The following is a 141,142-nucleotide window of genomic DNA, read 5'->3' as shown; positions in this document are numbered from 1 at the left end:
AGTATACAAAGCAGAGTCACTGGGATTATGAGACAGTCACAATGTCTTCAGAGGCAGCACTAGTCGATGTGAAAGCCTTTTGTAGAAACCCTGCAAGGTCTCTGCGAGGCGGATGAAAGAAGCCAAGATTGAGGCTTTTAAAAACTTGTTCTTTCTCAGTGTGACCAGGTGATGCATTGAAGAGGAAAATGTTTTCACTCCCGTGCTGTTAGGTTTGCTGCATCATTATATCACTGTGGATTGAGCGATCTTGACTGGTCATTCATAATTTGAACGGGCACTTTAATGTGTCCATCACGATCAGTTTACGCTTCAGATGGAACATCTGTCAGAGAAGGACTGGCTAGTCACAGCGGGGAGGCTAACAACATGATGACACTGAAAAACAGGCAATCATTGGGCATTTCAGTGCCTTCGCAATTCAAAATAACAATATTTTTGTTTTAAGTGTCTGTCATTTGATTGAGTCAAAATCAATTTCAAATGACAAATGGTGCTTCTTGTAAGAAAAAAAAAAAAAAATTAATAGTGACCAATAGTAAAGTTAGAGTCACGTTTCGATACCTTACTGCATTATAATGAAATATTACTGACCTGGATGTTCTATTTCATTCATGCTCCACCCTCTAACGGACTGCACTATTGGTTTCTCCTCCTATAAGGCATCGCCTTTGACCTAAAAGATGTTTTATATACTCTCCGTCCAACTGAATTTGCCCTCCTCAGCTGCAAATCATTTTTTCACTCGGGTGGCTTGAATTGGTCTTTGTGCTATTGTACTCTCACCATTCTTTGTTGCTATGGAGTCTGATAAAGTGTGGTCCTGCATCTCATGTAGTGCTCCCCTGGCCATGACAATCTCCAAGGTACCTGCTTCTTCTGTCTGGGCCTGGCCTCTTGGCGTAAGTACAAGTTGGAAATCAATTGTTTCAAAAAGCATGCCGGCTCCAACAGGGAATAGGCAAGCGAAGGTCCACTCTGAGTCACCAATAAACTTTTTGACAGTAGGATATACATATACTTACATTTATTTATGTTTATATTTACATATAGATTTTAATGGCATCATCACTATGAGGATGATGTTTAGTGACTTTTGGATTATTCACATACTGTATCTGCTCTGTGTGCGAATGATGGGTAGATGTGACCCTGGGATCTTGAAACTGAACTCAGAGCTTAGTGTGGCAGAGAATCTTTGTGTCCATCTTCAATTCCAGGTCTATCTTTCTCATTGCTTCTTGTTTCTTTCTCTCCGCATAGACTTTTGTGCATAGCTGAGGTCGAAAATCCAACCAGTCTACGAATGTGGCAACTGTTCCAATCTCTTGTTTGAAATCCAGTTGAAGTTTACGGTTGTGGGTCTTTTAGTGTTCTCTTTGTCAAGTTTTTCAAATTTGCCTTTTGTGTTTCATTACGAATTGTCTACCGCTCATTCCCCCTTTAGTGTGTCAATCTGTTTCCTTGTTTCCTCCTTCACCATTTCTTCCTTCAATTCCACATATGCCTGCGCCATATTACGTGGGATTTCTTCTCTCATTTCTTCCTGCATATTGCTCGCTGGTTTTTGCATGGTCTAGTTCAGTTGCTTGAAATTCTTCCAGTTGTTTCTCCCCCGGCCATGTTGGTGATATGGCCCTAATTCTAGCTTTTTTCGGAGAGGTATTTTCATTCTCCCATTATTGAGGAAAAAATTACAGATGTGTCTAATCTCTTTTGCCAGGTCCCTCTCATAATTGAAATATTGAAGCATAAACACAAATGATTTCTCCTTTATTCATCCAAGATCTGTTACCACAGTGAATGAGTAAAGAATTAAATGCACAACTTGTGTCCTGGTGGTGGCTCCAGTCAACTGTTGTGTGTGCTAGATTGTGTCCTTCAAAACCACCTGCTAGCCACGTGTTTGTTTCAAAAGTGAAAGTGTGGGATCAACTGTTCTCTGAGTGTCTTTGGTGTGAGAAAGAAGTATCAGTGATTTTACACAAATCCCTGCTATACTTTCGGAGTTCAGGTTCATTTCCTTGACATTATTCCACATTAAACAGCGGTTTTCACGGACAGTCCAATATTTGGTTTTCCACAAGAGGCTCTTAAATGCAGCTGCGGCTGTTTAAAGCCCTGCACTCCACAATCTGGATTTCATTCTGACTTTCATTCTCTGGCTTTGAACTTTCCGTGAGGTGGTTCCTTATCTGTGTGAAAATATCCCTAATTTATCAGCTCAGGGGGTCAAAAGTGAATGCGGACATTCACTCATGATCAGGTGTTGGTTTCCGTCTCCTGCCTCCGACAGTTATTAGGTGCTTAATGTCTGCTTCTCTGGATCTCTGCGGGATCAGCACAGATCCTCATGAAGCCTGCACTCGCACTCCAGCTTCTGTGGTCTGCCATGATCCAGGTTTATTACCATCGCTGTCTGTCAGCAGGCCTGTTCGTGTGGAAGACTGTCTCCATTTACAGCTGAGGATTTACAGTACTGCACAGCGGTGGAGAAGCCCACCGGCCACTGTCAGATTTTTTGATCCCAGTATCAGCATTGGTATTTTCTCGTCGCTGAGTTCATAAAGATACTTCACTCGCTTTTGGGATGTTTTCCTGAGTAAATTTCCACTTGTGTTTTCCTTCATCATCTCATGACATACAGCAAACATATCCAAAACAATGGCTAAGCTAAGCTGTTCATAACATTGGTGCATTTTGAGATTGAAGCAACCAACTTGGCAAATTTAGATAAAAGCAGTCCATGCTAAGGCAGTATGATCTGTCGACTGGCCGACGAGGTAGGTGGACACGCTGGAAGTTCTCATGCTCTACTTCTCAGTTGGAAATTAGGGTTTCTTGACACACAGATTGATGACTTCTACACTCACTGGTCGAGAACCGTGATTTCAGAAGCACACAAGTCTGATGAGATGAAACTGATGACAGACACTGGTTTAATAAAAACTAGACCTAGATCCCAATAACTGTCAATTGTGTTCCTTCAAATTCATCTTCTGAGCTGCGGAATGATCATGATGAACTTCACGATAAGAGCTTAACAAAGAAGAGTCCAGAACTGTGATTGTCATTCAAACCAGTATGACTAACACTGACTGTGGTTGATAGGAAAACAACAGACAACATGACTACATCAATTATGACTAACATTGAGAGATAACAACGTTGCATAATCATTGTTTTTCAGTCAAAAAAATCAAATCAAACTTCTTCAACTTTAGCTAACAAAGCTGTTGACACTCAGAGCCAGTCAGATGTCTCCACCTGCTTTGCATCCCAGCATGCCATGGGAGCCAGGCGGAAGCCTTGCTCTGAGGGGCTCTCTCAACATTTTGTAGGAGCCGATTCGGGGCATTCCAGCTTACCGCAATGCATTGCATGCCGATCTGTGCTGATCAGATCTGCTCCCTGGGAGATCCCGAGCGCACCCCGTGATACCTGGCTGGAACTGACCCACAGCATCTCTCAACTCTACTTAAGCTTGGCTTTACTTTGTGCTTGACTGTCGAGTTTCCCTGTGGCCAGCCACTACTTGGGTCCAGTTAGTTCCAGGTTTGTGACACCTTGGTGTGCAATCATGTACCTTTTTTAACCTGTAACGGCTACAACTCATTGCCCCAATTCAAAATGGCCGACCACTGGCACCTGATCTGCTGTCAGCTAGTCACGTCAACACCATCAGACTGATTTATGTGATTACCTGTCTGTTCATCAGTCTGACTATTCAACCCGTAGCTGAAAGTGGGTTTGGACATGTATATTATGATTCGCGGAGCGGGACCCAAATGCCTTCATGAATAAGACTCACAGAGTAGCAAAAAAAAGATATTTAATCTCAAATCAAAATCAAAACAAGAGATTGAAAAAATGCAAACAGAAGGCGTCACCGAACCGGGAGATGAGCACAAACGGAAATAAGTCCAACCAAAAGCGTCACCGAACCGGGAGATCACGAACGAGGAATCTGAAAGTACAAGACACGATGATCAGGGATAAAACAATCTCACAAATGTGGTTGTCCAAACCAGCACACAAAATAACTAAACTAAAATCAGAGCAAACAAGAAACACGCCGAGATCGGAAGCAAACAAGGAATAGGGCAACACTAACTCAGGCACCAGGGGGAATAAACCAAGAGATCAGAAATCACAGAGAGTGTGTGGACAAAGAGAAGTATATGCGGAAGCTTAGATAGGAATTGATTCGATCTGGCACTCACTGCTGGAACCGAGGTGCTTAAGAAGGGGTGGGATGATGATGTGTAGATCAGTTCCTGCTGTGTGCCAAATCCAAGGTGAAGCTCCAACAAATCAGAGAAGGAGGCGAAAAAAGGAAGTGGTGCAAAATAACAGCGAATAATATCTGTGGTTGCTGTTACACTTTTAGTCTTCCCCACCTATAGAACACATTGATCAGCGGGCCCTCCATCAGCACTGCCGGCTCACTGATGAGACACACAGTCCATGGCAGCGTCTTCGCCGGCTGCCTTTCCTTCAAGAGCTTGTTGGCCAGCTCCTTGTCAGACTGAAGTATAATGAAACTAATCAAACCCACATCTACATCACTGGAAATATTAGATTAGACGTCAGCGAGAGAGATCAATATGGCCATTATTGTAATGTTCCATTTGTGCGCCGCCAGTTCAGTATTGGTTGCATGGTAACGGATTACAGTAGGAATGTTGGGGAGTGTGAGTGGAGTGAAAGGAGCCGTGCTTGTCTCTCAAAACTGTTGCGACTTGTCTCACAGCAATCCGATTACACACCGCTGAGCTGGAGATGGTAACCAGACTTTCATCTCTGGATTACTATTGTCCAGACGTCATTACCACCTTCACGCTCCTACTGATCCTGCTCCCACTTTCTGACCCAGATTTCCATCTCTTATTCTCACCTTCACTGCAGTTCTGCAGTGAAGCTGTATTTCAGTGGTAATAGAAGAAAACATTTCAATCTGAGGTTATTTGAAAGGTTACTGCTCAAATACACAATGTTCCATCAATGTCACCTAAAACCTTCTTGTTAAAATATCGCTGCCTTTTCATCTGATGTTCATGCAGCGTGGAGAAATAGCTGTGAATATAAAGCACCCAGGTGCGTCATGATAAATCTCCTCGTGGTCAATAAATCTCAACTTTTAAGTTGAGAGATCTCTGAGAGCCAAGAGCGGGTGGCACAGTGAGTAACAACAAAAACATTGGAGTGGGGAACTGTGGGTTTCAACCCTCGTAAGGTAGCACTACAAATTGTGCCTGTGGAGTCCAACAGTGTGAAAAGCTTATTTGAATGAACTGGGTTCACTACCTTCTAAACCGAGCTTTTTCTATTGCGATGAACAAAGAGACACACGGGGATGGGGTGGGGACTCCATGTCTCCACGCACGATGATGGTCATGAACAAATGGCTCCTACACTTTTTAATTAGGCCTGGAAATCAATCAAATATGTAATTTAATTAAACAGAGGTTATAACATCAATTCATCACATCAATAGTGTTTTGTATTTGACACCAGAACGATCAAGTTTCAAATGAGTCAGCACAAATGAGCTTCAACATCAGGGTGGAAGTGCTCCAGCGGAGAGTGGACCCAGAACAACAGGTGCTTCTATCCTGCTTTTCAAAGGTCAATCTGCCGTCCATCACAGCAATCTCATTCGGTCTCCTTTATCATGGATGTTTTGGGTCATTTAATGAAACGTATTATATAATGCGGTGCTTTGAAAATGCTCCCTGCGAAAGTTTGGACCTGAATAATTATTTTTGTCTGAAATGAATAAATCAGGCCTGATCTTGGTCATAGCAAAGAATATAGCTGGGTGTTCTTTAAGACAGTAAACATGCCAGTGAAGTAATTCAATGATTCAAATGCAATAACCGTGCTGTATTTCAGTATTTACGATCCCTGTTTCTTATGTGATCTGGGAAGATAATACATCACCGACAAACATATTACTATGTATTAAAGAGTCCAATACACTGAGATGAAAAGATGTGTGTGTTGACGGAGAACCACCTGAAAAGTGGACATCACATCTGCTTCCCTCTTTACCCGGTATTTAGCCTTTTATGGAGGAGGAATGTGGGTTAGTATATTTGTAGGTGTAAGTGATACATTGGTCTGTCTGTTTGAGAGTATTTATTTTAATTCCACACCAGTTAAGCAGAAAGGTAACACTGCTGAAAGTGATTTCATCATTGGGTTATTAAAACATGCTCTGGTTTCTTGTTGATCAAATGGGTCCAGATTCTCATTTCATTTACAAGGTAAGGCGTGTCAGCTCCAGCAGCTCCGATAGAAGGTGTCGCAGGTTAAAGTACACCAGGGAAACACTAAAGCCTGGAGTGGTCAATGGACAGAGCAGAAGGTTGCCATGAGAGGCCCATGTGTGGAAGATGGCATGGCTTCCCCATAGAGGTGGGGCAGTGGCGGTGTTGCTGCCCCTCGCTCCCTTCATTAAACAGTAAAGTTCACTGAATAAAGATACAATTTTACCATTCATTTGTTGGCGTTTTATCAAGATCATCACAGCGTCTCTATTTTCTCAGTCAAGTCGAAAACAATGTTGGCTTCTTTTAAAAAAGGGACTTGATCCCTAAGCAATGTGTTAAGTGCACAGATGAATACTTGAGGTATTTATATTTCAAAGTAATAACCTCTACAGTATGTGATGCAGAAGGGCTGCATTGTACCAGAAAACTATAAATGAGTGCCGCTGGAATGGCATTCCATGGAGTTCAGCTCTTAAAGGGATACTGAGTTGACACCTATATATATATATATATATATATATATATATATATATATATATATATATATATATATATATATATATATATATATATATATATATATATATATATATATATACATATACATATATATATATATATATATAGATAGATAGATAGATAGATAGATAGATAGATATAGATATAGATATATAAAAGCTGTTGTAGTTTTTAAGCAAAACTGAAACAAGGTTTGTGCTGAAATTGAGTGAGGAATTTAGAAACTACTGATAATGCTGAACAACAGGAAGCAATGATGTGTACCTCATGTCTGTCATCTACATGGTCTGATCTAATGAAGCATGACTCGAAAATGACCCCCATACATTAGGAGGAGCGAGGATACGAAGTGCTGCTCTATTTGCAGCTGCGTTCTCAAGGTTTGGGCCATACCGTTGTCCTGGACGCTCATTAAAGAATAGCTGAGATGTTTATGATCCCTCCTGTCATGTGGAGCACATGCTGGAGACAGTCTGTCCTCCTCATGTGGGAGGCCAATTTGTCACCTATCTTCTGCTGAAGCCCATGTATCACGGCTCACAGGACCATTTCTCTGGGCTTTAGTTTAAATGATGTGGCACCAGAGGTGTCAAACTATATCACGTAGTGAAGCCTTCTGTTAAGAAGTGTTAACAGTCTTAGAAGAGCTTGAACCATTTCTGTCTACCATGAGTCTTTGAGTGCAGGAGTTAGTTGTTGATGAATAGAACCATTTTCCACTATTCTAAAGGTCATTGTATTGGTTTTGATCACTCCCTATGTTTTATTCCATATAATATTGTCTTCGCTGTCACACTTGAATTAGTAAATGTGAAAATAAACACAAAACTGGGAGATTAAATATCAATGTTCAGCTTCATCCTGGTCTATTCACAAGAACAATTCCGTAAACGCCAATAGATGCAGCCAGAAGTCATTTGTTTATCTCATAGTTTTCAATCTAATAACTTGCGGAAAGGTGCGAGTGGGTGAGGAGTTCTAGCAAGGACAGTGTCGCCATCTGGTGATCACAATACTACACAACAGTTGCCGAATTGGTCGGTTAAATTTTACATTTTTCAAACAAACAAGGAAAAAAAATAAGTCACTAAAAAAAAAAAAAACGACTTTCAAATTGTTAATAATGAATGAACGTTTATTTCAATCTCCTCGTATACAATGCAAATGTCTTACATACAAGTTCTCCTCGTGGTCAATAAATCTCAACTTTTAAGTTGGGAGATCTCTGAGAGCCAAGAGCGGGTGGCACAGTGAGTAACAACATATATATATATATATATATATATATATATATATATATATATATATATATATATATATACACATTTGCTTTGTGAGGACATTTTGGCCCGTCCTCATAAGGTTTAGCGCGGAGGTGGGCAATTAAATTTCCTGAGGGGCAGGTTATACATTGAGACCGTTGAGAGGGGCCGTCAAAGAAGTGAGGGTAAGAGAAAATTGAAAATAAATAGTGTGATTATGAAATAACACTTTAAAAATGCACAGAAAATGTTGGTTTGTTGTGTTTTATTTCATTTAAACCACATTCCATTAAAAAATTCTTGATGTGTCTAATACATTTCAAAATGTACTTTCAAGAAATATTCCTAAAATAGCAAACGGAAAGGATGCACAATTAAGAAAAAAATAATCAAACAAGAAAGTTATGTTTCAGTTGCCTCATAATGAACATAAAACAATGCACAAGACAACTGACTCCAGGAGGGCCACATAAATACAGTCAGAAGGCTGCATTTGGCCCCCGGGCTGTACTTTGCCCAGGACTGGTGTAGAGGCTTAAATGTCAGTAAAAGTTGTTTATTATAATTGATTGCGTCCTGGTTCAGGTGCGCCATTTGATTTGGGTGGTTAGGTTTAGAGCAAGAGCTGGGGAAAGCATTATGTCATTGAGAAAGCTCACAATGTCTGAACAAGGATAGAAATACAAAAACGTGTGTGTGTGTGTGATGGGGGGCTGGGGGGGGGGGTGCGCGTGTGTGTGTGCGAGAGCGAGAGAGAGAGTAAGAGAGAGAGAGGGAGAGCGCTTGTATCGCTATACCTGTGGGCAGCAATTCTTAGAAAAACACCTCTTTGTGGGGGCCTTTAGCTCTCTGTGGGGACCTTTTGCCACACCCCACAAGGCTGAATCTCGATTTGAGGATTAAAACTTGAAAATAACTGGGTCATCATAATTGGGCAAAGTTGAGGAAAGCATGAAATGTCCCCAGAAAACATATACACATGACTGTGTGTGTGTATATAGATTTTTGTTTGTCATAGTAATTTGTGTGTTGCAAACCTTTGGTTGCTTTTTATCTTTCTAGTCTTTGTGTTCAAGTTCATTTTCAGTTAGTAGGTGTAATGCAATGTAATCATACACTTAGTTTAATTATTTGATATTCACATTTAAAATTTTTAATTTTAGTATTAGTTTTTAATTTAGTATTTTAGTATTTAAGTGTGTATTCTAAGTAAAGGCATGGAATGATAAATACAGCAGCACATTCCCACAATGGTGGAAATGACAACCTCACATTTAACCACTCGGTGGCGACAAACAAATCCTGTCTTGCGCCAGCAAACCAAGAACTGTCTGTCTGCCATTACCTTTGAACCCGACCACTGAATGCAACCCCAAACCCAGTAGAAGTTCAACATTTAAGAGATAAAGAGGCCAAAAAATATTCCAAAATTCCAAGCCGTGCCTTTGAAATGATGATGAAGATGATGATTAGCAGAAGTAGAACTAGTAGTACTATTACTGTAACTATTTTATTGCTAATTTTATAATTACAATAATAGTAAATAATAATGTTATTAATAATGTTAATAGTAAGTAAAAATATTGTCTGTTTCCAATCACTACATGGATGATTTATTCATACCGAGTCCGTTAAGATCTTTTAAGGATTTTATTTTATACTTACATTTTTGTACATATTTGGAACGAATATAGCACAAGTAAACTGTTACTGCGTTTGAATTCTAAAAACGCAATTGTTCATTTGATATTATATGTTTACTGGCCTGAAAGTTGCAGCGATTTTACAATTGAAGGTTGTTTGTGATTGTCAAAACGTCCAAGTCTGGCGCGATGTTTGATTTCCGCTATAATCACTCTGTCGTGGTATGTGTTGTGTGTCAATATAAGCGCGCTACAAAGTGCCATCAGGAACACACTGATGCAGTTCTGAGATGACAAGATTCCGTCCTCAGCGGTGACTTGGGCTGTCAATCAAATGTGTAACCCCGCCCCTGGGACGAACACACCCATCCCTCACGCGCTTCATTTAGCAGTTATTCATGTTAGCGCACGTGCACGTGGCGACAGAGGTGCGCGTGTGGGGGTCATCTCGGTGTCAGGGGTCGGTCACGTGCAGGCGAATCGTCTGCTGTCGGTGCGGTTCTACAATTGCGCCCGCGCGCACTGTCGCCATCTTCCACGCGTCCACAGCGTGTCCTCAGCGAGTGCGCGTGATTTTCCACGCACCTCCTCTCTCCCTCCCTCCCTCCTTCTCCTCCCTCGCGCCTCAGCGTGGAGGTGCGGGGCCACTACCGGCTGCTGCAGCGGCACTGCATGGATCTATCGAGCATGTCAGCAGCGGGCGAAGCCTCCGGCGGAGGGACGGGCACTTTATAGAAGACCTCTTGATTTTGACGCTCCTCTCCACCTGGCCAGCGGTGGCCGTCCAGCCCGGCGACATGTCAAACTCCAACAAAAGCAAGAAAGACAAAGAAATCCTCGCTGAATACGAGAGCCAAGTCAAAGGTGAGAGACGTGGCTGGATGTTGTTATGAATGAGCAGCAGTCGCGCGCACACCTGTCTGCCGCGCATCTGGGTGTGTGTCAGGATTTGCGGGTTCATTCTGAGTGCTGCATGGCGCCTGAGGCAGATTGGGGGGGTGGGGGGTTCATATACCGTCATCCATTCATCTGATTGCAGCAGTGTGTGTGGTCCCCCCCGTGGAGTAAAATAGTTGGTGGGGTATCTCCTCCTCTTCCCCTGCACCAGATGGGGCAAGACACATGACCTTTGAATAGAAAGAATGTGTCACATGCTCAAATGCCGTCTTCTGCACAAATGCCAGTCTGAATCCCCCCTTTTTGAAAGATGAATCTCTCTGTCATCCATCTCCACATGGCTCCTCACACTTCCACTCCTCACCTCCGCCCACTCCATCACGCTCGCTGGCAGCTCCTCTGTCTTGTCCACCCAGGAAAAAAATATGTCTGCACGCAAAGTCAAACTATCTGCTTTATTCACTCATTTCCTGCTTCAGAGTGGAGCTCCGCTCACACCGGTTTGATGAAGTACAGACTCACGCCGGCCTGTGATTGAATGGGCCGTGGCCTTTGCTCTGGCTCCCTGCCAAACACAAGGGATGCCCTGCATTGAAATGACCGCTCTGATAGAAACCCGCCGGCCCTCCCGCCGGGCTCAAACCTATGGATCTGCTGTTGTAACTATGTGCTCTCCAAGTCTGCCTCCTTCCTCTGGCTCCTGATTGGTGGACGCAGGAGGCGATGAGAAATGTATACGGGAGGAGGTGGGGTCTGGCCGGCTGAGGTGAGGCGGTCCGGGCGGTAAAAGGTGGCGAGCTGAATTATGCACCTGCTGACGATACATATTTGTGCGCTCAATAACGCGCCGGCGCACTCGGATCCATTCCCCAGTCTGATGGAGATGAGGATGGCCCTGATGAGGAAATTCAAATGAGCAGAGAGGGAGGGAGGTGAAGCGTCCTGCTGCAGATGTGTGCACCTGCAGGACAGGTGGACACACACACACACAGGACAGACTGCCTCATGACTAAGTCTCTCATCTCTGCCCCGGTGTCCTTGAACCTGGTCGTCATGGGAACCGCCTCCCACACATCTATATTTATCAGATAAAGCCTTTTCTCATTATTAAAGTGTGGAGTTAGAGCGATAAGACCGAGGGCGAGAAATGAATTAGTCACATCCAAGTCACGACCGGTCAGACGTCTCGGGATCAAAATAAAAAGTCAATTGCGGCGTTACGCCGTGTCAAAACTGAAAATCCCGGAGAGAGCTTGGGTTTGTGGTGAGATGGGAGATAAATCAAAGAGCAACCCGCGCCGCCAGTGTTTTGGTGGAAAGGAAGGTAATCAATTGCTGTTCGACCGCCACAGATTTGAACACAGCATGAGACAAAACATTTCACAACTCAAGATGATGGGTGCTGGAGGAGAGGCTGTTAATCCTTCACTTAGAATATCCAACAGGATCCTTTGATGTTTGTATTTGGAATAAAGGAGTCCACCTCCTTCAGTGCAAGTGTTGAAGGGGAATTATGCACCTGTGCCATGTGATTATTGAAGAAATTTCTGTTTAGGTATTTGCTTTTCAAAAATATGTACGTGATTATTTACGAATTTTGCAGAATATGCCACATAGAAGAAGATGAAATTCAGCATAGTTTTTGTTTTCATCAACTGTGACTCGGACTTCAGGTTTTGGTTCTGACAAATCAAGATCCCACAGTTCGATTGGGTGTCTGAAGCCCGTCTGGTGCTGCTTGTTTGTTTGGAGCAATAACCCGCGGCCTGTTGTGGATCAGTGTGAGACCCTGGACTTCGGTGTAAGCTTATGTCTAATTATACGGTACATGCAATGATCTTCTTTTAAAGCACTCAACCCGCTTGAGTTTGGGGAATATGCCGAACTGCCCGAGGACAAATTGACCGTCTCCTAATCTTGGATCGTTGATCAATCTTCTTCTGATCGGTAGACGTTCATGCTGGTCCGCGTTGTGTCAACAACATCGACTTTTCTTTCTATAAAATGAACCAGCCTTGATAGATAGCTGCAAAACAGCGGGACCACAAAACAAGTAGGGAAAAGACAGAACAACATTGGCCATAGAAATGTTCGACGGAAAACAGAGCTGTGAGGTTCGCTGAAACAATGTTTTGCACTTGCACGTAAGGTACGTCTTTGCAGACGACTTTTGAGTCTAGTGTGTGTCACGTTGGCTAAATATTTACATATCTATTTTGTGTCAACATATAATTTTATTAAATGTTTCAAGTAAAGTAAATAAGATTAGAGAAGGTAGTACTGATATGGCATTCAATACTGACAAAACAGCGGAAAATTTTCCCAACACAGAGAAAACGTCGGAACGGACAGTAGAGGATGGTGGAAAAAAAGTATGATGTATTCACCAGCAGTAACTAATTCTGTTAGCAACTTCAACTGGGTTTAAATTTCATCCTTTGTGTGATGAGTTTGTATATTCAACACCCTTCAAAAGTCTTGTACATTCTTGAATTGCTCCCTGCAAGCTATGTGAAATTAAATTGTTATATTTAAAAGGAAGTAAGTCAGATAGGAAGTTTGATAATCTACAAAAACTGTACTTTGTAGAACAGTCCCCTCACAGAACAGTTAAAGGGCATACACAAGCTTGAGTCACACCAGGATTAATATTTGTACTTCTACAGTGGCAGTACTGAGGAGTGAAATGAGTGAATGTTTACTTCATGAATAACAATCATAATAATTTTGTTTTTTTTGTCTTTCCTTGTTTTGCCTGAGATAAGGCCTATATCTGTCCTAAGATCAGACTTTTGCTCTTCCAATCTACTTTGTTTTCATATGTGCTATGTAGGTAACAAAGTGTCATATTTTCAGCCAAGGATGACTTAGCCATGTTGGCTCCTTGTGTGAATGAGTTTGACACCCCTATTCCAGACAGTTTAAATTCAGAATTTCATACATTTCATCTGTGTTTTTCAATTTCTTTGCGACAAATCACATGACGCCTTATTAAAATATTTGTATTTGAAAAAAATTAATCAATTATTGGCTCGTGGTAGATTTCCTGTTTCCATGTGTACTATTTTAGGATGTATTAGTACTATTTTTGCCCCATAAAAAGCCCTTATTCTTCCTGGCTGAGCCAGCAGTGCCCTCGTGGGGACTGAAGTGTAATAGTAAATTAATTAAGCGAATACAGAGCCCAAGGAGAATCCTGCTAAACGGTGATGAGACAGACGTTTGAGAAAAAAACCTGGGTGTAGGTGGGATAGTTTTCCATGATATTCACCTTGGGTGCCCCACATTTCCGGCAGACGCAACAAAGGTTTTAATCACACTCGAGGTATTCACCAGACAAACTCTCTATTCTGTTTTGTCTTCCCACATTTCAGTCTTTTGCTCCATTGTACAGAGCCTCTGTGATCAAAGAATCTACTTGTCTTTTTGGGGGTGTTGCGAGGACACACACACACACACACACAGCTTTGGAAGGAAGGCTCAGCAGACTCCTTTCTCTCCATTGACTGAGATCCCAGCCAAAGATGTTTCATTGATGTAATCGAGCCTCCTCTGTGGTTTCGCTGTCTTGCTTTGCTTTAAAAAAATGCATTTGTGTCTGTTAGACAAGCTGACACTTGTCCACTGAGCTGATTAGCATTTCATTAATGGATGATCTACAGACAACATAATTACGTCCTCAAGTGAGTCACAGTTTAGACCATTCATCATCCAAGATTCACAAATACACGACAGACGTACAGTATCCTCGAATGTTCATTACTTCTTACTTGTTTTACCTTGAATCTAGTGGAGAAAGTGGATTTGATTCGTAGTCTACATGAGGAAGTTGATGTTGTCTTGGTAGTGTATGAGATGACCAGGACCAGAACTTCAGTAAAATGAAGTTGCCACTACAGCATTGGCTCTTGAGAAGCTCACCAAGGAACCCCTGTTGTCTGTGAGAGGGCAATGTCCGAGTTGTCCAAGGTGCGTGATCCTCAAGGTCCATGAAGACACTTTCCCAGTGAAGCCTGTACATGTGTACAGTTCAGTGTGTGTACAGCATATAACAATCTACTGGGCATAAATTGTAGATTACATTATTATGGTTCTGGGGCTGTCCGACAATTTAGAAAGCAATGTTTGCCTTTAATGTGTCATAAGCAGTCAGTAAGTATACCTTGTGAATTTGACCACAGGACGCCTCATTATTCTTCAGCAGCTTTGTAAGCGAGCGGATGGATTGCTCTCAATTTTGGGAAAAGTGTGTTATTCTGTAAGCCTAAATAAGATCCTGTAATGGTGTCTCCTCTCAATAAAAATTATAATTAAAAAGATAAAGTGAAAATTGATGATAGAGAGCAGAGAAGAAGACGGTAGTGAAGCTGAATCTTCTAAAATGTTGTGTTACAGATGCACTGGAGTCCAGTGATTGCTTTCTTTGGAGGGTGGCTAAGCTTGAGATCGACATGATCGCATTTTAGCCCCAAAATGAACACAGAGCAGAGGTCACACTATGTTATTAAACAGATGGATAGGTGGGCAAGCCATTCTCACTTCTGTCGCGGCCTTCCGTGGTGATGTCGGCACGTGGGTGTTTCAATGGAGTAAAATGGTTTCCCTTCCCTGCGCGACGATGGAGACGATCAGAACTCTCCTTACTAAATAGATGTTTCTTATAAGACAGTGAGGCAGACTAGTGCTGTATTCAAAAAATCGATTTTCCGATTCTGAATCGATTCGTACATCAATTCCATAAAATCGATTCGTAGGTCCAAAGATCGGATTAATTAATTTACGTTTTAACACATATTCTCCGGGTCAAGTGCGCATGCGCGCACCTGGAACACCAAAGTCAAAACAACATGCCTCCTCACAGTGGCAACACTAGCAACGTTCAGACGCGACCAAACCAAAAATGCGCTCGACAAAAGCATAGCAATTAGCATGTTATGCCTAATGGAGCTATTGGAAGTGTTGCAGTGCAGCGGAAATACGACCCACCTCACGAGTCACGTGACGCGACATCACCCAGCGCTTCTATCCAAGCCATCCACCGGGCCACAACATTTTGGTAATAAAATAAAAATGCATTAGTATTAAACAGCAGCATCTTTTGGGTGAATGTTTAATGTCATATTTCTAATAATGCACCAGTCCCATGAGCATTTGGCATTTTGTGTCTGGATCTTTATTATCATTTACTATGAATCCTTCATTAATTTCCTGTTGAATGTCAATATGATACTAGTATTAATACGTTAACTTGTCATGTGATTAAGGCAACAGCTCAGAAAATGGTTTAAATACTAACCTGAATCGAGATCGGATCGGATCGAATCGAATCGAATTGAATCGTGATAATCGATTCTAAGTCATGAGAATCGGAATCAAATCGATTCTTGAAATTAGAATCGATACCCAGCTCTAAGGCAGACAGAAAGAGACAGAGCCACAAGAGAGGGGAAATAGAAGGGCAGGTGTTGCTGAAATGCAACACCTGCAAATTTGAAATATGGTGATCGGATCTATTTCTAGGTGGTATATTAAAAACAGAAATGTTGCTGCCAAACACAACATACTCTAGACAGTGCTGTTCATAACAGAAAAGATTCATTGTAGACCTCATGGATATATTTGCAATGAAAACAACATAATTCATCATGCGCCTTACATGAGGAGCCCACAATATTATATATAATTCTGAAAACTTGCTGCTTGCACTTTTGTAAGTGAATATGTTTAGCAACAATTGTCACCAGAGGAAACAGGTTGTGTGCAAATTCCAGAACAACAATCCGGCAGGATTATTGGCTGACAGTTTGGGCGCCATCACTCCACCATCATGAGGTATCGTCGGACAGTGGCACCAACAGAGACCGCCAATGTCCAGGCCAGTCCTGAGTTACCTCCCCTCACCAAGAATAAAACACACTTTAGCTTCTACCGTCCAAAGGCATGAATGTTTTCATCAGGTGTAAGCAGCATCGTGGTGCAGGGTAGGATCAGTTTCTGTCACAGAACCACTCTGATTGTTTCCCCTCTGTTTTGTCTGGCAAACAGTAACATCCGCTCGACTTTCAAGGCCAGCTTTGCCCCCACTGAATACTTGTGGAATTACCTGGGCCAACTTCTCTCAGATCAGCCACAGATCATTGACCTTGGGGATCTGGAAACTTCTCTGCAGCAAGAGTGTGAGGACCAGGATGTTATTCAGAGACTCCATTCAGTGAGGAGACAGCTTGTAATGCTGCGAATGACAGTCGTACACTCAACTGATAATCCATTTAATCCACCATCTGTCATTCATGGAGAGCTGCATTAAATCCTCACCTTTTTGCTACAAGGGTTTTTGTTTCCTGTTTTCCCCAAACTCTGGTCTACATAAGTCATGATACATACTCCCATTTCTCTTGGTCGTCCACACTTAAACTTAATTTTCAATCGAGTTCAGTGTATTTTGGCTAATAATAATGATTATAATAATAGAAAGTGTCAATACTGTACCTCGACCAATTTGTTTGTTACGGACTGAAACCTTGAAGGCTGGTTGGAAATGGGCTAACTTGTGTTTGATATTGCTGGTGTTCTTGTGGAGGTTTTCGGGTTCACGCACATAAAGCATCCCCCCGTTGTTTCTCATTTGGCAGACCAGCGCATCTGGCCGTGTGACTGAAACATGTCGTGAAAGATATTCTGAACTAGTAGGATTTAATTACTATTTTCCACTGTGCTCTCATTTTTCAAACCTCCTTGTTACTTTTTAATGCCACACGGGTGATATTAGTTAGATGCCATAATCCTTGACATGATAAATGTATATTAAATGGTTTAATAAATTCCTGAGCCACAGCGCTGCATCTGCTGAATGTTCCTGCTGAGAGAAACGTCTCGCATCATTTTGTCGGCACCGAAGTTACAGATCCGTACTCTTTGATGTCGCTGCTGGATTCCCTCTCGAGGAATATAGTCTAGCTTTACAAGGAAAGTGCGCCGAATCTCCAGTTTAAACGTGCTCCGAGGGGATGTTTGCCTTGTGTAAGGGTAAATCTACTACTTAAATGTTGATCCCCCGATGTTAGATCAGAAGTATTTATATGACAGACAGCCGTCCTGGTCTCTGGCTTTCTGTCTAACACGGGTTCAGTGTGAATGACCTCTGTCCAACAGTGTGTCTACGCTCATGTTTACATCTGTGTACTGTTCCCATCTGGATCAGAATCAATCCGACTCTTTGTACGTGAACATCACTGATGTTTCTGATATCTGCTTGTTCCATGTCCGTGACAGAATGCTGGAAGAATATGTTGCATTACTGTCCTCACTATATGCCCACAGACATCCAGGCTCGTTGCTCATCATCTTGGTCCTCATCTGGTGTAGCTTTCGCTCCATTAGGCTGGGACACATTATTTTAAGGAAAATGGTAAACAGGAACGTGGTGATGTGTTTTGTAAGTTGGCGGTTAGTACTACTGCCTCACAGACAGAGAATGTTTAAATCAAGAAACAAAGGCAACTCTGGGTTTGTTTACATTACTCTCAATTGAAGTGTCAGTGCACAATGCTTTCGTGAACTGCTGGAGCACTATAGGATTAAAAAGACTACATTATTCAGTTTGCCTTGCATGAAAGAAGAATGGTAAGATAGATGTTCTTACACGTCCTGACTGGAAAAGCACTGAGAGAGCACAAACCTCAGCCAAGCAGCTTCAGTCCATCCAGAACACAAGTATCTTTCACACCTAAAATGAAATCATTTCTTTCTTGTCTTGTTTCAGATACTTACTGAAAATTCCATCCAAATCTGTCCATAACTTATGAAATTATTTTCAACATAAACAAGCCAACACCATTGAAAACAAAACCTCCTTGGCATAATAATTCTGTCTGTCAAAAATCAAAAGAAAGAATCAGTAAGAACATAACAGCATCAACGTAGTCGTGAACTTTTATCGAATTGAAATGGTCACCATGCGATTGACTGACAACCTGTGCTCTGCTTTTTACGCTCAGCAGCTGGAAACCTGGCCCTTAACATGTATACGTAGTTGGTGTAGCTCTTTGCTCTGCTGTCCTGCGACTGCCCAACAGAACCCGAAATGAAGCAGCGCATCAAATTGGCAGACAGAATTAGAGAGGGAAAACCACAAAGCATCTGACAGAGTAGAGTTGAGTTGTTCTATTGGTCATTCTTAAATGTTTAAGTAGACCACTAGTCAATGGCTGAGCATTTTAACTGACCACGTAGTGAGTTGTGTGTTTCACGTCTTCCTAAAACGCTGTCTGGGTTTGTTTGCTCTGTCTCTGAACCGCAATTCTCTATATTCGTCATGTTGACCAAAGAAAACAGTTTCCTGTGGACAATAGCAATAATGAGACACTAGTTATATAAAAAATATATATGTTTAATTGGAGGAACATACATTATATATTTTAAAAAATACTTAAGTGTGATAGGACACATATTGAAATAGTAATGCCCTTAATATGACCACTAGCTCTGATGCAGCAAATGACTCCAGAAATATGGAGCTAATGCTCACATTTTTTGAATGAACTTGTTTATAGGCATCAATGTGAGTTCAAAGATGTTTTATACAAATAAATCTGAAACCAACTAGCATGTGACCATTGGTCTATCATGAGAGAAGTAACTGACTGTTGAGTCCTCTGAATATGTATTTCTCTGCGCTCATAGCGCTTGGACATACTGGACATACTATGATAATTTGCTCCATTCAATACCATTAATTTTTCTCACTGCAGTTTAATGTCATGAAAGGGGCCTTATTGTGCCTTTTATGATCACAAAATCTTACATACCAATATGGCAGTTTTCAATTTTCTGGTGGCGGCTGCAGGGATTTCTACTCCCTTTTTAATTCTTACCAAATATTTTCAAGTTCTGCAACAAATCTATGTGAATAGTGTTTCAGAAATTAGATCGTAGTTCATCAGGGAGAGACGTGTCTTCAGACTTGCCACCTAGGTCAAGAGTTGGACCTCAACATTTTCAGGTGCGCTGTTATTTCAGGTTCCACACAAGAGTGTTGAATTTATCGTCAACATTTACGGATTTCTGTGACTCACTCACATCATGTTCTCCTGTATCTGACATGGTGCGAAACATGCTACTGTTACCATAGTAACACACTTCCCATCTGAGATTTAACACCAATTTAAACGAGTGATTAAACCTCTCACCGCTGGGAGGTAAACTAATATTTTCGATGTGCATTTACACCTACCAGTCAATAACAAACACTGTCATTTGGGGGCAGTGGAGCAGATGCTGGATGATATGAAAGTGTTGCGGATCACACAGAGCCAGATGAAGATGGCAGCCATTTTAAATTAACAACCGCAGAATCAGCCCGCCTACTGGCAAAAGTGTTTGACAGACTTGCACCGATTGTGGACTTCTATAGATAGGCACGTCTCTCGCCGTGCGTCTGCGTGAGAGCCAATTTGTGTCGGAGGTTGTCAGCAACATTTGGGATCGGGATCATCGGGTGGGGCTCACAAAAGGTCAAAGGGCTCTGAATTGCAGCCCAAAGACAGACAGTGGAACAAGTAGAGATTTATGCGGCAGATCCAAGCTGTTGTCTTCACCTTCCTCATCACATGGTTCACGCAGAGTGTGGTTGCCAAGACAACAGGTAGTGGAGTGGATACGCTCCCTGAGGAATGGTGAAAGGGAGAGGTGGGGTGATCATTGTGTATTCTGTAGCCGCTCGCCTGGCTTCCTCCCTCTGCTGCTGCAGATAGTCGCAGCTCAGAACCGGCAGGAGCGGCGGAGCGTGGAGCCGGGCTTCACCATTGAAGGCGTGTGTGAAAGAAGTGCGCTCTGCTTTTTTTTCTTCTTTTCTCTTTTTTTTCTTTTTGGCCAGAGGATTAGGTCCAAGGTGACTTCTCGAAGGACGACCGTTCTCCTCATAAATAATGGGGGATTAACGAGGTAGAGAGCTTAATGAACTCATTAGGGGAACAACATTGGCAATTCTCATTTTTATCAGTCAAACATGAGGTAATTGGGTTTGAGGTGTGCAAATACGTAGATATTCAACCATTTAAATAACCAGCCCTCATGATGAAATGAGTGGGAACCTGGTCAACTCCGTTTCTTGGACTTGACTTGACTTGACTTGACTTGACTTGACTTGACTTGACTTCTTCTGTCGCTTATCCCGGGTGGGGTCACGGAGGCAGCATTCGGAGCAGGGAAGCCCAAACTTCCCAATCCGCACAAACCTCCTCCAGCTCTTCCCGGGGGATCCCGAGGCATTCCCAGGCCAGACCGGAGACATAATCTCTCCAGCGAGTCCTGGGTCTTCCCCGGGGTCTCCTCCCGGTAGGACATGTCCGGAACACCTCCCCAGGGAGGCGTCCAGGGGGCATCCGGATCAGATGCCCGAGCCACCTCAACTGGTTCCTCTCGATGTGGAGGAGCAGCGGCTCCACCCCGAGCTCCTCCCGGATGACCGAACTCCTCACCCTATCTCTAAGGGTGCGCCCAGCCACCCTGCGGAGGAAACTCATCTCAGCCGCTTGTATCCGCGATCTCATCTTTTTGGTCATTACCCAAAGCTCGTGACCATAGGTGAGGGTGGGAACGTAGATTGATCGGTAAATCGAGAGCTTCGTCTTGTGACTCAGCTCCCTCTTCACCACGACGGTCCGATACAGCGACCGCATCACTGCTGCTGCTGCATCAACCCGTTTATCAATCTCACGCTCCCCTTTTCCCTCACTCGTGAAGAAGACCCAGAGATACTTAAACTCCACCACTCTCCACCTACCCGGAGAGAGCAAACCACCTTACTCCAGTCGAGAACCATGGCCTCAGACTTTTTTCGTTTCATGGACTTACTCGCAAATACCACCTGAGGGACTCAGAGATGAAGACAAACATATTTTGAAATACCTTTTGCCTGAACAGCTTGTATCTATTGACAGCAACATTTTAGACAACTAGTTAGACTGACATTAACCCACATGACTTGACAATCTTCCAGTCAAAAATGAAAATGTCTGTAAGAGACGTGTCAGTAGTGTGGGCCTGCTTTATAACTCAGTTTTTATGTTGGGCAAGATTGGCCAAGCTCCATAATGCACTGCTGTATTAGTGGCACTACGTGCTTGTTTTGCAATTGTGATTTAGTTTGAAACAGATTCATGAAACTGAGGACAAATGCTGAAGAAAGACAATACAAAGACTTCCGTTGATGGCTTGTGAAAAGCAGAGTGAAACGCTGTGGTGTCGACTGACTTCATAAAAAAAAATACCCTCCTGAATCCACTTCTGCTCACTGAATGTAATTTTTGATTGTTCATTCAAAAATTAAATGGTCAGAACTATTTTCATAAAACAAGAACAAATGTGCCACTAAGTGTGTTTTTCATTATGTCAATGTCAGTGTCCATAGCTTTTTTTTTATCTCATTATACCAAGTACATTGTGTCATTGAGCCAATGTGAACAGGACGTTGTTGCGAAGGACAACAACTGAAGACGAATAAACTCTTGGTGGAGAGTATAAAATGAGTTGGTACACTGAGGGTTGTTGGTTGGTGTTTCATTACTAACCCTGTGATGGATTGTTGGCGAGTGCAGGGCTGGCATCAGAACTCCTGGGCACCACACTCACCTACCATCCCTTAGCGTCCTCTGTTGGGCATAAAGGACTTTAAGGACTAAAGTGAATAACTGTAATTTGCTTTCCCTTCTTTAACATTAACTGGAGTGCAATAAAGTTTTTTATAGTCCAAGAGGAACCTGCCTATTGGGAAACCAGTGGCAGAGATCAATGTGGCTGTTAAACTAATGTCAGCGCTCCAGCAGCCAGACTGTGAATGAAGTAATGCATGTGAGCTGCTGCCTCTGAATGGTCCTCAGAGGTCAACACATCCTGGTTAGGAGTTGAGGAACAACAGAAACAGATTCATCATCATCATTTCATTCTTGATTTCTGCTTTCATTTGAATTATCCTTCCACCTATTCTTCATGAATGTTTGGTTTTATTTAGTAATATTTCTCCTTTTCACTGTCATATAAACCTCAGATATTAGGCTGTTAAATATTTCAGCGAGCCTTCTGGCTGAATCTCTTGGTAGGAGTCTGCACAGTTGTATCGCTACACAGATGCTCACACATTGTCCGCACACTGAATTGATTTAAATGACTAAAATATGAATGAACCATTGAAATGAAAGCCAATATTTCAAAGGTCATCTGTGTTGTGTTCAGATGTTCGGACCCAGTTGGTGGAACAGCAGCGGTGCCTGGAACAGCAGACGGAGATGCGCGTCCAGCTGCTTCAGGACTTGCAGGACTTCTTCAGGAAGAAGTCAGAGATTGAAACGGAATACTCCCGAAACCTGGAGAAGCTGGCTGAGAGGTTCATGGCGAAGACGCGCAGCACGAAAGACCATCAGCAGTACAAGTCAGTACACCCATCATGAATTCTAGATTCATTTGAAAGTCTCCACACTTTGTTTTCGATGACATGAAGGAGTTTCAATGCGACTTTGGTGAGACAAACGTAGATATGTTCTGTATATAATGAAGATTTTTTGCATTGTAAGTAAGTCGCTGGCATCTTGCTGATGTGAGGAATATTTCACGATGGAAGCACACCTACTGTCAGTTGTACAATGTGATATTACCCCATGCCATGATGGAACACCTGATAACAGATGAGAGAGTAAATAAACCCTTTCATCGTATTTGAAATGAAGAATTGAAAGATTGTATGCTGGCAGGATCATTGCATTTATAGTTGGACCAAACATTGTATGCGGCAGCCTGCCTTATGGTTTCACAGGCTGCTAGTGAAATTATATTTTGCGGTTATTTATGAAGCTTTATGGAACTTTGTCATGGAGAGACATGGCTTTGTTTGTTGTGGACTCTGTACAGTTGTGTTCTGCGTTGTGTTCACTATGTTTTGTTCATTGACATATACAGTGCTTTAAAAATAAATTTCATGAATTATTAATTTAAAACAAAATAATAAATAAATAAATAAAACAAAATAATAAAAACAAAAATAATGTGTTAATCGTAATCAGCAAATCGGGTCAACTCTCTTGTCCATCTTGCAGGAAGGACCAGAACCTGCTCTCCCCTGTCAACTGTTGGTACCTGCTGCTGAATCAGGTCAGTTCCCCTTTGTCACAGTGACGGCGAGCACACCTGACATCTGTTTGTAATTCCAGGTGAGGAGGGAGAGCAAGGACCACGCCACCCTGAGTGACCTCTACCTGAACAATGTCATCAGCCGTCTCACACACATCAGCGAGGACTCGGCCCGGCTGCTGAAGAGGGTGAGCTGGTCCATCCATCATCCGCTCCACACCTTGCTGCTGATGTTGTTGACCTTCATGGAGCTGCAAAGACCCTTTAGAATATTTCCCAGCAACAAATTTGAAAGTGAAATAAAGAATTTCACTTTGTCTTTGTCATACAAATAAAAAGAAAAGAAAATTCCTTTTTAATTTTAGATTTTTTTTATTTCTATGTATACATTTTTATTTTATAGAGGATTAGGTTAAAAGGCTGTGACCACACTAACATTTGACTTTGTAGCTCCCTTCCTGAACGCATGCCCAAATCTCCCGCAACTCTTCCCTCACTGCCTGCTGGTTCACAGTTTTATGTCTCAATTAAAGTGACCTTGAACGCAGCGCCCGTCCTCTGAAAAAGCTGATTCATCAAATAACTGGATGTCGACATCTTCCTTTTAGCTTTAATGACGCCATAAAGCAGCATCAATCACATTTTTTTTCAGTACAGCAGAGTCCCTCTATGTGGGTTTGTCTGAAATTGCCTTATCCCTGGCTCAGTCCTGGAGTGGATGGGATTAGTCTCTGTTCTGTCCATATGCTTTTACACTTCATCATGATGCGACGACTACATGATGGTGAAATCACAAGATGAAGTGCTGGTGTCAGGCAAAAAGGGTAGATCAAAGTATGAAAGCCAAACCAAGAATCAGTGGATAGCTCTGCAGTTGTTGCATCTGATATTTGAAGAGGTGTTGGCACACATCGAATTCCTCTCCCAATGACAATAATCCCCTCCAAATAGGAGTTTGAGGTTAGTTGTTTTCCAGTCATTTCCTTTTTTGTAATACGGCTGTTCTCATTTGATCTGATTATTTTATTGTGTATTCTACCAAGTATTGTTGAGGTTAGGTGTATTGAGGGCACCATTTAAATGTGGTCATTCTGTTCTGTGGCGTATTCCTGAAACTTTCATTCAACACTTATTGACATATTTTAACAGACAGAAGAAGTAGGACCCTATAATTTTGTGGACGAAATTGGCTGATTTAAACGGAAAGTAATGTTACTTGAGTTTTGCTTTTTGCAATTAACACATTAAATTGTGGAAATTGACTTATTGTGGCTGATAAACTGTTTTTGCCTGTATTTTCTGCAAATAGCAATAGCATCAGTCGCTACAATTTTTCACAAATCAAATTTCAGCAGAGCACAATTGTGCTTTGGCAGCAGTGACAGCTGCTTGTCAGAGATGTCTCATTCTCGATTTTCAGTAAAAAAACAATAATGATATGGAGTCCATCAGAACAATCAGGCTCAGTCTGTGACAGCTATGGATAAACCAAGCAATCTTTGTGTCATTCAACGCACTGAAAGAAAACTGGCGACAATGCAGAGAGAGCACCACATTATATAATAATAATACACTTTATAGACCAATGACTTACTTCTTCTTCTTCTTATAAATGATCTCATCCAAATGACAAAATGTGAAACCACTGCGTACTACATCAGAACCACCTGATGATGCTCGGCTTGTGCTCGCTGCATTGCTTCTCTGGCCGAGGGAATCAAGTCATGTTAAGAAAGCTTGAGCACAACTCTGGTCCCTCAGCCCCGTGAAGCACTTGCCACCTGTCCTCTGCCTCTCACCCCAACTAGCTGGCATAGGCTTCAGACCCAGTGTCGGGACTAAGATGAAGTGAACGGAGAAAATGTGGTTTTGTGACTCAAGTGCAGAGACTAGAATATTTTGGAATCAGATGAACACCTCTCGGTGAGTGTTGCCAGAGTGTTATCTGTTGCAGTTTGACCTTCAGGTCTACGTGGACGCATAAGTATGGAGATGACAAATGATTTCCCTCTTGAATTGTTTTTAATTAAAGTGTGAGATATGTATGTATCAATGCAAATCCAAACCCTCAGCGGTCATTTGTAACCATGTCACAACCCAGCTGTTAGTCTCCGCTGATGAAGGAGCAATTTTCCACTTGTGTCTTTCTTCAGAACGGCATTTCCACGTTGATTCTAATGAAAAGTAAAGTCGGTATTCCCCTGAGCTCGGCTGCCTCGCAGTTACGCAAATTAAACACACATAGACGTCGCCTCCCAGTTTAGCTCAGCACGTTCATTATTAATCTCTCTCTTCCACCTCGTCTTTTATTCATGCTAACTAAAGTGCATTGCCTGCCAGCAGCTAGAAACCGAACCACCTTCTCCGGTTCCTACCCAAAATGTCCACTCAGGAAAGAGGTGCTCCGGGAAGAGTGTGTGGCTTTGACCACCCTGTGGTCATTCCGTCTCAGCGGGGAAGGCCAGTCGGGATCATTAATCCCACTGTCATTTAGCATAATGTAATATTAATGTGCTGCCTCATAAGTTCTTCTGCAAACTCCAGACGGTGTCATGCACGAGACAGACAATCTGTTTAAGTGCCGGCGGCACATATCAGTCTTTTATTCATGAGTGTGGTTACATGTATGTATTGGGCTGGTGTTTGATATCAGCGCGCTGATGTTTACTCCTTAAAATAATAATTTTCTCTTACCTTCCCAGAGCAAGGAGATCATCTTTCAGCTGCAGGAGGATCTGATGAAGCTTCTCAATGAGCTTTATACTGTAAGTGAAACTACACATTTGTCACTGTACTTATTTTGGTTGTGCTGCACTGGTTGTTTTTGGACAAAAAAAAAGTCATCTGAAATATTTTGTAGTACACAAATAAATATTACTATAAAACAGCATTATTTAATACAATGACTTCTGTCACCATAGTTGCAGAGTTAACTTTGCAATGTCAGTTGCAAATGCAGTGATTTTTGGGGCATAGATACTGTATGTGTGTGTAGAGTGGACCTCATTTCATAGCATCTGGGTGTGGTCCAAGCAGTCCCATGAACAACATTTGAATCTTTGATATGTTCCCATGGATGATGTATGCTGATTCAGAAGTGAAAGCATTGTCCAGAATATTAACACAGGGCTGCATATGAGCTCATTAGTTTTAGATTTCCTCCACGCCAGAATGGATTACAAAGTCAGCGAGTTGAGGGCAGCCGTTTTCTTCTCGGTGGACTGGAAATCTGGAGATGGTTTGACGTTACGGCTCAGCTCTGCAGAGGAGCTTGAAGGAGAAAATGTCACGGTTTATTTCACGCTGCTGCTTCCAAAAGCATCTAAATAAGTGAACACAGGAAATGAGATTAGAGAGGCCAAGGCCACCTTGAGGAGTTAGAAAAGACTCACCGCTGCACTTTCTGTTCATGCTGTTGTCACCTAGGTGATGAAGACCTATCATATGTATCACGTGGAAACCATCAACGCTGAAGCCAAGCTGCGGGAGGCAGAGCGCCAGGAGGGGCGCGTGAAGGGCCTGTCCAGTTCGAGCGGAGTGGTCGAGCCAGTGTTTGGACTGAGGATAGAAGAGCGCCACCAGAGAAGGAACGCTGCACGCAAAATGGAGAAGATGAGGGAAAAGGTTAATTGGTTATTTGAAAGATAAATATGGGCCATGTTTTCTGTGATGTTTACTGGTTGACTTACATCTTGGACCCAGGAAAATTCATATTGGCAAACATGAACATTAACCTGTGTCAAACTTTGTGTTTAGCCAACTGCCTCGCAGGCCACATAAAATGACCTGGTGGGCCAGAGTTGGCCCCCAGGCCTTGAGTTGGATGCGTGAATTGAGTACTTCTCTAAATGAACCGAGTGGAGATTATTTCTGACATTTGCTAAATCTGCATTGTTCGGTGCACAAAACATGACACAAAAAGTCAGCAGTTTCAGCATTCTCCTGCACATAATCCTGGTTTTTGCATATTTCCTGGCTTCACACGCTCCTGGTAAGGCTTGTTTTCTATTCAGGGGAGCTGATGATGCATTATGTCTCGACTGACTTTCCGTGCAGGTCACTGCGGCTGAGCCATATTAATTTAACATGGTAGTGATTTGTATGATAATAATGAGGTGGTTTACCACACAATTGTCTGTGTCTGACCAGAGAAAGGCAAAGTATTCTGAGAACAAACTGAAGACCCTAAAAGCCAGGAACGAGTATCTGCTCACTTTGGAGGCCACGAACGCCTCCGTGTTCAAGTACTACATCCACGACCTGCCCGACATCATCGACGTGAGTTGTGTTTACGCATCTGCTTGTTGGTCAACATTTACATCCGAATGTAACCTTTAATTCTGTTTGCTGTTGTAAAGAAAGTAAATGACATCTCTGAGGAGATTTTCTTGTAAATCGACAGATTGCTCTCAGAACGTTGTCTTGAATATGTTAGCAGGAAACCAGTTACTATGGCAACACTTTTCCCATGAAAGTTGGGATTGTAACTGCAGGCCAGAAAAGTCACTTAACAAATAAGATGCATTGTTGTGTAAAATGGAAATCCAAAATGTTTAAAAGGTTGACCAATGTACAATAATTCCTACAGAGATTTGGGAAATATTGAATAGGTATGCTCTGTATTTTTATTTAGTATATTCTGAAGCGCCATGATAACTGTTTGTCTCTGCAGGCAATTGCAGGGAAAAGGCTTCATTTTAAAAAGTATGTTTTGTTGTCTCAGTGCTGTGACCTAGGGTACCACTCCAGTCTGAGCCGGGCGCTAAGGACCTACCTATCAGCCGAATTGAGCCTTGAAGCTTCCAGAAGGGCTGGTCTCGAGGTGCTGGAGGGCGCAGTCGAAGGTCTGGACCCAGCCCGAGACAGGCAGCGCCTTCTGGGCATGTACCCCACTGCCTTTTGCCCCCCTCAGCGCTTCAGCTTCCAGGCCCACATGGGGGATGAAGTGTGTTGTCGTTTTTTTCTGTAGTTCATGTGACTTTTCTTCTCTTGACAATGATGGCAGTGCCGTGTCTGACTTCCTACCAGGTGAACCAGATTGCCTCGCAGCAGCAGTTGCAGGCGGAACTGACCCTCCGTCTGACGCAGCTCCAGACCCGCCTCGCTTCGCTGAAAATCGAGAATGAAGAGGTAGAGGAGAGTAAAAATCTGTTCATAGGCTATTTTAAAAAAGATGTTTATAAATATGTATGGCCGAAGACGTTCTTCATGTGATAATGCTGTATTCTTATTTTAATTCCATTGTGACTTCTACTGTCGGTCATAATTTTGAAAATAATTCAACTGCCTATAAGTTCCGACAATAAAGAATAACAATTGTAACCTACGTTCAGTTGAATGTAGGTGGAATAATCTCAATATTATATACAACTAAAAACCTGAAACAGAACAATATGAATTCATTAGTTTCCTACAACTTATTCCCTTTACTCAGGAGCAGAGTAGCCTATCCCCGCAATGAATGTGGAATAATTTGGAGTGTGAAAAATGTACATAACTTATATTGAAAAATCTATAAGTGTGGATGCATCTTTAATTCTAGTTTTACTAATACCTAGTGATCTCAAGTGGAAAATATACAGTATTTTCTTGTTCTTTTTTCTCATATGAAAACTCTCAAGTGAGAGAAGTGTTCCTCTCATTCATCCTCATTTTCAGGCATATTTTCTGATAACCAAAATTGGCAGTATTTATGCTAAAATATACAGTTTAAATGGGGCGCTAAAGTAGCAGCTGTACTGCAGCTCCAAGAATAGACGGAGGCACCTCGGCGTGGTGTCCTCACGGTTGTTATGTTGTGGGCTCAGAGGGCAGCTGCTCACCCAGCCTGAAGGGCATCAGAATGAAGCTGAGGGAGACGGATTAATGAGGTGCATCTGCATGTCTCAGCAGCATCTATACACACACGCACACATCCTGATGATCAAACACAACTCACCTTAGTTTCCATTGAGTATGTCTGTAAAGTAGAAGCAGCCACCGAATACACTGTTGTCAATTCAATCCTCAGATGATATGGTTAATGATGTAGGATTATGAGATTGAATGATGATGTACACTGAATTATTTTCCCTTAATTTAATAAACATACATGTAGTAAACACACACAGGAGAAATGTGTGTTCTGGAAAACTTCAAGATGAACGTAAATATTGCAGAAATATTTAGATTAGTTGGTGTATTTTAATTGGATTTGATCACTGTAAAAGTAATAGTAATAATTCAAGCCAAAATTACCACGGAAAAACATACTATATGCAAGTACTTCATTCATACAGTTCATATTTTATACGCTTTACTGGTTGGAAATGCCAAAAAACGAAATTATTTTACTTTATTAATTTATTAATGTTGTCAAAGGTTCATCAGCATGCAACTGTGTTCCAGGTGAAGAAGACATGGGGGGCCACACTGACCACTCTGCAGGATATGACTGTCCTGGATGACTGCGACGTGTCCCACAGCTTCACCCACAGTCCATCGTCAGAGTCAGTCAAGTCCAGCGTGTCCGACGGCTACCTAAACAAACCCAGTCTGGCCAAGCGGCGGGCCAACCAGCAGGAGACAGAGCTCTTTTACTTCACGGTGAGTCCTGGTCAGATGCAGAATATTACACTGAAAATGCACTTTTGACTTCACATACTTTATTTTTACAGAAATTCCGAGAATATCTGGAGGGAAGCAACCTCATTTCCAAACTACAAGCCAAACATGATATACTGAAGAAGGCCTTAGCAGAAGGTCAGACAAACATACAGTTTCTTTTTTACTGTTGTCACTTGCTAAAGACTTGAAAGAGAAGCAGAAGAAAATCACATATATTTTGTCCCTTTTAATTTATTGTTGAAAGTAAAACCCCAGTAAAAGTACTTTAATGGTGTGGCCTTGTCTTGTCCCAACTAAGTTGATGAATAAAATGCTTTGCATATTGTGTCTCTGCCGCCAAATTGTAGCCTCTGTTTCTGAACCTGCTGCAGAGACAAAACGAAAAACAATAAATGACACTATAATGAATAAATTAATAGATGTTTTAAATTTTTATGGTCAAACATTGTGACTTGGTCGTTCACAAGTAGCTCACAAGCTAGAAAGGTGTGGGCACCTCTGTCTGACACATTTTTGTGTAGCAGTTTACTTTTTAAATTATTTTTTATGTATGCGTCACAGTAGCAATAATTATTGTGTTCATTTCATGTCAGCAAATTTGATGTGGCCTGAAATGAGTCTCGGTATCTGTTTTTATTGGTGTCAGAAATTGAGTGTTTGGACAATATTGGAAAAATGTCAATACCTAATAAAACACATTAAGTGGTTTAAGGAAAAACACATTATTATTAACTCTATCCATCTCATAAAGCCTGCTTTCTGAAACCATCAAAGATCATGTTGGTGAAAACATCTGAATGATTTACGCTCTGAATTTTGATGTTCCACTTTCAGGATATAAAGCTGAGCTACTGACGACCAGGTTTGTTCATCTGCTTCTCAAAGTTTCTCCTCGTCATTTTCCATGAGTTCCTCACTGACTATCTCTGCCCTGCTCCCATCACAGTCGTGGACGGAAAAACTCCCACAGCAAGCACCAGGTAGAGTTTCACGTGTTGAACTCACATTCTCATGAATGTGCCCACAGACACACTGACGCCTCTTGTCTTTGGTTGTTGGCAGGATTCAACCAAAGCCATACCTTTGCTGGTGGAGAGCTGCATCCGCTACATCAACCTACACGGTGAGTCCACACCTGACAGCCAGGGTCAGAGTGGCCGAGAGGGAGCTCCTGTAATCATGACATGAGATGAGAAAAGCCTGTGTGGTGGAGGCGAAGGTTTTCCATGAAGCCTTTTTTCTGCAAACATAATGGATTTGAGGGTCAGTCTTTGTAGCAGGGGTGGATGATACCAAAGGGGGATGATCATTTTGAAGATGAGAGGCATTCAGGACCCAACTCAGCATACTGGGTGGGGAAAATAGCATTAAAGAATTCATCTCCTGAAGGTATCATGGATGAGTTCGGAAACACAGCAGCCTTCATTTTCCAGAAACAATTGAACTTTAGTCAAATGTACACCAAGGACTCGTTGCTGCATCCATGTAGATGTGAGTAGTATCAGTATTGCTCCTCGTGATCCAGGCTCATACTAGGTGCAAAACTGCAGCGAAATTAGATGGATATTGTTTTTTTTTTTAATCCAGTGTTTTCCTCTGTTATGTCTGAGCCGAGGTCTTTGATGGCACAAGCTCTCCATCTCTGAAATTATTTTACTGACAGGGGATCTTGCTCATTGCCATCAAACCCAGTATTCTGCACTTTGTTATTGCACATAACCTGCTTTGTGTATTTGTAAGGAGTAAATGATACTCACCACCTTCATTAATTCATTTCCGGCAGGAAACCGTGACGGCCATTGTTTTCTCATTGTGGTTTATAACTATCACTGTATATTATTTCTGGAAGTGTATGGTACAACCTCAAGATCAAACCACTATAGTCAATACTATGCAGTTGCCCCAGTATTAGAATCGCAAGGAATCCTAATCGTAGTGTACATTGAAATGGCCCCATGAATAAAGTCATACAGGGACAAGAGCACATGGTCCTGGCTCTACTGGACATGGTGGTCTACCTCATTCCACGCTGTATACAAAGTTTCTTGGTTTCTTGAGGAGGAGTGTCACCTCCCAGGACAAGGAGTCTATCATGTATGTCTTAGTCAAGTGAGGACTCTTGGGCTTCACATTCAGGAATCTAAATCTACTGTGCTTCCTGCAGGTCTTCAGCATCAAGGCATATTTCGGGTGTCAGGGTCTCAGGTGGAAGTGAATGATATCAAGAACTCCTTTGAGAGAGGTGAGAAGTCAGCGACAGCATGAAAACAGGTGATTGTATGCACTGAGTCATTTTCATTCTCATCCAGGCAACGACCCTCTGATCGACGAGGAAAGCAACCATGACATCAACTCTGTGGCCGGAGTGTTGAAACTTTACTTCAGAGGTTTGGAGAATCCTCTGTTCCCCACCGACCGATTCAACGATCTCATCTCCTACGTCCGTGAGTAACCAGATCTGCTAGTGCTTTTGGTGAATGTGAATTTAAAAATCTCACATGGATTTGAGGGATGATGGGATTTATAGGTAAACCAAGCCACAGTTGGAATAAAAGTCTTAAATCTGTGTGCAAAATAACGCAGACAAAGGATACAGTGGTGCCTCGGTTCCTGACCACAATCCGTTCCAGACGGCCGTTCGAGAAGCGATTTGTTCAAAATCGATTTTTCCCATTACAATGAATGGAAAAAGAAATAATGCGTTCCAAGCCTTAAAATAGTCTTTTGTAGGAGTGAATGTAGAGTGTCTGCTGCAGGTGCGCTGTTCCTCTATGTGTGTGGCCGCTGCATGTGGGAGGGGTTGCCGAGTGAGTGGCGTCTCTCCAGAAGTGAAGAGGTGCCCGGTGCGTGTCCAGCTCTGAATGTGCGCTTCTGTGCAGTTTGGCTGTGACAAAGTCATAAACCAAGTCACGCTCTGTCCAAGACTCGCCTCATCCCTGTCTGAGCTCCAGCCCACAACAGGACATCAAACCCTGGAGTGTGCGCTCCAGCCTCGGAGGTGTGGAGAGCGAGCACCTCCCCTCTACCACGGTCCAGAGCGGAGACAGGAAAGGTTTTACACCTCAATATGAAGAAAAAACAGCCAGTAAATGTAGCTAACGGGACACGTCGGCATACAGAGGCTGCGTTATACACAATAACAAAGTGTGTCATGGGTCAGCTGATTGGTCCGTGCACGTTATGTTTTTTCCGGGAGCGTTCGAGTTCTGGATTTTCGGTCAAAATCTGAAGCAAAAAAATCTCTAAGTTTTTGTTCGAACTCGATTTGTTTGAAGTCCGGGACGTTCTAAAACCGAGGTACCACTGTATGTTGATAGAGAGTCACATCACTGTCTGGATCCACAAATCTTTCTTTTTAAGGATCTGTCACTCTCAGTCAAGAGGCAGAGCTACAGTGGTAGCACCGGCAGCTTTCCTCTTCACTTCCTCTTCACTTCCTACCTGCTCATCAAGCTGTATAGGCATCAGTCCATACTTCAGAACACAAAATATTTTCTTCCTCCTCCATCTACTCAAATCCAATGCAAAATCTTTGTCTTCAGCACGCAACACACCAAATTTCTTCAATATTTAAATCCGAAAATACTATCTAGCTGACTCCCACATTATGCATCTTGGGGAGGGCAAATTTAAATCTACAGCGAATTCTGTACTGAGACCAGAGCATAGAGAGACCAAGGTCAATGAGGAGGGCGAGACCAAGACTGAGACCAAACTGGTCACTGAACAAACTACTAGTTTGTTTCAATGATGGCATTTCAATTCTTGATTTATTTTGGGAAAAATGTGTCTATATGGCTGATAGACTTATTCCTCAGTATTCTGTATTCAGTTTGTCCTTGGGCTCACTCTGGTCTCGACACAATCTTGACTCCATCACTAGAATTTCAAAGACTGTCACCTGTATGTCACAAGCTACTTTCCTGGACCATACTCTCGTCCCAGGCAAAGAGAGGTATGCAATAAAGTCTAGAGAATAAGCGACTTGATTCATCAGATATTTAGAGTCTAGCGTTGATAGATCCTTACATGCATGCTTGCTACTTTATGAGCCATTACAGGCTGACGTCCATCTTTCATGCACCAGTGGGGACTCTTTTACAGTCAAACACGGACTTGTCTGTTGAGTGTTTGGGGAAATTAAATTGCACAAGGACTTTCTTTCTGAAATAATCCGTCGACTGAGTCCACTCACTTTTAGCAAGTGTTGTCTGAAAGCTGCGTTTTGTCTCCTGCAACTGTTTTCACTTCATAAAGATGAGGAATAATTTGCAAGGTCAGAACCTATAGCCATGTGGGTGCAGGACAAGGCACCAGAAGGAGATGATTTGAGGCTGTATTACGGGTGAGCACGAAATGCTGCTGTTGAGTTGTGACGGAATTTTAAATGTCTTTTCATTATCATTGCGCGAAGCTGATTGACAGACGTTTCATCCAATCACCTGCCAATTATGGCTGGATAGTCCCTGCCCTTCCCTAATCTGTTTCCAAGGACGTTCACCCAGATGGCGTCATGTAACAAACCATCTGGTGTGTCAATGCAGACGAGATAGACATGAGAAGAGGAGAAAATCTGTGTCCTGGAACATTCGCCTCAATCTGTTAATGGCTGAAAAGAGGAGCCCATATCTGTTGCAGTCTCAAGCCCACACACTCCCGTCCCTCTTTAGTGCTGTTAAGTGTCTTTGTCTTCAAGAAACTCATCCTCTCTGCTGCGGAAATGTGGAGCCGTCTGGGTTTTTTTTTTTTTATGTGTTAGACACTTCCTGCTGCCTCAGCCTTTGCCACTGACTGACTGACTCCCTCGCTGCAGGATTAGAGAACCTCTACGAGAGAGCTCAGTGCATCCGTAAGATCCTCCTGGGCGTCCAGAGGCCCACGTTGGTGGTGATGCGCTACCTGTTCGCCTTTCTCAACCAGTAAGTAAGCTGTTGGACTGAGCACCTGCTGTAAGTAACAGTCACTCATTTCCAGCTCATCCCACCTGGATTTAAAAGCGAGGAGAAGGCCTCGAACCTCTCGGGTTTTAAAAGTGTGCACTCTCAAAACGTGAAGTGGTAATTCTGTCCATGGAGCCTCTCGAGCAAATTTAGAAAGCGAGGCGGGAGGTGTGAACATGAGTGTGAGGCTCTGTTGCTTCCATTGGAATCCTTACGTTGGCATTTATCAAACAATAACCACATTCACACGCTCTTCTGTCCCACAGTCTCTCCCAGTACAGCGACGAGAACATGATGGATGCAGGGAACCTGGCTATTGTCTTTGGCCCCACCCTGCTGCCCACCCCAGACAACCTGGACCAGGTGGCCTGTCAGGCTCACGTGAACGAGGTCATCAAAACTGTCATCCTCAACCATGACAACATCTTCCCGGACACCAAGGAGCTGCCCGGCCCAGTTTATGAGAAGTGTATGACTGGAGACCAGTACTGGTGAGGCCCCATGTGGACGTCAATTCCTGTTTTGTTTCCCTCTCGGGGGCTGTGGCCAAGTGTGCGTTTCTATTTGGGCAAAAGTAACATGCACATCTTTCTCTGGTCAATTCATTCACCTGTTATTTTGCTATTTGTCATCGCACATGATGAATTTCCTTTTCTGTAAACCTTGATATGCATGTTTGTTTTTGCGCTGTTTTTATTTCATCCATTCTCTTCAGAATGAAAGGGTGTTGGCTTCATGCGTTCTTGTGTTGAAGCATCCCAGCATGCCTAGCAGATATGTTGTTCTGCTCTTCTGTTTCTTCATGCTTTTTTTCTTTCCTATGAAAACCATTAATGTGGTATTGACATTATTGGCAATTTGCCGGCATAACCTACTGGCTTTCTTGTGAGAGTCCCAGTGAAATTCACATCGAGTGAGGCTGCCATTGTCCCCTGGTCATCCCGCATTGCATTTACTAGCTGTATCCAGTGAGCCATTGTCGAGAACAAGTATTAAATGCAAATATATCAGTGTGGTATCTGCACCTGACTTGAAGCACATACTACCAAGGTAAAGCTTAGTGCTCATGTAGTAGGATTGTCCAGTTTTTCCTAACCATCTGACTTTGCACTGTGCAAAGATTTGATGTGATATTTGGACACCACATGTGGCCCGTGGGCCTCATGTTTGAGACCGCGCTCAAGACATTCCTTTTGCAATTCACACGAAATATTTGTATCACTCTCTGGTATCATTTTTTATTTGCATTAAAACACACAACCCAACAGATGTTTTTGGTGTGATGTGTTTCATTAAGTGAAACCAACTTTCAAATGTTTTCATGGCATCAGTTCAGCTGCTGTGTCTCCGCCTCTGCATGGACCCCCGCTCCCCACAAGCCACACCACCCCATGTCTTTTCTGTATCGATCTGGAGGACGCGTCATCATCACTTTCTCTTCTGCTTCTGCAGTGAGAGTCCGTTTAGCGAGCCCGGGGCACTGGAGGAAACCGAGCCTGACGCCGGCACAGAGACCCAAACCAGCGATGAGGGTACGTGCTTGACCCCACCGACCTTCACACAATCGCCCAGTGGTTCCTTTCGCTGCGCCCATCCCTCTGCCTCCTGGTAGACAGAAGTTGCTATGGCAACACAACCTTTTTTTTTTCCCCGACCACACTACCCCCTCCCTCTTTTTATCTCTGAATTAATAGGAAAGACCTTTCAATGCTCCTTTTGAGGGGCGAGTGATTGACACTTCTCTCCTCACAACAGCTGTTGTGTTCTCTCCGACAGAAGCCGAGGGTGTAGAGGCGGTGGCCAGGTTCGACTATGTTGGCCGGACGGGTCGGGAGCTCTCTTTCAAGAAGGGAGCGTCCCTGCAGCTCCTCCAGCGCGCGTCACATGACTGGTGGGAGGGGCGGCTGAACGGGAACCACGGCTTGGTGCCTCACCAGTACGTGGTGATGAAGGACAGGCAAGTGCCCTCGTTCGGTTGTATTGAGTTATTAATAATAATGCCGCCATGCGAAGTCCGTTTTAAGAGCAAGTCTGGGATTGTTTTAAAGCCATGGAGAACCAAAGCGAATAAATAATCCAACACAGCTGCAGGTCTCATGAGGCATAAGTGAATGCAAAGTTAGGCAACTGTTGTGCACTTCAGCCACACTCTTCCCCGCTCACTCCAGTGGGGCGAATATGATGCAGTTTAAGTAGCAACGCTGGTCTATGGAGAACCTAGCGTGAAATGAAATGTGAATAATGTGGGGCGACTCCTTATATTTTCGCCTTATGAAAGTTGGGATTTGCACATGCGGGCATAAAGAACTACCTTACAGTCTGTTTTCATGGCTTGTTGTATTGATGTAGACTGTCATTCTGTGAAAACAAGCCTTTGCTTTTAAGCATATTTATTTACACGCTGTCAAGTTTTTCATATGAGTCACACACCGGAGCAGCTGCTGAAACTGTGATGCCAGTTCAGATTATATGAGATTGATATTAGTATCCTAAATGGACTGTCATACGCAAGACAACTCGAATATTCATGGGCTTGAAAATGTCTTTGACGTGAAGCTTTAGACATTGTTGGATGAAGAGAAGTGACAGAGAGGGTTTGTTATTGTTTGACCGTTCCTCATGGCATGCGACTAATATTGTTTCATACGTGGTTCATGTTGGTAAACTTATGTGACTAACTTAAATGAGTGATGGATGAGGTAGATGTGGGGGCTCCGGAGCCACGCCTGGTTAATTAGCCGACTTATTGGACGGAGGGAGTCTCTAACGGCCTGCTATTGATCAGTCCGTCCGTGATCGCTGTGATTTGTTAGTGCAGCGCTGGCGCAGACTGATTCGCCTCACTCTGCCATTTCAGGACCGACTCCATGTCGGACACGCTCAGTCAGAAGGCGGTAGACAGCGACGGAGGGAGCAGCAGCACTGACGATAAAAGGTCGAGGAGCGAGCTGAGCTCTCCGACAGACATCAGACCCCAAGAGAGCTACAACAGGTCTGTCATGTAAGACAACTTCTATTATTAGAGCTCATCTCTCCCACTGCTGCTGCACTGAATCCTAATTCACTTTCCTACCTGAGTGAAATACTTTCACTACTCCTCCTCTGTGGCTCAATTGCACCATAACATGTTTTCATGACCATGAAAACTTTTCATTTGTTCACTTTGGTATTAAAGTCTCATTGTTCTTTGTTTTACTTCCGGCCCAAAGCCACAGGAGAAAGAGAACCGACGGCTTGTTCCGCCGACCGCTGGGCCGCTCTCATGAAAGCCACTGCCAAGGCAACGGTGGAGTCATGGAGCGAAGTTCTCCTCCAGTGACCGGCCACTTCAGTCCCAGAGATCTGCTGCTGGGGCGGAGTCAGGGAATGACCCCGCCGCTCGACAGCCCGGAGCGCCGGCGCCGCTCCACGGCTGCTCTGACCATGACAGTGAGCCGCCACGAGTCGCTGCAAAGACCCTTCGACACCCCCATAAGGCGCTCCAGCAGTGGTCAGCACGGCTTTAGTGACTCCCATCGATCCAGGGCGCTGGACCCTGACACGCTGGCGCAGGTACGACACCATTGAAAGCATGTTTTGTTGGGAGTTTTAATGTTGCAAAATAAATATGAAATATGGCGTTTTCTATACTTATATTATTATTATTATATAATGAATGCACTATGTTGCTCACTTGTTATAAACAAAACACAAATGCCTTGTGACTTATTGATGTGTATGAACTCTAACATACAATTGTCATTTGTCATGTGTTCATTGTGATATAATTTATCATGTACTCAAACCAAAATCCTGCCTTGCATTAGAAACAGGGCTGCGCTCTTTCTTTAAGTCTTAAAACCCTGCAAACCCATCAGTTTCAGGTAGGGCAAAGTCTGCTCCCGTCACAAAGTGTCACACCGTCTACTGTACGGCCATGTGTTGAAGATGGAGCTGAAAAAAAATAATCACGTAGTATGAATTTTGATATATTATTATTTTATCATAAATTATATTACTTATCCCTTACTTCATTGTAAAAAAAAAAATTAAAGTAATAACAACAGTGTTGTGACACAACTACATTACACACACATATACATGCAGTGAAGCACATTGTTGTTGTTGTAGTTCAGTGTGAGTCAGCACTCATGTTTAGGATGGGACTCGATTAAAAATGTATCGAATGAATTGCAGGTTTTATAATGAATTAATGGCATTGTAATATTTGACACCAGAATGAAAAAAAACCTTCAGTTTTATCTGTTCACAAGCTTCAGCATCAGGGTGGGAGCAAACTCTATGCGGCCTCATTCACTCTCCTTCATCATGGATGTTTCGGTTATGATATGTCATTGTGTTGCTTCTTCTGTGGTGGCTTCAGGACATAGAGGAGTCGGTGACGGTGGCTCTGGGAGACCTGCGGCAGCTGGACCGTCAGGGCTGCAGACCAGCACCGGATGTGGTCCTGGACACTCTGGAGCAGGTGAAGAACGGCCCGGTCACCACCTGCTCGTCTGAGTCCCCGAGTCCTCACAGCACACCCAGCACCCCTGGAACACCAGGGACACCTGGCACACCGGGGACTCCAGGAACACCTGGCACCCCGAGCCCACTGAGTCCTTTAAGCCCCATCAGCCCACTGCCTGGCCCTCCAGCTGGACCTACCAGACCGTCTAACCCCTCCCCGGATGGCATGGGCTCCTTCAAGCCAGTGGCTGCTGCACGCATGGCACCCCCTCTGAGGCCCCCTGCTCTACGTCCCAAACCTGTGGTCCCACCGAAGAGCAGCACCCCACCTCTGCCCCCACCCCTCGACAAATCCTGCACCATGTGAGCCAAATGAGGCCGAGTGAAAAGGCAAAATCAGGCCAAACCCGGGCCAAAACTGGGCCAGAAGAGGAGATCAGGGTACTGATGTTTAATATCAACATGAGGGTAGGAATGGTAGGAGAAGGGTTTCAATGTAGAAATAAAATCTAATATATGACCTATGATATGATATGCCATGATATTTACGTGTCGTCAGGTTGGTGTTCTCTCTCTCTTGGTGTGTAGGAGTTTACTTTCTCCATGTATTGAGCATTTATCAGAGGTTTAGCTAAAACAACGGCCAGTGAGTGCGGGAGAATAGTTCAGCTAAAAAATAAGATGTGAATGTTGCTCAAGGTGTTTTTTTTTTTTTTTTAATCTCCTAAAAATCCTGACGGCGCTGCTGAGGGCGACAGGGCAGAGTGAGGGGTACATGTGTTTTTTTTATTAAAACATTGTTTGCGCTGCTGAGCTCACTTACACCTCAAACCATGTATCGCCTCTTGAGGTAGTCAGTGTTGAAGAAAAAGAAAAAAAAGTCCAGATATCAAATGAATGTTTCAGTAGTCAACGACTGTTTAGCCATCTATTGAATGTTCAGCGAGCCTCGCCTGCCGCTCGCAAGACTTTTTAAGAGCCTTTAAAGGGAGAGGACACCCCCCAAGTCAGAGCCACAGACAGGGACTGGTGGTTGAGGACCTTAGACAGAACTTCGGGGGTACGCTTTTCGCCCAGTTGTATGTACATAGGCACTCATAAAAACTGGAAGATCTTCTCCTGGAGTCTCAGCTGCTCCACATGAACACGGAGTGGGTGAGGACTGAGCTAGAAAACCAAGGAGGTGGTGTGTTGAAGTGCATATCTGTTTGATCTGAATACATATTTTAAACATGCAACTAATTCATGAAACGCAGTTCATCCCGACACGCCAACAAAACTCACGAAAATATCTGATCTAAACCCTATATTCAGTTTTTGATGAGTACCCCTGCCATCTGGACTGGGCTTTGTGATGTGTTCCATTTGTGTTCAGAAGTCATTTGGGGGACTTTTTCTCCAGCAAGGGAGAGGAAGGGTTGAAGGGTTCCAGGGTTGCACACTTCCAAGGCTTCATTTCAAGGATGCTGTTGAAGCGTGTTCCATTTTCCCAAGACGCGTCCGTTCTGGGACTAGTGTGGTGCCATCAAACCACAAAAAAAGGGAGAGAAAAAAAAATAAATAAATACATTTCAAAAACAAAAGAAGAAAGAAGCTTTACTAAAACAAAGAATAAATGCCTTAGTAACAAGGACAAAATGCATTTAAAAAAATGATTTTCATCATTTAAATTTTTATCATTGATCAATATCAATTAATCACAATGTAATATTTGACTGCAGACTGATCAAATTCAGCTTGATTCTGTACACGCAAGCTAAAACATGAGGGTGGCAGTGCTCCAATGATGAGCCAAGTTTTTGGACAAAGTGCACACACACTTTTTTCCTCTTCTAGTTTTCATCATGGATGTTTTAGTTATGACATCACACTGTGTTATGCCGGGCACATGGACAAGGTGCCATGAAAAATGTCCCCAGATGACCAACGTTTAAGAACGATTCATCTGTCATGTGGATTTACTCATTGTTTAAGTATATTATTAAATCAACTGAAATCTATTTGTTGAAGTAAGCGCTAATCTGACAAAACATAAATACAATATGAATACATGAACAAATGAAACTTTTTTTATTCTTTCAATTTATTTTGTGGGACCAGAAGTAATTAGAAATGAATAGAGGTCACAAATGAAGTAATTCCAACACGTAAAATGTAGGGTTGAGCTAGTAATGAATGGCAATACTGAATAATTTGTTCTCTCGGACCTGAGGAGGGCCCCGTTGACACAGACAGAGGGCAATATACCAATAAACCTCAGTGTGTTTTTGGGAGACAGCGTGACAAAACATGTGGAAGAAGATATAAACTCCACACACAAGACACTCTGTGGCGAGCTTCCCTCCAGCCTTGGTCATGTGCTGCCCTGCCAAATGAGGGACCTGCCTCAAAACTTCCAACACAAATGAAATCCAGTCGAAGTTGTGTGTCTCCCGCTTGCCTGTTCTCCTCCCGTGTACGTGCAGAAGAATAGATGATAGAATATTTATGTCCGTTTTGAGTGCCAGAACACACCAGTTGGGACTGTCGTAAAAGCATGCTGCTGTGTGTGAGTGTGTGTGTGTGTGTGTGTGTTGATAAAGGTCAACCTTGCTTGTTACACTACAATCACTAGTTCACCTTAAACACCACAGGAAGCTAACAGGGTGGGGCTCCGAGTTTAAACGCCCAAAAAAAACAACACTTGAACAGCACACTGAATGTGACCGCCTTTCAAACTGGCTGTGTGTGTGTGTGTGCGTGTGTGTGTAGTGATGAAACTGAGATGCGTGTGTGTCACTGTGAAAGTGCCTTTTTTTATCTTTTTGGGGGGGGGAGTTGTGAATCCACTCGTGCATGTCCCTGAACGAAGAGCAGCAGCAGCAGCACTCCGAATGAAATAATCATACAGTGTTTAGTAGATCCCTAAATTATGAATTCTAGCATTAACCCATTGTGACATTGCACTTTGTTGTATAGGATTGTGTACTTGGCATGTAGCATCATCACATGTTGGTGCATTTTTAAAACCCGACGGGAAGTTTCTCGAATGTGTTTGACGATAAAGGAACTGGTTTTGTCCGTTAGTGTTGCTGTATTTGAAAACGGGAGATTCCCAATGATGAGCTCATATTAGCCAAATGAACTGTATCAATGTGTTGTATTTATATTATAAATAAACCTGAATAAATTAGAACTCAAGTGAACAGTTGGAGGCGCCGTGTTTTCTTCCCAAAAGAAATGTGTGACTATAAAAAAAATAAATATCAGTTTAAAAATAACAGCATATCTTTATTCAGTCCCATTTTAAACAGTAAAACCTAAATCAAATGCCAAATATTAAAATTCTTATTAAATTAAAAACCTGAAACAAACTTTCAGTGTTTCTTTTTAAAAAGCAAAATAAGCTGGTCCGCATCTTTGGTCTGAAGTATCTGGGCAGGATGGTCGCTCATCCCTTTGACCCGGGTTTGAGGGTGCTGAAGGGTTTGGAGTTCCGCAGCGAAGTAGAGATCTCCTGCAGGAAAGCAGTGATGTACACGTCCTTCTCCGACTTTTTACCGTCAAAGATGACCACCAGAGTGAAGTGCGGCTCGGGCCGGGTCAGGTAGTATGTGCTCTGGACTTTGTCGTCGTAAAAGTGGACCACTTTGTCCAGACTGTTGAGTTCGCTGGCGCGGTCTCCCATCATCATGATGACGTTAGGCCAGTGGGTGAGCGGGCGCTCGCCCGTGGGCAGCGACACCACCGCGGGAAACTGCTCCACGCCCTTCGGCGCCTCCCGGTACGAATGCGGGTGGTGGTAGCCGTGACCCTGGAAGCTCTCGGACCCACGGTTATCGAACACCAGCGACACGTTGTTGGCGTCGTGTTTGCGGATGAAGGTGCAGATTTTACCGTGGTAGTCCGGCGTGGTGCGAGCCGTCAGCGCTCTCATGTCCGCCGCAGCTGTCTGTCGACTCAGCGCTTCGTGGAAGTAGAAGCTGAACTTGGCCAGAAGCGCCGCCTGGAAGCGCTGCAGCCAAGCGTACAGGTGCGGCGGCTGCACCGACTTCTGAGACTGACCGCCAAACAGGTTCTTCCGCGTCTCCTTCTGCTTCTGGAACAGTTGACCCCAGGCAGTGATTTTGGAATTGGCCCCGTGCAAACTGAGAAGCGCCGGCAGGAAGTGCCACTCCGAGATCTGGGCCTGGCAGCGCAGGAGCTGAGAGACCACGTCCACCTCGGTCTGGAAGCTCTCCTCCAGACGGCCCAGGATGGGGTGGTGGAACCTGACAGAACAAGAGCACCAGCTGGGTTACAACACAGATGAAGTCCCAAGAGATGACACACTGAAAGATTCCATGCTGACCCAAAAACATCACTGCCTCCTCTGCTCACTGAGCACTTCTTACGCTCACCCGACTGACAATTATCCTAATTAAGATGAAGTTTTGAGGTCAAACATGAATAACACGGTTTTGTGTGAGCCGTGCCTTCTTCAACAAAGAACACACGCAAGCTGTTCTTTACTCCAATAAAAGTATATAATCTCAAGAAGAAGCGACTCCTTGAGCAGGGTGACTTTATTATAAGCTTTCCACACCACACACAAGCGAAAGCCGCTCACTTTGAACTGTACTTGTGCAGGACAGCCTCCAGCGTGGTGACCAGCTCCTCAGAGTTGATGCTCTTTTGGCCTCCCAGCGTGTGCATCTTCTCATAGAAGTCAGCCATCTCCATGCGAGCCTGTGTGAAGTGGCACAGCTGCTCCGACAGGTGCGACAGCAGGTCCTCAAGGTACAAAGCGGATCCCGGCTGGCTGTGGCGCCCCGCACTGGCTACCTTCTTCAGCTCATTGAAGAGGGACGTGTAGATGGTTCTTATGGAGTCCTTGCGGCTGAAGAAGGACTGACCTCCTGCATGGACAAAATGTTGGTTGGTTAAAGCGCATTCATAAGGATGTTTAAAGAACTAGAACCCCCTCTAGCGGCAGAAACGCGCGATGACATTACAAGTTCAACACAATATTCAATAAGATTTTTGGCACAAATTGTCCGTTTGTCTGTATTATCATTAAGTGATCTTTTCAGAGTGTTACTGTCGTGTATACAATAGTCACTGCAGCCCATTTCAGCTGGCGGAGGGCTGGGTCCAATCCCAGCTCGAGGAGTGAGGGACACATTTGAAGAACCACCATATGAATTATTTTTTAGACCAATAGTTCTCAAATAGTGGGTTGAGAAGCCACTTCCGGTGGATAGTTGGCCTTTTCCTGTGCAAAAAATAATTTGCATTTGTTAGTTTATGTATTATATGTACATCATTGGGCAGCATTGGACTTGTTGTTAGGCACTGATTCCCAAATCGCATATACAAATACTGTATGATGAAACGATGCTGACACCAGCAGTTTTGAAATGTTTTCAGGAGTTAGATTCACGATCTCGGTTTTAAACCTAAAACAAGAGACTTTCAATAATGACATTAGTTCACAGTGAGTCGCTGGATCAGTGTTGGTTTGGTTAGATTGTGTGAGTGTCCACACCGTTGTCTGACTTGGTTCATATCAACACATGCAGGGTCTCCTGCATCGTTGCCACCTGGGCAAAAGACTGTGGTGAAAATAGCTGGGTATTGGACAGAGATCCGCACCTCTACTGGCGTCCACTTATCCCAGCCACACTGTCTCACAGGCAGCGCTGACACTACAACACAACAGTAAGGGACCATCAACAACTGTCTTATTCAAAGTAGCTGTGAAATCATAGTTCAGGGGTGTCTAAATTTCGGTTTTGGACACCCCTGCCATAGATCATGTCAATCATGTCAGCGACCGATACCTACTATAGTATTCTCTCGCTAAATTCTGCAGGTACAGCGCATTAGAGGTTTTTTCAACTCTCCTGCAAATGAGGGAGCTCCGCTGCAAGAGACACGACTCGTGACGAGTGAACATGTTTAATACAAGAAGTGAGTCAATAAGTAATGTTTCCATCCGATGACATTAGTAGTTACAGAGACTCTGATGTGATCTGATGACCTGCATTATCCCACGCCCCGAGTTACTTTATGGTGCTGCTACTTCCTTCCATTATGGTGCTTAACTATCTTGTGTGGTCCTGGAACGTAAGCCCCGAGATAAACAAGGGCGCAGCAAACCAGTACGTAGCACCAGAATCTTACATATTATAATGCAGAGATCAACTTCAAATGTTGTTGTAAAATCTGCCGCAGTGGTGTTTTGTTTGTTCAGGGAACATGTGCTTAAAACATTTTAAAAAGCACAATTTTAAAGGTTGTTATGGTATTATTAAGTACTCATATCAGTTCTCAATTGTCAGTACTCGGTCGGCAGAAAAGTAATAGCGGCACATCCCTATGAAGGAGAGAATTTGGAAATGTTTTTAATTCCATAAACCCTGAACCAGAGTTTAGCATGCCGACTATGGCTAGAATGATAGTTTCCACTGCTATCTCACCGAGCAGCAATGGAATCCACTTCAAAGAGCGACGACGTCATGATGCGTCAAAGCATTAAGTTGTTGGTGACTCATTTCATGATGGACTAGACGTGATGCTTAAGGCACATTGGGGGGCAGCTGGCAGTACATTTAAGCAATTTAACCCCAAAACAAAACTGCCTGAGAAGTCTGCCGGGTTGCCAACACAACAACCTTCTTCAAGAGACGTCAAAGATTTAATTGCTCATTGCTCCACTTAGTTAACTATTATATTTCAATAGAAACAAATGATCATGGTGGAGACAAACCACAGTGACTCAGAGAACAGAACTGACCAGTTAGTAACTGCTAAGTTTCATCATAAAACACCTGCGCAGCAGAGTGGTTGGGCAGAGCAAGATTTCAGCTCCTGTAAAAAAAACGTTTTTGATAGGCCGGGATGATACACATTTTCAAATATATATATATATATATATATATATTTAAATCATAGACATTTGTGAAAACACATGCTGATGTGTTCAATAGGGGTTAAATGTCATTTTAAAAGACACTCAAATCAGTAAATCAGCTGCTCTTTAAACAAATAAAGTATATTTGGTTTTTTTTGTTTTTTTTTTCCACTTAATATAACATTATTTATTTATTTATTTAGACGTGAAGGTGGGTCTGAAGACTGACTCAGGACCACTGTGTCAGACTATGGGGAAGACGCCAGCCGGTCGGATAAAAACCATTCAAGAAACATAAAAACAGAAAGGACCCAGTTAAGACTCCAAAACCCAGAGTAACCTCAACCAGGATTTGAACCCAGGACCCCCTTGTCGTGATGCTGCCTGCCATCTGGCTGCACAGTTATGCAATTATAGTGGACATAAAACGTAAATTTAAGTATTGACAACACTCATCAAACATGCTAACTTTTAGGTGGAGTATAAATTTTAGCGCTTCAACGCTACGATCATAACTTACACAGTCCATAAAACCAATACGTCACTCTTTCTATAGATGCACATTTTCATGGTCAAAGATAGACACTAGTGACTAAGAAAAACACGCATATGGATTGTTGCGGTTTCGTCAGATAACGAACTAGCCGCACGTGATCGGAGCTGGGAAATATCTAGATCACTATCCGGAGAACAGTCGATAACAGTCTCGTCACAGCAGACTGGAGCTGACAAAGACGTTTGTTATGGTTACCGCTCCGCTGTGACGTCACGCGGCAGGTGAAACACTCGAGTGTAGTTCGGATTTGTGCCTCGACACCCAGCCATATGGACTTTCAAATCTATTCGTATCTGCGGCGCGGCTGGACGGACGTGTTCCGTATTTACCCAGTTTCTGTCCCAAGAACGTCATGTTGTGGTACGCCTTCTCGGCGGCGGCCAAGTGAGCCAGCGCGGCCAGCAGTCCCGTCCAGATAGCCCCGCTGCTCTTGCTGTTGTCCTTCTCCTTCTCCACGTAGTCTTTGGCTCGGTCAAACGAAAACATACCGAGTTGGGTGAAGAAGCTCTCGAGAATGGCTCTTTCCTTGGGGACAGGCCGCAGCTCCTCCACCTCCGCCATGGCTCACGTCCGCTAGCTGCTAACCGAGTGACAGTTAACAGTATAACAGTTTGACACGCATTGCGATATAAACGACTTATTTGAGCGTTAAAATTTAAGTTCAATTTTTTAAAAAGTGAACGTCGATCACAACTGCATGGCCATCTTCGACGTCACCGGATGTAAACACAACGGCGACTCACGAGGGACAAAATACAGACACGCGCGCACACACCAAACGGAGGCCAAATTACAGACGTTAAAGTCATTTTCGATACGTACCATTGCACCATTAGCCATCGAGAGGTCAACGAACCCAAAAGTTTTGGTAAATCGAAAATGTATTAAATTTGAAAAATGAAAACCCATTAGCCTATAGCTTATTGCTTGGATGAGCAAAGCAGAAACCTAAAAAAAGTGACAAAATAGTACTGAACAGATTTCCCACATGTTGAGTGGGTCTAAAGTTTATATAAGCCTATAATTAAATGTATAGGTGCCAAAATATTTTTTTAATTAATTAATTTGTAGATCAAACTCATATAAATATCACATTATTATTATTATTATTATTATTATTATTATTATTATTATTTATTATTTATGGTTGACTTTGGAACCTTTTTGTGATTTGCCATCAGCTTCCAGTTCAATTATCATCACAGTCTTTTAAGATAATTTTGATGTTTGTTTGTTTTTTATTTCCCATTCTAATGTGTCTCTCCATGATGTTGTCAACAAAAATAATAGTCTACATCTGCTTTACACCACTATTTTGTCTCTTGGTGACCTATCAAGCATCAAAATTCTTTGATGATAATACCCCACCATCACCAAATGAAATCAATTTGCATTTCCTGGAAGTTATGTCGGTGTCTGTAAAGCGTTACTGTTCAAAATGTCCTTTTGGCGTTTGCCTTTTTTTTGCCAGAGGAGTAATGAAGCGTGCCATCATGTGAGGAGGCCGAGGTGATAGTTTACACTAGAGCTACTTTTCAGCTTCATCGCGATCCCCGATAGAGCTCTGTGATAAATTGAACCCCTGTTGTTGACCACAAGGACTAGGGCAGGGTCTGAGGGGTATATAGACAGCAGAGATGCAGTTCCGAATAAATTTCCACGTCGATCCTCAGGGGGTAGGTGTTGTTTCCATTTCTAAATGCTTCAAACCAACAGCGAGTATTATATTGCTATATCTTTTTGCGAAAAGTCACCTCTTTGTTTCTCCTAAGACTTCACTTTATGATTCACATGAGTTTTTTTTTATCAATGCTAACAAGCACTACAAAGGTTTGTTTACCTTCTCTGAAGAAACTGCAGTTTAATTCCCAGTGCTCAGAAAGGGCAGTGTAGTATGATGTATACGTCATATACATCAGGAGCTGTTATGGTGGTTGTACGGTTGGACAAACAAAATGAATTGATGTACTGTACTTTACAGTTACTCTGGCAGCTGCTTTTATGACTCTGGAATGCTGTGACACATAGTTGTGTGAGGTTGTAGTTGTGAGGAGAGATAGCATACATAAGTCATAACAGCTTGTGCAGGAAGATGCATGTTCATAGTATATTCACATGACAGAATTAGATAAACCAGTCACATTTTTAGAAGCCGTGTTGACAAATTTCACATAGGTTTTTTCTTATTTTACTTAATGTGTTGTTAAAAAGGTGATCAAATGTTTTTCATTTAACAAGCCGTACTTTACCTTAAATGCAGATGGTGACAATGATGATTGGATTTAATAATGAATCGTCATAATTATTACATTGATATTATAGTCTTATTATTGTTATTATATTATTATATGTTTATTATTGATACGTTTCACATAGGTTTTTAGTTGTTTTACTTAATGTGTGGTTAGAAAGGTGATAAAATGTTTGTCATTTAACAAGCCGTACTTTACCTTAAATGCCGATGTTGACAATGATGATTGGCCTCAATAATGACGATTATTATACTGATATTTTATTCTTGTTATTGTTATTATATTATTATGTGTTTATTATTGATACGTTTCTCATATGTTTTTGGTTGTTTTACTTAGTGTGTTGTTAGAAAGGTGATAAAATGTCTTTCATTAAGCCAGCCGTATTTTGCCTTACAGATGGTGAGGATGATGATTAGATTATTATTATTATTATTATTCAACAACAATAATAATAATATGTCGCACCTGCAAGTTAAGTAACGATGATGATGATGGCCGCGTAAAAGAATCAGAAAACTGTGCTGTCCCTTTAAGAAAAGTGATACCGGAAGTCAGTCCGAGCTTCGTTTGTCTCCGTCGTTTCAGAGGAGAGCGAGGTGTATCCAGCGTTGCCGTTACGTGTCAGTAGTATTGAAAGTAACGTATAGGGACAGCTTTCGCGTTGATGTCACGATTTGGAGTCAAGATGTCTTCGTTGAAAATAAGTAAGTTGACGACGAGCCATCATCGTATCCTTCGGCAAATGAGTGGACTGACATACAGTACAACGTGCTCGTCTGAATAACAGCCTCACACTCATGTTGAGATGTTTACCGCCTGCCGTTTGCCTTGCAGCTCGTCCTGTCCGTCGTCATGGGTTCTAACCATGTGCCCATAGATGAGTACTTGAAGATGATCACTGACATGATCGTGCTCTGTGGCACTTTGTCACTCTCGCTCTTCTTCTGGCTGGTGTCCATCGTCATCAGCTCCTACTCAGGTGAGCGCAGTTCAGCGACGAGATGTCCTGCATCGTCCCGCAGTGGGGCCATTTCATTGTATGCTTTTAATTCATTGTCTTGTCTAGTCGAAGGAAACAGCCCGTATCAATGCCTGCTCCATTCCTTGATAACTAGGTCACAGGGGAACAGATCATATGCTCTGCTCTGAGCACGAGCTCAGCCTGTCCAGCAGAACTATGTAGTGTTTCAACATGCGCTTGTGGCGATGCTTCCTTTCCACATGTGCTGCACATACATGAAAGGAGGCCCTGTTAAGAGGCAGCCCAATGGCCATGTCCTCAGTTTGGGTCTAAAGGCAGTGTTGGTGCCTGCTAGCGTATATAACAGCTGAGGCAAAGTCCAAAGTAGCAGCAGAGACATTCGTGCTGCAGGTGGCTGCAGTGTGCTGGTGTTCTGAGACTGTCGTCATCTGAAGTGATTTAACAAGAGTGGAAACTCCAGAATAAACATGAATGGATGATAACAAACAAAAATAAAAAACTGTTAACCAGGAGTGTCTTAGTGAGGGATCACAGGTTCAAATGACTTGACGTTACTTTCTTTAAAAGAACCTTGAGTTACCCAGTGTCATATTTAGGCTGACTCCAATAAATAATGGGATTAAACAAACCAAAAACAATTTATTGAATAAAATGTGTTTATTCAATGTTCAGAAGTGAAAAGACAGTTGTTTCGTGATCCACGCTGGTTCCAGACTGTACTCGGTGTTGGTCCACATGATGCCTTACCTTTTATCTGCTTGAATGAAACGTCCCTCCTGTATTGAGGTGGTACTGCGCCGACACGCCTTCACACCATCTGTTGTGTGTTTCCAGGAACGCTGCAGCCAGTGTCGCCGTGGCGATGGTTGTTCTCCATTCTGGTTCCGCTCACTCTGACTGTACGGGCCCTGAAGAGACGCAGCCTGGACCACTCTGGAGCCCTCGGTGGTTTGTGCCCACTAATATTTATTTATTTTGCTGTATCCATTGTACATGTGTGTAAGGAAGCTGTGAAGAGTTTCACTCTGTTCAAAAGCAACTTGAGATATGGTGAATACTGATCAACATTCAATTCCTTTCATTTTTACATCATTTTTTTTTCTTTCAGTTAGGGTGCAGGGTTTCTTACTTGAGGCCAAAATCACTGGAATTCAGACAGAACTCCATGTCAGCAGTTCACTCTTTACCAAATAAGTGTACTCATTGTTAGCTGGTGAAGTGACACATTCTTTAGATGTACCATCTTGCCGGGTCAGTCTCACACCAGTCTTCAACTTTCACTGCATTGTTCTTGGTATAAAGCCTCTTTTCTCCCCCCTTATCGCCCAAATTTTACACTTCTTATCTGCGAGAGGTTTGCCAGACACAAGGTCTTACTGTGCCTGATGTATAACCGATGAGGCTAATTTCATATTCACACTGATCATTGGATAAGGGCTCTAATTCGACTGAACAGTTGATCGTTGCACTTGATTTGGTGTCGGGGGCGTCACCGGTTTGGACTTGGATACAGAGTTTGGCTTGTCTCATATATATGTACAGAGGTTGGACAAAATAATGGAAACACCTTAAAGCTTTTTTTTACCTTTAAGGAGTGACCTCACACTGCAAATCTTTATTGAAACAGAATCAGAATTAGAAAAACTTTATTAATCCCAAGGGAAATTGTGTTTGTAACATGCTCTGTACACAACATATCACAATACATTAAAAAAGAAGTAATATTATAAAGTGCAAAAAAGTGATACAAAAGAGCTTAGAAAACAACGTGCAACAAATGCAGTTCAAGAACAGAAAATGTGCCAAAAAAAACCCTTCATTGTATTTTTTTTCAGGGACAAATTCTATGTTTTTATTGCCACAGGAAGAAAAGACCTACTCTGGCGCTCAGTCTTTGAGTTGGGTAGTCTCAGTCTATTGGTCCATGTGCTTTTTGTATGGGACCAGGAGCTCATGGAGGGGGTGGGTGATGTTGTCCGGGATGCTCCTTAGTTTCACCAGCATCCTTCTCTCCATAACCGTCTCCAAGGAGTCTAGTTTCACCCCCACCACATCACCAGCTTTGCAGATGAGTCTGTTGAGTCTGTTAGTGTCCAACAGTGGTGCAACAGATGTAAAAACAACTTGAAGTTTTGCCTGTAGACAACCTGTTCGCACCAACTGTTAGTATGTGTGGGAGGTGAGTGTGGTGCACAAATTAACCTCTCCGTGTGAGAGTGAGAGAGTAAGTGCATCAGCATAGAAGTTCTACTTGTTGGAAGTCTTCCATAAGATCTCCTCACGTCGATTGATCGTGTTCATGTTCAGATCTTCCACGATCGTACAGTGACAAGCGAATGGACTGTCTTACCAGCGGTTAACACCTACCCGAACTCTCACCTTTACATTGTCGGCAGCGGCTTTGATGTTTTTTTTTTTCTCATATTAGGACTATAGCTGTCAAGTTTTGCTTTGTCAATGCTGCCTCTGTTTGAGAGCGGATTGTAATTGCTATTCAACTGGGAGTTACTTGGGATTTTTAACAGTCTTTCATGGAAAAAGGTGTGCTCCTCTTGAAACATGAAAATCGTTGGTTCACTCCTGAAATGACATGAATTAACCTGTCCTTAATCCTACGAAGGAATTCCTGTGTCCAAAGAAAACAAAATTAGTACTGAGAAAGCGCAAACCTCCGCCAAGCAGCTCACACGTGAGAATGAAACTAATACAGTGGTACCTTGGTTCTCGACCACAATCCGTTCCAGACGGCCGTTCGAGAAGTGATTTGTTTGAAATCTGAATCGATTTTTCCCATGACAATGAATGGAAAAAGAAATAATGCGTTCCAAGCCTTAAAATAGGCTTTTGTAGGAGTGAATGTAGAGTGTCTGCTGCAGGTGCGCTGTTCCTCTATGTGTGTGGCCGCTGCATGTGGGAGGGGTTGCCGAGTGAGTGACGTCTCTCCAGAAGTGAAGAGGTGCCCGGTGCGTGTCCAGCTCTGAATGTACGGCTCTGTGCAGTTTGGCTGTGACAAACTCATAAACCAAGTAACGCTTGGGCGTTCGAGTTCTGGATTTTTGTTTGAAATCAGAAGCAAAAAAATCTCGAAATTTTTGTTTGAAGTCCGCGATGTTCGAAAACCGAGGTACCACTGTATGTCGGGTGACTGTCAAAACCCCGGACCAAACCAGAGACCTTTAACTCTGCAGTCTCTCAACACTCTCCCAACTGAGCTACTTCAGCACTTATACACAGTTGCATATCTGAGGTTCAACATTGGCAGGTGTTTGATTTGGCTTTACCGTTACTGGACGCTACACGATCGCCTGGCTTCCTGAATAGGTAGTGCTTGGACTGTCCCCAGGCATTCAAACCTCCCAGTTAAAAGGCCCATCATCTCCTGCTACTAAAACATTGTAAATACATGGAGTACATTGTGATACACCACAGAAACTGTAAGCAAACACCTACATACACTACAAAAAGGGACATTGAAAAACAAGATTAAAAACATGAAATCTAAGTAAATATGTACTGGAAATAATCTGTCCATGCAACTTCACTTATTTTCACCATTTTTGAGGTAAAAGGTATGACATATCTAGACATTTGATGTATCCACGGACCAGTAAAATGTGGGTTTTAGCTTAAACGTGACTTTTGACTGTCCTAAAATAAGTATGCAAAGTAAAGTTAAGCATAGAATATCTGGTTTTAAGAAGAAGTTATCTAAATTCCAAAGTTATGTAACTTGAACAGCCTCTAAATAAGTGACACTCACTATAAATAAGTACACACAGAAAGCACATCCAGAATGGCTTGTTAGAACGGTCAACATTTAAGCCTCATTCCTTAAGAAAGGATTTTGTCATTTTTCAGCCACAAATCAGAAATTACAGCATGTTGCACGTAGGGATGCTCCGATCAATCGGTCACAGGTCGTGATCGCCCGCCGTGAATGCCGATCTCTACCTGTCATCGCAAGAAAATTAAACAGGCCATTTAAAGCGCCAGCACTTAACGGAGCACGGAGAGTTTTCTGGGCTCATGAAAGTGAGACCTCTGGTTCCTCAGCAGCAGGCTGTTAGCACAAGAGGTTCACCAATGTTTTTCACTTTGACATAACTGAATTAAAATGATTTTTTCACATCATGTACACAGAAGGTCTCATCATTTTGATTACAAATTCAGTGTCAGTCCATGTGATCTGTGTCGGTGATCAGCAGCAAAAACCCTGATCGGAGTTACACACAAATCTGACGATGTATTTAGCTTGCAAGATGAAAAACTACGCAGACTTATGTCAATTAATGCGCTTGAAATAAGCGCATTAATAAACACTTGAGTAAAGCAACTTGAGTTTGGTAGTACATCTTAAAATAGAATTTATTTTGATGATGCAGGAGTAGAGATATAAGAGATAATAAATAGAATTTTTACAGTTATCTCCCTCATTTACCTCAAGACTGATGCTTGATTTAAGGTGTTTGTGGAAAGTCAAAGTTATAAAGTTGTTTATAATAAGTTTTATATCTTGCTTGTATTCATTGTATCCTGTTTTGTAGAGAAACATTCGTTTTTGTGTTGTCCGGGTTTTTTGTTTTTTGTTTTTTGTGTGTTTTCTTGATGCTCTTCTTTGTAATTGCACATCATTCCGATGCTTTGGTTTTACCAAATTACTTCTTCCTATTTTTCAGCCAAAAAGATGAATGCTATTAATAATCAATTTCTGTTCTAAAGTGACTTATTTGTGGCAGGGTTGATTCGTTGCTAACAGAAAACTGATCCCGATACAAAGCAATTTCTTTTTAAAATGAAGTTTTCATGGCGCCATTGTCAGATTGTGGCCCTCAGGATTCCAGCTCTGTAGTTACCCATCACTGCTCCGTATTATTTACTTGATCAAAAGACAAGCCTTTATTAGACATTGAGACAGTTTCTTCAAAAGCCGTGGTCAGCTTCCGACGCAGTGATTAAGAATGTGGCAATGGTGTCGAGAGAAACCAAAAAACAACCTTTTCACATGAAGTTTTATTTGTGAAGCTGAAGGAGGCTGCTGAACATCATCCGACACACTGTGGCATTCATTTTGCCTTTGGTTTTTCCGGATTCCGCTCAGACAATTGCACCACAATCTGTCTTCATGCTTGGAAAAAGTTCATGCGGAACAATTTGACATTTTCTATAAACACTGGGATTTTCTCCGGCTTTGATTTGAAGCTTGAAAATGTCATCCAGATATAGTTCTGACTTCTTCAAATCATAAAAAAACAGGCTTCACACGGCGGTCGTCCTACAAGTAATAACCTTATGTAGTTATTCACTTAGTAATACAGATTTACTTCTCAAAATAATTTAGTCTCTCATTTTCCATCCATTTTCTGGCATTTAAACAAGAAAAACCTATTTCATTCCCACTCACTCCAGTTATATCTACATCTACGATTGGACAGTGCCCTTGATATCTTTGTGCTTACTCAGCTCTCCTGGTGGGCTTCGTGCTGACCATGGCCAACTTCAGCTTCTTCTCCGCTCTGTTGGCCTTCTTCATCACCTCCTCCCGACTGACCCGCTGGGGGGGGCCCCAGAAGAAGAAGATAGACCCCGACTACAAAGAAGGTGGAAGCAGTGATCTGGTGTGTGCGATTCCCGCTAACCTATATGTTTGTCTCAGGAGGTCAGAGGAACTGGGTTCAGGTCTTCGCCAACGGGGGCATTCCAACCGAGGTGGCGCTGCTCTACATGATTGAGGTGAGAAAATGAAACAAAAACACAGTGTTGTTTGGCTCGACATGAGACAAAGCCAATCCTTCCTTGAGACGGAACCTGGAGTTATACGAATTGCTGCCAAACGACTTTTCAGGCGGGTCCAGGTGAGATCCCCATCGACTTCGGGAAGCAGTACTCCGCCTCCTGGATGTGCTTGTCCTTGTTGGGTGCGCTGGCCTGCAGCACCGGGGACACATGGGCCTCAGAAGTGGGACCCGTCCTCAGCAAATCAAAACCCAGACTCATCACGACCTGGGAGGAGGTTCCAGCAGGTGAGGAAAAACCAAAAAAAATAAAGTTTTTTTTGGATGGAACCTTCCTGTGAAGCTGCACAGCAATGATTCATGGAGCACTGAGGCACAAAGAACACATTTTCACGGAGAATAACATCAAAAATTGAATCCAAGACTCACAAACACACAGTCACAAGATTCAATGCAGGGTGTCACGCACATTCAAGTGCAGTGACAAACAGACTCAGGGAAACAGTCACACACTCACTACCCTAACAGAAATTTAGATTTATGGATGATACACATAGCGTCCCCTGTCTAAAGGTCAAAGTTATGACGCATTAAAAGAACAGATCATGAGACTAACTTGTCTCCCCATGATCCGACTGCTGCTCTCTGTCTCTCCAATGTGGCCCTGATAAGTCTCCTGTGGCTTGAACCATCAGATTGTCACTAGCTTAGAAAGACATGAATAAAGTATGTAAATAGTGAAGTTCTGTGTCAGTCAGTAGCGACGGACAAAAAGGGAAGAATAAATCATCACAGGGATGAAAGATCTGTTTTTTATTCCTGTTTCTCTTGAACATTTCATCATCGAGAGATTGCCTCGACGCGTAACTGGCATGAATGTTTTTGTTCTCTTCCAAAGAAACACAACATATCACGATAAATTAAAAAGACATTCATTTAAAAAATGAAATTAAAAATAAAAAAGACAGAAGTACTTTAGTCCTTGAGACAGATGTCGCCTCGTGTTAAGCTATCAATCAGCTATTCAAGCTATTGCTGCAAGCAAGTACAGTATTTTGGTCAGCCCCATGACTTAAGCAGTCGGATGAGGTCAATGAAAAGGAAATACCACACTACAAATGAAAGTTATATCCAGCAGACTTAGATAAGATATGGGACATCCATCAAATGAAGGTGAGTTGGTGAGAGACAAATCTTAGTGTTACTTGGTTATTTTTGCACAATATTTCACATGTCAATTTTTCATTTGGATATTGAGTTTATTTAATTATTTTGAAGGACGCTTCAGTGGGAGATGTGTTGCATGGACTGGAGCCGGTGGTGTGCACCGTTTTTTTTTTTGTCTGTTTCACTGTTCGTGAATGATGACGACTGTTGTGGTACTTGGTTCTTCCAGGTACAAACGGCGGTGTGACTGCAGTTGGACTGTTGGCCAGCTTTTTAGGTGGACTCACTGTGGGCGTGGCCTACTTCATCGCACAGCTCCTGATGGTCAGCAACCTTCACCTGGCCGACCCGCAGTGGCCAGTGCTTGTGTACGGCGGGGTGGCGGGTCTGCTGGGGTCCATGCTCGACTCTTTCCTGGGAGCTCACATGCAGTACTCTGGTGAGTTGTGGTGGCGTCTGTCCCAACGCAGGTGGAAATTACTATCATGACAAAAACAGAAGCGAGTCATTCACCCTGAGTTTAGAGATGTTCTGGTACTGGCTCCAGATGAAAACATGTTCAGCTTCAGCTGCACAACCACTCAAGAGTGCAGAAAGAAATCAATGGTGATCAGCTACTTCAAAATGTGTCCTGCCACATGCTGTCATGCACAGCAACAGCTGAAGTTCTGACAACGTTTACATGTCTTGAAGTTTTGTTTCCCTGAAACTGTGAATGAACGGAGCCCCCATTGTGCTTTGCAGGTTTTGACTCGAGCATCGGGAAGGTGGTGAGCTACGAGTCGGCCACCACGCAGCGGATATGCGGGAAACCGATTTTGGATAATAACGCAGTCAACCTCTTCTCTTCCATCCTGGTGGCACTCATCCTGCCGGGGCTGGCGTGGGGGATGTGGCCTCGATAATCCGCCTCTGCAGGAAAAAAAAACTAGGGAGGAGGGAAAGGTGGACTCATCTTCATGATGCTGGATTGAACCTTTGCATCTTCTTTGTTCAAACGGGCCTCCATGGACTCACCTCATTGATCATCACCAAGATCACGACAACCTGCCTGGGTGTGAGAACCAAGGCCAGTTGTGGCTGTGTTTTGGAGAAGACGCTGACCGCGGTGATTTATAATGCTAAATGCAGTGTTGGCCCCATTAGCACAGGAAAACTACTGATGATAGCTGCGCTGGTGGAGTCTGTACTTGGAGGCTTGACGCATCAACACCTCTGGAGTTATATTGTTATTCTAGCTTACCAGACATTGCACTGAAAGTTGCTGAGGCGGTGAAAGTTGAATTACTTTCTGCGGATTGTTTGCCTGACCTTTAGATTGCAAAACTGCTCAATGAGCATGGTTTCAAACTCAACTTCAGAATACAGTACTTTCCCAGAAGCTGTAACATCTCAACCGAACTTGACAGCGCGTGACCGACCCAATTCTTTCTCAAGGAAACGTCAATTACTACGTCAACGTTTCACCAGTTCATGAAACAGAGCTTTGTTTGTCAGTCTTGTCACTCACTTTGACCCGTGTTTGTGTTGTTTTCATGTCTTCTGTTTCTGAAGTGTTCATCCACTGGTGTGTGATTGGACGGCAGATGGCGCCGTTATATTTATCCAGCTTCATTAAAATGACAATTTGAGAGTTGAAGCTGTTCTTTTGTCAGTCTGTGTCACATTACTGCAGTTGATGTTTCTAACAGCTTCACTCATGTCCTGCATGTGAGGGAACAGAGTGGAGAGTGACGGCCTTCCAGAGGTATTACTGTTTTTATTTCAGCGTCTCTGAAAAAAAGGCACTAAACCGAACTGAGAGAGAGAGACATTGTCAATTAGAGAGAAGGAGAGGGCTGCAGTGATCATTTAAATAAACATATAAAGAACACACAAACACTTCCTGATTAAATACAACAGCCAAACCAGAGGGAGCTTAGAAAAGTTTGTTGCTTTTCGTGCTTGTTGCTGAGAACAGGACTCCAACGGAAACTGAAGAGCATCATTAAAGCAAAACAGCAGTTCATTCTGTGATGCTGACACACCTTGGAACAGAATCACGTCTGACTTAGCAAAGGCTTTTCACTGACGGATTGCAGCAGAAATCAAACCAGAAGAGGTAAGAAACAGGAATGAAGTTGGATCAGCAATAAGTTATTTCTTTTTTTTTTTCTTCTTTTTCAAAAATCCTAATATTAGTGGTCACTAACATAGGACTACTTGTCAGAGCTTGTGTCGTCAGATGAACAGCTCACAAATCCAGGCACCAACAGGAAACGTTTCATTGAGATTTTCTGCAAAAATCTGGCTCAACAGTAAAATGTTTCCATCTTCAACAAAGATGTCTTAAATCAATGTTTCGGCTGAGTTCAATTAATCATATTTTTAAATACAGATGCGTTCTTATCTCATTAAACTTCTGAAACATGGTGACTATTTTAAGTTGAGCAAATATTTGGTTTCCATGTGACCAAAGAAAAGTCATCATTTGATCAACATTGAAGCTGAAACCTTCCTCTGGTGCTGTGACTTGCTGCTTTTCAGTTTCATATCCGAGAGTGGTGTTGGGAGTGAGAACAGGGGTCTGAGCCCTGGAGTGTTTTGTGACTGAATAAAGCGTAATATTAAATCAGTAACAAGAGGTCTGTCTTTTGGTGACGTGCTAAACGCAGTCGTTCTCATACACAGCAAAGTGAGGACGGCTTCTCTTCCTCTGGAGTGAGCCGGTGAATGGGCAGCTCACGGAGGGGCGGGGCATCAGTCTGTTGTGAGCCTGCAGTGCCGTGCTGTCCGTCGATCACAGCTGGTCTTTGTAGTAGCCGAGCTTTGCGAAGGACATCTCTCTCCGTAGCTGCATCACCTCCCAGAACATCTGCTCCGCTGCAAGTGCAGAACAGGTTGGTTGCATTCGCTCACCTCCTGATCTGATGACGTTGCTCATGTGTGTTTGAGCTCACCGTCCTGCTGCTTGACCAGCCCTTGATGGATGTATCGGATGTAGGTGAAGAAATTGCACACTGCCGTGATCTGACAACACAGTCACACAAAGGTCAATAGGTAGTTCTTGTTTGGGTCCTGCATTCATGACCAACCCCAAATAGCTCTTTGACTGGGTCAGCACTCCCCTTTAGACACACTGAAATACACCCATATTCTTTAGCGTGTCCCCCCATTTTTTTCCCAATAGTTTCTAAATTTGTCTAGAATCTTGTGAGAGCTCTCATATTTATCAACTTATATTAAAAACCTTTAATATACACTGTATACATTTCCCAATTAACTTGAGAAGGAATGTCATACATTATTTTTGAATGAGTATATTATGTATTTCAGTTCTACACGCTGTAGATAATCTTCCATTCCAAAAAAAAAAATTGCGTCTGCGGTTAAGCACTATTGCACCAGCAGGGGGCAGTGTGAGAGCAGCATGTGTGTACTCACTCTGTATCTACAGTAGGGAGACACGTAGTAGTAGTTGGACGAGTCTCCGAACTTGATTCTGTGCTTACAGGTTTTGGTCTGACCGCTCAGGGCGCATTTTCTGTCAGAGACAAAACACATGAGGCTTAATGAAGAGTGCGCAGGCTGAGCTGAAGCCACGAGAGGCCCAGCGTCATCAGCACGGCTCTGATGAACTGAGGCAGGAGGGCAGCAGCTGAGGAGGACAGGACAATGGGTCAGACAGCGAGAGAGTTAGACTCACGTGTGCACTTCTGTCCGTCTTCCACCGGAGGAGGGAAGTGAGAGAAGATGTGAAATGATGAAGAAGTGAAAAGCTGAGTGATGGGGATGGGCAGGAGAGAGAGGCAGAGTGATGCGGTGGGCTCTTACTTTGGTCCTCCGCACTCCACCGCCGAGGCCTTCACCACGGGCAAAGGTTGGAACCCCACCGGCTCCACGCTGAGAGTGTTCTGCTCGACGGCTTCTAATATGGCCGAACCCAGCTGGCAGAGGGAAGAGGTCCAGTTGAGTTCTCTTGGTGCATCAGCAGCTGACCTGGGCTGCACGTACCTCGCTCTTGTTGAAGGTGAGACAAGGGTAAATATCTTCTCTGTAAACTCTGTCAAGGAAGCAGCAGCTCCGGTCCAGCGTGGGCTCCTCCTTCCATGTTCTAAACTCGCTGAATAGCAGCGTGTCCACCTGCACAACAGGGCAGCGGTCAGTGACCTCAACTGCTCACCAGGTCAGGTGTCTGCGCACACCTCGCGACACTCCCGGACGATTGGCTGAGTGGCCGAGGGGTCCGGCTGCGTCCCCATCATAGCCGAGGAGGTGCTCTTGTTCCGGCTGTGGCCTTTCCTGAAGGGGGTCTTCACCCCAGAACCAGGAGGTGGAAGTTCACCGACAGGGGACGTGGGTGAGGACAGGACCAGGGTCTTCAGGGCCTGAACTTCTGCCTGCAGGACGTCAATCTGGAGAAGAACCACAAAAAGTCACCACAAGACACCAAGACAGAGCACAAAAGAGACAAGAATGAGCGACTACATCATAAAATGGATGAGATGACACAAGAGAAGCTGGATCTGATAAGAAAAATGAGACAGAAAATGAAAGGAAACTGCTTCAGGTCACGTTGCTTTGGACAGTAGTGGCGGTGAACAGGCTGTTCAAGTGGGTCAGTTGAGCTTGAGACCACTGTGAACATCATCCTTCCATCTCCATCCACATGTACAAGAGAAGGGACAAATGTGCATGGAATGTGTCCTCACCTTCCCGAGAGCTTCCTTCAGTTGTTTCTCAGCAGTTGCCTGTTTGACGTTGGCTTCCCTCACCATCTTGTGGGCTTCCTGAACCAAACACACCCAGTTTTGTGACCAACATATCAGCAATAAATACAATCACTTTCTCCCCAAAAAGTTTGTATTTGCACTTCGTAATGAATGATGAATTAATGAAAACAAAATGTTAAGCAGCTGAGCGCAACTGTTGACACTGTACTTGAACAACAGGATATATCTGATATCTGTTATCTGATTTTTAAATAAATCTATTTGCTTTTATAAAGTGATGAGAAGGCAAACCTGAAGGAAAAGAAAGCTATAAAGCAAAATCAAAACAGGAAGCTCCCATAAGCACATTAATTGAAGGAAGTGAAATAACTTAAAAGTGGAAGCAATGAATTTGATTTTGAATGATGATCCAGACAGACCCAAAACTGGAGAGGACCCACCAGCACCGTCAGACACATGGAAGCCCAAGTGCATATACACCACAGAGAAGTTAAGAAATCCAATTAGAAGTTGTTAATAAAGCATCTGTCCTGATGACTGAAACCCGATTCTGGTCATAATGTTCACTATATTAATCACAGCATGAGTCTGCTCCCTGCAACAGCACAATACTGAGCCTGAGGAAGGCCAGAAGCGCAGGAGAGGCACACATGGAGAGGAGTGGCACCGACCTGGAAGAGACTGGCGGTGAGCTCCTCCAGCTCCTGGCCCAGCTGATCCCTGACTTTAGACAACCTCTCACACTCCTCATCCTTCAACAGCAGCTCCTTCCACACACACGCACAAGTGGAGGTACGGGACAGACGACAAAACAAAACCAAAACAAAAAATGAACAAAAACGTCAAATCATAGCATGACAAACAAAGAGATGACTAAAATTACTGATGTGGAAGCAATTTGGGACCAAACCAGAGGCTCTATATAATAAATGTGCTCAGTTTGATGAAAGACTGTTTGCTTATTTTATATATAATAATAACAATAAAACATTTTTTGCTTCTAATATGGTCAGGTTAGAATAAAATTTAAATAAAAGGCTAATTAAAGGTCATTTACAGATTTATAGTTTACATATTACACTGTTTCAAAAAGGGTGCCATGAAGCACTGAAACAAAATAATTTCTTTAAGTTTATGAATATTAATGTAACCAAGGCCTGTGTACTTGCTGTCCCCCATGTAAACCTCTGGATTAAAAAAATTGTGATTAAAAAAATATGGCAAAACAATAACACAAATGTGGTCGATGCTTCAACGATGGTGTTGATTCACACACTCTTCCAAGGCATTTCACAGGACTGCATTGCTGCGTGGAGTTGTCCCTACCCTCTGAGCTTTGGCCAGCTCTTCCTTCAGCCGCTCGTAGCCCTTCTCTCGGACCTCCATCACAGATGGGCTGCGTAGCCTTGACAGGCTGTCCGTCAGCGCACTGCACTCTTCGCCGTCCTCCCCAGACAGGAAGACGCCCTCTGCTGACTCCAGCTCGAAACCTGGTACACTGGGCCGGGGAAACATGGTTGTTCAAACAAGCTGTGCTTCAACACACAGCAGCTTTGAGCAGCACTATTCATAGAACTGAAGTTACATTTAGGACGTTAAACCTCATTGGTTTGAAGATGGACATGAGTTTAGCTACACCCTTTTTTACAAACACATTAAGTTTAATCTCTAGCAAAACCACGTTGTTGCTCCCTTGTCTAAGTTGTTAACATCCTTCTTGCCAGAAATGGATTCACCTACCTGCCATTGTGACTGTGCCGTGGTGTGGAGTAAACAGGCTGGGTGGGGAGCTGATCCGCTCGCAAGGAGGAGGGTGGGCCTCCGGGTGGCGCTCCCAGAGAATGTGTGCGATACAGAGAGGTGGGCGGGGTGCTGTGGCGGACTGGGGGGCGCTGCTCTGCTTGGTTCTGCATAAATCATGAAGCGACAGGTCAATGCCGACTGTTGACTTGCAAACCTGTGACCTGTGTCTCACCTGCAAGTCAGGAGTGGTGGGGGAGGCCAGGTTGACCTCATGGAACCCCTCCAGAGTTTCTGCGTTGGGCTGACCGCTGCTGCAGGCCATAGCAGCTGCTCTCTGACATCATACACCCTGCAGGTGCACACGGAGGCGGAAAATATAATCATGATGCTGAATAATACAACTGAAGTGAATCGTAGGCCGCGCGGGCGGCTCGTGCAAGTGCTCTAAACATTATTATGCTCCACTAATTTGGGAAAAAACAAGCTACTATTCCTGTCACATGCTTAGGAGAGTGCAGCACTCAAGTCAGATTAGATATCCACACTTTTTTTTATATTATATTCTGAAATCATTGACCCCAAAATCCTCCCAGCAAATACAGTGGCAGCAATATGACATTTGTTTGTGCTAATTCATATGTGTTGCGCATACACAATTTGACTATGATCGACTACAAAGCTCATGTCAAGTTACCAGGGGCACACCCAGGAGGCAAATGCGTGAAAAGACCAAATTGAACGAGAATAAAAGCTTTGGTGTTACTTCATGTTGTGTCCTTTGTTCTGTCATTACTGGAGCACAAAGTCAGGAGTCAGAAGAGATCAAAGGCAAGTTAAAGATTTGGTTGTAGACAGGTTCATTTAGAGCAGGGGTCCATGGCGATCTACAGGCGTTTATGAAAATCACAAGCAGAGCACAGCACGCGAGGTCCTGAACTTGATCAGTTCCCATGATGCTCTGCAGCCGAGTCACCCAGTCACAGCGCTTGGCCACGACAATGTGGATTTTTCTGGGCAAACGAACTTCATGGCACCGACATATTGAGCCTTATCACATCAGATCAATGGAATTACAGGCTTTTTCTTCACATTAAGGTACTCAGTGTGCCGTTTTCACTGGGCGGACGCCTCAGCCACTTGTCCAGTGTTCCCATAGCTCAGCCTCAGGGGACGCACAGGGCTCGGAGCACAGCTGAGAAGTGGAACATGTGGAAGGATTGAGCATGTTAATGTACAGAAAAAGCCTGTTATTTCATTACACAGAGGTGAGAAGCCGAATTACTGTATATTTGGAATTGTCTTCAGTTGTTTTTCAATAAAATATGGTTTCATAATTTTGTTTTGCTATTTCTTCTGCAGGAATGTACTTGAACACATTGAAGTGTCATCAAAAATAACAGTGGAAAGCTGCACATGTGTGTCACTAAAGTAGCTGAACAAGTAGCAGTACTCCGGCTCTGCAACTGCCTCTGGATACTGTCGATGACTGACCACTTACTGTAATTAAAATGTCCACTCTGGATACAGTTTGCAAAGAGTACACAGCCTCACAGTGAACACCAAAAAGGCTCTAAAAACTTGCACCATGTCACTAGGCAGATATTTACACAAACAAATCTGTTACAATGTTGATATCAACATTGAGTGAAAATCTATACTTGGAAGAATGGTTGGACAGAGTTGCTTAACTACTGTTTGTTGCACTATAGGGCAGCGAAGGCAAAGTGGACTAGAGATTACACAGAGGAGGATCTCTGTGAACACGCTGGTCCGTCAGTGAAGACTGAAGAAGACAAGAGAACGGGTTTTTTGACTTCATTATTGAAGTGCTGAAGGATTACAGGAGTATGAATCAAAAGGTGTCATACATTTTTCATCAAGACCTCGTGCCTGCTTCCTTCCCAATGAGAAAAGACATTTTTAGACCCCTTTCAAGAGAAACTCTCCTTCTTTCAGCAGCACTTTGGAACCATTTTAGCAAAGGTGCTGCCCAAGATTAACTCACATCTTGCAGTCAACATTAGCTGGCACTAAACACTTAAGTGTCACCAGTTGCAAAAAAGTTCAAAAATGGTGTCCCCATTAGTGGATTAAGAAGATGAATTAAAATGATAGCAACAAACAGGAGGTATTTATTTAAACAAGATACAACTTCATTCAGCTTCTTGGACTAAAGTGAGGTTGTTCAGGAACATTACAGCACATGAAGAACACAACAGTCCAACGACCTGTTGTAAATATAAGTTATGGCACATGTAAAACGAGCTAACCTCAAGGCAGGTTACAAGGAACTAGTTTAAGTGTTTGAAAGCACTATGTGTATTTCTACTATTTCTACAACAGAGTACTCAAGTAGCTTGAACGTGATCCTTGCTGCCTTAAACATGAACGTTAACTCCCGTTTAGCAGTATAATAGATAGAACTTTCGTTACCAAGTAACTAGGGATGACAATCACAAGGTACCCAACAATACAATGTTACAAGGTCCACGTTACTGTCACAATACTGTGATAATCAAAGTATTGCACAATAATTGTATACACATAAATCACAAAATCGCTCCGACTACTGAATGCAAAATAGTAAAACTGCAGGATTTCTTAATTTATTCACATCAAATTAGAGTCAATATCACAGAATTTGACAGACTGAGCTGAAACACAGTATATAATGTCCAAGTATAGTGCTTTATCAAACAGTAGTAAACCAGCAGTTCTGCATCAGAACCGCTTTTCTGTCTCCCCGGTTCCAAATATCAACATAAGAATACATTTACGTTTAAATATCAGTTAAATTAAATCAGCAGAAGAATGTTTCAGTCCTCTCATTCTCCCACTGACATCACAGTCGACCTGGATAATCGAACACAACGATCATGGAAGATATGTGGATGATCTCAGTTATCGGCCCGTCAGCCTGTTTTTCACGATTAAACGCAGACTCCACCTCTCCTCTTTGACTAGCAGAGGCCGCAGTGTTCTGAACCTGACTGATGACATCGAAGACGCGTCGGTCCGAAATACAGTGCGGGCATTCTGTCGTCGCAGGAGTGAGCGCTGATGCTAAAATACATTTACCCAACTAATCTACTGAGATTATTCGTTGGTGTTTTTAGCAACTTTGGCCAACAATCGTGGAGTAGGTCGTAAGCATGAATTACCAAGCTAACCAGTTCTCACACACAACTGCGCAAAAGTGGAGATTGTTCTCACATCATTATAGTTGATTTTATTCATGTACTCTGAAATGTCAGTATTTCAACATGGCGTGAGCAAAGAGACATTTCATATGAGGTATTGTAGCTATGACTTTTAAAAATGTTTAGATAAAGGTTTCGAAAAAAAAAGAAAAAGAAAGAGAGTAATTGAGATTATACAATGAAAAAAACCCCACACAGCCTACACATGATATGCCGACAAGATGACTTATCGCTAAGATAGTCGTGACTAAAAGACAAAAAAAAAAAAAAACAGTCGTTCGTTGTCGCCCAACATTTCCCCGTCTGCCCCATAGGAGGACAGCAGCAAATATGCGCTGTGCAGCAGGAATTGCAGTCTGCGAAGCAAAGTCTTTTGTTTTTTTACACATGAAATATATGAAGGGTGTTTAAAATTCTATAAATAGTGCAACACATTAAAACCAAGGAAACCCAGCTCTCCATTCGCTGACGCCTGCTGCACTGCACCAGTGTACAACTGCCTTGCCAAACTGGTTTGTGAGCAAGTGAGTCAAAACAGACTAGACTCTGGGTCAAACTCCAACAGGACATTCAGGAGTAACATGGGAGGTACTGGCAACTCCTAAAATTACAATTCATCCTCAACAATAAATCACGTAGCTTGTTTGCATTCCACAAATTCTTGATCAGGCTCTATTTTTAGATGAATGACTGGGTTTGTCCCTCTATATATCCCCATGGGTGCGTTTAAACAGCAGTTTCACCAACACTGTGTTGTCATGCACGCATGTGCGTGTGTTCAGAGGGTGTGTGCATATATTGTATACAAAGGCTGAGCTCAGCAACCTGTCAAGTGCTGTGACAATCGATGCATTTCAAGATTGGATTTGATATTACTAGGTCAAATTCTCACCTATTAAAAGGCAGCAAAGATTTGAGATAAACAGAATTTAATGTCAGCATCTGTCAAAGGACACACTGGCAAACATGCTGGCTAGGCATTGTTTGCTCATCACAATCAAGTATTTGTGTGGCCATGTTTCAGACATTGTTGGTGCATGGAATGGCAGCTGACTGCAGGAGCACATGACTGCCTCAAGCAGAATGTAGACATACCTATATAGAATGTACAAGGTTTATATTTGTAGAACTTACAAACATGCCTGTGGGCTCCACCAATTGGAACAACCAAAAGAATCAAAAACCAATTCCCCTCTGCCCCCTTGTGCTGGTCTCCATGGAGACCAATCCTAGAAAGCTCACAGTAACCCGAGCCGCAGAGGGATGCTGGGCGAATATCCAGTTACTCCACTTGGCTGCAAAAGGTCCATCCCATGTGTCTACAAGGTTTTCCATGTTTTAAGACTACTTAATTATATTTCTCTAACCTTGCCCACAGCTACCACACACGCAAGGTCGGATACAGAGGAGGGAGGTGGCTTGGGATGATAACCCCCATGGGAGGTGAAGAAAGACGAAGAATTCATGCGACAACATGCTTTCACACCTGGGTTTAAATGGTAGAATTCTATGTCCAATTTCACATTTGGTATTACTTGAAAGTTTTGCCATTGACTGTTAGAACCCTGTCTCTAAATATGAATTGAAAAACAGACTTCAACATGCAGACTTGAGTAGAGAGGACATGATCAGATGCCAGTAGTGTACTGTTTATCAGAATGACAGGTCTGGAGATAAGGCCTGGAGATAAGGCCAGACTCAGGTGGACTTGGACAGGCAGGTCCATCTTAATGCAGCAACCCCCCCGATGAGAAGTTGTAACTCACATTTTGAAGTGTTTTGTGACAGCATTTGTGAGCATGAATAGCTGTGCGAAAATGGAAATTTTGACCCACTGGAGTCACACAACTCAGTCACATGACAGGACGACACTTCCGATACCTGTTCCGTCACATGACTCAGACATGTAGGAGGGGCCACGTTGTAAAGAAATACACCTGTTTGAGGTGGCAGCTGCCGTTAGCCTCGCTTCTGGAGCTGATTCATCTGTGATACACTAACAAAACACTATCATCGATACCATTTGGTGATGAATAACAAATTAAATGTTATTCTTTCACGTTTAATTGGTCCAGAATTCTTCGAGCTTTCATGCCAAGGGTGAATATAGGATTGCACTGCATGAGCCTGAGTGGGACTGAACGAATAAAAATCCATGTTACTCGCTTGGATTATGAATGAAGGGTAGCCCAGCTCCCATTATCGGCCACAACTCTCCACACCTACGCGGCGTCTAAAATGACTCATATGAAAAAGACATGAGTAGAAGTCGAAATCATCAGCCCACTTTCATAGCGCAAGCAATATACTTGAAGCATTGGAATTTTATGTCGGCATGAGCGATAACGAACGCGACAGACGGTCGCTTGTCCGACAATGGGTGCAGCTGATTTACGTTGCATTGAAGCTAACTTAGCAACCCTGGCTAACGAGCAAAACTAGTTCTTCTAAACCAGGTGGAAATGTTAGAATATTATCTGTGGACTCACCGGACCGCGGAATGGCCCTCTTCGTGAATGAAGTACAGAATGAACGGGACAAACACACGGGCTCTCCGTAGCGGTTGTTGACGCAGACCGGAGCTTCGAGTGACAGACAGCCGGTGCGTTTAAGGGCCACTCGGAAATGTCGGCATCACCGTTCTATTATGCATTGATGAACTGTTCCTGAACTTCTCGCCCTTTAATACCATGACTACACAAACACAATATTAATATAACTTAAATAATATCGGCACGAGCGATTGCAGAACACAAATTCAGAGAATTAGGCTCACGCGTCAATAAAACTGCTTTGTTCTCATTTGTTTTGTGATTGTCGTTCGCTTTAAATATTTAAATATTTAGTTTACTTGAGAATCTTTACAGCTGTTGTGTTATTGTTGGGTTATGTTTTTATACAAATCACAATCATATTTGTTGATAATAGTTTAAAATAACATAACCGATTAATGTTCTAGTCTGGCCAGCAGATGGCATCACATTAACATTTTGAGCAAGTAAAGCCTTGCTCTTGCGTCATCACTCATTTATCAGCTTTTATTTTATTTAAACTCTACAGAGTTTGATGTTTAAAAACAATGTACATGACAATACAACATTGTTTTTGTTTGTGTTATAAATACATGTATCTGAATGACATCTCTATTATAAGTATATGGTGTTATTGGGCTTAAAAAAAGATCACTTTTTAATAAGATAACTTATGACCTCTCTGTGACGTCAGTGAAACTCTGAATTGAGTGTGGATAATTTCACATTATTGATGGTCAAACTGCACCTTTTTGTACACCTGAATGGAGGCGCACACACACGCCCACGCAGAGGTGGGTGGAGTCTCTTTCCTTAAAGTGATGTGCAATGAACCAGTGCAGTCATAAAATGCAGAGCAGCTCAACGGGAGTGTGGCGGAGCCTTTAACGTTGAAGACATACATGTCACTGGCGCTGATGATCCACTGACATCAGGCATGTGGACCTGTAGGGTGAGTTCTTCTATATTACTTTGTACCATATAATGTCTTCCAGAATACTATACCTTTGGCAGATACATTACTCTAGGTTCATTTTCATTGAGAAATATCTAGTCAAATAAACTTGTGTATTAACATAATTTTGGCTTCTACATGGGAAAAGCACCATCCCCATATTTATATATTATTTATATTATTATAGTATAATATTATTTGATTATATATTTGTCTTATATAGGTGCTTAATATAATCATTTTATATTAATTACATCACTTTCCACTTACCCAACTCTACTTTCGCTTTTGACAATACCAAACGACTCCATTTAAATGATATAAGTTATACAACCAAAACATAATGTTGACAGCGAATCCTAAATTTATTAAGCACTAATTTACTTATGACATTCGTCTTGTTTAGTTGCAGTGTCACATCATTTGTTTATGACTAATAAATCATGCTGCCTTATCAAAATGACCCGACAACCTTCCTTTGACTGACAGCTGTTTTAACCACATAAATGACGAATGATACATTTTCAATCCATATCTTGTTTTGTTTTTTTTAACTATTATGCAGCTTCCCAACTTTCTGAGCTGGAAGAACATTTATTGAGTGCCCTTTTACTGTGTGTCACTTCTGACTTTCATCCCAAATGTCATGAACAAAAATATACAAGTATGGATGTACATTTCACTTTAATAAGTTAACAAAGTGTATGCTATTGTGTCTGCAGACTTTGACTGTCCATGCTGAGTGAGCCCTGACATGGTGCAACGTCTGTAGCTGTGCCACTCAAAAAGTCTGGCTGACCTCTGACCCTCTCACCATGGACCACCGTCGATCGCCCAGCGATGGCTCACACTACAATGTCAACGGTGCTTCTTACAGAACATCTCACTCAGGGGTCAGTGTTGTTTGAATAGTGACCAAATCATGTTGCCTAAACGTTCATGCGCATACCTCCAAGATTTTGTGGAAAGTCGTTGCAGAGCTGTGATCTGTTTGTCTGACTTGACTATTACTGAGCAAAATAAGGTCAACCTGAAAAGAGCCTTCTTGTTCTATTGTCTATTGAAACACAGGTGTATCAGGTGAACAACTGATGGTTCACACCGTAGTCGCACCTGACGGAGGTTGAGTTCTGTGTTTACACAATGCTCCCAGTCATAGCTGACACAGAGAAATCCAACTTGCTGCACAACCTAATCCACCTTCGTGCTTCGGGGATGACATGCATTATCAACAGCCATCTTGGTCCAACCGGTTGAGCAGCAGTTTTTTTAGCGCACATAACTGCCTCGCGACAAGAGACATCATTGGCTTCAGTTGAAACCAGCAGACTGTCTCACGTGGGTTTCGGTTGGGTGTATATGTGGGTGTTTATATGTGCAGAACAAAACACTGTTTTGATGAACAACATCAACAATAACATGCCGTGTCTGATGAAGGTGACTGAAGGTCTAGAGATCCTACATCCAACCTAGATCCATCCATCTCAACTAAATGTTGTATCGGTGTCATCGTCCAACATTGTCATCATATTCTTCTCTTCTTTATTCCACTAATTTATCAATCACATTATTCACATATAAAATAAATCTGAATCCGTTCGTGTACAGCCATTTCATGAACACCACTACACGACTTAAACTTATTTAATCCCTCTTCACAAGCGCTCATTTTCAGGTCCATTTCACATGGCTGCTCAGGATTACAGACTCTGTTGCGTTCAACATGTGCTTCGTCTTAAGCGAGCGCACTTGATCTCCAACATCTCCACTTTGCTGTCACTGGATCACTCTTTGTTCTGTTTGTCAGAGGCAGCTCTGTGTGCAGCAGGGCAGGTAGCACTGCTGAGGGAGGAGGGAAGGGCGGGTCTCTGCATAAGAGAGGAACTTTGAGGGTCAGTTGTAGGAACAAACTGGCCAGTGTTCTTACCGTTGACACACCTGGAAGTACAGTATGAAAACACGAGAGCAGGATGGAGGTGTACAGCTAACATCTCTCAAACAGGACATTTCAGGTTAGTGTGGTATTGCATTGACGGGTCTGGTACATGATTTAAAAACAACTGTGTAGGTCTTCTGACAGCCAGGTTGTCTTACATTAAAACACTGTCTATATACTGACATAATACTGACACAGTAAAAACTTGCTGCGACAGGGCAGAGTGGATTTGCAGTCTCTGGCTGTGGAGGAGCAGGAGTCCATTCAGTACTTGGAGGAGATCATCAACTCCTTGGAGAAGAGTCTGAAAGAGGATGCACCAACCCCGGCTCAGGTCAGGCTACCTGAGAGCCGTCAAGACGACAGCTTGGATGGAGCGTTTGCAAGTCCCAGTCCGAAGGCGCATGTGGGTATGACCTACCCTGAGGCCCGGATGTCCGGCCCCAAAGATGATATCATAGATCTAGTCAGGCCAGACCTGGTGCAGACCAAAGAACCAAGCTTCAGTCCCACCCATCCAGGTAGCCTAGTGTTCTGTCGATGTTTTCATTATGAATTCTGTTTTGGTTTCTCACGACGGAATGTGTTTCAGATTTTCAGAGTAAACTGTCAGTTCCTGAAAGCCACTTTGATTTTAAGCCACGACATGAACCAATGGACAGCTTGTCTGCGGAGTACCATCATCTGCTTCCAAGTGGCACCATGGGAACGACGGAAAACTCCTACCACCCTCCAGGAAGTATCCCCACACCTGTCTTGATCGCCCAGAAGATAGCAGAGAACCAGGCAGGAGGAGCGTCTACCTTCAGTCCTTCCTCACTGCTGCGTCAGCATAGCCCGGAGTCAGAGAAGCCCAGTGCTGATGCACATGCTCCCCCTCCTACTTCGGTAAAGCCTTCCAGATTCCCTGCAAACATCAGCATGAGTGTTGGTAACAGAGAGCAACCCAGCCAGTCCCTTGCTAACGTGAACATCCATGAGCGAAAGGCTCAGATGCTGGCAAACCTCTCAGGAACACAACATCCATTCCAAGAGGAGCTTCTGCAACCCACCGAGCCTAGAAATACGCCGACTCGTAGTGTTTCCTTCAGAGATCCTACTCCAGACAAGTCACGGATGGAGGCGCTCTCAAAGTTGGGCCTGACCAGGAATCGCGCCTTTTCTGGAGGTGCAACGCTGCTTACCGATCCTGACAGTCCCTTGCGAGACAGCCCTGTCACTGCAGATCGCAGTGTTAAGCCTGAGGAGCCTCGTGTCTCCCTACATACAGAAAACACCACCAGTTTTCCAGAACCAAATTTCCCTCCGCCGCCAGTCCATGACATTGATGTTGAGACCACAACACAGGCAGGGAAATCCGATTCATTCAAGCGACGGGACGAACGCAAGCCCCAAGGCAACCCCGCATCCGCAGAAAGTACCGCTCCCGCTCTTTCAGAAGTCACATCCCTAGAATTTAACAGTTACGGGGGAAAATCCATAGTGGTCAAGCCTACCGCTTCATCTAGGACCGAACCTGTTGCCTCTCCACCAGCCCATGATCCCAAACACCTCCCAGCAGGGTTGGCTAAGCCGTGCGAGTACAACTCCTATGGCGGAAAGAGTAAAGTAATGACCCCTGTTCCCGCTCCCAGAAGTGACCTTCCGGACATACTCAGCTCACACATCAACAAGAGTTATACCCCGCCCCCCAAATTAGACCCAACTCCCCCTGAGCTCAACAGCTACGGAGGAAAGAGCCGAACCATCATCCCTTCCGGTGGGTCAAGCCACCCTGCTAACATCCCAACACGGACAGTGAAACCCCCGGCGCCAACCCCTGCTCCCAAACCCAACCGAAACACTTTCCACGGCACCCCCAGCAAGGCACCGGCACACATGCCGCACACGGATCACAAGCGCAGGAGTGGCTCGCTGTTCCGCCCCCAAGGCATCACCGTGCAGTTTTCTGGACGAGGGGCCACGGATGAATCTCGAAAGGAGGCGCTGAGAAAACTTGGGTTGCTCAAAGAGTCTTAACACTCTGGAAATGCATTCTTTAGTCTGCCAAACCTGAATCTCTGACATCTGCCTTCTGGAGGTGGAGGTGTCATGCTGGACATTTTTCCATTCGTGCCTGAGACTAAGGTGTGTTTGACGACATATCCATTTACACAGGAATGAAGCTCAATCGAATGAAAGACCTGTACAGCCAGTTTCGAAGAACCTGGCCTTCAGAAACTGTCAAACTTGTATGACAGTGCTCAGCCTGCAAGTTTTACATGACATGTGTGTACGTTTTCATACCGATAGAGACGTCGCTCTGTCATCTCATGGCTCTGGCGTTTTCATGTTCCTGACATGATCGTTGAATCGCAGCCAAAGGATGCATAGAATTATCCCAGAAACAAAGCAAAGCATTGAATAAAGAAAAGGGCCCAAAAACTAACAGGGAATTGAATTTAAACTACATAGAAAGTGCACTTCCACAGCACCTTTTACAGACAGAAGAGCGAGCTCCTCTGTCCACACATGATGCCACCTAAACAGTATATCACGAGGAATCACAGTCCATCTCTGACAGAAGCCTTCTATCTGCTGTTTGTATCTTACATATCATTTTCAGATCTCGTGGTAACAAAAGGCTGAAAACCAGTCATTGTCATCTCCAAAAATCAAAACCTTTCTAACCAGCACTGACTTTACATTTTTTACAACAAAAAAAAACCATAAAGTTTATACAAAGCTGAATTTGTCCATGTATAATGTAAGTTGTATCTATATCACTGACATTTTATATCATTTTGTATCATGACTCTTACCTTTGTTACATTGGGACTGTTTATGTTTGCTATTTTCGTGTCGTTAAAACAGCACATAAAACTTGGTTTTTCTTACAAGCTTTGCAGAAATGAATCACTTAAGATTCTTTAAAAAAAACAAACAAAAAAACTCTTAAGGTGGTTTTGGAAGACCATTTTATTTCCTTAGTTCCATTTCTGAGTAAACACTGAGCAGAGAGAGTGAACTGATCCGTAAGATATTTTTGAAACTCAAACCACACGGCCTGTGGTATGCTTTTCTTTCAGAGGGAATATTTAAGGGCGAACTTATACTTGGTATTGTATATAACCCTAAAACCTCAGACTCTAGAGCTGGTGTAATTTGGGTCTTTCTCTCCTGTTGTTTACAGTGTTTTTAAAAATGTTGTATCTACAAATGTGTAAATGTGTTTACAGTCAGGACTCCGGTTCCCTGTAGTTCATCTACAGTCACTATCGAAGGATCTACAGTCTCACAGTGGAATATTTCAGCTGTGTGACGGTGTTGTTTACAGACTCCGGCTCGCTGTGGTTCACCCACGCTTATTTTGAAGTATCTCGTGGTGCATACGGATGGAATAGAAATATATTCTGTCAGTCCTTTTTCCTCTTCTCCAAAGAAATGTACACTTACTACGTATGGGCAAAACAAAGCTGTCGTCAAGTGCTGTCTCCTTTCTTTCTTTTCAAAAAGAACAAATGTTTTTTTCTACTTGTTAAAGTTCTGTTAATGATTACAAAGATCATTGTTGTATCTGTCCGACAGGGTTTCTTAGCAGGGACTCTGGAATGTAAAGAATAAACAAGCTGTTCAATGATTGTTCACGAGTGCTCAACGTTTTACCAACACGGACATTCAATATGGGAGCTGATTCGCTGGAAAATCCAGCGTGCTGTGACGCAGAACCTCTCAGATAGGTTGATTTTTTTTACAATGTTGTAGCCATTTTTGGTTACGCTTCAGACTCGGGAACATGTCCATAAATAAAGCAATTATTTCAATATATGTTAGCAGCATTTTACAGTTATTTTTCATTAAAGTTTATTCTACCCAGGAATGGTCAGTGAAAGGTCCAAAATAACTGACTACTAACTGTAAATAAGCATGCAATTACTTTATTAACTGTTAATTTCTGATCCTCAAAGTACAACCCCAATTTTTTGGGTCAGTTTTAAAACTACTAAAACACACCCTACAGAGAAACAACATGATGAAAGACAGTATAGTGAAATACATCATATCAGAAACTAAGTCTAAGAGTACTTGGTAAAAATGTAGATATGAATAGATATTTTCTTTCAATTAAATGTAAAACAAATGCCACTTCAAATGCAAAAAAGACTCTTGAATTTTTTTTCTCTTAAGACAAAAAAGACAACAGTATATACATAATAATATCTAGAGTATATCTAGAGTATATATATATATATATATATATATATATATATATATATATATATATATATGAAATATATGTGAAATATATATACTAGATATGTGAAAACCACCATACTTCAAACATGCAGAATTAGTCCAAACAGGTGAGCAATGATAAATCCAAGTTGGACATATTTACCACATACAGGTATTGAAATTGTACCTCACACTACAGGACAAACAAGTAGGAACACTATTACTGTGCAAATATGGTGCATATTCCTCAATAATTGGTGACGTGTTCTGTCAAAATTGGCTTCCTGTATATTATTCCTTGAAATGACGTTGCACTCCTCAGCAGGGCGTGTTTACAAGTCACTTATGTTTGTCTAACATTTCCGCCACACTGGACTCCTTGTGTGAGCACAGAGGCCAACTGTCTACAGAGTTAGACAAACCTGAGCAGCGGACACTTAAAATTCAGCAATGCTTGGAGAAAATCGTCCTTTTGTGTGTCACTCAGCTTCGGATTGTGATGTACATAAGCAAGATTAAGAGGTGACCCAACAGGAAATACTTAGGTTTTACCACCTTGTAATTAAACTCCACAACACACCCTTGCCAACAAATACCACAACCCAACCTCCTCTGCGACAACACAACAGGGGCAGTCTTCACATTTATTGTTTTTATCTGCAAGAAACAATCCATTTGCACACAACAGAGGAAGCAGTCAGCACAGAAATCAACATAGAATATATATATACTGTATTTCTATGATAATAGAGTCACTCTAAAAAAGAAGTTCAGGCACAATTTTTATTCATTTGTTCAAACAAATGAGGAGAAAAAAGCTTTAACCACGTTACACAGGACACATTTGAAAGAAAGCAGGCAAGTTGGAATCATCCTAACTGTAAAATGATAATATTTAAGCTGAAACTTTGAGATATGAAAACAAACAGAGTTTATTATCAAATTAATCCGAGGGAGAAAAGTAATTTATATACCACATTTTGAGTGTGAAAACAGACCCTGTGAAATCACCAGCGTCCAAGCTGCCACCATTTTACAAACATGTGAACACACGGTCAACTTCAAGTTCAACTTAATTCCAACTACTCCAGAGTACATGGTATCAGTATTTTGTAATCATTATGCCAGTTTGAAAACCGATAGACAGAAGAAGGTGATTTTGGCGCACAACAAAAACAATTAGCGGACAATCTTGGCTCGTAATTCAATAGTATTTACTTAATACAAAATTGAAATATCTCAAATGTTGGAATAGACATCCGTTTTCATTTGTAAGGTTTAGTCCACTTAATGATGAGTGAAGGGACCCGGAGACTGAACGCATCCATCTGCTAAGAAAGGTTAGCACAGCTTAGCCAAATCATGTGGAAAAGGTTAACAGTCTCAATATGGAGTCAAAAAGATGTTAAGAGAAAAGTAGCCTTGCTTGTCAATTTTCAAAGGAGGACCTGGTGGACATTCAGTGAACTAAAAAGCTTTGAGCATTTTAACTCCAAGGTAAGAAGAGGATGCTAAAACATAGCAAAACACATACGGTGCCTTTTCTGAACTGGATGAAAGATGCTAGCTCCGTGCCTCAGAATCACTCACTGATCACAGAGCAGAAAAGACAAGGAGTCCCCAAAACATTTCCTGCCTTCATATATAATCCAGTGATGACTCAGCAAAATGGCTCACCGCTACTCGAAGCCAGACCAACAGCAAAACGTGAAATTGTAAGATGCTGTTTTCTGTCACTGCAACTGTTTACATGGTGATGACCCAGAGCTGCCATGATAAGTCCAACTGATCTGTTCCCAGTCAAGTCCACAAACACAAGCTTGGTCGAGAGCGTGCGCTTGCAGGTGTTTCACTCCTCTCACGCAGTTGTGTCGAACCTCCCGCCTCCACGCTGGTTGAGTAAACCGTCGGTGTCGTTTGGTTCTTTTGTCGTCTCAGGGAAAGAAAAAAAAACAAAACAAAGAAGAAGAGAGCCATCTGTGTGTGTCCCTGACCTCTTGACCGCAGCTGCAGTCCGGTCCGTCTCAGTGTGTTCAGGTCAGGGGATTTTTGTCTGCCCAGCGTCTGGGGGCGTCTGCCTGGAGGGTTCGGTCCCTGTTGGACAGGCTTCCCTCTCTGGCTGTCGACCTTCTCGCTCATCGTCGCTCCCATGCTTGCGTAGTAGGGCGCCGGACTCCTGTCAGCGTCTCCTGGGAACACAGAGGAGCATTTACTGCAGATGAGCACCAGGGAGAGGTCCACCCGGGAGCACCAACCAATCCACTGAGGTTTGAGGTTGGATGTCTGTCAGTTGTTACTGGACATTTCAGAATTGACATACTCATTGTTCTTTGACAGATTGAACTATTTTATTTAAGTGTGAAATGCATGAGAGGAAACAAGGAATCTTGCTGAAAGGAGTATGATTTCATGTTGAGGTGCAAATCTATGAATTCATTTTTTTACTTCCTTTGATTCAACTTCAACCTTTTTTTCTTTCATTCTTTCTTTCTTTCAAAAATAGCGACGAAGCTAGAAAGACAGACGCTGAGGTCAACACTGATGGCATATCATCTTCAAGTCCACAAACATGTTTCCATGCAAGTCAGGTGTCCTCCCTGCCTCTTCCTAAACTTGTGTCCCGGGATGTGCAGGTGGGGTCGTAGCGAGTGTGCATGAGAGAGAGAGAGACCTCGTCTTCTGTCTCACCTTCCTCCAGTCTTGAAGATGAGGTCTGCGTTGGGCGCGCCTTTAGGGTGCTGGTATCGGGGTCGGCGCTCCCGGTTGGTGTTGGCTTGAGCTGGACGCTGAGCCAGAGACTGCATCATCTCTGCAACACACACACAGACATGATGTCACAACGAATGGAATGCCAGTTGAGGTTCCACCACATAAAATGCTATCAGTCTTTTAAACTTTTTTTTCTGAAACACTCTGGCGGTGCTGAAGAGAGAGCATGAATAAATGGCATTGTTTCCCTTTGAGGAGCAGGATTCCTGTCGTACCCTGGTAATCCTCCTGCTCCTGCCGCTCATTAATGTCCAGCGTCAGCTTCTTCATCCTCATACGTTCTTCCTGCTCCGCCTGCTGCTGGTTGAAGTGGTTGGCGGCCAGGTGGGACGACAGCGGAACGTTCAAGATCTTGTACTGTTGACACAGACAGGAGTTGTGTTAGTGTAGCACTCAACGATGACCACCACAGATGCCTGGTTCAAAGCATGGGTCACACTCAAGGCCCGGGAGCAGCCAAGTCATCACAGATGACCTGCATCAACACAGGCCGCGTTTAGCTTGCTGGTCAGTGAACATTGGTTTTGCCATTAGCCACTGCTAGCAGTCTTTAGCTCGCTAACAGAACTGACAACAGAGATACAGACTAATGCAGAGAGAACCTGTAGCTAAACCTGAGAAATCACAGCCAACTCTGCCATTGCTGTTAGGAAAACAACAAAAACATGAATATGATATCCTGAAGCCTGGAACAGAAACTTTATTTCACATTCATTTGAAAGTGGGAATGCGATTGTCTTGAGTTGACATTAATATTAGAATTATTAATATAAGTATAATTGTTTGCATTAGCATTTCATTTTTTATTTAATTGATTATTTACCAGTGGTACTGTATTTCATGTTTGTAAAAATGCTTTACATTACATCAGTACATCAGCTGCCGGAAGGGAATTCATGAAAGACGTATGTTTGTGCCTCAAGGAGTGTAGTGTGATGAGTGATGGTCAATTTGTGACACTAAACACAGTGAGAATAACTGGAAATGTTTCATCTAATAATGAAAAGGGAGACTGGCATCTTTTACATTTTCATTTCCTGTTAAAGTGCCTCCCTGACTGAATTTGATGCCACTGTTTTAACACATTCTTAAATTGGAAGCTTCTCTAGACTTTTTTTTTAAGAAAAACTACCCACAAACTAAATATATGATTATGTAACTATAGATTTAAAAGGTTGTGCGAATTTTCTTCATCAACTGACTAAATACTATGCATGTAGCATGGGGTGCATTCATTCAGAAAGCTGAGGTTTCTCTCTTCTAGAAACAGGAAGAGGGAAAAAAAAAGAAAAAAAAAAAGTCCCGGCTGGACTGAGTGTGCGTGTGTGTGTGGCAGCTATGCTGAGGTCCACTGAGGTCCGCGAGAGCCTTAGCGTCCCTGGACACACCCAGTTCTTTCAAGCACCAGCCTCTGCCCACAAACCACACATTCCACAGCTGCAATGTGCCCCACACACACACATTATATAGTGTATATATACGCTATATATTTAGATGAGGAAAAAGGGGTTGTTATTTAGCTAGGAGGGAGATTCAGTCTGAAAGTGGATGGCTCCAGTGTGGGTCTGTAACATGAAAGTTCAACCAAAATGTTTCTTTTTTTTTGTTTTTTTCTCCAAAATATTTTCTGAATACTCCAAAGCCCTTATCATTTGTTTGTAATTCCTTCACAGCATAAGACTTGAAATAACATGATATAACAGTTAGAGCCTGTGCTGACTCATAGGTGTTATTCGGAGTCAATGTTTAAGGATAATTCAGGAGGGCGTCTGGAACATTGCACAACCAAATAAAGCTCGTGACCATACCTGCTGCTTGTTCCCCTTGCGTGTAAGCATGACAAACTGCATGGTGTCAGAGATGTCGCCGTCTCCCTCCCCAATGCACGGCGGTCCAGACCCGCCCTTCTTCAGCTGACTCTTCAGCTGCAGGGGAATGGCTACATCCAGCTGGTGAACTTTGACCGTTTCACCGCTCCGCTGCTGCAGGAAGATAGCGATCACAGTTCTGTCAGTTTCACTGTAAAAGACGAAGGATTTCCTTGGACTGACACAGTGAAATGCTGCTCTGTATTGCTTCACTTGATGGATCAGTAAAAGCAGACATGATTATCTAATCCATGTCAACAGATTTTTGGTAACTTGTCCCTCTTTATGTATCTTGTTTAAAATAGTTAAACGGCAAGTTAAAAAAGCAGCACGTGTGACGGCGTGAATTCATGAGCACGGCTCAATACAAAATACAGTTTAACTTTATTTAATTTATGTAATGTTAGAATAGCTTGATTTGACTTAATGTGCAATACCTGCAAGTTCTCCAGCATCATCTTATCCAGAGCCTGGATGAAGTCCTCGTCCTCAGCACAGGCAACATGCTTGAGCCCACCACCGCGGATGGTCACCTCCTGCACACAGCGGTGTTAATGCTGCTGTACTGGACTGGCAAGAAGAGCGTATTTAAATCAACATGATCTTACAGTGTTCTCCTCATCTGTCTCATTCTCTTTATTGGAGTCCGTCAGGTAGTCTGTGTTCTCCTCTTCATCTTCCTCTCGCTCTTCTTCCTCATTCTCAGATCCCTCCTGTGAGGAAAACGAAAGTGGAAATTCAGGCATTAATTACAGATTTGGTGTAAGCATGTTGAAAAGCGTATTTCAACCTTTTAAAAGCACATGAGAAGGAAGGCAGTCCAACAAAAACAGTAAATGATGTGTCAGAATTTCTGGCTGAGAATTTCTGGCAAAAAGTCCTGTTGAAATGACCAAATGCTATGCTACATATACATATATAAAAATCTGAATTTGAATCTTTCAGTTGATCTCTGCCCAGTTTATTGTAAGAGGCATGAAAACAGATTAGAGGTGAAATAGGTGAGAAGGTGGTGGTGAGATACACATGTCGTTCTAGATATGATATGAATAGTAATATTATATATTATAACATATATCATAATAAATATAGAACATATATAATATTCACATAAAACAATAATCAAAACAATCTTGAAGCAAATTAATATTACCACTACATTTTGCCCATATTGTGTCACAAAAAACTTCATAAGGTAGATTACAGTTTCCTGGTGCTGGTGGAGCTGTTGATTCAACTCACATCCTCCTCTTGTTCGTTCATCTCACTCTCATTGCCCGACTGCTCCTCTGTCTCAGCACCTCCCTCCTCATCGTCGTCGTCATCCTCCTCATCCAGACCTTCACCTTCGCTCATGGCACTGGTTCGACCGTCCTTTTCCATGGCAAGACCTTAAACAAGAGATGTGAGAATACAAGGAGAGAACATTAGTGAATAACATCGACAGAGATTTGAGATTTATTTAAATGCTTAAATCTGAGGAACAAACAAGAGCAGAGTAAATTGCCATAAACACAAACACTGCATAACCTACACTGAGTGTTTTTAGTTGCTGCACCAGATTTCATAAACGTCTCGCATTTTTATTTCATCTCATCACTCAGTTAAAACATGCTCAAGACTTACAAATTACTATGATTGTATTATGAAATTAAAAGTAATTTCATACTTCAGATTGAAGTAATACCTAGAGGTTTGTCCCTGTTGTAAATAGTCATACATTTACACCTGACTGTTGAATAAATGATCACTATTTTAACATTAAGGGAGAGTAGGTAACCCCAAAGTGGGCGGATTGGACGCTTCATTTCTGGGAAAGCTTGAAACCTTGCTGTCTTTCTATGGCAATAACATTAGAAAAGAGCACAACCAGTTTGAGAGTACAATTATGCAACAGTGATGACAGAGAAGAAAAGAGCCCCAGCAACACTTGAGGTCTCTGTGACTCCAGGAATGTTAGATCCCAGTCAGGTATCGGACTTAAAACAATAGAATCTCTGTTATGCTGCAGAGACCTTGACTGCCATCATCAACCTGTCACTCTCTCTCTCTCAACACACACACAAACACATATATGTAGGAACACGTGCCTGCACATGCACGCACACACATTGCTATCCATGTGGGGACATTGTGAGGTTTCTCATCGTCATAATGCTTTCCCAGCCTCTCACCCTTAACTTTACCCTCCAAAACGGCCAACCTTTACCAGGACTCTGACTCTGAAGACATAAGGTCCTCACGAGGATAGTGTTTTGTCAAGACATGGTCCCCACAAGGCAGTATACAACAAGCCCACACACATGTGCCATCAATGGTCAGTAGGTCGTCAACAGTTGCACCCTCAGTTAGACACGTCTAAGGAGTGGCTACCGTTGACCACATGATGAGAGACTCAAACCATGATGAGGGCACTATTAAAAAACAGCTGGACAAAATTCCCGTAAGAGGTTTTGCTACGTGGTTTGGATAGATGCCGTAATTTTATTTTTTTTTCAAGCTGCATCAAGATATAAATGGCATGGAACAACATGTACAACTGTGGTGTGACATGTTCATCAGGAATCACAGGTTGTTTTGGACTGGAATCTCGCCACGGCTTACTTATCATGGTACGGAGCAGGACCTCAGGCTTGGACTCAGTCCGCATCACATTTTCAGAGGGTGGGGTTGGTGGTTAACATTTTTTCCCTCTGTTTCAAGTCAACACCTTGAAACTGACAAAGGCTACAAAGATTTGTCGTGGAATGACAGAGTAGCATTTCAGTACAAAAAACGTCTTGCCAGGAATTTATTGTGTCTCTTCCTGTTCAGTCAAGTAATTTCTGAATTCGCCAGAGGACAGCAGTTATACACTGCAACCTACTTTGAACTAATCCTCCTGGATTAACCGTGATCAACCATTCATTAATTTAGAATGAAAAGAATTCTGCTTTAATGATCATCTTCAGGGTGAAGCCCAGTATTATGATGCTTAATTATGCACATCTGTTTTTGATTTGTCATGAAGAATATCCAGAAATAGCACACACTGTTTTGTCTTTTGAATCATTCCACTAAATAAGCTGACAAAGACACACGCCCAGAGACACAGATACAAAACATTGAATAAAAACAACAATAATAATAATCATAATTCCCTTAATTATCTCCAAAAAATGAGAATGCAGATATGTTTGTTGGGTGGGAACTAATGGGTTAGGGAGAGTCGCTGGAATTCTTCGAAGAGGAACCATCATTTGTTTAACTCAATGGGAAGAAAATGAATTGTTAAATCCGATGAGCACATGCGCTCGGAATGTTTCTGGGAGTTAAACACGTCTAACAGATACGGCAGAGAGAAGCAGTGTGAATGACCGACAGAAGAATGTAGCTGGACCAGTGATGCCAGCCTGTTCACAATCCTCCTATGTGCATCATAACCAACCGGACACGATTCCATAAAGAAGCCTTGATCACTTTGCACCTACCTAGTTTGACCAGCACCTCCCTCTCCAGGTCGGCCACTTGCTTGGTGGCCTCGTCCAGGGAGCTGCTGAGCCTCATTTTGGGTCGGAGCAGCTCCAGGGTCTCACTGATCATATAATCGATGTCAATGGGGAATGGGTGATCCTTGGTCCAAACGTCGGCACTCTTTTTCCACCAGATGTACCGCTGTGCAAACACACAAAAATCAACATATTAACAAGGATAAACGGTGGAACCAAATGAGGAAGTATTTTATCCTTGAATAATATGTTCCCAAAAGTATTTTCAAAATGGAAAAGAGCTCTTCAAGTATTTATAGAGACCAAAAAAGACAAAGAGCACCTTTACAGGGTTGGTGTACATGTGAGGTTGCAGTTGTGAGGTTGCAGACAGGCAGAGAAAAGCGGAGAAAGTAGCTGCTTCACAAAAATGTCACCATATATTATGCAACTACAAACAAAACTGATCAAAACTGATCGGAGGAGGAACAACCTCTTCAGCATCAATTTCCGACACCTCTTTGTCAACTTGGTCAATAATTCATGGAGTGTTTTAGACCTTATGAGAAAGATCATGATAAGAAATGATTAAAACATGCAAAAGGTATGCACTATCAAAAACACAATGAATTGGACCATTTGTGAACTCGTGCCCCCATAACACCAGCACTCCTCAACAAAATCCCCAGTCACTCAATATGGAAACTACTGACTGACTGAAAAAAGAAGTCTATCATACATGCGTTATGAGGACCTTTTGTGTTGACGTCATCTATGTAGTCTCAGTTGCCAAGCTAATGTTCACAACAAAGGACTGCTTTGACTTGAGATCACAGAAGCACTCGCAATAAACGCGATACCAATAATCTGAATCAGTTTATGAGCTGGACTATGTCCCTATGTGTAAATGACATCATAAATAATTGATGACTAAAGTGACACAAGAGAAAGACCAACAATTCATTGATATGTGCAAGAACATTTGAATAAAAGAGATTAAAAAAATGATAATTCAAAAAAATCACATTTCATCAACAGATTTATGTTAAATTCTACATCAAACACACATTCCAACTATTGTGTAAATAGTTTACATGATTTATCAGCCTAATCAACAATAAATAAATGCATATTTTACTTCTTTTAATTTAAGATAATTAGAAGAAAAGGACGCAGTGAAGTCAGACAAACCTGGAAGTAGATGAGGAAACAGTCAAGCTTCCTCTTGCTGGAGCCGCGGTCGAAGTACTGGCCGCACGTGTCCAGCAGGGTGCAGACCAGACGGATGCGGAACAAGTGCTCCGGAGGATCCAGCAAACTGGGGCTGCCATCCTGGTTCACCCCAAAGGAGATGAAGGAGAAAAGGGTGCGGAATATGACGGCAGACTCCACCATTCTGTAGTTGTAAAGCTCGCCTAGAAACTTGGCGCTGCTGATCCGCCGCTGATTGAACTTGGGCTGGTTAACCTGAGCGCAAAACAATTGGAATGATTATTGTCAATGTTTTGTTCAAAGATTTTTCCCAACATAAATTAATTTTATGTATCTACCTCCATGCCTAGTCTAATGTCCTCCAGGACTCCATCCACCACGTGGATGCCCACGTCCTCCTGGTAGGCCACCAGACCCGCCAGCAGGTTGGCGACACAGTGGATGCTGTTGTACTTGACGTTCCAGATGTTGACCATACAGCAGATCAGGTAGCTCTTGATCTCAGGGTCCTGCCAGGGCAGCTTGCGCATCTGCCTCAACACCTTCTCAGTGGTGACCTTTGACAGGTCCTTGTACAGCAGCTTGCGAATGTATTCCTGGAGCGGTGGCCGCTTCTTCTTCACCGTTTTCTCAATGGGAGGAGGGTTGCAGTAGTAGTAGGCGTTCTCCACCATGGTCACGTAGCGGGCGTCCAGGTGCTGCGCCTGCTTTTTACGCATCATTTGCTCCTAGACCCAGAATGTCACAAATTCAGACACATATCTAATCTAACGCGCAATAGCTCTATATTCTACAGGAACAAACCAGGAGGACGCTGGTGCGAAGATGAGAGTCAGAGGATCTGAAGAGGAAGCGGCCACAGGTCTCCAACAGGGTGCAGGCCATTTCAATATGGTGATGCGTGAAGTCAGACAGCAGCATCTGTTAAAATATACAATCACAACCAAAGTGAAAAGACTATTCCTCACCAGGGAAAGCTGGATTTGGTGGCCATTTTTTTGCCCTTTATACATGAACAACTTCAATTCTAATCAAAGCAAATAAACAAAATCTTAAGGCAAAGTTGTGGACAACTGAAGCTTTCCTCAAGTTTCACAAGATGACAGTTAGACTTTAGATTAGGAAAAATGCATTATCCACAACTAAAACAACGATTTGCTATCAAGAAACAGTAGTGTAGGCTGAACTCATAGTTATCGTCAGACCTCGTCATGCTGAATTAGAATTAATAGTTGATAATAATAGATAATAATAAAAGTAATTTACTACAGATAATCTGAAGTATTGCAAAATATACAACTGCGCAAAGTGCAATATTAACAACTTATCGTATTGTTAACAAAAGGATTTGGGATGTTGGGGAAGCACTTAAAGAATCTTGTGCTTGGAGTGGAAAATACATAAATACAAAGTTAAAAATAACATCATCCATCGATCAAAGGGCCGCTGATATGTGAAGTTTGTGCTATGTGAAGAGAAATGTTTTAGAATGGTAAAATAATGCAAATAATTATACATTAACATCATTCTAAGTACTTCATTACTTGTCACCCCAAGGCATTTGCACATCCAGCAACAATCGATAATTAACTAGAAATGCAAATGAATCCCCACACTTTTCACCAACCTTCAGACATTGCAGTGTGTCTGTTTTTGAGAACATCTTGAACTTGGCCAGTTCCCCAATAAAACGCACTGTTTTATTTTTGGTCTCAATGTTGATCTGGTCCTTTTTCCGAATCTGGAAAAAAGTTTTCGGTTGAATTCATGATTAACCTGAACGCAAACATGTATGTATATGCTGTGTCTAAAAAGTAAAGGATGTGCTTGAGAAAGATGGACGCACATGGAACCTGAAGTCTCCCTTGAGCATGGAACATAGGTCCTCCGCCACATCCGACATGCAGGGATGAAGAGTAGCCACCAGACGAGAATAGAACGGAAGAAGATCCAACCTGTATTGAGATTAATGAGCTGAACGTAAAACTCTATGAACAAGCTCTTGGCTCCTCCTGGTGGCCTTGTAGTTAATAGGCACTTTATTATTTTATTATTTATATTTAGTTACCTCTGTCTGGGGACGGTGAATAGTGCTCGCACAAGTTTCCTCCTGTTAGATTTGGTGTTCATGTTCATGCAGAAGTCAATGGCTGCCTGTAATTTTATTGTGAAAAAATAATTTCAACATTACCCACCTCAGCACTGTGTGTATGCAATATTTATGCAAAATAAAAACATGATAGTTTTCACTCACCTTGTCTATTAGGTCCCTGTTTACACAGTTGGGCAGCTGTTGGATGAAAGCGTCAACAATAAGCTTCAGATGTGAGCCGGTGTTGGCCTCCTCATCCTCTTGTTCTACAACAAAACAAAAATAGAGAGAAGTTGTGTGATTGCTTCCAAATACAGAGTAGTGCAGAACAGCAAAAATAAATGCAGAAAAATAATATTTCACATGCTTCAGTTCAGCAACTTTCTGTGCTGCTGAATCGATTTATTTACCTTGCTCGTCCATCAACTTCTTGGCCAGCTCTTCATTTTCTGTCTCATCTTGTCCCTCAAGTTCAAGAGGTTCATCAGCTATGTCCAAAGCTTCAAGCTCCATTTCCAGCTCTTCAGTGGTGCTGGCACCATCCTTCCCTTCTCTGCCATCTGAACAAATAGGAAAATGAGAAAGAGCACTCAACTGTGAATGGGCAGTGACACTAATACTAAGAGAAGAATACATTTAGTTAGAGTTAAGACTTTCTACCTTTGGTATCATCCTTGTCTCTGCCCTGACCACCCTTCTCGTTGTCCTTGAACAGGATAGCAGGAACAAAGGCCTTCAAATCCACCATGTTCTCGTAGAAATTACGGGCATCTTCATCTTCCCAGATTCCTCCTTCCAGGTCATACTCTCCAGGCTTCCCAGGGGTGAATATGTCAATGCCTGGGCCATGCTCTAGTAGAGTGTTGTCAACATCACATTATTGAATAAGTTCAACTTATTACATTTCCATTGTATCTATGGTAAGCTCACCTTCTTGCACGGTCTTGTCCTGTGGTAGCTCTGGCATGTTTTCATCCAGGAGGTCAGCCAACGACTGAGTATTGGCCAGCAGTTTCTGGTAGGAAGTAGCAAACTCCTCATACTGCTTGTGACGGTCCTCACTCAGTTCCCCTTTGGTGTGAAGTATTCGTCTGTGGAGGATGAAAAGGAAACTTCATGAGATCACAGTTATGTAGATGAAATACAACCTGTGCAACACAAAGCACGCTAAATAGTCTGACATTGCCATATACATAGATCGCTGATGTAAGCAACACAATGCCAGGGATTGTTCTCACCTGTTCTGCCGCTCAATGTTCTGCAGCTCCCGGTGGTCCTTCTTCAGGTGTTTGGTCAGAGAGGTGAAGTATTCTCTCAGAAGATTTTGGAACGGCTGCTGTTTCTCTGTGCTTATTATTTCACTCGGAGGGAAGGTCAAGTTAAACTTCTCAGCAGCCAACTTCACCTTACGGGGCACCAAGCCAGCGATGTCGTCGCCACAGTGCTTACAGAAGCTGATCACCACTGACACGTGAGTGTGGGTCTCACGGTCTGTGCCAATGATGTTCTTCAGCTGCTCATATATGAGTGACAGGCCTTCTTTGTCAGTGAAGAGGCCGACGATGGTGAGCTCAGCAATGAAGCGCAGGTCTGTACGCAGCTTGCTCACATTGGGAGCTTTTTCTTCCTTTCGTGCTTCAAAGTGCTTCTTCCACGCCTGCAGGAGGAGCGGCGCAAACTCAGCATAGCGCTGGTGGAAGAGGGAGCACAGGTGTACAGCACAGCCAACATCAGAGATCTTCAACTTGGCCTCCACTACAGAGCTCACGGCTTCCCCGATATACTTGCTAAGATTTAGCGAGGCAAAGTCATTGGACAGCGAGTCCCGCTGCTGCTCAGTGAGGGTACGGAGCTTCTTGACAAAAGCGGTGTTCTTCTTAAGGCTGGAATCCAGGCGGCTGAAGAAGGCTTCCTCAGGTCGACCCTCATGGGCATTCTGGTTCTTGTGACGGAGTTCTTTCCGACTCTGATGGCGTTCCCATGCCTCTTGGTGAAGCTGATGACCTTCCTCCTTTTCCCTAGAGAAATCAGTTCACAAGGAGGGCTAAAGTTGTGATGGCCAGATGATTGAATTGTGAGCTGGAGTTTATTTTTTATGATTTTATTTAAATGCTTTTTATAGAGGTTTTCAAATAACACAGTACAAGCTATCATAAAACATAAAACAATCCCTGCACATCCACAACAATATCCGTAAGAGCTGGAGTTTATATTGCTAAATAAAAACTTAGGTTGCAACAGATGTGCTGTGATTGTGATGCATCTCATATTGTCAGAATGGTTTAAATAGACTTTGTTTGTTGGTTGCCTTTTTCATGACTAACTTCTCAAAGTTTATCAAACATAAAGTTGTGTACACACAAAGCACATTCATGAAATGACGTCACTCACTTTAAGAGAGCAGCTTCCTCTTCACGTTGTCGCTTGGCCTCCTCTTCCTGTGCCTTCCTCTCCTGCTCCTCCTGCTGTCGCTTTACCTCCTCTTCTTTCTGCTTCTGCTCCTCCTCAGCCTTCTGCTTCTCCTCCTCTTTCTTACGCCGGTCTTTCTCCTCTTTCTTTTTCTTTTCCTCCTCTTGGCGTTTCCTCTTCTCTTCCTTCCCGCTGTCTTTTTTACCACTTAGCACTTTGGATTCATCCTTTGTTTTGTCCCGAGCAGATGATGGCCTCTTATCGCCTTCTCTGTCTTTCTCTTTCTCCTTCTCCTTTGATGAGAAAGAGCTGACTTCTTTCTCATCCATGTTTATCGAGCGCTTGCGTTCAGCAGGCATACTGGAAGAAGACAAGCAAATATTCTCATTAACCGTCAAATATCACACCTCACAGTGCCACCTGAACACACCACTATCATGAGGGTAAGACCATTTAGCTGCCTATTGTGCAACCAAACCAACCAAATGGAATTCTGCCAGTACCACGATAGACACGAATGATAGTGTACAACAGAGGTGACTAAATGGTGGACCACAAGTAAGCTAATGTAATTTTTTTTTTTACTTCACATAAGATGCAGAACGCACACGCCTCAAAACACCGCAACAGGTCTTAGGTTTGGATCTCTCTTGATAAGTCCAAGCAATAACATTCGCATCATCACAACCACTGACAATATTAGCAACCTAGCTTGGAATAATTACATCCTTTGAGCAGAAAAAATAACATATAAAGCACTAATTGATACATATAAAGGCTATACGGAGTAGAGTAATTCTGCCACAACGCAAGTTATAAGCGCATCATTCTTCGTGGTGCGCAAGGCCACCTGAATGAATGTAAACAAACCATTCAGACTTCTTTCATTTGACAGTTAGCAACTGTCCAACAACCACAACGGAAGCTTGAATAACTTTTCTATTATTATATCTGCAAATCAGCTGTCAGCCGACTGAAACAACAGCGTGATGTACAAAAATTACCTGCTAATTGTAGCACAACAAACATCGGTCTTCCTCGTCAAAGTCTTCTTCGCTTTTGCTCTGACAGGAAGCCGGGAAATCAGCAATGCGGCGCATTACCGCCATCACCTGGATAGGAGTGGACCAGCGTTTTAGATGACAGTTGAAACTCGGGACGACCTCTTTTGTTAGGAGAGTTTGACTTGGTACGTGTCATATAAGTGCATATGAGTTTGATGGATGACACAAGTTTGAGAAAACGTTTTCACCTTTGATTTTCTTTCCTGTATCAGCAATGATTAATCTAATCTAAATTACAACAAAGACAAATGCAATTTTTTTCAGAAATATTTTCCATTTGTAGGAAACAAATAACTACATAGAAATACAATGCAGTCTATTAGGCATGATGGCAGCAGTTAAATCAAGAATAAGTTAATAGCGTAAGTGAATAAATCAACACATTTATCTATTAAGAGATGAATCGTTTTCTACGCTACGTATACAGCCCTATTTGATTAACAACTTGTAAAGATCACAACCTTTAATGTATTGTCATTACTGCTCACTGCAAACAGTGCCAATTCTCTATTCTCCATCTAACATTCTGTATCAGCTTGGTGTTTTTTCAGTATGTATGTGGTCATTTCATTGAGAGTTGTTGATTGCAGAGATGTCCTCCTCTCAACAAAAGCGATTGATAGATAAACTGTCTCTGTCAACAAGTTGCTGTAGCTACACTTCTGACAGTCGTTTCCACCTTGATCCATTCATCTCACAGTTGTTTTTTTTTGGACAGGGAGGAACACAGGTATAACTGAGTCTGTGTATGTTTACATCCCCATAGATGTGACTTGAGCCAAAGAAATTCTGCCGAACCAAAGGTTTCTGATATTGAAAAGATCTGCAAGAATGACATATTATTTACAAAATTATTTTTATTGAAAAATCCTTTTTGTTTTTAATAGACAAAAATGTTTTCATTGTAGCTGCACAAATACAGAACATCCGTCACAGCGAAACATCAGCTCACATGAATCTTAAGCTTAGAAACAATCTATCTGTAAGGACCAATGTGTATCCTCCGAAGCATTCCTTGTTCCATCCTTTTGTCCCCTACTCGATTAAGTGCCAGATGGTGAGTGATCAAGAATTTATATATATATATATATATATATATATATATCAGGCTGCTTTTTGAAACAACTATCCTGTAGTGATCTGCCAAGATAATACATGTATATATATATAAACAAATATTTATTCAGTATGGAAATGTTTGCCTTAAGTAATGCTTTGTTAACTGGCAATGTACCCCGCATTTGAATTAAACAAGAGAAGACAACAATGCAACATAAATAAATAGCATGCTTCCAACTTGATTTGATTTCCATATTTAAAGCGAAAACAGGCAGTTATGATGTAAAGGTGCAGAGTGAATTACCTTATTCCTATCAAGGCCAGTTTGGCAATGTAAAAAAAATATGGGTATAAAGTCGTATTTTCACAAAATAGCGAAAATACATTGACTGGATATTTTGCTTCTCTTACACATAATTTCCTGCACAATGGCAGTTCAGGAAGCAGTTGTCTTGTCACTAAAAGACAAAATAAATTAAACTTAAAATACGTTCAATGATAGTACAGCAAAAGAAAATGTAACATGATTTTGTTTTATATTTGTTTGAAAAAAGTAATGCATTGTCGCTTTTGCTATCATTGACTTGTTATTCAGTTGCTTCTATTCTGATATTACAATCGCAGCACTTACATTGTAATAAAATACATATCTTTTAAAAATAGTTTCAATCTACTTCTATAGGTGATGAATAGGCAAGTGTCTTTATGGTCTTTGAGCGAGGCGGTTCTTTCCTTCTTCCTGTTCCACCAGCTTGATGTGTGTATACAGCAGGATGCCAGCCAGAGTGCAGAGGATTCCTAGAGCCTTGAGGACAAGAAGTGTGTTTAAACATATTTACTTTGATAGTGTCAGTGCAGGTGATGAAGGAGGCATTTAAGTCTTAAGCCTTCTGACAATTTCGATCACGGCATTTGATGAATGAGAAAACAAGATAACCATTGAACAATTACTGTGATGCCAGCGTGTTGCCCACATTCTGAGTGGTCCGCTTGGCACCACCTGCCCCCGAACACAGACTAGCACTGCCATCGTGGCAGATCACTACAGGATGGTTGTTACAAAAGGAGGGCCAAGATAACGCACCCAAGCTTTAAGAGGCTTCATGAGGAGGACTACAAATGAATAGGAACTGTTCTGTAGAGTTTATTAGGTGTCATTCCTCGAGCAGAAAATGTGGTGGAATAGGTGTTTTAAAGAGAACTTCCTGCTCACACTGAGGGGCATTACTTGAAAACTACTCTGGTAACTCTAATGGCTTATTTAAAACGTTTCTCTGATCGAACACATTTCCAATCTTGCTTAAACGTCATGGACCTTTTCACTCATGTGACAGCTCACATTAATGAAAGATATTTAAATGAAAACTAAGTTAATGATGAAAGTGTGGGCTCTCACCTGGTTTAGTGACAGCGGGTCCTGGAACAGCACGTATCCCCCTACCAGAGTGATGCAGAACTTAAAATGACCAAACATGTTGTAGCTACACACTCTGGTCAAGGAGAACAACGTGACAGAAGCACTGAAGCACTAATTGTTGGCCAAAATACAATATTTCGTACATTTAAAGTAATGTGAACATCAATAATTAAAGATATCATACTCCATTAAGAAATTGTGTGACCAAAAGTTCAAGGATACGTGACAGCTGATGTGTTTCCTATGATCCAGTAGATGGACAGGTTGACTAGGAAGGCCACAACACCTGAAAACAAAACCGTCGCCTAGGGAACAGAAGAATAACATTCCATCAGAAATCGTAGTACTGTGAAGTGCAAACAAATAACCATAGACCGACCAGTGCAGGCAGAGACCAGGGTCCAAATATCCCCCCATCTCCAGTCAGCGGTTCAAAGAAGGGAACAATACAGAGCAAGAAGCCCGATGAGAGCGGGGCCTGGCGGAACAATCACATGTTCTCCTTACTAACATTAAAACTGTGCAGATTTGTTTATTTACATTTACAGGACGTGGTCATACCTGGTAGTAGAGCAACTGCATGGAGTTCACCTGCAGCTCATGTTGTTTGGCTCCGACCCACTGAGATGAACAGACACACATGTTTATTTAACTTGACAGATTCAGGGACCTGGATTGACTTACTCACCACTTGGTACAGTGACGTAACCAGGACTCCCAGTGTTGCAAATACTGTCCCGAGGACATTAAAACGAACATCGTAGTAAGAGTTTAGAATTACTCCAAGAGTTATCGGTACCTGTAAGGACCAATTCAGAAATCAGTTTGGCATCTGAGAGGGACTCAAATTTCCGTTTTCATATAGTGTATTTTGTCAGTAACAAGATGATGTATTTGGACTGACTAATACAGTCATCAATGTAAAGTAAGGATAACTAAAATAAAAAAGAATGTGTTATGGCAGATCACCTCTGTTTTATAAATAAGATAAAAAAAAAAAAAATCTCAGTTACACAAGCCTACGTCTCAAGCGTTTTGTCTCCGTCAAACACATTTCCACAGATGTGATGCTGATAAGATTACTTTAAATAGAAGAATGTGCTTTTGTGTGTTTTGCTTTTAATACATCAAAAACAATAATATACTACTTTAAATGTTTACATTGTGTACAGATTCACTGATGGGAAACATATCTAATGCAAATCACAAGAAAATAACTTATTTTATGTGTTAATATTTACACGTAAAGCCGCTTTTTCTCAACTATGAATTGTTAATCATCATCAAGCAACACCAAGTATTACGGAGACAGTCATGTATTTCCAGGATATTATTTTAATTGAATATTAGTCCTGATTGTAGTTGACTGCTTACAGCGAATTTATTCATTGTTTGTCATTGTCTGATGGTGCAATACAGTCGCTGGATTTGTTTTAATAGTGAGACAAATAAAGGTTATCTTATCTGACTGACTACTTAGGTAGGTGAAAAGTTAATGACGTGTCACGCTCCTGCTTTCTGTTGGCAGGAACACTCTTGATTCACAGGAATGTAATCAATAATTCTCTCCTTTAAAAGGCAAGAATTCAACAGTATAGGGACATTCATGCATGAAATTACGTTTCCTGTGATTTGAAGAGTGTTTATCTTAAATTTTCAGTAGAGGTGTGCACAGGGTATGAGTAACAACTCAAATTGCAGTGGCATACAGGTAACAGACTGAAGGTTAAAATGATATGTGTGTGCTGTGTTGTTGGCTCCTACCAGAGTCAGTTTGATCTTAGTAGAGAATGTCTTCTTGTAGTAGGTGGTCTGGATGAGAATGATGACGGGCGTGGTCATCGCCTTAGCCAGCTGGTATGTTCCAATAGAATTGTTCTGTAGAGAGAGATTAGTGAAGGCCACAAATCCACAGAAGCTCAGCGCCAGCCACACGATCCTGCGGATGGGGACGCTTTTTGGTGAGAAAATGTCCATCTTGTTGCAGATGTATAGGCCTAACCAGGTGACCACAAAATGGACCAGGGTCAGAGTCATGTTGGGGAATTTATAGTGGACATAGATCCACTTGTTGATGAAGACGATGCAGATGGAGGAAAATAGGTTGACCAGGAGGCAGATGACAATTCGTCCCTTGGCTGATAAATTGAGCAGCTTCTCCGCCATGGTGCCACTGACGGACTCTCAGCACAGCTCTTCCAGGTGAGCTTGGGTTTGGCTTGCTGGTCACACTAAAAGACAAATAACTACAATAAACAAACAATCAAAACAAAAATACATGAAGAGATACCTGCATATATTACTAAAACAAAGTTAAACATGGCCTTATAAAACTGAACTTACAAAAATGGAGAGGTATCGATAGAAACTTGCATAGCTGCGTCAACTGAGTGATTCAACATTCATTCTTATTATGATTATTATTATGATTATTCTATCACATAAAATTCATTTCAAAGCCATTTCCTATCTAGTTAAATCGATTACTGATAAAAACAGATCAGAAAAATAATCAGAAAATGACATCCAAAGAGGTGACATTTCATTGGCAATGAGGGTTATGCATGCATGTAATGTAATCCCTATGATAGTTTGTTGTTTAGATAAATGTAAACGCACTAAATTCTAAGACGTTAGAAAATATATTTCGAATTTGATTGGTGTTATTAAAAATATATTTAATCGCAAGTAACATGTTTTGAAATCTAGTTGCATGCATTTCAACACTTGAGTCACACGATTTCACCCAAAGTAAACAAAAGCGGCTAAGATTTTGGGTCGGTCAGTCTGTCTGAGGGTCTGTCCATGTATGGGTCAGTGCCACGCAACACGAGAAGTTTACCGGGGGTCTCCATCCTCCTCATTCCGAGACTCATGTCTCCACCTCAGAGTCCCGTCTGCCGTACCGTGTGAACTCCTTAAGGTCACTGAGAATTGTGTTCTTACCTCCAGTAGATTCAAAGCTGACGGCCGGACGACTGTTGTTCAGGGCTCCAGCACAGTCCTGGAGGATCCTGCTTCCCAGTCCAGACTTAGGTTCTGATCAACGTTAAAACGGTTCCTGCTTCTTCCGTTATTCGCCGCTCCACCAGGAGAGATGGGTGCAACAGTGGCGCCCACTGGTCTGGAGGGAGTATGGCCACGATCCCTCTTTTGAGCTCGCTGACCGAAGTTCTCTATTCGTGATTTAGATTGGATCTTTAAATGGAATTCATAGGCACTTCATCGTCTGATGTTAAATCAAACATCCCAAAGAACCAGATTCCATGGGGTGACGAAGGTAGGTAGTAACTATTTTATGAAACAACACTGCAAATGACACGTTTTCATAGACACTCCATCATACCTAGACATTCAGGAACATTCACAACAGGTCTGAAACACAAAGTGTCACTCTACACTGAAAGACATAGAAATACATTGAAAAACAGTTTTCACACATTCAGTTCACTGCTTGTTTATACCTGTTAAGTAATCAATTTTTAAAAAGCTAAACACCTAAACAAATAAAGATCCATACAGGAGCGATACTCACGGTGGCGCTAGAGGACGTTAACTAAATTCACTCGCCGCTGTGTTGAGGCGAAGAAGAAAGTTGTTGAACCTCGTGAAGCGGGAACTGACAGCTAACTACAATGGAATGGTATTGTTTATTTTGTTTGCATATTCATACAACGACTATTGTCTACATGGTGTTCACTAGAAGGTTCTGGAACTTAACGAGCTTTTTGGTTATTTTCGCTGTTTGTCAGCACCGACTTGATTAGCTGAGGCTAATTGTTTATGCTAACACCTCAGTGACAGAACACTGAGGTGTTGCGGATACTTTAACTGTTTCAAGGCGCAACATAACATGTGCATTACACTTAGAAAAAAAGGCTGTTGTGTTGGCAAATACGCCGGTTGGTGTGAACATTTTATATTCGAGTGACGTGTAGCGTTGAAGTGATTCGCCCGATACCTAATAACATGACTTGGTTGCCGAAACGCTCGATTCTACTAAACTTTTGACCTAAATGTGTTTAGTAAACGAACGAGGTATGCTTTTTTTATGGCCGTTAAGATGATGCGGTAATGATGTTAGTCACCCAGGCGCTACCGCTCACTCCCCAACTTATTTACTCTGGGCAGTTTTTGTCATTGTTCTTTGTTATAAACAGCTAGGACCGACGTCAGTCACCAATGACTCCTGCTTGTGAATGACACGTTGAACTTAATCACAGCGTTATTATATACAGAATTTACTACGGATATTGCTTTGACCGTCATAAATGGATGTCACTATAGGTCTGTCTGTATTGCCAATACATCAATTACAAAAGGCAATAGTTAATGAAGAAGTTGTATTATCATGCTAAGAAAATGTACATTGATTTCTGGATGCAATCTACAGGGGATACGGTGATCTGCCGTCACCCGTGGTGCGGGATGATGAAGTTACGATTGCTGCTCGCAGGAGGAAGAAGGTGGCTTGTATCCTATATGGATGTGATGTTGCATTTAGTTTTCTCTGTTTTATTTCAAACATAAGCAACTCTTTTGCCATTAAAATACTGTTGAACATGTCATCAATGCAATGTGATGGATCAGCAATTGTTGGTGAACCAGATCTACTGTGCCATTGTTGTTTTTCTTGACCATCAACTCCAGTTCCGTCACCTGGCGGTGGCAGTCCAGTTTCTAAGGCAACACCTGCACGGTCATTGCTAAGAAACACTCCTGCTTCTTTGTACAGGCAAGCTGGTATGACCTATCTCGTGATACAGATCCTTTTAAACTGTTCAATTTCATTTCATTCATTTTCATTCATTTTCCCTCAGTCACTCCCAGAGCTACAGATATGTCTTCCATCTTGGCTTCAGGAGGCAGAACCCCAAGATTTGCACAGACACCTCGGGGAACGATCGGCAGCATGGTTAGAGAAATGCTACTCCAGCTAACTGGAGATCTTTCTTTAAGTAAACCATTGGACGAGATATAAAACATATAATTCAGCAGGATTTTTAAATCAGCAGGATTTTTTTAAATTAGGGTTGATATTTTTAGATGGACACAAAAAAGAGTTACAAAAGGTGGTGTTCAACATTTACATTGATTTCCTTGGTATTCCCAGACTTAATCCTTGAAGTCTAGAGAGGCATAAATTGCTTTCTGAGTAAATAGTTGGCAGTCATTCAATGTTACATTTATTATAACTATGTGAAGTGAAGAGACTGTCAATGGATCATTACTGCAATCTGTTTATTTTTATTGTGCCCAGAATTTGGATGACAGTGACTGGACCAACAGCGTGTATGTTTCCCCCGCTTCTGGTCTGGAGAACACTTTTTTCACAGAGGACATTGGCAACCTGAGCTCAGCTCTTCTGAAGGAAGATGACCCAGGAGAAGCCTGTAAGTCAAGACAAATAGATCCAACATGATGTTTCTTTCTCCCATTTCACACTCAACCTGCTGATGCTTTCATTTTTGGATCTCTACAGCGGCTGCCAGTCTGTTTTCCGAGTTTCTTGCATCCTTCCAGAAGCACTCATCCTCTGCTTTGTTTGACCTGCTGGATGATTACCAGACACTCTGCAAGGAAAAGGTAGACTTTGACAAGTGCATCGATATAATTTGCCTTCTTGATAATGTAATCCATAATAACAATCACGCTTTTAGCTAGGATTTTAAAACAGGACATCCCAAACCCCGAATCCAACCCATAACCCCGCCGCTAACCCCACCCCTTCCCGACACCCAATGTCAAAGACTGATAACTAACAACTTGTTTTTAAAAAAAACAAAGCTGTAAACATCTAATGGTACCAAAATGACTTACTTGATAAACAACAAATAAACAAGCACCTGAGTCAAATGACAAACGTTAACAGAGATGAACTCGGTAACTGTTGCCACAGTAACACTTTGAGATGCAGGGTTCCTCTGGGCAATTGTTTATTTGGCTAACCCTGATTAATTAAAAAAAAAAAATTATAATGATTCTTTCCCTTACTTCAAGCCGTTGAGTGTAGCGCCTTGAGTCTACATCTTTTTTCATATATTTAGGCAAGATAAGCATGCAGTTGTATCAGCTGGGACAGCTTTCTAAACTTTCACAACCACAACATTCATTCATTCATACAATAAATATATAAAGGCTTGAATAAATTAATAATTACTAACTTCAAACTACTCAAATTTTGATCCCCGTTAAGCAATTTTGCTCTCATTCTGCTTGGCGCTAGAATGCAGGGGGCGGGGAGGAGCGCGCCAAATATTCCTCCGATTAGAAAGCAATGATTTAGTTATGTGATTGTTTTAAGTTTGGAACTTATCTGCGGTTTCCTCTTGTCATCAGTGTCAGACATTGCATCAATCGCTGTGTCACGACTTACGAGATTACGGCACTAAACAAATATGGCCAAAATACATTGCAAAAGGTTCAAGAATCTGCAAATTTGGATCATATTCGGCGAAATTACTGGGCGGAAACACAATTTAATGTAAACCAGTGAGCTGGCGCTACGAGCTGGGCATTATACAGGCACAAATAATACATTTAGGGCGTCCTGCTGAGGTAACAGGCCCTCTGGTTTCGAGTGCTGGAGGGCGTCCATTTTTTCATGTTTTGCCAGACGCCCAAGACGCCCTCTAGCTAAAAGACTGATGACAATCATAACCATGAATGATAACATTGTTTTCTCTTCTGACGCAAAGGGAGATGTGCTGCAGTCAGTGGTGCTCAGAGCAGGTCAGAACAGCAAAACAGCCAGCGTCCACTGGCTACTGCAACAGGAGCGAAACACTTGGAGACTCGTCTCCTCCCTCTACAGGTACTTGTGGATGGTATTCTTTCTTTGCTTTTTGTCAGTGTGTCTTACTGACTGTGCAATTCTGCAGAGACCGTGTCCAGTCTGCACTGGAGGATGACATGATGACAGACATGATTGTAAGTGACCTCTGCATGATGTTTATTTGTCGTAGACTGGCTGTGTCTCTGGGTTGTAGTGTCTCAACATTAATTTTGAAAGTATACGCAATGATTCATTTGGAATTTATTATTTGTTGCTCATGTTGAAACTGTAATTCCATTTTCTTGTGTTGAAATTTCTCTAACATGTTCCATTATATATATATATATATATATATATATATATATATATATATATATATATATATATATATATATATATATATATATATATATATTACACTTTTTTGATGGAAGGTATTTTATTGGTCTTTGTGTTTTTGTAGGTTCCAAGTGAGAGTGAGAAGGTTGTGGTGGAGCAACTCTTCCAGAGGGATTCTGTCATACGTCAAAGTCAGGTGATGAACATGTTGGGACCACAGTGGGGCATGCATTTCTTGCGGCCAGTATCCTTACACATGTGCCCATTACGGCCAAAATTGAAGTCTGGCACATCATTTCTGATTTCTATCACTCGTATTCACCCAAATCTACATCCTAAATATGCTCTTCTTTTTTTAACTCAAGATGTTTCTGCATTTCAGATGGTCGTTGACTGGCTGGAGAGCATCGCTAAGGATCAGATTGGAGACTTTTCGGACAACATCGAATATTATGCCAAAAATGTCTGCTGGTGAGTTTGTGTACAGTTTGTTGTGTACAAGGTTTCCGCTGGATACATGATGTGTTGGTGTTTGTTTCAGGGAGAACACACTTCATGCACTTAAGCTGAGGAGAAAAAGTTCTGCTGGACTGACCATCCCTCTGGTCACTGAGCTGGTGAGTAACTGTTTAGATGTGACGGACATCTTAATGTCATATATTAAACTACTTTTGTTGGCAGGATCCGGATGCTCCATTCCGCCAGCAACGCCCCCTGGCCGACCTAGACAAAGAGGATGACGCCAGGTTACTGAAGAACTTGTTCACTCTGATTAGAGCAGGGATGACGGAAGAGGTATTTTTTTCCCATTCTGCACAAGTACTCACTGGAGTTCTTTGATTCTTTCATGTTTGCTCATGCCTTTTTTTTTTCAAATCTCTTTTAGGCTCAGAGGCTTTGTAAGCGCTGTGGCCAGGCTTGGCGAGCTGCAACTTTGGAAGGCTGGAAGCTCTACCACGATCCAAACATGACATCGGGTAACCTTTGACCTTAGTCAATTGACGGGGTATTGTTGTATCACAGTAGCTATTGTTCTTATCACGACACAAAGAGACGCTATTCACAGTAGCTATTCAGCTAGTTTGAATGTGATTTCAGACGTGTGTTTCACTCTTTTTATCCTGGTTTTTACTTGACAGGCAGTTTTGAGCTTCAGCCTGTGGAAGGAAATCCCCACAGGGGAATCTGGAAGGCCTGTTGCTGGAGGATGGCAGAGGAGGTACAACAAATGCACGTACACACAATCATTTAAGGCAGTCAATACTGATCACAAACAAGCCAAACAAGAGTACTGTATTTTCCGGACTATAAGCCGTTACTTTTTTCTCGCCGTCTGAACCCTGCGGCGCATACATGGTTATTGCATGGATTTTATAAAAATGAATGAAAGGCTGATTTCGGTGTGATCGGTGAATGCAGATCACTGCCTGTCATTGCCAGTCACTCTGATTAAGCACCGCCTGCAGTTTGTGATGCGTCCGCTCCTCTTTCCTTCCCTTCCGATTCACCACTGGCTTGGCAATGGCATGTCTACTGTGGAGTTTTTTTTTTCAGTCTGTCATGTAAAGTTTGCATACTGCAGCACATGCATGTTAAAAGACGAACCAGCGATCACTCGCGGACATTCGCCGGTCTGACATTCGGAACGTGAAGCATATTGCCCTAGAAATAATGACCAGCCTTTCTCGGGTGTCATTTTAAGATGAAATCAACCGAATCAGCTGCTGTTTTGTGTGTGTCAGATGCAACGTTCTTTGGCCACTTGAATCTGAAACTTCTGCAAACGTCCAGAGTGGGAACTTTCATAGACGAGGTCGAAGACAGCTGCTTCTGCTGAGTGCTGTCCCTGTCTTTCGGAGCATCCCTAGTTTTTACAGTCTAAAGAGCGTCATGCTGGCTAAAATATTGAGCCTTGTCACATCAAACGGACATCACAGGCATTTTATTTACCTTTAAAGCGCTCAAATTGCAGCGTTTTCGCCCGCGTGTCCACAGCTCTGCCGACAGAGACGATCTACTGGAGGAAAACAGCGCTTTTTGAACACTTTAAATGTAAATAAGATGTGAGGAGTTCATGACTCAAGTTCAGAACATTGCAGAGAATTTTTCATGAGTCAGTCTCGATGGTGGACCCCGTTTTCAAAACTAGAACTAGAGCATTGCTAGAAGTGATCGTCATGCATTTTCTGTGTGCAGAGAGCACCAGTGCACCTGCGGCTTATGGACCGATGTGGCTTATGTACGAAAAGGATCCTTCTTCTTAAATTTCACGGATGCGGCTAATACTCCGGTGCGCTTTATAGTCTGGAAAATAGAGCAATAAGTCAAATACAACACCAAAACATTTTAATTTCATTCAAAGATTGTTTTGACCAGAGAAATTGGAGGATGTGACACTCTGGTGATGATTTGTGTGCCTGAGATTCATGCTTCTGTTATCTTATTTCAGGAGCAGCTGAACAGATATGAAAAAGCCATCTATGCCAGCCTGAGTGGAAACCTTAAACCGGTATGATTTAACTGTCCAGCAAGTTTAAGCATTCCTTAAAATTGTTGGTTTGTGCGTCAGCTCCTGGCAGTGTGTGAATCCTGGGAGGACTATGTCTGGGCCTACTTCAGGGTCATGGTGGACTCTCTGGTTGAAAAAGACCTGATGTCGTCTGGAATGTCTCACCAGGAGGTGGAGACTCTGCCACGGGAATATCTGGAGTCCAAGTATGATGCATCCATTTAAATGGTCTCAGTTGTGCCTGTTTCTTCCTAATGATCAGAATGTCTGTCTACAGCTGGACTATGGAGCGAGTGTTTGAGGAGCTACAGGCATCAGAGTTGAAGGTGAAAGAGATTTATTTCATTTGAAACATTGGTTTGCCCTGTGCTTAACTAAAGCTTTTTAATGCCTCGGTTGACTTTGTTTACAGAGGGTTTTGGAGGAGATAAAGGAACATTATCATGTCATCCAGAAGTTTGTTATCCTCGGAGACCTGGATGGTGAGTCTTCCTCACACAATGTTGTTTTTCCCCTGACCTTTATTTATGTACTCGACGTTCTAAAACCCCCTACTTTTTTTGTCACCAAGGTCTCTTGGATGAGATTTCGAATTGGCTGACATCCACCAAGCCCCTTCCCTCCCACCTGCTCCGTTTTATGACTCATCTGCTCCTGTTTTTCCGCACCCTGGGTTTGGCCCTGAAGGTAATAAAAAATATGTGCATTTTTTTTAAATAAAAATAATGATGATAAATAGAATTAAACTCTGTGCAGATGTAGTACGAATTGGTTATGATCTAATGTCTCGTAGGAGGAGGTGTTTGTGGAAGTGCTTAAGGCCTACATCAACCTCCTGATCCGGGACCAGCAGACCGACCTTATCGCCGGTTATGTGTGCCAGCTGCCGGCCGACCTTGCCACCGCTCAGTACGCTGCCTTCCTGCAGACAGTCAGCCAACCACAGCTTCGTCCACACTGCCTGCAGCTTGCCACCGATGCTGGTTAGGAATCAAAACTGTGCCTCATTGTTAGACGGAAATGATGGTTATTAATTCTTTGCTTTTTTTTAAGGTCTGGATGTCGCTGCTGTGACGAAGCTTGTGGTCGAGACAGTGCGGGAACAAGATGACCAGAAGTTCACGCATCATGACCAAACGCTGGAGATGGCAACAACAAAGGTACAGAACAATTGGTCAAATTATAGTGGAATATGTGTGCTGTGTTGATTTGTACTTCATTATTGATGGATGTATTCATTATCATTGACAGATGAGTTACTTTAAGCTACTTCTAGATTTTGTAAACAAAACAAAACAGAACATAAGAATGATTTTTATTACTGAGAACGTTTGTTTCCACTCTGCTCTGACAGGAGGACCAGAGGAAGATTGACGTCATTGACTGGTTATTGTTTGATCCTGCGCACCGAGCTGAGGCCCTGAAGCAGTCCAATGCCATTATGAGGAAATTCCTGGGTATTTGTTGATGTTTTTCTGTTGTGTTGCTCATGTCTGACTACACAACTTTAACACTACTGGTTCTGACACCAGTCCTTACTTATACATGAACCACAAATGGATCAACGTTTGCATTTGTTCCAGCTCTACAGAAGCATGACGCTGCCAAGATGGTCTTTTCAAAAGTCCCAGAGGACTCCATCAGGGAGATCTACTGCCAGTGGTCTGGGGTTGGTCAGACAACGCCACTTCCGGCTGAAGATGAGAACGCAATCAGGGAGCACTTGTGCATCAGAGCCTACCTGGTATGACCTCACCTCATTCTCGGTCTATGGTACAACTTGTTACTTTATGTTTAATTCTCACATCTCGGATTGTTCTGACAGGAAGCGCATGAGGCTTTCACTGAATGGTTTAGCCACAGCAGTTCTGCCCCTCAGAAGCCAGCACCTGCCCCTGGGGCTAAGTTTACGGAGCGCGTAGCCAATGAGATGAGGGAAAAGGAGTATGAGGTAAATATAGCTGCATATTAACAGCCACTATTGTGGGGAAGTGTATCTCACGAACCGCATTACACGTCAGGTGTCTCTGTCTGCTTGGTCGAGTCGCCTTGAGGTGGTGACTGAAGATGTGAAGGAAAGAATCTACAATGTACTGCTGTTTGTTGATGGAGGCTGGATGGTGGACAACAGACAGGTAAGTAAAGTACAAATCTTTTAGATACATTGATGATCATGATTGAATAGACAAAATATGAATTGGACTCTGATTCCTCGAGAATTCTGTCTACAGGATTGTGAAGCTGATTCCGAGCGCAGCCACCAGATGGCAGCATTGCGTTCTCTGTGTCTGCCCCGACTCAGCTTCCTTCTCCTCAGTGTGCTGCAAAACTCCTCCCGACATCAGGAGGCGCTGCGACTTGCTGACATCATCTCATCTGACCAGCACCAACTGTACCTGGTACGTGAGCTGTGGTGTTACTGTTTGGGATGATTTATCAGCTCATGACCACAAATTTGCTGCTTTCACACTGTTGGAATTATTTAAATTGAAACATTTTTTGTGGAAGAAATATAATAATAAACAAATTTTGCTTTTGCAGCTCAGAACTGAAATCAATAGTTCTAAGAAACATTTTAGCCACAACTCTGGTGCATGGATTTCACTGTAGTAGTTTACTGTAGTAATTTTGTTCAATTCAGTGGAACACAGTTGCCGACATACGTGCACATATGTGTTTTTTTATATATCGATTTTATCTCAATTTCTATTCTAGTTGAAGGCATTTCCGGACAAATCTTAAACATTCTTTGCCTCAGCTTGCTTCATGACAACATTGATTCTTTCTCTCTTCACAGTTTGGAGAGGATTTATTTAGTTCTGCATTTAGTTTTTAGCTTTTAAACTACAAAGCACACTTTGAGTGTCAATAGAATTTTGAAGGAGACATAACATTAGCTGCACACAGGCACGCATGCACGGACAAAGTAAACACAGCCTCCTCTTTCACAGTTAAATGCTTGTTGTGAAAACTGCTCAGCAGTATTTTCACAAACCATTTTCATGATGGTCAAAGTACTAACCTTTATAAACAAAGCTAGTCTTGTAATACATAGCATTTCAATTGCAGCTTTGATGTGTTCTCTCCACAGGTATTCTCTAAAGAAGACCTCAGAAGGTTTCTTCAGAAACTGAGGGACTCGTCACTTGCTCTACTGGACCAAGGACTTGACCCACTGGGATATGAGTTGCAATCATGAATTGACAACCACACATTCTTGTCATTGTTTAAATACATTTGGAGATGATTGTTGTGTTTATATGTATGCTAAATAAAAAAAATGTGTTTCCAATACTGGTGTCTGATTCAACTGTGGACAGCTTCACATTTAGGATAACAAGGGTTTCAGTTAAAAGTTGACCTGAAATTTAATTTATAAAACAATGAACATGTTGTTTTCTATGCTTTGAAGTAATCTTGGATGTTACATGTTTCTATTAATTTGTGTATCTAAACGGGTTTGCTTTATTATACTATCAACCCTTGACAGAAGCAAAACTAATATTGAAAGCTACGAAATAATGCTAGCCATAATAAACTGTCAATTGGAGATTAAATGTTTTAAATGGATAGGTTAGTGTTGACATGTTGACGCTTTTAGACGACAAAACGGTTTTATGAATTGTGGATGAGCGCCAGAGTCCGGTGCTTCTCATCGTCTCTGGCGGTCGGAAGAATGAAGTAGAAGTCACGAGATCATAAAGCGCTGTGTATTGAGTGCATTTGCAGTGTGTGTCCAGCGGAGTCGCTACTCTGCCGGAAGACGCTTTTCAAAGTGAAGGAGCATGGAGCACTCTGCCTGATATAACCTCAATATAGCCGTTAAATTGTGGATTAAACCCTGTGTTGCATCTTATTTCAATTTGACGGGATTATCGACGCCCACTGGTATGTACATGTGGTTTTTATTTTCCTTGGCCTTTTTTCCTTTTAATGTTGTGGCTGTAGATTGGAGTACACGTTAGCATTTGGCTAACAGCGCGCCGCAAGGCCACGGTCTTCCAAGTAAACAAACCATGCACTGCATTTGTTTTGTCACTTCACAGTCTATATGAAATCGTGCAAGAATAGCCGATTTAGTTATATTTTATTGCCGTCAAATTACGTTAAATGCAGCTGACGATGGTCGTGCAGGCGTTGCAGAAAACAATACGAGAGATATGGTTTCATTGTTCAAAGTAAACGCATGCTGCAATGAACTCTATTTCTTAATATCGAGTTTATTGGAACCGTTGTGTTGGTGATACTCCGCTGTCTGTGAACTTGTGGGATTTGTTTTGGTTAGTTGTTACGGTGACGAGAGTGACATCTTGTGTTCAGTTTCGGTTTTGCGGAGAGCGGGACATGCCCGGGCATATTCCAGCGCGAGCGCTCTTGTGTCAATAGTGTCGCTAACAGCTGAGTGAGTCAGCTGGAGACACGATGTTCCCTCTTCTGACCCTGAGAATTCCAAACATCCCCACAAACAATGTTTGAACGTGATCAAATGTAACATTGGCAGGCACAGTGAGTTGCATTGTGGAGTTCGCTTCAACAGCGGGCACTTTACTTTGGATTCAATGATCTACTCTTATCTTGACTTTTTTCTTGATCGTTTTAAACGGCTGGTGTTTCCAAGTGCAGTCTGTTTTTTTTTACTTTTTAAACTTTTTTTAACAGTCCGATTTTGTCTGAAAAGCCTGGTCTCACCAGGAAAGTTTACTGAAATGCTAATCGTCGTTTCCCGTAACAGGAACTTGATGTGCCTTCCCTGTTGAGAAGTGACACGAACCGTTAAAGCTACTTCCACAGTGAGACATTAAAGGTACTAAGCCAGAAAACAAATAGATGAACTATTCAGTCATTTTTTTTTTAATTTTCCTGGTCTGGGAATATATTTACAGATACCACATATTTTGGCACATTCAACGATGTTTAAAATGTACTGTCCTTTTTAAACTTTTTTAAAATACAGGTCTAATGAAAGCAAAACACCAGCAATTTACCTAAATTATTCACATACCAAAATCGATCCTTTAGACTATTGGTTGCTTTGACTGAGTTGATTGGTTAGATTAAGTTAAATTTGAATTGTGAGTCATTTGTTTACTATGTGGGCACAAGTCGCAGCATGTTTAAATCTGAATGTGACTTTATCTCGTGTGGTAGGATGTGATTACAGGAGTTAACTGATAAAGAACTTATTAACTGAGTGGTTTAACTAAGGAAGTCTAAAATGTGTATTGTTTTAAGTGGTCTTTTCCATCTGAATTTGCTTAATGAATTAGTTGAATGGAACACACCCGGATCTTTTGCATGAAATCAATCATCTGGCTCTTTTCAGAAACTGCATCTCACTCAAGTTGAAACCAACATATATACGTCAACATCAATAAAATAATATTAGTGGAGTAACCCTTTAAAACTTACATTTTTAATTTGGTGGCCTGCTTTTGATGGTAACCTACACTTTTGATCATCTGCATAACTAATAAAATGTAGTAACGTCAGGGTTACTTGCTGAGTGACATAGTTAACACGACTCTGCCTTGGAAACCACTGCTGCCCATCTTGACTTAAATAAATTGCCACATCACTACAATGGACGGAGGATTGTCTTTGAAATATTAGTGCGTCTTTGACACGATTAAAAACAGAATCAAACAATATTACCAATAATATGTGGTGTCTTAATTCATCTTTTTAGCAACTGACACTATACCCACTTCATGCGTTGAAACAGTTGTGTTTAAGCTGACATGAATATCCCGGGCGCGCTCGCACCTTCTCATTAGCACACTGACACGACAGACAGAAGGTAGTCTGTGACGTTACGAACGCACATCGATAATGTATCGGGCTCAAGCTTGAGAGTGGTAGTGCCTCCTTCTGTGTAAAATGCGAGCAAGTCACAGCGCCACTTACGTGACTGTCATGTGTACTACATTGTTTTTAACTTCTCTAATGAAAACACCGTTCTCCTAGTCACACCATGTCTTTATGCAGGAAGCCGTGACTGAATTATCTTGTGCCATTAAAGGTTAATGACCAGACAAAGTTGATCCTTTATCATAAAAGGTTATCACATGGTTGCTCATTTATGAGAGGCTAAAGCAGGGCATCGGAAATGCACAGTAAACAGATGCGCATGAATTATTTTTCTTCGTCTTGTGTTCCCTGTTATATCGTATCTAACCTCAAACTAAAGTATAAGTCTTCAAACTGCTCATGTTACTGGGGTCTGATTCATGCTTGGGCAAACCTTTTCCATGATGGAGGACATGCCCGTGTGACTCATCCTTTTTGAGTGAGAGACGTTAGTTTTGTGTCCCTGTCCCCTCAGTACTTCTAGATGTCGGGGTGGCTAAATGACAAAAATAAAACTGAACACGAAATGATTTTCATCATGCAAATTTGAAGAACAGTCATATGAGGACTAGTATTGTCACAAGTTCAGTCCTGGAGAAAAACTACCCGTATGTTGAAATATAAACTTAACATAAACTAAACATGTTGTTTTTTTAGTTGAGAGTCATCCTATTTTAGCTTTGCTCAAAGTCAGTGCCAGTACAGCAGATGTCTAAATTTAATTTTGTTCTCATGATTAACTGGGAAATGCAGATTGCTGTTTGTCTCGTAAAGTTGTCTGGACTTGTCCTCTGCATCCTAAATACTGATATTTTTCACAACAGCCTCTGCCAAGGTCAGACACTGAATATGTGCTGTTTTACATTATACAACATGCCTGACTTAAATCATACCAGAACATATATATTTTAAGGAAATATGAAAGAAGCTAAGTTGTCCCTGCCACCTTTGAGGCTTTGAGCGAGGGGCTAGTTGGTCAGCTCATGGGAATCCCAGTGTCATGAGTGAAGTTGCCCTTGAGCAAGACATTGAGCTTGTAATGGCACAACTTGCCTTGTGGTGGCAGCTTTGGTCATTTGGAGATAAACTGCCTGTCAAAAGTAGTTAATAAACTGGGACAATTACCATCAGCTGCTGCTGGTCTGGTTATCTAGTTATGACACGCCAAGTCATGGTGGACTAGTCTTGACATGTCTGTACAGGCACACGGGTGAGTACATGATAGAGCACAGTCATTTATAGTGGAACATAGGCTGCGTCTGCTGCTGACTAAGCCTACGCCTGTGATAGGCCCAGCATGACCAGTGCTAGTGAAGTCTAGTCCTGACATGTCTGAGCTCCTGTATAAGAGGCGGCCACTCTAGCTGCTGCCCTCTCTGACTTGCACTTTATCTGCTTCTGCTTGCACATGATGTTCTGCTGTATATTGTGGTAAGACACTCACACTTCAAATGTTTGCCTTCTCTGGATTGAAATGTTTTGTTTAATGTTTTGTGTTGACGGTTTAACTGTTGCCTCTGGAACTTGCGAAACAACAGTTTTTACATGCTCAGGTGGCTCTTCTGATCTGTATGCCTTTCCTGTTGTTGTACTATGTCATGGAGTTAGTGTTGCAAGGTGTTAAAATGTTGGTGTTGTGCACAAAGTTTGGAATAAAATAATCATGTAAAAGTGTCATGTCTGTGTTAAGGGCTATTCTTGTGTTAGGCCTGGGCTTGTTGCTACAATGAAATCTTCCAGGAAACAGATCAGTGGTATCTGGCTATCCAGGTTATTTGGCTGTGTATAATTAACTCTCTACTTGTGTTTGCATATTCAGCCTCTGTCTGCAGCTTCTTTATCTGTAGTTCTATCAAATAAATAGTCGTATACACTCAGTAACCTCTTATGTGACACATACAACTATATTTGTCATTGTTGCAGCTTCTTGTTGGGTTGGTTAGCACCATCCAAAACACAAAAAAAATAAAGTAAACCACACACACCATTAGCAGTGTTAAAATGCGTTTTTATTATGATGCTTATTTTTCTGGTTTATTCCACCTTTGTTGCTTTGTATATGTGTTTCTGTTCGCCTTTAATGACTCTAATGTTACTATGCTGCTGTATGTAACAAGCAAGAATAAAGGCATTGTGATCTAATCTCATTAACTGAAATTCAGTTACACTCGCCTCTTTCGTAGCGTGTGGTTGGAATTTAGCCAGGCAATAGTGGAATTGATGTTGACATTTGCGCTTTCTAAAAGTGATAGTTACCGGCCCAAAGTTGTTCTAACTCCCTTTGATTTTGCTTGTGTGAAATGCTGCTTCACTTGCTGTGTCCTGCATACAAATTCATTTTCTGTTATTAATAACACCACTTATTTGTCGGCAGAAATTTGAATATTGTCACCATGTCAGCCAGCCAAGACCTCAACACCAACACATCTGACGACAACAAACTGGTTAGTAGCTAGTAGCCATGGTTACACAAGTTACACATTGCTGCGACGCCAAGAGTCAATGTTTTTTTTTTTTTTTATGACTCTTTCCTATTGTGCCCAGGTCAGACCGAAACTTGAGTTCCACTCTCTACTACGACATGCTGGAGCTACCAAAGATGTTCTCACTATGAAGGAGGTACGAACTGAACATCACTCTCTTCCTTTGCTACTTGTTGCAATAAGACTTTGTGTAGTGTGAATTGTGATGTCATGCTTTTCAACTCCATGTGATGATGAGGATGGCTTAGAGTGATCACCTGCAGTCAGTAGATCTTGAAATAAATCCATCTGCTGTCTGAATGAGCTTGTGCCGAAGGGTTCTTGGAGCACAACTCAAGGCTGGAGGGAAAGCTTGTTCTGTTTTAAAAAGAACTTGCTCCCATTTGTTCTTAAACATGAGGCATGTTTATGTATAGGTAGCTCAAAGAACCTGTGATCTCAGTCATGTATTCCCATTTAATCCCATTTAAGCCTCCAGACTAAGACTTGAACAGTTTTAACTTGTTATTGTGGTGTGCCTTGCAGGTGATGTTCTACCTGGGACGGTACATCATGCAGAAACAGCTGTATGACCAGAAACAGCAGCATATGGTTTACTGTGCCCAGGATGCACTCGGGCGGCTGTTAGGTGTGGAAAGTTTTTCTGTAAAAGACCCGAGGTGAGTCAATGCAAAGCATTTTTTTGCGTTCGAAACTTTTCTTTTATCATTTGTTTTTAACATTAATTGCTCTGTTCCAGTGCCCTGTTTGCCATGATCACCAAAAATCTTGTTGCTGTGAAGAACCATGGTACGACTTTGTTCCTTCTTTCAATATGTTCTTGGTGCTCAAAGCTGCTGTCACCCACTTCACACGCTCACTTTCTTTTGAAACTCTTTGTTACAGAAGGGCCGCAAAGTTCCAGCCAACCGCTGAGCAGCAGCGCTCCAGAGCAGCTCACCGAGGTCAGGCGGCGTTTTTTGGAAAACATTTCCAATTTATCAACAAGGTCGTCTGTTTTCTAAATATATGTTTGTTTTCAGGAGACCGATGACGAAAGACTCACAGCGTCGCCAGACACCAGACGATGGGGAAGGAGGAGGAGGAGGAGCCACAGGAGTAGTGACCCAGGTGAGTTGCACCGGCTGCAAAGTTACGTGAGCAATGCTGTGTCGGTTCTGACTCCTCCCACCGTCTTTTCCGCAGGACCCTCTCATACGACCCAGGACAATGAGGTGAATGATGCATCGGAGGATGAGGATCATGAGGAGAGGAAGCGGAGGAGGTCGGACAGCTACTCGCTGACCTTTGACGACAGCTTGTCCTGGTGTGTGATTGGTGGACTCGGCGGCGGACAGGACAGAGACAGCAGCCGCTCGTCCGACTCACACAGTGCAGTGAGTACAGCTGTACGTGAACATTCCATGCAACACGGTATTGGGCCTGACTTTGCATTTGTCTGTGTAGTCTGCGAGGTCAGAGGTCACCAGCGAAGCTTCAGACTCGGACAATGATAACTTCAGTGTTGAGTTTGAGGTTGAATCCATTGACTCAGATGACTACGATGAAGATGATGCTTCTCTGTCTGCAGATGATCAGGTGAATATCATCACACTAGTATCAAACAGTCACATGGTCAGTTCATTTTATTATATTGAACTTTTTATTGCCATTTATTTTTGTCATTTCCATCCATTGTCATCAAGTTTTTGTGATTTTGTCTTTGAAAGAACTTTCCACTGACATTCAAATGTCTCCTGCAGGTGTACGAGGTGACCATCTTCGAGGCTGATGATGACGACTCTTTCGATGAGGACACAGAGATTACAGAGGCTGTAAGTCTCACTTATCCACCCGAGCGATCAAACGGTCCAGGTCCATCCAAGTGTGACCCGGAACTCTCTTTGTTTGTCAGGATTATTGGCGTTGCACCAAGTGCGACGAGTTGAATCCGCCTCTGCCCCGGAACTGTCTCCGCTGCTGGACCCTGCGACAGGATTGGCTGCGCGATGCCAAAAACCTCAGCGCCGCCAACCTCAAAGACCTGCCCCCCAAACCTGTGAGCTCAGCTGAAGTCTCTGCAGGTGGGTTTCATTCTGGTCTTTTATTTTATTTATATATTTTTTCATGACGGTTAAAAGTCTAGTAGCACTAGAATCAAACCTAACTGTGTCCCTCCTGAAGGTTCAGACAATGATGACGGCGTGGACGTCCCAGATGGAAAAGGATCCAAAACGCCAGCGGATGACTCGGCCTCCTCTGCCCCAAACTCCCAGGACTTCCTCTCGTCCTCTCAGCCGTGTTCCTCGCAGGAGAAGCCTTGGAATCCTGACTCTCAACCCTCGTCTTCCTGCTACTCCTCTGCAGACTCCCAAGAACTGGTCTCATCTTCTCCTACCTCCTCCTCCTCACATCCGGCTTCATCGACTGCAGTCGCTGTGCCGGACATGGAGCGCAGCATATCTGCGGAGTCCCGTCTGCCCGACTCTTGTCTGGACCCATGTCTCATTTGCCAAACCAGGCCAAAGAACGGCTGCATTGTTCACGGACGTACAGGACACTTGATGTCCTGCTATGTTTGCGCCAAGAAGCTAAAGAAGAGGAACAAGCTGTGCCCGGTCTGCCGCCTGCCCATTCAGTCGGTGGTTCTAACCTACTTAAGCTAAGAATCTCCGAACCTCACTCCTCATTCTTTGTTTACAAAAGCACAACTTAGTGACAGCCTCTTTTGTTCAACCCAATCAAACATGAGTTTCTGTCCCGGCGCACATTTATGAATTCAGTCCTGTAAAACATGATTTGACAAAAATACATGTCTTTATCTTAGGCTTCATTTTGTATTTACCCAAATGATATGACAAATATTCATTTATCCAACTGAAAGTTATACAAATGACATAGCTTTAATAGTTGATATAACTATATTTACCATCAATAATCACAAAGTTGCAACATTTAATTTATCTTCTCACAAGTCTTGCCAAATGCCTTGTCACCTCCTCGATGAAACGTAGTTGCTCAACATTAATTTCCCTGTTGGAATCCCCATTCATCTTGTGTGTTATGTCTTTGCTCTTCAATCTGGCTGCGTGTCATTTCCAATCTGCAATCTGTTACGAAGAACAGCAACCGTCTTGAGAGAGAGAAAGTCACGTTGTTCCAATCTAATTTATTTTTATATGCTTTTCTACAAATGCTATTTAACAGCTGTAATTGGTAACAAATTCCAGAGAGGAAATGACTGCTTTTTGACGATGTACCATCATTATTTATTTTTAAAGGCTCAGATTTATTTAAAATGACACTTTGAATGAGTAAATAAGAAGAGAGAGGATCTATTGGTATTTTTGGTGTTGTCTGAAGTGATTAAAGTTCAAAAACTTGATGGCGCCACTCTGTTTATTTGGTGTCTGTGGTTCCTGACCGAATGAATGTGATGAAGTGAAAGACTGTGGATCTGTTAAGTTGACACCAACAAATCTCAGAAATAATACCTTTATTTATCAACAAATGACAGTACTGCGATTGCAAATGTTTGGCAATATTCAAGAGAAGCGTGTGACTGAAACCTGCAGTCAACAGCTCCAACATGGCACACGTCTGTCCTCGAAATATAAAAAAAAAAGTATCCACATATGTTAGCCTAGGGGCTGCTGTTGTCTCTGTCAGACAGCAGTGCGTCTGTATTATCGACCAAATGTTATTTTCCGAGTCAAAAACAGGAAACTTTCTGACCTTGGTACAGTAAACACTGAAAATGAACCAAATGTATTAAAAGCGTTAATAAGTAGTATTAATAATCTGTTGCTTTTTTTGTGCTCTTTTAGATTCCATTTAATATAAAAACAAAGTCACTAGTATTTATTCTGAAATGCGTTAGCATATTTGGTTTCTGTGTTTTCAAGGCACATTTCTGCCCAAAAGAAATCCCACTGTAGGTTGCTGTAATTTCTAAATTCTCTTTCAGAACTCTATTTTTAAATCCATACAAACCTGTCCGACAATGAAACTTTATATTGTAGGTGTTGTAAAGCAAATGTTCGGCATCTTTGGACTCAACAATGGCACCTAAATCTGGCTAGTGGTATATTATCATTTATGTTCAGTCGGTCGGTAAAATGCTTAGTGAAGGAGGGCGGACGCCTTTCACTTGAGGTAAAGTTTCAACACACCTCGACACATCACTTCTGAAATGCTTGCACAGTGCTACTTCATTGACCTTGATCTCAGACAGACTTAAAAACCGCAAGCAACTGCGCTTCAATAAAAAAAATGTAATTGTGTTGCAAGCGAAGCTAATAAACATGATAACAGAAACGTCTCCTGAGGTATTGTTAATGCATTTGATCCCATAAATAACAGACGGCTGTGTTACGAGTGGAAACGCAACAGTTTTTCTCTGTGTTGAGAGGGTATTTACTTCCAGCTGTTGTCATAGTTAGGTGATGTGTGTATCCCAGAGTTCAATGGTCTTTCTGCAGCCTTTCACCCTAAGTTGACCTCTGTAGGCAACAAGTATCGGCAATAACTTCAAGGCTCTTTTTGTGCAAGTTAAGCAGACGCCATTTCCATCGTCCTTGAATGCGACATCTCACCCGGATCTGAGTCCAAGCGCCAGCGCCAGCGCAAAAGTGACCAGTCTGCACGTGGGTTCTGATGCGACTCCTCCACCCTCCAGGAGAAGTGTGTGGTTGCAGGTGACGTTGGGGGAGCTGCTGGCCTGGGCTGGAGAACGGCTTGTTGTTCTGACCTCTTGTCTCAACTGGAAGTCATGTTTCAAGGCAGAGTAGACATCGGGTCCATAGGGGACTGTTAGCGTCTCTGTCAGGACCTCGTGACCCGGGTATGTGACCTGTGACACAAAGATGAGGGCCGGATCAGTCCGACGGTAAATGAATCACTAAAAATGTAATTTAGAAGTTGAGAAGTTTATCATAAAAAAAGAACATTACGAGCTATTAGCGTCAATAAATAGTTTCTACCACCAGAGGTCAGTATACTACTGTCATCGTCTATGTCGTTCTGTATAATTCTTGGTATGTTTAAATAGCCTGCCTGGTTCTTTTTGAAGAACCTGCTATAGAAAGTAAATCCATCCCCTACTTTTGCGTCACAATATCATTCTGATTTATCAGTGAAACCACTTGCTATCCAAGGTTTGCCTCAACATTTGCAGACGTGGAAGAATTTCACTTGTTGAGGTTCACTTCTCACACAAAGACCTGCAGACCAGACAGGTGACGCAATTCTACACGCTATGTTTGTGAGGTTCATTGCATTGACTAGCCAATCGCTGTTTGTGACGGAAGCGGTTTGATGCACTGAAGGCAGTGAGATTTGTTTGAATGTCACCACTAGGGGTCAATGTGGAACGCGTGTTTACAGTGAAGCTGTAGTTCCCAGGCAACAGCAGTCTGTAGTATTCTCCATGCAGGTTGGTTTTGAATGGACACATGTTCCTTCGACCTTTGACCTCCACCACAGCGTCCTGCACTGGCACACCCGAGCCATCCAGCACACGACCTTTGACTCCTGCACGCACAACATACAGACAGAGAAGTATGAGGCAAGTCTGGAGAGCAGAAAAAAAACCTGCTGCAGATTGAATTTGATGGGGCTGGTGACAGATAGGAACTGACCCAGGTGCACCTGCTGGATGAAAGCCAGCAGAGCCTTCCTGTTGTCGAGCCACAGAGCAGGAAGCTCTGCGACAGGCGGATACTTGCAGCATGACACTTCCAGAGTCAGCTCAAAACACTGAGCCCACACATAGTTGTAGTCCTGCATCCCTCCTGGAAACAACAACACCGTTTTTGCGGTTATATTTTGTTGCTCTGTGGAAAAGCCCACTGGGTTTTGGGAACTCACCTGAAAGAGGGTACCACTCATAGCCGTTGCTGATGCCGTTTTGGAAGGGACCCGTGTCATCACAGTGGTCCCCTCTGTGCATGGACGCGTGGTTGAGGGAGTAAACTTTGGCGAGGTGTTTGAAGACGTCATTGTCAGGGGTGAGGCTGGCTTGGCCCACCAGCTCGCTTCCTGCGAACACGGAGGAATCATGACAATTCCCTCTGGTTTCCCAAATAACTGGAGCTCTGTCCCTCATTATTTGCGAGAAATCATCAGATATTAAAGACAACGCTGACTGAAATACACATTGATAATAATCTTGAAAGTAGAAAAACACAAGTTGTTACTGTATAAACAGTTCAATGCTTCTAGTTAGGAGTGCACTTTAAAGCCTGTCAGAGGTTAACTGCTGACGCCCCACTAGCTTACCTGCCCTGAAAGGTCTTTCGCTACAGGCGGTTTCTCTTTTGTTCCGCCCTGCATTATTTCTACCAACTGACTGACTCAAGAGCTTCAGTTTGTGTGTCAGCACCATCATAAATTGTACTCTCTACTATGGGTATTTGGGAGTACACATGTGCACTCAAAATGTTTCGACCAAATACCTCCGTTACTGTTGTCGTAAGGATAGCTGGCCACCAAAGCGCCTCCATGCAGGTTGGCTGACAGAACAAAGGTCTCCGTCTTCAGCCACTCCATGATAGCCTTCACCTGGAACATGCCATTAACAGGTTTCACCATGCTGTTTCATATTATTACAAGCAGGAAATACCTTTTCCTCATTCTAACTCCCCGTAATTGTCAGAAACACTTTATTTCCACCGATAAAGTCTAAGTTATTTTTAAGTTATTCCTCCAGAGGAAAGATGAAAAGTTTCACACATCAAATCAAATGGTGGTTAACTGTTGACCACTTCTTAACTATAAAAAAAATAGCCCACACAAGTATGTGTATCTTTAGTTAAACAGTATTTCAAACAATGCAGTTCTTTTTTTTAACTTTTGAATCAGGACGAATGTGCTCAGATTTGTGTGTGCTCATAGTTGTTGGCCCAACTTCAGTTGTTATTGCACTTGATGCAGAACAAGATGGAAACAAATGTGACTGATGGAACAAGGCGTCGAAGCAAGACCCCTGTTAACACACTACTACACAAGACAAACCTCTGCTTCTCTCTTCTGCTCCCGAGGCTGCTGGTGCTGCGGCTGGTGCGGTGGCTGGCCAGCGAAAGGGTCCGGAAAGTTCCGGTTCAGATCCACACCGTTACGGTTGAATCTGGGGAAAAGGGTTGAAGAAATGAATTAAAACAGTTGAATCAAAATGTCATCTTTTATTAGTCCAGAGGACTAAAACAAAGATTTTTATATATATGTTTTTGCTTTTTTTTTTTTTTGCGACTCCATTACCACAGAACTTTTTGTACTTCACATGCTCAATGATTTATTAAGAGCAAACTGTTCCTGAAAAGGACGCTGCAGTCAGTGCTCCCCTGGGAAAGACAATTTGTCAAAACCATTTCTCACGATCTACTCGACCGCATCCGAGACTGGTGCCTTTATTTATTTAGCAGTTTGTAAAAATTCTGAGAGAAGGTAAACATGCTGTTAATGAAAGCGTGTTGGTATGAGAGTTCCCTCCTTTTCTGCTCTTTTTTTATTACAACAGCAAAGACCTCAAAACTACAGTTTTGTTGGGTTAAAGTTTTGTTAATACTATTAATCATAATATTTGAAGCTGTTTTTGAAGGTGTGATCTCTGGCGTTTGTCTCTCACTCTGTATATCAGCAAAATAGCTTGAAAATGTCCTTGGAACGAGGACGTTTTTGCGCTGTTCAGGACCACCATGTGGCGCCTCAAATCTTTTGAAGGATTCCTCTCTGGCAAGGGACAGAGTTGTGCTGTCCCATTAAGTACTAGTAGTACTACACAGTAGATAAAATTAAAGTAAGACGCTAACATTGGGTACGAAGATCACACCATGGGTGTAAGTAAAGCGGCTTTGAGGAGAGTTTTTCATTTTTTCATTGTTTGACAAAGGCCTGTTTAAGTGTCAATAAAAGTTATTCCTGAGTCGATTAAACATTCCCCAAATATTTTCCACTGACGTGAGATGTGTTTAAGTGCCAGCACAGCAGTGTTGACTTTACTCCTCACTTCCGAGAGACAGAACATCAATCGTCACTTTGGTAAAACGACAGAGTGTAAACAGACCTGGCTGCTCCTTGGTGTCAGGGTTCTTTTGGTATGATGTAAGAGAGGGGTCAACTTTAAATCCGAATAGTTATTGAAACCATTTAAAGCAAGGCAAAAAATATGACAGTAGTTTTTATGATTTCTTTTTCAATAGTTCATGACACTGGAGTTACCAGTTTGAATTGTGACCCTCATTTGTTGAGTGCTTAGTGTTAACTGCGCAAATGAGTCTTGACTTCAGTCTGCAATCCTCACACAGACCCAAAAATACAGCAGGGCGTTTACGCATCATTAGAAGAAGTCAAAACACTTGTAGCATTAGTGTTCAGATTGAATTGTCTGGCACCAACGTGCGCCTGGTTTCCTGGCTATCAGATTGTTTTGGGCGTTGGAGCGTCACTGACTTTAGTCTGTACACAACACACATGCCTGTAATGAGTGTGAGAGTATCTGTGGCTTTAAGGGCTGTTTTGACATCTGGGCTGCGGTTGGAACCCCGTCATTAGAGTCTTACTATAGATGGAGTGAAAGAAGCGGAAGCCCTCACTGTGACGTTACCTTTTGGTTTCAGAGGTCCTGAGCAATAACACCTGAAGTGTCAGGACAACAATGGCACAGTCCCTAAAAACTGCCGACAAAGGAGATTGGGACAGTGAGCAGGCTTTGAAGAGGACTTGAAAACAGCCCTTGAGATCATAAACTAATAAAGGACCATGTGGTCCAGGACACGAGGAGTCACTTTCCTGAAGGTTCAAAAAGACCTGAGGCATTCACTTAACTAACCAAACCGCATTTAAATGTTACCACAGATACCTTTATTTAATTGATGCCATCTTCATTTTAATGCACCAGAAAGCCATTTGACCAACCTGTGTTGAGCATTTTTTTTAAACCTCAATGTTGTGCGCACAATGTGCTTAAAGTAAACCATGTTGCCGGGAATTATTTATTTGACTTAACAGTCAGCTTTGTGGTGATTTGGAGAGCCGAGGCACACTATCATCCAGGAGGCATTTCATTCTTATATGATATTTGGTCCCGAACTTGAGATAGTTTGGATATCTAAAGTATTTTGTTGACTTTAAGAAGTTGAAGCAACACAGTTTAGGTAAGTCAACACCATGTTGTTTATTTGACCACCCAGGTTGGCTTTAATCCTACATTTGACCCTGTTGTGTGGTATGTTTAAAAGTAAGAATAATACTGAGAGTGATGGTACTGCTTAGGTACAAGGCACGGATTCTGCACTTCTTTATGCTGACAGCCCATAGCAGAGTACTCGACTGACTGACAGCTATCGAATAAAAGTAGTGAGCAGGCACGCGCGCTGACATTTAGGGGGAACTGCCGTTCAAGGCAGAACACTAGGGCATCCACTGCAAAAAACTGTGGTGTCTTTTAGTCACTGTAATAATTTTAATATTAATAACTTTCATGTGATGATGGTGACAGCACATAAGGTTGCTGGTTTGTGTCTTTCATATTTACTGCACTTTACCGTGAGTCAGTTTGAAATATCAAATGAAAAAACAAGGTCATTCAAGGCCTTGAGAAACTAAAGGTCCTGATCGATCAGATTAGTACTTTGGCTGAAGGGGTTTGCTCAAACACCATGTGTCTGATGCTGCGGGTTGGAGATTCCATTTGACTGCTGCTCTGAGGGGCATGACAAGGAGTGGGAGTGGCCATGGTGCAAGCTTGATATAAAAATGCATTGGGAACTGAAAGAGGTGAACTTTTTTATCAGGAAGTTAAGAATGAAGGGAGAAATCTGGCTCTTTTCTGAGAAGGGCCGCTGGTATGGATCCATTCAAAGTTGACACGGCTCAAACTAGGACTGATTTGTGGTGTTATGAATCCTGTTGGTCCGACTAAACATGGAAGACATGAGAATACCACACAAGATGAACACTCTCCTCTCCTGTAAGGGAGGAAATGTTTAAGGGTTCTCTCCTCCAAACATAAACACTGCTTTAGTGATTGTAGCGCTGAGTTCTGCAACTTGGCTGAGACAGTTTGGGAGAGGTTCTGACCCCATTAGAGGATGGCTCTAATGCACCAGTGCATTGTGAAGGCTCAACATCATTGCCCAACCTAAAACCCCAGTAGACTCATGTTTAAAACCAATGGCATCCCAGAGCTGCAGCAGGACAAATCTATTTTAGATCAGCATCATGCTATTTTGTGATAAGCGCTTAGACAATGAATGGCTAGAGACACAACTGGGGGAATAATAAAGTGGTCGGCGTCTAATTCCTGCCCTCAGTTTGGGCGTCAGACTCTTCTGCCTCGCCTTGTCATATGCTTCTTAAATCTTGTATGAAGTCAGGGAACGATCTACAGATGAGACTGGAAGTCGTCACTGAGTGTGAAAATAAAGCCTCATTTCCGCCTGAGAAGCAACATGTGTGACCCGGTGCCCTGCACAAGTTCTCCCCCACCATCCAGGCATTGCTCGAGTGCACCCAAAACCACAAAATAACATGTTACGTTTTACCATATAATGCAATCTTTTCAGTCACAGCATGAAAGTGGGTATCTTTTGTTGATAATATTGAGTGCAGCAGAAGTGCATTGTATCAAAAAAAACAACAGCAATGAGCAGTTTAGCACTGGATGAATTTCAGACATGACGCATATGGTACTGTACCTGCCCTGACTGTACAAGCAATTCGTGTCGGCGTTATCGAAGCCATCAGGGTTCATCGTCGGCAGGATGTGAATTCGGGTGCTGTTCAGTAGCCTCACTGCCCATTTTTCATTCTTCTTGTAGCCTTGCAACAGGTCATCGATCAGCTGCAGCATGAGCACACGACCAAGAACCTGCAGAGACGTGCAGGAACCAACGCTCAGCTTGTAGATCCATTGAAATGAATGAGATGAACAGTATCAGGCTGGGGTCATAACTATGTGAACTTTGTCTCAACCCATCAAGCTCAACTAGCTCCTCTAACATAATAAAGATGGCGCCCACCGTGTGAACCCATGTTACGCTCGGTCAATGTAATCATCAACATAAGTCACCTCATGTTACAACATATGTCGTATTCCTGTTTTCTGTCATCTATTTTTGATACTCAAAAAACCCTCGTTGTTTTGTTGTTTGAAATTCATAAAATATTCAGAACATTTTGTAGCATGAGAGATGCTAATAGGAAGTAGATTCTTGAGAAAAAGTGACCATGTCATCCTGGACATGTGCCGGCAAATGTGGTGGCTGAGAATGTCGGGGGTGAACACACAAAAATTCCAACAACCCACGCCACTGGAATCAGCAGCAACGTCTTGGCTTGAGTTGTTCCTTTATCACAACCTTGCTGGAAATGTACTTTCTGAATTCATCTTCAATGTACAACTTGCTTCAAAGCTGAAATTCAACACGAAACCTTGAATGACTAGGCACTTCTTTTGAAGATGGTCCTCAAACAAAGGTTTTTCCAGTATGTTTTGTTCAGGTGAAGGTGGAGCCGTTTTCACTCAACTGTTGCTAAAGAATGACAAGACTTTGTGAATGAATGAGTTTTTCAAGTGAACGAATGGGTGGGATAGGTGAGAACATCCCAGCGAAACACACACACACACACACACTCATGAACGCAAGTCTGGACTGGCACTGCCTCCGGCTGTCATTCTCTTCCACTACATCAGCTCATTATTTATTCTCCCAACACAAAAACACACATCATCTTCCGTCTCTAAGGACAGCGGACGGAAAATTTGATATCTTTAGCGTTTCAGATTTCTTTTTCAGGGAGATTCAGATGGTGGGATTAGGTAGGGAGTGTTCTTGCATTTGAAAGGTAGCAGCATCGCATACATTATTTAACAATGAAACATTAGTTATTTTGATATATTATTATTTTGACGACTATAAGGCAGGAGTGGTTGGGTTATAAAGTTGCAAGCCAAACTGAAATTATGTTGCCAGCTATGTTCGTGGGTTGAACATAAAGTAGAAAAACTTGATGAAAGTAATAAAAATCGTGTTGGTCATTGCTACAATTGAGCACCACAGTAACATATCACATTATATTGGTGGCATGTTTACCAAGCTGTCACGTTCCGCACTCTGTGCCCTCTCATTGTTCTTTGTCTGTTCCGTGTGCTTTTATTTTGTTAACTCCCTGTAGTTTCCTTTTCCTTTGTCTCTTCCAGCTTAATGGCAGCGCAGCTGGAACTCATTCACTCCGCTGTGGATATCTTCTCGTGGGTTCCAGGCTGCTAGATGGTCACTTTGTGTCACTCGGTAAATCTCCTGAGACTAACATTCCTCTTTGTTCCTCTGAATTTCCTAGATTTCTTGCGTGCGCTTGAATTTCTCTTCAGCCGCGTCCTGAGTTTCTCCTCCTTGCTCCGCTTCTGTTTTCATCTCAATCCTTTAGCCAGACCGCGTGTGAGTGTTCTTAAACTCACTTTTCATTTATCGATTGTGTAGGTTTTTTCCCTTCGTGTGAGTTTGAGTGTTTCTCCTCCACGTAGCGCTTTTAATTGATCGGACCTCGTGAATTTATATCTGAGCGTGTTTGAGTTCTCCCTGTTTTTGAAGGTTGAATTTAATTCACCTCTCTTTTGTTGCAGATTTTTCCCCAGTCCCTCTGTGTATTTCCCGGTTTGTGTTTTGACTCCGGCGCCTTCAGTTCCAGTCTTCGTCGTCTGTATTCATTGTGAATCTTTGTATTCAATTTATCAATTTAATCTTGTGTCCGTGCCTTCTGTCAGCCTGCAATCATCTGCACCTGGGTCACTTCTTAGACAATTATGACACAAGCAGTGTTGGTCAATATGTGGTGGAGGACTGGAATGATGTTGGACTTTGAGTGGACGCACCAATACAGTGATTCTGACTGAAGCTGGCGAGCCATGATGCTGTGATGCAGTAGTCAGCGCAGGCTGCCTGGGTTTGGGGGATTTCACTCCCTCAAGGATCCAGGCAGGAAATGGATTGGAAGCTGTGTCATCAAAGCCATAGACATTGGGTTGGCCCTCAGACAACACACGGCCTCCTGTTTTTGTGGCTGAATATGATTGCGTTTTGACAACCTTGATCCTTGTTGCTGTCATCGTGGTCTGATGACTTCATGTGTTTGTCAGTCTTTAAGTCGAGGCTTACGCACAGGATGAGACCATGTTTCTCTTCTGCTAGAGTTTATCTGCTAATGTACAATGAGACTTTACATCCCAGTCTCAATTCAAGAATCGGTTTTAAGCCTCATTCTAGTTCTACAATACTGTTGAAACACAGGAAAAAACAAAGGTCACGTTTAAAATGAGGGAACAGTTATTACTGTATACAAACTTCTTAGTCATGAGCCTATTCGAAGCATGTTAGCCAGTAATTATTGAGTAAGTGAATACCATGTTGTTTATTTGACCACCCAGGAGTAGGTTGGTTTTAATCCTACATTTGACCTACATTTGTTTGGTATGTTTAAAATTAAGAATAGTACTGAGAGTGATAGTACTGCATATGTACAAGGCATGGATTCTACACTTCAACAACAGACCACTGCAGAGAGACTGACTAGATTTTCCCATGGAATAGTCAACAGTATTGACTGTACATGAGCGAGTCATTGTTTATTAATATTTAATGTGTTCCCCCATATATAGTGGTACAAAAAGAAAACATTCCCATAATTCTTCTCTATCTCCTTCACTCCTCCTCTCAGTGAAAGCAAACCAGTATTTGTATCTGCTCTGCAACATTTCACAGCTCATATTACAACTGTTCATCCATTCGATAGGTGCCTGACATTATTATCATTATTATTATTATTTGAAACAATCTCACAGTGTATTCTGATTTTAAGTGTTTTTGAAGAGTAAAGCAGTCAGACTTGACAGTAAAAGAAAAGAATCTAGCATCGATTATTCTTAAGAATATCGGCTGCAATGTGACACATGATGAGTCGGTGTCTGTAAACCTCTTGGGAATTTCTTTGGGTTTCTTTCTAGTTTCGATGTAGCAAACGTTCCTTTCGAAAGTGTTCACATTTCACTGATGATGTCCAGTAATTATTAATACTGAACAGTCTGAACAATGCTGATGCTTTGTGGACGTCTTTGATATGTGTTGTGTATCTTTACCGTCTTTGGTACGTGTCAGTGTCTTTGTTGCCATCGGCTGCTGTGACATGTTGAATTTCACTGTGGGACTGATAAATCTAATAAATCTGATATTGAAAATGTAATCTCAAATTGCATACGCTCATTACCTTGTTTCTATTCAATTTGACGTCCAGAAGACAGAGTGAAAAAAAATCACACTGTCAGCCAGAATTTGTTGTCACTGGTCTCAATAGAAGACAGAAAATTGAGAGAAAATCATAAACTTTTCTTCACTGTTTGCTTTTAAACATTGAGAGAGTCAACGTCAGGAATGTTTTGGCTTTGGTTTATTTCCTCAGGAGGGAAGTGGAGCGTCTTTATTTATAGTCTGGTGTGAAATACAAACATATGCTGGTTTATTTGCAACTTAAGAAATGCTTACAACTTAAGACAAAAGTCTCCTACTTTGGGCTTTACAATGCCGCTCCGTGTGTGTGTGTGTATGTGTGTGTCAGCATGAACATTTGTAAACTTTGTGAAAAGGGCTTTTTCTTTAACTTTCCCCTGAATCGATACACACCAGTAACTCTGTTTGCTGATTTCTACTTTCCCTCACCCAGTCTGAGCGAGTGTGTGTGTGTCTAGTGTTTGTGTGTGTGTTCTCGGGCATGACTTGCCCATTTAAGGACATTTTCATTGGCATTCACACACATGAAGTCTCATCAGCGGTGGAAGGTCACCATGGCAACACAGTCTCCACTCTGTCAATAATGACTTTTTCTTCAATATTTATTTGAAATAACTGATTTTCTTTTCTTCAATAGGCGCCAGTCACTAAAGCGTCTTTTTCTTTTGGTATCTTAAGCGCATGACTGAAACCCGAGGCAAAGTAAAGTGCCTTTATTCGACACATAAAAGCTGTCGTCTTGAGTTCGGGTCAAAGGGCGATACGCAAGTGTAACTACCTGAAGCCTCCTCGAATTTGAACTGTTACAATTTAACTTCTCATGTCTGTTCTGTTCAGACTGCTCCACTTAATGTGCAAGAATAACTGTAATTACATAGCAAGTGATTTTTTTCAACATCACACAGCGTGTGCAGAAGTAATGCATAACCATACTGCAAAAGAGAATAATATGGTTTGTCGTCTCAGTTCCCTGAAGACAATGGCTTAATTGCTATCCAAAAAAAACAGGGCCGCGAAAATTACACGACATTCAAAGAGTTGTATTGAAACAAGAATATAATACTCACTTTACCCACAAATAATATAAGTTGTAAAAATGAAATGCTAATTTTTGGGAGCGCTTTTTTGTTAGCAGATCACTCCGTCTCTCCAGAAACCACATCTAGGTGTGAATGCATCGGAATGTTGCCAGGGCGCATCACAATGTCATCTTCGCAGCAACACATGAGGGTGAATATGAAGCCATGCATTTACAAGCAAGTGGAATATCTGCAAATACTCAAATCAATGTTGTAGTGGTTGCAGATCTTACTAGACAAACATACACAGCTACTTTAACTTGACTGTTACTCACTTGATTGAATGAAGAGTAAGTAATATCAGTATTCTAAACAATGAGCAGTGTTGTTGTAGTTTATCTGCTTTAAGATATTTATTTAAAATAATTATTGTTACGGCTGAATTTAGTGGCTTAACTTGGAGGGAAACGATTTGAAAATAGGCGATATCCGAAAACTATGCTGGATTGGATCAGTGACAGCACAAGCTCAAGTGTTTTAAATAACCCTTTTGTGTCTGCTATTTGTTGCCTATTTGGATGAGGTTTGCCCATAACTGTGACCGAATTATTTATTAATGTGAATGAATTAATGTCTCAGCAGGTGACCCTTTCCCATCCTCCCTGTGTTGCAGGTCATTTTGTCAAATTTGCCTCAGTGGATTATAATGGACTCAATCCACAGATGAAGGGCATTCATTTTTCCTTCCAGTGTTCTGAGATTGTTCACCTGTCCACTCCTAACTCTTTCACACCTGGGTGCCCAACTGGGTGGTGGAATTTCAATGATGTCTCCTTTATGTCTGGTCACTTGTTCATCTGAATTTCTGCATGCAAGTTCCACTGGTGGCCTCTTGTCTTCAAATCAACTGACTTTTTTGGGGGCTAAAGTGTTGTCCAGTGACACACTTCTTGACCTAATGAGAAGATACATCAGCAGACAGACATGCAGACGCACATATCCTGCCAACACAAAAGTGTACATGAAGCGTGTTTGCCTCTGAAAGGCTTTTGTTATTCTCAATAGTCTCCTTTTAGTCCAGCTTCCTGTGAACAGGCAGGGAGCCTGCCGTGTGTGTTTTCATATGTGTGTGCGCTGCCTCACCTCGTTTCCATGCATATTGGCCACATATTTGAACTCTGGGATGCCGACAGTATGACGATGAGGGGTTGAACCGAGAGCCAACACCCACAGCTGCTGACCTGTGGGGGAAATTTAGCACATAGAATAAACCTCCACAGAGAAATATGAAGCATTTAACAGTTTAGCATCTGAATGATGACTTAAAGATGACATTTTACACTGGTATTTTCAAATCCAAGGCTTGATTTAAAATAGGGTTTTTGTTAATATATGATACGCACATAACAATGTACCTCACCTCTTACTACCTTTCTGCCTTTGCACATCATTATTAGTGCTATTACTACTTATTACGCTACTTTTACTGCAACTTCCTTTTACTAGTTCCACTTACGACCATTACTACTATGCTCACTTAAATACTCCTGTAATTAATCCTGCCGTTCCTCTTCCTAATTTTCACATTGATAATTACTACTCCGCACAATTTCAGCCACTTTAACTATGTGCTCTGTCAACCTGCATGACTTCCACTAAAACTATTAGATGGGCTTTATTAGTCTCACAGTGGGGAAATTCAACAATTTCCACCGCTTGCTTTCAGTACTTCTACCAATAATAATCAAACTAATATTACATTTTTGTCCTTTGATTTATAAGAACCTTTAAAAGAAGAAGGGTTATTATTAGCCCAACATGAAACTGAGCGAAGATTTGGGCAGGAAGTGACTTGATACCTAGTGAAAAATGAGGAGTCGCTGTCAGACACAAATCCGCTAGTTCTGACAGGACAGGACACACACTGGCGGATCTTGGACAAAAGCCAGCTGGTGTCTTGGATTACCCCAGATTAGCTCAGTTGTGTGTCTGTATACATGTGTGTGTGGGTGTCTGCGATTGGCTGGATTTAGCACTCTTAGATTAAATTGACCTCAAGTTTTCAGCACTGTTATCTGACCACACAGCGCCGTCTGTGTCGTGGTTGTCAAGGTGACGGCCACTCGAGACCGTGCGAGCCGAGAATCTGTGAGTGCCTGTAAAATGACCCGTCTCTTTCAAACAGCATCCTGCACTATTTTGAGTTGCGATGCGGAGATGTATTGTATATCAGGATGGGATCTAAGTGGCGCTCAGAGCAAAGTTTGGACATTGTAATCCTGCCATTTAGCAAGGTGTTGGTGTTCTCGTGTAACACTGTTGGCTCATTGATACCATCAGTGATCCTGGCAATGACTCCATCCCACAATAACTGCACGACCAACATTTGTTAAGCGGCTCTTGCCTCGGGTCAGCAGTGATCTAAGAGACCAAATCTAAAACAAGCTTGTTGTTACCTGCCACTGATTGTCCGATGCTGTACAGGTGTGTTACATCAGGGTTTTCTGTGCTGATCCGACGGAGGTAGCGCTCCATCTCCAGGTTGCTGTGATATCGAAACTCCAGCATCAAGGCCACATTGACGAGCAGAAGTAGGAACAGAAGTGGCAGGAGGAGCGATGACATCACTGAAAATGAATAAAAATATTGTGTTATTCATGTGTTATTCTTGAGTGCAGGTATTTTACCTTTGGTTCAACAACACCGACTGCTAGATGGCAAACAAAAAATAATCTGGAACTCTGGCCGGTCAACTCAGGTGAACTCAAACAACCTGGAGTTCCCTGTAAATGTTCTGCCTCAGGCAGTCGAAACAGAAGTCAGTTTGCCTGTTATCTTACTGCTTTCATATTCTCACATGCAGCAGCGTCTTCAACATTGCGGCGTCAAACTCAAACTCACAATCAAGTGGCACTTGTCTAACACAGGAAATATGAGAACTAGAATGAAGGATTTAGTCTGTAGGCCTTGGGACGATGAAGTTTGCAACTCACTTTGTTAACAAATACACAACAAACAAAAATGAGACAGGTCAAGGATTAGGACGCATTCGAGTTGTGTTCAGAACTGAAGATTTATATTCAGTCTTTCTAGCTTCCCTTAAGCAACTCAGAGAGAGACAGTAGTCGTGTGTGACATTGTTGTGAGCAGCTGAATGCACCCAAGCGCCTGACTAATGGTCTTCCATGCAGAGACGTTGAGAAAACGTCCTTCTCCACATGAAGTCTACATGCTCTGGTAGATGAATGAACCAACAGACTTCAAGTATTCACATAGTAGAAGTAGTTACTCTCTAAAAGAAATAAATAGTCAGCATCTGAAATCATCATCGCTACAGTCCACTTGTTGAGAAATGCCAACCACCTGCTTCAGGAAAATCAGAGCAGTACTTGCAATTCTTGATCTATTTACAAAGGTTTGAGCAAGAATGAGTGAGTGCTTCATTGTCGGCAGCAGTGCTCTTCCCCATCACAAGCGCTCCACATCAATCCTACTATCAAAAGGGGGAGGTTTGGATTAGTTTCATCTGTCGCCTTGTCATGTTTTTGAGGACATATTTGTATGTAAAATATCAATATCCACAGCAACAAAATGACCTTTGTGAGCCCTCAGGAATGGCTCACTGTCATTTGGTAACTGGAATGGAATTGGACTTCCTGCATCTCTGAACCGCTGACCTAAAGAAAGCTGGTACGACATGCTACTTCTTTTTTAGTAAGACATTGTAGCACAACTGAAATTGATGGAAGGTGCTGTGTTATGGATTTTCAAAGTTGCTTGCAATCTTGTGATAATATTTAAATAACATATGGCAGAAGTTTTGGATTTGTATGGCAGTGTTTGAGTTTCATTGCTTAAAGCACGTTTTACCATCTTGCCAGACATCTGATTCCCAAACATGTATTTCAACAACATATTTTACCGGTTTGTTTTCCCTCCAGCAATAACTGGTGAGTCATGTCGCATATCACATGTAAGTTGACACGTTCATGGGCATAAATATTTAACATTAGCTGCCTGAACAGTTTGTCGTGACCGTACATGATAATGCACTTCAATCATTCCAACTGTTAAGACATTTAAAATTTTACTGTAGTCTTGTTTATTGTGGCCAAATTTTGCATCCGTCAGTTTTTGCTAAGTATTTAGGTTGAGTTGTTTGGTTTTTGAGTGTTTAAAGGTATAAAATATTAAAAAAGGTATTAAAAAGTAGCTGATGAATTGAATTTATTTTGAAATGTCAATTTATGCCGGGGCAAGAAAGAAGGACAAAATCCATTCAATTTCTGAGATAGCAGAAGTATGTGCAAAGAGGGACGACATGTAGAACATGAAACAACAAAAGAAAAGAAAAATGGAAGAAGTTTTTCTAAAAACAAAAAAAATCCACTTGAATCATAATATTAATACAGTCAATTCTTGTACTGTCGACATTGCGGTGGACAACCGCATCAGCTGACATGTAGGAGTTTGAGATTATTTTAAGTTAAATATACAGAAGGCTTTAATGCAGGATATACTAATGGGGCACTAGTGCATGGACAGCATGTGGTGTAGGAATGATCATGTTAAGAAAGTAGCAGTTGTCAGGAAATTGCTCTAACGGTTGCAGGAAATGAAACAAGCTTTGAGCAAGTGTTTGCACAAAAGTGTGGTGACAATTGTTTAGGATTGTTTTTGTTTTGGCTTTAGGACTCAAAGGCAAAACTGCTGGATTAATTTGCTTCATGGCGGCAGATAAAAAAACAAAGCAAGAAAACTGATACAGGGTTTAAAGAAAAATTAAGAGCAACATAAAGCAAGCAAAAAAACTTTAATGCGTTATAACTGCGAGCAACCTCCACTGTTAACATAGCTTTGAGTATGAAGGTTCAGTGGTGAGATGACTTGTCTAGATGATCTGATATTTTACACTTTATACTTGCTGGATTCAAACTTAATGCATATTCTTGTGAACTTTTCCCACAGGTGTTGTCATGCTGATTGACAACAGAATTTGAAATCTGCTCCTTATACTTTATATACCTTCAAATTAATTCTTAAAAAATAATTCAAATTTTTTTTGTAGTTTTTTTTTTATTATGGTTTGACATTTGCAATAGCCAAATAATTGTAAAATAAATAAACAAATAAATAATAACTTCTAATACACAAGTGTTTTTGTTTATGTTTTGTTGATCATTTATTCTGGTTAGTCAGCGGAATGAAGACTGCTGCTGGGTAGCAAATCCATGAAAACCCGATGACAAATAAACTCAGTAATCTCAGTCTAATAAAAAAAGAATGTTGAGTCTTCTATTTTGGGCATCGTTTTGAACTTTTCTATTCAAGCCCATTCACCAATCTCTTGTGTTTTCTTCTTTTTTACGATCAATAGTTCTTTATTATTAGCACATCAATCGACTCTTTTTACTGACTCACTTGAGAAAGAATCTATTAAATTCCCAGGTAAAATAGCGATAGTCACCCCTCACAATAGTTACACAACGTAAGTATTTAACCGAAGCAAACATTTCGCATGAGTTTTCAAGCCTCAGAGAACTGAGACAACTGAATTCCACTACTTTATGCGGACAGATATTGTGACCTGAGAGTCAGACCATGAAGTGTAATCCCTCAGGATTACTGCAGCGGCCCTGGTGCGCGTCTTCAGACATGGTAGACAGCATAACATGAAGATTTGACGACCTTACCTGGCTTCTACCTGGCTTCGACTCGAGCAACACCGGGGGGAGAAGCTGCTGCCGCCGGGACAGTCGCTGTCTGTCCGAGCAGCTCCATGAATGTTACTTATTCACGAGCCGGTCTCCCGGAGGGGCGGAGCTAACACTGCTGCGTGTGGGTTTCGACAGGTTTCCTGGAGAAACAGATGGATGAGTCACTTGGACAGTTAAGGAGTCATTTGTCACTGAAGAGCGCGCCTTGAGCGAAAAGTTAAAAAAATGTTTTAACTCGTCATGATCTAACTACCATCCTGTTAACTTACTTGTTTAATTTACATAAAATACTGACCAAATTTGACAGGTATTTTAAGTACGTTTCTTGCGACCTAGGTGAGATGAGAAAACACTCAAACAAATGGTTTTAAAACTTCAATCTCCAATTATGCGCTAGCAATGGTTAAAAATATGTTTTTTGTAAAAACTGATTAGAGTTCCCCAATTTTTACTGGAATCTGTCTCTATCATTTATGGCCCTGTCCACTTGTTTTGTACACTCTGGTGATAGAAAACATAATGGAAAGAATTGTTGTTTATACTGCGTATGGTATCGAATACACTGCCATCTTTGTCCATAAACCCTTATATGCTATACTGGATCACGATATCAAATAATGAAATGACTCCCCGCAAAAATCCTCGGAAAATGAATGAGGACAACTTACAACAGTGAGTAATAATAACATTTTTAGAAGATTTTTAGGACCTTTATAGCGGTCAAACTTGTGCCGTGCACTAGGTATCATTTAAAAGTCCTAGAACGATGTTCTTTGAAGTTCCTCAAAATAACTTGGCTTCAAACACTTAACAAATAACTTCCACCTCAATAAATAAGTGCTGAGTCAACAGTATATCCATAGTGATACTGTTTCTGGTGACGGCGGCTTCATCCGGATGTGGCTCCTTCTCTGCTTCTCCAGCCTTAACCCCGTCTGTGTTGTGGTGTCCCTGGAGCTGCAGCAGGGACAAACTTTTGATGGCACTGACAAAATGCCCAGTTGCTTTCATTTCATATCTCATTTCCTTCTTATTTCCTTTTTATTTTGTGTACCAATACGATTGTGACCAGCTGTGGAGGCAAGAATCTGTCAGAACTTCAGCAGTTCATTCTATCACTCTCGATGAAGACAATGTGAATGAGAACACACAGTGTGTCCAGAGGTTGTGCTTGGTTAACTTGCGACTGAATAAACTGTTGAGCCAGGAAAGAGGGTCATCTCTCTTTATAGATGCATTTCTTCCACTCTCTCCTTGAATCGCACAGCATTTCCATCCGACCAGGTTTCTTCTTTTGTTTACACTTCTTTTGGACATGGTAATAACAGTGGGCCACCTGACCATATTGGGCTATATGCCCATCTATGATGTCACAAGGGCCACCGTTAATACTGGCTGCTCTCAGCAGTGTCAATCTGTAACATGGACAACTGAGACCGTTTTAATTTTTAATTTCTTTTTTTTTAGTTCAAGGTTTACCATCTCCACATTTCCAAGATTAAATTAAATGAATGACAAACTGTACTATGGTTTGTGTGTTTACACTTCTACGGATACTGTAAATCTTCATTTCTAACTGCTGAGATTGCAAATGCCTCTCAGAATAACCTTCTAACATTGTCTTACTTTTGCTTCCTATTCTACTCCTATGATAAAATGCTGACAAGAATAAGTCCAAAAGATTCAGCAGCAGCTGGTCTCACCACAGATCCTGTCACGGTGGTCGACATTTACAGAGAACATTCTTTACTAAACGTCCTTTACGATGTGGCACTTTGGGATACAAGAGTACTTGACCCTTGCTAACCCTTCCGGATACAAGTAGCCCTTACGAACTCTGAGTTGACCTCTCAAGTCTGCGCCAGTGACAGTCGTGAAGTTCCATATAACTGGCGTTTATTGAAAATACGCAACAAGCACGGCGGGTTCTTCGGCGGAATCTGTAATTACACGTTTGTTATTATGCAAATGGGGATTTGGGGTCCGCTACTGAGACAAAAGCGGCTGCAGCAGCAGCAGCAGCAGCCCTGGTCTGGGTCCTCCTCACGCCGCCCGACAGCTCTCCACTCTCCTTCTCCGAGTGGTCCTCCCTGATGCTGCCCACGGTGGCCGGGGCCAACAATAGCAGGATTACACAAACACAACTCAGTGGACTTGGTGGAGGGGAGTATCACGGGCTAAGAAAGAGCCCATTATGTTTTAAGCAGATCAGTTTGAGAACTGCTTCTTAGTCAGTTAAAGGAAGTGTCTGACCTAGCAACTACGTCGCCATGGCAACCTTTAATAGCAGTGGCCCGCTCAAACCTGATGGACACCTACTAATGAGTCTCCACTTTATTTTGCTTCATTTAAAACAATAAATAATGACTACTGCGAAAAGATGGAAGTTCCTTTTACATGTAAGAAAGAGATTTAAATCAACAAAAGAAGCTTTTGGAATTGAAATTCATTCACAATTTCGGAGAAGCTACTTGATTGGCGCCATCTGCAGGCCAACTATAGAATTCAGCTCAAAACACATCACAACTGATATATATAATAAGAATCTTTGTACATTGGTCTCAAACACATACCGGAATACATTCTTAACATTGTTAAGTTTCCTGCTATTATAAACCCTTTATAACATGTAAAACATGTCAAGTGAAAGGAAACATTCATGGGAGTCTCCATAAAGGCTTTTTTCCTGAGCTCATAAATCATCATTTCAGGCCTGTGTGATCAAACAACTTATTATACAAACAGACGGGACTCAAAATATGCTAAAGCAGTTTTAAGGCAGCAGGAGAAAAGCATGGCCCAGCAACGACAATCTGAAAACCAGACTGCGGAGGAATTTCGAGAAGATTAGAAGGAATGAAGTGGAGTGTTGGAGGGCTGAGAATTAAAAACAAACAAACAAACAAACAAACAAACAAACAAACAAACAAACAAACAAACAGTGTGAGGCTTTTCCTCAGCCATACGCAGACGATAAAAGCATTCTGTGAACCGATTTGATAGACACATGAGCTTCTATTGTTATTCTTCATATATGTTTGTAGCTTGGACAAAAGACAGGCAATATGTTTGCAAAAAATATGGCAGTTATGTTTGGTTTCCTGTGTGGATGATGAGTTCATTTCTTAATGATCAGGACAAAGTTACACAGATTTTTTTCATGTGAAAATGAGCAAAAAGTTCTGGGGTTTCATCTCAATGAAGCAGAGTGAACTTGTCATTAACCACAAATGAAACCCTTGTGTTGATATTTACAACAGATAAAAGAGGGTGAGTAACTTGCTATTAATCTGAAGTTAACTCTGCTGTGCAATTAAACATGATTAAAAAAAAAAACGAATCTATAGTTCCTCTTACACTCTCTTAACCTCTTCTTGAAGAGCAGAACAAGCTCTCCTGATCCTAACTTGACTTCCTTTTCAATCTGCCACTGGACAGTCAGAGATCTCCACTTGAAGCTGTGGCAAATTTAAGACTCCGCTTCTTAAGGTGTAGGTTAACTGAACTTGTTGCGCAGCAGTAAAAGTGGGTGAATCAGCGTTGCCTCAGCCTTTCACCAAAACAAGTTTCCATTACACTCAGACAGCAGCGAGCTGTTCCTGTCGCTCATCCCTCTAGCTTCATTAACTTCCTGTTTCTCTGGCTGTTTCTCATCTGCTTGACTGTGTTCCTCTAAATCAAGTGTCATTCAGAGAAGGCAAGCGCTATCGCAGGCATCATTACTGCAGAGCTGAAGACACGCCATTAAAGAGGTTTCACCGGAATGTGAACAAACACAGCACTAGATGAGTGCAGTTGATGAACCCATCTTTTACAGAAATGTAAGTTCTGCAACGCGCAGTTCCTTTCATCAAATATGGAGTTTTGCTAAGAAACTGTCTCTTTACTTTGAATACAACATTTTTGTTTCATGAGACTGATGATTTGTCACATGGTGGTATAAGATAGAGAAATACTAGCAAATACAAAATCTGTGCCAATGTTTACATTATAATAAAACAATTTCATGGTACAAACAGCAACAACTTTGACACATTTAGCATAAGTTCAATTAAAATGTATACAACTTAACATATAGTGTATGTATATGTGTGTATGTGATAGAATCACTTCATACAATGCATGCATCTATTAAAATTGTACTTAAAGGCTATAACTAAAGACACACATGAACCATGACCAATGTCAAACCAAGCACTGGTTAACAGACTGACCCTCCACTAGCACAAGTGTTTATAATGATTTGCATGACTTGTTAATGAGTAGGAGGTCAAAGAAGTCATGCCTCTCTCAAATTGACCTAGGAAACAGCAGAGGTTAGACTTGTGGCGCTGAGCTGTCGGCAGCTTTCTCTGGAGCTCACAACTCAAAACAGGCTCTTGCTTCCTGTCATCGCGATCATGAGGTTTCCAGCCTGTGATCCATGAGCATTTTTACAGTTGTGTCCACTCTGAACTCAAGCAGATTCTTCTTCCTCCTTTGGTCAATCAGATGGTGGATGTCGGGGAATATTTCCAATCTTTTTTATAATGTTCCCCCCCCCGATCCATTTGGCTCATTTTCTGTCTGTATGGTGGTTAATGAAAGATCTCAATTTGTTAAATGATATCAATTGCAAGATGAGTGAACCTTGAAGAATTAAAAATGTTTTCTAGACAGAAAAAGGTGTTTTCTTTTTTATGGTCAAAATAAAGTGTTAACTGACTTGATTCTTGTTTTGTGAGTATTTTGCATATATATATATATATATATATGCATAAAACCCAAATCAAACTTAAGATGCTTTTGAGACAAATCTATGTCTTCAGATGCCAGATTTCTTACAGCTCAGACCAGTGAAACAGATGAACAGATATACTATATATATATTGTGTGTGTGTTGGGACTTATATGTAATAATGACATGATACTCTGGCCTGCATCCGCATATTTTTTTCTTGAACAATTGCCGTCAGGTGTCAGTGCAGTACATTTTAAAAAAAAAATCGAACCAGTGCTGTGCTGTGTATTTTAGCCTCTAGATGGCAGTAACGTCTCTGCTTCATCTTCGTACAGTCCTGCGGGTCCCGAGTTTTTCATCCGCTCTCACTTGTGTCTCGCTCACTTGTTCAATGTAAAAGCGAAATAACCTCCAGAGACATTCAACAAGGATGCAGCGAGCCACTTGTCCACCATATACTTGATCATTTCAAGCTCGTGATTTTTACTTTTGTGAGAGCATGCAACCCATTATGTAGTGACGTCATCAACATTTTTCAAACGCTCTCGCTCAGACTAAGTTTGAAGAGTTTCACTTTCCGTTTCATTAACTCAAGACAACTTTTGTCTTGCCTCACAGCAAGTTTGACTCCATCAGTGACTCGCAACTACAAAATCAGATTCAGAAAAACAGTTTTTGCCACTGATGTGAAGACAAACCATGATTTGTTGCAGTGTTGGATACCATATAATATAAAATAAAAGTGTAATATAAGTGTAATTACCTTCAGTGGGTCCATTGCCTCCAGCAACTAGAAAGCTAGAAGGATGTGGAGGAGAATGACATGGGATGATTTAAACACTAGGTTAGGTCAGTTAAAAGAGTGCATAAATGTTTTTGGTACCCGCTATGAAAGATAAACTGATGAACAAATGTGAATATGGCACCAGGGAGAGCAAGGGAAATGTCGCACCATCCTATATGGTTTTCCCTTTGTCGATCACTTTTTAACATGGCGATCCTCCTCTCCTCTGCCTTCTGAACTTTCTCCAGTGAATTATAAGTTATAAACATTTATCGGTGTCTGCTTTTTTGACTCCTGCCTAATGTTCTCTGCCTTCTTCTACTTTTCAGAGGAAATGGGGGCATTGTGGTTAAACAATCTTGATGAAAAGCCATAAATCACACTGAGGAAGTGACAGCTGGTGGAATCTGTGACTGCAGGTTCAGTAAATAAATTTGACAGTCATGAGAATACTTTGAAAAGAACTCAACAGGAAGTTTGTGGAGCAATTTGGAGTCATGGGTGCTTTCCTGGCAAAAGTTCTAATTATTTACATGTCCTTTTTGAAAGAATAAATAATAAATGAAATAATAAATGCACACATCCAAAAACAAACAAACAAACAAACAAACAAAAAAACAACGTATCTGACTATGTACATAGATTAACAAGAAAACGATTGTGAATAAACAATTCCAAAAATGTGATTGACTAAAAAGGATTACAATAGAACCTCAAACAATATTAAGAGACAGGAAAAATGTATTTAATATGTCATTAAAATAGATAAGGAGCATTATTAATTAAATGCAAGCATGTATATTGAGCTAAATATCAAGACAAACCAATAAAATATGTAAATATTTAACAACCTCTAAATTTCAATTGAACTTTATTCTTTATAACAACAATAACAAACAATAACAACAACAAATGCATTTTCTTTGCCAAGATAATTCAAAATCAATTTCAGCATTTGGAATAGTGAATAACCCTCTGATCACTGTTCAGCGAACATGCCTCCATTTTTCTCCCAGAAATAGTGAAGCTGTGTAGAGTTGCAGTCAACAGGTCAGACTTGTTTACACATTGCCATTTTTCGGTCATCATTGGCAGCCTGTTGCTGTCTAACCTTGACCTTAGACTCCTGCTGCTTTCTGAGATGAGTTGACTAAAAACAACTCTTGAAAGAATTCAATATTTTACAGACACAGCAGGTCATTTGAATGATGAGGCGAGGTCAGCTGGTTAAACGCGGATCCAAAAAGGTCCAAGTTGTGGAGTGCAACTCTTTTTCAGCTGTTAATCCGTCAAATGTAGCTGCTGTTGAGCACACAGGTTGATTTTTGCCGAACAAACTAGATTATTCAGCCGTGTAAACCTTTCAACACCCGTATAAAGGTTTTAGTAAGGGTGTATGAAAGCTGAGTGCGCATTGACTTCCAACATTCACGCACAAGCACACGCAAATACACACGTTCACGCTGTGTGTGCGAGTAATCCAAAGAGCTGACGACGGGTGTCTCAGTGTGTGTGTGTGTGTGTGTGCCCACATCTGATTTGTGCTGCGGCTCCTCAGCCTTTACTTCTCCCCTCAATGTCATTGTGTGTGTGCGTGCGTGTTCGGGGTACCATGTCAGGCTATAATCCTGTCAAGCTGAGGAACCTGAAATGATACCAACGACACACTGGGATGAATGAGACTCCCTGTCACTGCAGCAACATTGTAATACCTGTTTTTCCGTAGCGAAGCTGCACATTTGAAAAGGGAGGACTGCTGAGGTGCCTTTGAGCAGAGCCACGAGAATTGGACTGAAACATTGGAACTGTCTTTGACGCTTGGTAGAAAAGTACAAATATAAATAACAATAAAAATATAATGAACTTAAGTGATAAATGTATGACATTAAATTACTGATTGAATGACTTGTTATTGAACCTTGGACCCACGAGATGTCATCAACGTGACAGATGGTGTCAAAAGTGTGAAGCTATTACTTCGAAGAGTTTGAAGTCTAAAGAGTGACATTCCCATGGAAAACGGGGATTAGAAAGCAGGTTGAAACAGGTCTTGTCTTGGGTCTGATCCCGGGTCACGTTGGTTATTCTACATGCTCAGAATGATATCAGAGGCTCGATGGTAACTGTCATCTGAAATATACCCAGCAAGCAAACATGAATGTTGATGCCCTAGTTGTGACAGGTGTGAGATGTCCGAAGTGGAATGGTAGCCATCAGCGTGTCAATATGTATAAAGGGCAATGACAGGGTGAGGTTCTTCCTCAGAATGTCCAGGCGTGGATGCACACCAAAACATCTTCTTGTTTTGTAATCGTAATTGAATTTAATGGCAAACACACACACACAAACACAAATCATATTTAATTTCCCAGTGGCATATTTAGGTTATATGGGAATGCAATATATAGGCTCCAAATATGTCGAAAACATTATTAATAAAAATAATTCTGTTCCCGTTTGAAGGTTTATTTTATTTATTTGATTTTTTATCATATTAGTTTTTGCAATAATATTATGCTCAGCTCAAAAATATCTCCCTTAAATGCTTCAATCCATGGTCTTGATTTTTTTCTATTTTCACATACATTCACACATACATTCATCCATCCATAAATACATACATACATAGATGCATACATACATACATACGCTACATACGCAATTCTAAAATTGCGTATGTAACGGCAACTTGTTGAAGTTGTGAATTCCCAAGGGCTTGTTTATCCTATTTTGTGGGGAACGATTCTTGGAAAAACACTTCCT

At 42.1% G+C, this 141,142-nt stretch overlaps 10 protein-coding genes across 20 annotated transcripts; 5 read left to right on the top strand and 5 right to left on the bottom strand.

The window, feature by feature from the left end:
• The first annotated feature begins 10,316 nt into the window (after positions 1–10,316).
• LOC128756988 (SLIT-ROBO Rho GTPase-activating protein 1-like) lies at positions 10,317–42,890 on the top strand. Of its 3 annotated transcripts, none has more exons than XM_053861918.1 (23): positions 10,317–10,563; positions 22,828–23,023; positions 23,685–23,739; positions 23,799–23,906; positions 26,421–26,483; positions 27,145–27,342; positions 27,868–27,996; positions 28,442–28,663; positions 28,747–28,848; positions 30,106–30,303; positions 30,375–30,459; positions 31,159–31,186; positions 31,271–31,304; positions 31,387–31,447; positions 32,489–32,566; positions 32,634–32,768; positions 35,138–35,243; positions 35,531–35,755; positions 36,717–36,796; positions 37,041–37,221; positions 38,122–38,256; positions 38,474–38,816; positions 39,628–42,890. In XM_053861918.1, exons 1-23 carry the CDS (start codon positions 10,497–10,499, stop codon positions 40,078–40,080), a joined length of 3,282 nt encoding a protein of 1,093 aa, XP_053717893.1. In that variant the 5' UTR covers positions 10,317–10,496; the 3' UTR covers positions 40,081–42,890. The 3 variants fall into 3 exon arrangements, with proteins under 3 accessions (XP_053717893.1, XP_053717892.1, XP_053717894.1); XM_053861917.1 differs by having other exon boundaries at positions 38,122–38,265; XM_053861919.1 differs by lacking the exons at positions 10,317–10,563; positions 22,828–23,023; positions 23,685–23,739; positions 23,799–23,906 and adding an exon at positions 24,472–24,678 and having other exon boundaries at positions 38,122–38,265.
• On the bottom strand, positions 40,062–47,874 carry kics2 (KICSTOR subunit 2). Its single transcript, XM_053861920.1, has 3 exons — positions 47,473–47,874; positions 44,302–44,590; positions 40,062–43,963 (listed from the first exon to the last, which is right to left on the bottom strand). The coding sequence occupies exons 1-3, from the start codon at positions 47,702–47,704 to the stop codon at positions 43,144–43,146; spliced, it is 1,341 nt and encodes a 446-aa protein (XP_053717895.1). The 5' UTR covers positions 47,705–47,874; the 3' UTR covers positions 40,062–43,143.
• Positions 47,875–49,952: 2,078 nt separating this feature from the next.
• Positions 49,953–59,572, top strand: tmem19 (transmembrane protein 19). 2 transcript variants are annotated; one of them, XM_053862779.1, is made up of 8 exons: positions 49,953–50,102; positions 50,233–50,377; positions 51,215–51,328; positions 55,841–55,978; positions 56,034–56,110; positions 56,223–56,400; positions 57,509–57,718; positions 58,024–59,567. In XM_053862779.1, the coding sequence occupies exons 2-8, from the start codon at positions 50,251–50,253 to the stop codon at positions 58,182–58,184; spliced, it is 1,005 nt and encodes a 334-aa protein (XP_053718754.1). In that variant the 5' UTR covers positions 49,953–50,102; positions 50,233–50,250; the 3' UTR covers positions 58,185–59,567. The 2 variants fall into 2 exon arrangements, with proteins under 2 accessions (XP_053718754.1, XP_053718755.1); XM_053862780.1 differs by lacking the exon at positions 49,953–50,102 and having other exon boundaries at positions 50,239–50,377; positions 58,024–59,572.
• Positions 56,524–69,553, bottom strand: rab3ip (RAB3A interacting protein (rabin3)). 2 transcript variants are annotated; one of them, XM_053862777.1, is made up of 12 exons: positions 69,424–69,553; positions 63,967–64,083; positions 63,732–63,898; positions 63,318–63,489; positions 62,663–62,758; positions 61,971–62,048; positions 61,464–61,673; positions 61,273–61,401; positions 61,093–61,205; positions 60,703–60,802; positions 60,219–60,288; positions 56,530–60,141 (listed from the first exon to the last, which is right to left on the bottom strand). In XM_053862777.1, exons 2-12 carry the CDS (start codon positions 64,054–64,056, stop codon positions 60,059–60,061), a joined length of 1,308 nt encoding a protein of 435 aa, XP_053718752.1. In that variant the 5' UTR covers positions 64,057–64,083; positions 69,424–69,553; the 3' UTR covers positions 56,530–60,058. The 2 variants fall into 2 exon arrangements, with proteins under 2 accessions (XP_053718753.1, XP_053718752.1); XM_053862778.1 differs by lacking the exon at positions 62,663–62,758 and having other exon boundaries at positions 56,524–60,141.
• A 761-nt stretch (positions 69,554–70,314) lies between these two features.
• On the top strand, positions 70,315–76,141 carry LOC128757482 (specifically androgen-regulated gene protein). The gene is made up of 4 exons (XM_053862806.1): positions 70,315–70,417; positions 71,143–71,313; positions 72,574–72,877; positions 72,949–76,141. Exons 2-4 carry the CDS (start codon positions 71,236–71,238, stop codon positions 74,373–74,375), a joined length of 1,809 nt encoding a protein of 602 aa, XP_053718781.1. The 5' UTR covers positions 70,315–70,417; positions 71,143–71,235; the 3' UTR covers positions 74,376–76,141.
• A 606-nt stretch (positions 76,142–76,747) lies between these two features.
• Positions 76,748–91,543, bottom strand: upf2 (UPF2 regulator of nonsense mediated mRNA decay). Of its 3 annotated transcripts, none has more exons than XM_053862623.1 (21): positions 91,393–91,543; positions 90,371–90,748; positions 89,218–89,997; positions 88,910–89,070; positions 88,640–88,831; positions 88,390–88,539; positions 88,142–88,245; positions 87,956–88,041; positions 87,734–87,842; positions 87,515–87,628; positions 86,692–86,808; positions 86,226–86,615; positions 85,867–86,142; positions 84,679–84,862; positions 82,451–82,599; positions 81,817–81,921; positions 81,646–81,744; positions 81,149–81,322; positions 79,556–79,697; positions 79,260–79,380; positions 76,748–78,760 (listed from the first exon to the last, which is right to left on the bottom strand). In XM_053862623.1, the coding sequence occupies exons 2-21, from the start codon at positions 90,745–90,747 to the stop codon at positions 78,751–78,753; spliced, it is 3,840 nt and encodes a 1,279-aa protein (XP_053718598.1). In that variant the 5' UTR covers position 90,748; positions 91,393–91,543; the 3' UTR covers positions 76,748–78,750. The 3 variants fall into 3 exon arrangements, with proteins under 3 accessions (XP_053718598.1, XP_053718599.1, XP_053718600.1); XM_053862624.1 differs by having other exon boundaries at positions 76,748–78,757; XM_053862625.1 differs by lacking the exon at positions 76,748–78,760 and having other exon boundaries at positions 79,256–79,380.
• Positions 91,544–92,402: 859 nt separating this feature from the next.
• Positions 92,403–97,576, bottom strand: slc35e3 (solute carrier family 35 member E3). The gene is made up of 9 exons (XM_053862628.1): positions 97,464–97,576; positions 96,875–97,104; positions 95,693–96,159; positions 94,617–94,727; positions 94,490–94,549; positions 94,308–94,406; positions 94,151–94,233; positions 93,908–93,992; positions 92,403–93,316 (listed from the first exon to the last, which is right to left on the bottom strand). The coding sequence occupies exons 3-9, from the start codon at positions 96,092–96,094 to the stop codon at positions 93,215–93,217; spliced, it is 942 nt and encodes a 313-aa protein (XP_053718603.1). The 5' UTR covers positions 96,095–96,159; positions 96,875–97,104; positions 97,464–97,576; the 3' UTR covers positions 92,403–93,214.
• nup107 (nucleoporin 107) lies at positions 97,060–106,832 on the top strand. 2 transcript variants are annotated; one of them, XM_053862627.1, is made up of 27 exons: positions 97,060–97,208; positions 98,322–98,401; positions 98,579–98,671; positions 98,749–98,843; positions 99,189–99,321; positions 99,411–99,514; positions 100,627–100,742; positions 100,810–100,858; positions 101,167–101,238; positions 101,425–101,513; positions 101,584–101,659; positions 101,724–101,837; positions 101,929–102,019; positions 102,182–102,261; positions 103,492–103,551; positions 103,612–103,757; positions 103,829–103,877; positions 103,964–104,033; positions 104,123–104,238; positions 104,345–104,534; positions 104,605–104,711; positions 104,906–105,008; positions 105,135–105,295; positions 105,377–105,502; positions 105,573–105,686; positions 105,783–105,950; positions 106,643–106,832. In XM_053862627.1, the coding sequence occupies exons 4-27, from the start codon at positions 98,769–98,771 to the stop codon at positions 106,748–106,750; spliced, it is 2,517 nt and encodes an 838-aa protein (XP_053718602.1). In that variant the 5' UTR covers positions 97,060–97,208; positions 98,322–98,401; positions 98,579–98,671; positions 98,749–98,768; the 3' UTR covers positions 106,751–106,832. The 2 variants fall into 2 exon arrangements, with proteins under 2 accessions (XP_053718602.1, XP_053718601.1); XM_053862626.1 differs by lacking the exon at positions 97,060–97,208 and adding an exon at positions 97,480–97,571.
• Positions 106,833–107,273: 441 nt separating this feature from the next.
• Positions 107,274–115,243, top strand: mdm2 (MDM2 proto-oncogene). Of its 4 annotated transcripts, none has more exons than XM_053862899.1 (12): positions 107,274–107,439; positions 111,773–111,842; positions 111,943–112,017; positions 112,407–112,540; positions 112,621–112,670; positions 112,767–112,825; positions 112,904–112,991; positions 113,067–113,257; positions 113,328–113,459; positions 113,624–113,695; positions 113,776–113,944; positions 114,045–115,243. In XM_053862899.1, the coding sequence occupies exons 2-12, from the start codon at positions 111,792–111,794 to the stop codon at positions 114,524–114,526; spliced, it is 1,503 nt and encodes a 500-aa protein (XP_053718874.1). In that variant the 5' UTR covers positions 107,274–107,439; positions 111,773–111,791; the 3' UTR covers positions 114,527–115,243. The 4 variants fall into 4 exon arrangements, with proteins under 4 accessions (XP_053718874.1, XP_053718876.1, XP_053718873.1 ...); XM_053862901.1 differs by lacking the exon at positions 107,274–107,439 and adding an exon at positions 108,067–108,355; XM_053862898.1 differs by lacking the exon at positions 107,274–107,439 and adding an exon at positions 110,143–110,608.
• cpm (carboxypeptidase M) lies at positions 115,125–132,961 on the bottom strand. Its single transcript, XM_053862902.1, has 10 exons — positions 132,852–132,961; positions 129,615–129,785; positions 128,302–128,399; positions 122,555–122,727; positions 118,875–118,986; positions 118,316–118,421; positions 117,729–117,899; positions 117,500–117,652; positions 117,244–117,392; positions 115,125–116,712 (listed from the first exon to the last, which is right to left on the bottom strand). Exons 2-10 carry the CDS (start codon positions 129,781–129,783, stop codon positions 116,452–116,454), a joined length of 1,392 nt encoding a protein of 463 aa, XP_053718877.1. The 5' UTR covers positions 129,784–129,785; positions 132,852–132,961; the 3' UTR covers positions 115,125–116,451.
• Between the last annotated feature and the right edge of the window lie 8,181 nt (positions 132,962–141,142).

Source organism: Synchiropus splendidus, chromosome 4 (assembly GCF_027744825.2).
Source record: "Synchiropus splendidus isolate RoL2022-P1 chromosome 4, RoL_Sspl_1.0, whole genome shotgun sequence".
NCBI classification, from domain to species: domain Eukaryota; kingdom Metazoa; phylum Chordata; class Actinopteri; order Syngnathiformes; family Callionymidae; genus Synchiropus; species Synchiropus splendidus.
This window is presented reverse-complemented; position numbering and strand designations above follow the sequence as displayed.

Coding starts and splice junctions, on each gene's coding strand:
- LOC128756988 (XM_053861917.1), top strand. CDS start 10,497: ATGTCAAACTCCAACAAAAGCAAGAAAGACAAAGAAATCCTCGCTGAA. Junction 23,740..23,798: donor GGTACCTGCTGCTGAATCAG/GTCAGTTCCCCT, acceptor TTGTAATTCCAG/GTGAGGAGGGAGAGCAAGGA. Junction 26,484..27,144: donor TTCTCAATGAGCTTTATACT/GTAAGTGAAACT, acceptor GTTGTCACCTAG/GTGATGAAGACCTATCATAT.
- kics2 (XM_053861920.1), bottom strand. CDS start 47,704: ATGGCGGAGGTGGAGGAGCTGCGGCCTGTCCCCAAGGAAAGAGCCATT. Junction 44,591..47,472: donor GTTCTTGGGACAGAAACTGG/GTAAATACGGAA, acceptor TTGTCCATGCAG/GAGGTCAGTCCTTCTTCAGC. Junction 43,964..44,301: donor CTGCACAAGTACAGTTCAAA/GTGAGCGGCTTT, acceptor TTGTTCTGTCAG/GTTCCACCACCCCATCCTGG.
- tmem19 (XM_053862780.1), top strand. CDS start 50,251: ATGGGTTCTAACCATGTGCCCATAGATGAGTACTTGAAGATGATCACT. Junction 51,329..55,840: donor CCACTCTGGAGCCCTCGGTG/GTTTGTGCCCAC, acceptor GTGCTTACTCAG/CTCTCCTGGTGGGCTTCGTG. Junction 56,401..57,508: donor CTGGGAGGAGGTTCCAGCAG/GTGAGGAAAAAC, acceptor TGGTTCTTCCAG/GTACAAACGGCGGTGTGACT.
- rab3ip (XM_053862777.1), bottom strand. CDS start 64,056: ATGGCCTGCAGCAGCGGTCAGCCCAACGCAGAAACTCTGGAGGGGTTC. Junction 61,206..61,272: donor TCACCTTCAACAAGAGCGAG/GTACGTGCAGCC, acceptor TCCCTCTGCCAG/CTGGGTTCGGCCATATTAGA. Junction 60,142..60,218: donor GCTGGTCAAGCAGCAGGACG/GTGAGCTCAAAC, acceptor CTGCACTTGCAG/CGGAGCAGATGTTCTGGGAG.
- LOC128757482 (XM_053862806.1), top strand. CDS start 71,236: ATGGACCACCGTCGATCGCCCAGCGATGGCTCACACTACAATGTCAAC. Junction 71,314..72,573: donor ACAGAACATCTCACTCAGGG/GTCAGTGTTGTT, acceptor TTGCTGCGACAG/GGCAGAGTGGATTTGCAGTC. Junction 72,878..72,948: donor CTTCAGTCCCACCCATCCAG/GTAGCCTAGTGT, acceptor AATGTGTTTCAG/ATTTTCAGAGTAAACTGTCA.
- upf2 (XM_053862623.1), bottom strand. CDS start 90,747: ATGCCTGCTGAACGCAAGCGCTCGATAAACATGGATGAGAAAGAAGTC. Junction 89,071..89,217: donor AACATTGAGCGGCAGAACAG/GTGAGAACAATC, acceptor CATCCTCCACAG/ACGAATACTTCACACCAAAG. Junction 88,832..88,909: donor GGACAAGACCGTGCAAGAAG/GTGAGCTTACCA, acceptor ACACTCTACTAG/AGCATGGCCCAGGCATTGAC.
- slc35e3 (XM_053862628.1), bottom strand. CDS start 96,094: ATGGCGGAGAAGCTGCTCAATTTATCAGCCAAGGGACGAATTGTCATC. Junction 94,234..94,307: donor CCTGGTCTCTGCCTGCACTG/GTCGGTCTATGG, acceptor TCTGTTCCCTAG/GCGACGGTTTTGTTTTCAGG. Junction 93,993..94,150: donor GGAAACACATCAGCTGTCAC/GTATCCTTGAAC, acceptor CAGAGTGTGTAG/CTACAACATGTTTGGTCATT.
- nup107 (XM_053862626.1), top strand. Junction 98,672..98,748: donor TTCTTTGTACAGGCAAGCTG/GTATGACCTATC, acceptor ATTTTCCCTCAG/TCACTCCCAGAGCTACAGAT. Junction 105,009..105,134: donor CATTATGAGGAAATTCCTGG/GTATTTGTTGAT, acceptor CATTTGTTCCAG/CTCTACAGAAGCATGACGCT.
- mdm2 (XM_053862898.1), top strand. CDS start 110,589: ATGTCTGTACAGGCACACGG. Junction 112,541..112,620: donor TTTTCTGTAAAAGACCCGAG/GTGAGTCAATGC, acceptor GCTCTGTTCCAG/TGCCCTGTTTGCCATGATCA. Junction 113,460..113,623: donor CTCTGTCTGCAGATGATCAG/GTGAATATCATC, acceptor TGTCTCCTGCAG/GTGTACGAGGTGACCATCTT.
- cpm (XM_053862902.1), bottom strand. CDS start 129,783: ATGTCATCGCTCCTCCTGCCACTTCTGTTCCTACTTCTGCTCGTCAAT. Junction 117,900..118,315: donor TTACGACAACAGTAACGGAG/GTATTTGGTCGA, acceptor CCGTGTTCGCAG/GAAGCGAGCTGGTGGGCCAA. Junction 117,653..117,728: donor TGAGTGGTACCCTCTTTCAG/GTGAGTTCCCAA, acceptor TGTTGTTTCCAG/GAGGGATGCAGGACTACAAC.